Below are 144,179 nucleotides of genomic sequence, written 5' to 3' on the forward strand. Positions count from 1 at the left end.
TGCTTTACAGTTTACACAGACACTAAGCCCCGGTTTGGTAGCCATTATTTCAAAGCTGAAATAAGTGCCAAAGGTGTTTTTTGTAGGGTTTCAGTCACTTGGGTCAGGTGACATAGCAGCTTTTCAGATGTTTCACCAATAATTTAAGCGGCTTTTTCAGGCTTTAAACTCCATCTTATTTATTTGTAGGTAACATTTTCAGATAGCGAGAGCTTTTCTTTCTTTCACTTTTACATTTCCGTAACAAAAGCATATCCTTAATTTCTCTCCCCGTCTTTTTTTTCATAAAAAGGTCATGCAATGATGTGTTTTATTCTAATGATTAATTTGTCCATACAGTGTTTATCATGGACTACTTGGAATACTATGGCTGCCACTGGTTGCAGTTTAATAAGTGCCTTAAGTAATAAGTGTGACTTGAAGGCCAACAAAACATGAATTGTATTTTACTCAATCAGAACGTAACATGTGTTGTGTTCAACAAAATACTCCCTATCTGCTTCTTCAAAAGAAACTCGTCAATGTTTTTCTTCAAATGTCATACCATCATTTTCAACATGGCAGCCTCACTCACTGGGTGTTTCTCAATGTCGAGGAAGGCTGCTCCAGAGCCACTATTTCAAGCATACTACGTCATCAAGTGCCGCCGAAGGACTGTTCCAATGTCCAGCATACTTGGAATTCTACCGAGCCCGGCGTACTTCGTAGCGAGACATTTCGAGGCTGCACATGTGTAGACTCTACGGTCTTAAAATCCCCACAATGCTTTGCGCACGGACCAATTTCCAAATCTTTGGCGGAAATCGCGCTCCATTTAAGGCGGGGCCTCGCATATGACGCTCACCTGCACACCTGTTAGCCTGTTCCAGAATTCTTCGTTTTCCGAGGCTAGGAAGGATTCTTGCCTCGCTTCTGAAGCAAGTGACTCAGAAGACATGTGCTACCAAGCAAGCATCCTCGACATTGAGAAACACCCACTCACTCCTTTCTGCCCCTCCAGCTCCTTCTTGTCATGACCTTGCTGACGATAATGGCCATGTTGACTTTGATGGCACTCAGCTGAGCATTGTTATTGTGTTTGTTCTGTCAAAATGGTTTATGTTTCATTCTGTTATCAGTGCTTATACTTTGTTTACCTGCTGTAGGCATGCCTGACCATCCTGAAGGTGAGATCCCTGTCTGAGAAGCTCCAGCTCTTCTTTATTTCTTATAATGAGGTTATTCAATGTCACTCACATTTTTAATTTACATGTTAGTTTGTGAAAGCTTCTGACAGTTTAATGATTAGGTGCTTCCCAAATGTATTTGACTTTCAGACGGATGCAATTAAGAAATGTCATGTCATGACTTGCAGTTGCAGACTGGAGAGTAAGGTTTCAGATAGGAGCTTAAAGCCCTCCACAAAAATGTTTTTAAAATAATTTTTTCAATATTACTTAACTTGGATATCTGAGCTTAGGAATGTGTTTGAACAATAATCGCCTGAAATGAAAAACTGTCTACTCACACAGATAATCTAAAAATGAGTTTAAGATGGAAAATATTTTTTCTAAATCCTACTTTGAAGCCTTTTCAATATGCAATTTATACAAGTCTATTATGAAAACCTTTTTATTAATGTATTTGACAGGGACAATACATGTAGGCATTGTTATATTTGAATGGTGTGCAACGGAGGCATACAGGACTTCTAGCCATAGCTGTTCTGCAGACTGTGTCCCTGGTTAGGCTTTTAAGACATTATGTGTTCTGCACATTTTTAAATAATAATTGTTTAGCATATTCATAGATTCAGAATGTTGGTGAGGGAGAAGATGGATAATTATTTTACAAAAAGCTCCAACTTTTCAGTAAAACAGAACATTTCTATATTCTTAAAAACGTGTCTTTAAGGATCTGTGGGTCAAGCCGTAACACAGAAAAGCTCTGGCCTCTGAATCCCAAACCTCAGCTTTTACAGGCTGCCAAAACAATCTGCCAAAAAGCAAATTAGTATTACTTAATACTATCTTAAAACTAATTTGCTTTAAGTAATTAAAATTGCCAAAGGGAAATACTTGTATGCTTGTTGAGCTCGCCTACAGTACCTTTTTTCTTTTCTCAATGAAGCGTTTTAGACCTTACTTATTGAGGTTAAGCATTTATTAATTGAGGGTGCTAATACCATCTTCAGGCAGAAAGCAGGGGAGGTGTTGTGACAAAGATGTTTATCTGGATTAAAACTCTGGACATTTTAGTTACACGTTGTTCTTTTTGTGCCACTTCTTTTAGGTTTGTCGACACAGTAGATACACTTTTACAACCTCTCTCATCCTTACTACTGTGTCTCTGTGTGTGTGTGTGTGTCCGTGTGTGTGAGACGGTTGATTAAAAGTGTTATTTATGAGGTTGAAGTGCTGAGTACAGGGATTCTCCACTGTACACCACGGAGAGCACTACTACCACTCACTTTCTGACCACACACACACACACACACACACACACACACACACACACACACACACACACACACACACACACACACACACACACAAACACACAGTATGCTGAGTCGAGTTACTTTCTCACCCACTAAATCCACACACACTTACATACACCCACTCTCTCTCTCTAACTCAAAGGTGAATTTTGTGCCGCCTTGTGCATTTCTCATTTCCTTTCCAATGCTGTTTTTATTAAAAGATAAATTGTAGACAGAGCTCAGTGTAAAAGGAACATAATAATTCAACTGTTGCTTAATTGCATCAGGGATTTAGTTGTACTCTCTTGTCCAATTTGCTCTTACAATTCCCTGCAAAAGCCCTCAGCCTGCTGCTAATCTGCAAACCAAGCAAGTGCTGTTTTTCTTTCTTGAAAGACACTGGGTTGGGATTAATAGAATGGGGGAGATGCGGCATCACTCAAACACTCCAACTCAATTCAATTTAGCATTTTCTTTTTCTGTTTCACTCTCACCTTCCCTTTCTGCTGAGTGTGTGTCTCTCCCTTTCAAATACACAAACATACAACTCTTCAGTACATTCACTAGCAGGACATTTTATGTGACATAACACTTTTTATTAATTACATTGTATCACGACAGACTGGTCCACGTTCAGAGAAAAATCATATCATTACCATCATGACTCACTGTGATCATTTCCACCACGCAACTGTATGACTGTACAAGCTCCACCGGTGTGTGTTTCTCTGTGTGTGAGTGTGTGTAACATCTAAATGTTTGCCTCGTAAACCCCAACAACCTGCTTGCAAAGACAGACATTAGCTGCATCAATCAGAATATCTATAGCTTTGAATTACCTTGTTTGTTTTTAATACAGATGGAGCATTGAGGAGCATTCTTCAGTAGACAGACATTTCAACATCTCTTCCATACAGAAACATTACAGTGTTTTACCGTCTGTCGTATTTTAACTTCTTACAATCCAAACATCCACAAAACATTCAAAATCCTCCTTTTTCTTCTACCAGCGGCGAAACCCTCTAAACACAGAGACAAATAGCACAGATCCAAAAATAGTGAAATCACAGTTGAATTTTTTTTTTTTTGCAGCAGTTAAGCAGTTTTTGTGGTATTACATTCTTCAGGGCGTAGTGTCTCCAGAAGCATCCGAGCACAAAGGTAATCTAAAAGATGACCTTTCCGATATTTCAGCTCTATTACTGTAGCTCAGACTGTGATGTGAGGGTGGTGACGGAGAAAGGGGATTAAATGTGATACGGATCATAACACTCTCAAAGTTGTGATGTGTATCTGTATGAGAAATCTGTGAGCTGAGTCACATTACTGTTTAGCCCAAACTCAGCACGATACTTATGTTGTAGTGAGGCGAAAGTAAACATTAATATTGCTGATATACTTCTGTGAAACCCAGGCTTTAGTGAGCTGTGTAGAGAAGAAGGCAGAATTTTAAGTCATAAATAAAGCAATTGAGCGCTTCCATAAATCTTAGCTGCCATAATGCCAACCTCAGTCCTACTCGACCGGGTGGAGTCATTTATCATGAATTGGTGAACAGCGACAAAAAATCAATTCTTGATTCCTCCGTTGAATCTCATTGCATTTGAACTAGGATCTGGCTGGAGTCTGAGCCAGGCCCTCGGACCCCTCCTGACTCACCCCGCCAACAATCACTCACAGACAGTCACACACAACCGCGAGAAAGAGCAAACAATCTTCATTCCGGGGGCGGTTGGATGTCATTTTGTTTATTTTTGAGTCCCACGTATCTCTCTGCCCTCCACTTCTAAGACATACAAACAATACAATCTAAATACTGACACAGTCCTGGACACAGTAGTGAGCGACGCTTAATTCTTTCAGCAGCTTATTCACATTTGTACATGTATTTTTTGTTCATTCCTCTCACTGTTATTTCGTATTACAAAAACAAAGAAAAAGTAGCACTTCTAGAAACCAAAGTTCAAGACTATCACGTATAGTAGGCTATAGGCAGCATAGAGGAGGGGAGTCTATTACAGTAGGTCACTTGAAGAAGAGCCAGAGAGAGAAGTCTGTGATTGTCAGTCCCTCCTTTTCTGAGGTGTCCTTTCATACAGCAGTTGTTGTTTTTCCTCCTTTTTTTATTCTGTCTCAATTTGACCAATTACTTTGATCAGAGGCACCATCTTCAGCCGGAGTTACATTTGTGCTGACTAGTCTGTATGGTAACACACATCCCTCTCACACAGCCTCTTTCTATAACTGTCAAAAATATCACCACTGTCCAACTTGACACAGTTCATTATTAAAAAAAGAAAGGAAACCCAGCAGGTCGGTACACACACAGTGCAACCAGCTGAGATGTTGCTTCCACGTCTTGTCTCTCTTGACATCGGAGGCATTGTTTGTTTCTCACACACACTGCCTTCTGTTATTGCGCAGAGAAACTGTGTGTGTGTGTTTTATTTTAGTGTGCTCGCTCAGTGCAAACTCCACTACGACTTTACAGCAGGGATGGATTTTGAGGACCTTGTTAGCTGGCCTTGTCAACGCTGCCCCTGGCACTCATGCTCCGACAGGTGACAATAACTTTGCAATGTATCAAACTAAATCTACAAAAGTGGCAGACTAGGGGAATATCCATCCCTGCTGTAGCGTACGGTGTACACGAAGACACAGATGTTTAGAGGGAGCCCGACATAAAAATACATAAACAATCAAGATTATCTTACACATTAGCTAAAACATAATTAATGAAACCAGTTCAGTTGGTTGTTGCAAAAGGCAACCTTAGATATAGAAAGAAATGTACAAAATGCTTCTTAATTTATAAATAATACTATAAATCAATCAAATCAACAATTTCAAGTTCACAAACATCAATACCATCAAGTGCTGTTGTTAATAATCAAATAAGACTTATAATTCCCGATTGATGTTTTACAGCAAATCCCAAAAGCTTTCAGTGAAACCACAGTGATCATGACTTCTAAATATGTCCGCAAAGAGTAAAATATGCCCCAGTAAAATGCAAAAAGAAACAATAAATGTGTTTCCTTGCATGCATGTGGTTGCATGTTGTATACAGAGTGCGAGTAAGCGCACTACTATTAGCAGTAGAACCACTTCACTCGTTTACAGTACTGTAAGCGAGTGAAGTGGTTCTCCATAATCGGGATGTGCGGTGCATTATTGAGTTCATTTTCACTGTAAGCTGTTGGTGGGCTGCCAGTAAAATGTGTTTGTGTGGTTGTGGCCAGCCCTAGGAATGTGATGGGAGCGTGAAGTTGTGGCTTTACGAACATCTGCAGGCCACAGTAATGATGGATGATCACTTTCACTTTCTCCCTGAGGACATTCACACCTCCTCTCACTCCTTTCTCACTCCACTATCTTCTCTTCCTCCTTCATCTTTCTCATCATGACCCATTCAAACCTTTTCCCTCCCATCGTCTTCTCCTTTCTACTCCATTGCTTCCGCTCTGAACTCTCTCCATTTCTTTCCCAGTATGCATTATTACCTCTCCTCCTCTTATTTCCCATCTCCACTCCTCCCCTCTTTCTCTTCCTTCCCTGTTTTCTTCTCTTTCACCTCTCCATCCCTTCTTTTCAGCCATAAAACAATAAGTCTTGAATGTCTGTGAGGAGACTGTGCTAATGGAGCCCATTAGGCTGTAATGAAATATACATTACACCATTACAGTGGACGGGGCCTGGCTAAAGCACTGCACCGCTCAAATAATAAAACATGCACAATTCAATTTCCTTCTCGTCCCGTTTTGAGTGTCTTTCACTGTGTGTGTGTGTAGATGGAGGGATGATGGGATAAGGTATTGTGTGTGTGTGTGTGTGTGTGTGTGTGCGTGTGTGTGTGCGTGTGTGTGTGTGTGTGTGTGTGTGTGTGTGTGTGTGTGTGTGTGTGTGTGTGTGTGTGTGTGTGTGTGTGTGTGTGTGTGTGTGTGTGTGTGTGTGTGTGTGTGCCTCCCCTCTTGCACAGATGTGGTTTTCAAGGATGTCTGAGTGCAGAGAGCCTTGATGATTTAATATGGGTTGACCAAATGAACCACACCTTCTACAGCGCCGCCGCCCACACTTCTGACCGAGATCTGCCCCCTCACAACCCGGCCTCCCTTAGCGCCCCCCACCCCCAGACACCAAGACCTCACGATTGTCGGGCAGCTGCGGACAAATGAATCAATTGACCTTCGACACGGGTGCTTGACATCACAAGTGAAGCATCTGTCACTTTAGGGGAAAGGAAAAGGAGTTATCATGTTACCCTGTGCTGTGTTACAGTCCAATATGTAACAGAAAACAGTATGCAGAGATGAGTGCATATATCCTTATAATAATAAGACTGTTGCATGAGGTGAGTATTATAGATCAGTACTGTAGATTTTTTACATTTCACAATTACAACATAGTGGAACAGCACTGCCTTTTACACAACAGCAGTTTAGTTTAGCTTCAGTAGGCAATGTATTCCTAGATTATTATTTTTCTTCAGTGAAATTGTACAACCAGATATCCTCCTTTTTCATGTCATCGGGTAATTTTATCTGAAAACCAGCTACTTTTCCGACTCATTTGTGTATGTTACATTTAAATCTGCTGTACGTGTAGCACTGTGCTAATCATCAGCTGTGCAGTCATCTCCTCCGGCCATGTTGGATGAATGCTGACATTAATACTCATGAACAGTTCTGAGGGATAGACAGACGGGGTGAGAGGGGAAAACACAGTGTCTTCATGGCTCCACATCGCAAAGAGCCATTTCCTCCATCGCACAGTTTCATATTTACAAGAAATAGGATCGAAGCTTCCGGAAATCCCTCGTTGAATTTCCAGATGAACACACGAGTCCCGTTGTCCGACAGACAGCAAGGGATGAGTCACAACATTTTAAATTCCTGTTAATCAGGTTTTCATCAATTTAGCCCCAGTCAGTTTAAAGCATTTGAAAAGAAGTATAAGAAGCTTTTTTTTCGTCCAAAGTTAAATTACTCTTAGCAAATGTCTCTCCGGGAAGGAAGAAGGGAGGAAGAGATGCGAAAAGGAGAGGAAATTGGCAGGGAGGAAAGACGCGGTTCGGGATGAGTTGAGGAATTTCTTTGATTGCCTTTTTAGAGAGTTTGATAATAGCTTCACATCCTGTACAGCGGTACGTCACACGCGCAGTTGCACGAGCATCTTACACTTCATTTCATTCACAGGTTCGACTGTGTCCACCCTAGCACACACACACACATGCATGCAACCTCAAATACACATATACGCTAAAGTACAGTAACCATCCCCACATACATACACCCACACACACATACACACACACACATCCTCTCTCCTCCTGGGTTCAGCCAAGTATATCCAGGTATACAGGTGAAGCTTTGGCCAGATTGAGGAGCAGACAGTGGATTTCTTTGATGTTGAGTCTCATGTGCGGCTCTCTCTGCCAGCAGCCCAGCATCAGGTCGTACACTTCCTTCAGACAGGTCCTGGGGCGCTGCAGCACCCTGCCCTGGGTTATACACTCGATCACCTGCAGAGGAGCAGAGAAAGACAGACATCAAGTTTAACCTCGGTGGAATTCTTCTATTACAAAACAAGAAATGCATCAAATCAAATCAAGTTTTATTTATAGAGCACATTCAAAAACGATTTTTGGTCGAGCCATAGTGCTGTACATGTAATAAAAACACTTTACTACAATAACAAGAAAAGACAATAATTTACAACAGAAATATAAAAAACAAAACACAGGGAAATGTCAGGTGTCGTAATCAGCTCTGACTAGAAGGCCGGAGAGAAGAAGTGTGTCTTCAGTGAGGATTTAAAAACAGGAACATCCTCAAAGATCTAAGCCAGGGGTGTCAAACTCAAATACACAGTGGGCCAAAATAAAAAAAATGGGTACTAGTCGAGGGCCGGACTGGTTCAATGTTTATTGTAAAACTTATTGAAATGAACTTATTGCACATATTAAACCTGGAACTAACAAAGCTTAAATTATTGCCTATAAAAACAACATTAAACATTAAATAATCAGTTGCATTCATTGCTTATGGCTCTATCTGCAGCTTTTCCAGAGTCATTTCTTATGATTACATTTTTCCACAGGCCAACAACAGCTTAAAAAAAACTATTTCCCTCAAAGAAAAAAACAAACATGCCCTGTTGTCGCAAGAAAAAAAGTGCAAAAGGAAACATCTATTGAAACTCAGTTTGCTGCTCTGTGATGCTCAAGCCAGATACTTGGCATCTCATCTTGGGTGCAAGGTCATCAATGTTTGGGGTCAGGCTCTGAGCTGAGGAAACCCTCAGGATTGAGTGAAGGTGTGCGTGCAATATACCGGCGGGCCAGATCTAATAGTAATTAGAAATTATCCTGCCGGCCGAAATTAAATCCACCAAGGGCCTGATTTGGCCCCCGGGCCTTGAGTTTGACACATGTGATCTAAGCTGAGAGTCGTTACTCTTTGCACGTCGAAGATGATGGAGCATCAGCTTGGTGAGGTTGTTCCACCTCACTGCAGTGGCATACAGTGAAAATGTCACTGTGAATAAATTGACTGCAGTGACGAAGTTAGGCAGCACTAGAGCAGTAAACCACACAAATCTAATCCAATTTCTCCATAGAAGAGTGAGGGAAAATGGTCTGTTTTAACACACTCCAAGAATTGTGTATTATTTGAAACATCTACAGATTTAAGTTTTAAATCTACTGCAGGATGAGGATTTGTAGATCCTGGAGTGGAGATGTTTGGAAACACACAATACTATACAGGGGAGAGCTCTGGTACAAAGTGTGTGTATATATCATTCTCTGGAAGCGGTTAGTAAAATATCTATACTGTACTATAATTAAGCTTTTAATCATTGCCTCAAACCTTAAATACACTCTGTTGCGTGTGTGGAATGAATACCAACTTATGGATATTACTGCAAGCTCAAAAAAACAGTTTTGTCTTCCAAATTGTGATACATCCAATTAAATAATTGTAATACCTGGAGATTATCATATAAGATCTCTACATTATTAAGAATTCAGATTGGTATCATAATTTCCCAAATCCTACTCATTTTGTGATTGTTATCAGCTAGTGACAGAAAATCCATAATTAATATCTCATTTTGAAAAAAATCTATATTCTACGTAAGATATCTGATCAGATTTGGGTCAGGAGGTGAGTGAACTGCAATTTGAGGGAGATGTGATAGATGTTAACGGGAAAAGAAGAGACCGTGAAAGGGGGCTTAAGGTTAATTGTGCATGTAACCAGAGTGAATCAGGAGAAAAGAAGATGCTGACATGGTCAAAAAGCTGTAACCAGAGTTGAGGACACCACAGGGGCGAGGTGAAGGGTTGAAGGGCTTCTACACAGCTTTGTTTTCCGGAAACCGGGTTGAGACCCTGAGCATTTTAAAGGGCTGATTTGTAACAGTTATAAATAATTCAGATTAAAACAGCCCATTGATTACTTCTCTATTTATTAAAATGTTAACTTGTTAAATGTTTGTTATTCCAATCAAAACGACTCTTCTTCCTGTACACATTTTCCAAGGACATTTTTAGTTATTTGTTTATTAGACAGTCTAACCCTTTTAATATTAACTTTTTTTATAGTTGTGAAACTAGGTAAAATAATCACTGTCTGGTAGTAGCAAATACTGTATTTGTCTATGAGCTTGTTCCAGCTCTTTACTGGTATATGATGTTTAAAGCAAGTGAACTATGCCATCTTCTATGAATCCATGTATGGTCGCCACACTCACACTACAATTAAAATACTCTAGATGTATTAGGAAATGTACACTTCTTACTATTTTAGTTTGTACATTTACAAAAGAAAAGCCTGAGCGATATGCAGTACAAGGCATGTACATACTTGACTAAAATTACACAATTATGAAAGGGTTTGAATCCTGAACCATTAGAAAAGGGTATTTTCTTTTATCAGTGTGACCAGATAAGAAAATCTGTGGATCCATGACAACAAATACTATACATTTTGCAAGCCCTTTAAAAAAAAGGGTTGGAAAAAAGTCTCCTCAAACTGAAGACACACCTGCCATACACCAACCGAACGACAAAAACACCTTTACTCTCGCTACACTGTGAGCCAAGGAAAGCTTTTAGTGCAGCAGCTTGCTCCAGCCCGCCAGCTTTGTGTTGTTCCTCACAATTTATTCAAGACACAATGAAATGATTTGCTTCAGCTTTATATAATGAGATGGGTAAGGCCAAAAGATTCACTACGGTGTGAGGAACTTGAACACAAAACTGATCAAATATTTAGACTTGTTTTTAACTCAAGGTCTGTTTCCTCTTATCTCGGGGCAGCAACATCTTGTTCACCATCACTTATTAAGGTGAAGGGGTCTCTGAGATAACATTTACATAAAGTGATGTTGCTTGGTACTTTGATTCAGATAACACATTACACCACTGTGACGTAAAATAATATGTACCTCATTATTGGAGAGCTGGTACCAGGGCTGTTTTCCATACGTGAAGATCTCCCAGAGAACCACTCCCAAACTCCACACATCACTCTCCGTGGTGAACTTTCTGTACATGATGCTTTCAGGGGGCATCCAACGAATCGGCAGCATGGTGTGACCTCCGACCTTTGAACACAACAAATGCACACACACACACACACACACACACACACACACACACACACACACACACACACACACACACACACACACACACACACACACACACACACACACACACACACACACACACACACACACACACACACACACACACACACACACACACACACACACACACACACACACACACACACACACACACAAACAGAGAAAGAGAGAATAAAGTCAGTACAGTATGCAGCAAACTAAGAAACATTTAAGATTTGGCAAGCTTTTTTCTATTCACTTTTTTATTCTTTTCTCAACTATTCTGCTACATCATGCATTTCGAATGCATGGTCACGCAGCTTTTTCACATTTCTCACAGGGTTCACTTAGGAATTTCAATACATTTTAAAGTAGCACTGCAAACATTTCACTCTTCAAAACTGCACCCTGAGGCAGAGAGCGAGGTTCGATGGTATGGCCCAGCAGATTGCATCATCTCCGTGACTGCAGCACACCTCATTCCTGATCGGTTCCCCCAGACAAAGAGTTTATTCTCCTTTTAGCTGACAAGAAACACACTAATCATCAACTGATTAAAAAAAGGTGGTTAAATAGTCAATTGCTTGCTATACAATGCGTGAGCCAGTTTGGGACAGGCAGAACAATGTTGCAGTTATTTGGTATAAATAAATCTATCTGATAGTTTATACTCTATCGCAATAAGGAGTAAGACATGAGTGAGTCTGTGAGTTTCAGCAATTGTCATAAGCATAAATCAACAGCTAGAGACATTTGTTAATGTCATTAAACTCTAATCTGAACTGGGGTTTTGCCACTGTTTGAACTTTTAACCCTAACCTGCCCAAAGTTGCATAAAACCTGACCCTGGGTCCTCCATATATTGTGCCTCACTTCTCCTCCGAACATGAATCTAGAGACCCATCTGCACTCCATTGCTCCACACAGATAGCCCAATCCATTATTCTGAGGTTTATGCCTGTTATTAATGGCCTGGTACCCACACTTGGCCTGTTTCTTTGTTAGTCAGTGGGTTATTTAATGGAGTAATAAAATGTGCACGGTCACATAGATGGCCATCAGGTTCACTGGTACGTCTGGGGAAACATATCTGCCTCCATCTCTGCAGCTCTTACTCTCCATCACCCGGCGCTCGCTTCTCTCCCTGTACTGCCGTGTCTTGCTGCTGCGTTTTTCTGTTTCTTATTTGCATTTCACTTTCTGTCTCTCCATTGTGCTTTATTGGCAGGACATACTGAAGTACAGCGTTGCCAAACCAGTACAGGGATTACGATGTAAGAATAATGACACAGACTACAATAAAAATACGACTTTACAATATTCTACATTTACTTCAGCAAACTATACAACACTGTTTATAATACAACATGCACATTTTGCTCTTCCTAGAATACCCTTAGTCAGATTTATGATATGACTAAGTTCTCGAATACAAATATAATATCTGTCTAACTCACATTTCTCTTTTCCCAAAATGTTGTCGTTATTTTACTAGCTTTGATTGTCTTACTTTTTAATTGTGCAACCTGATTTTGTAATTCACTTGTTTGAAAGTACCAATAGCTGTAACTGAGATTTGATTATCATTTTGCTTTATCACTGACAGGTGTAGTTTAAGTGTGCGACAGCTATAACCTTTTACTGACACTTTTTTGTGTTTTATGTTGGGAGTTTTTGAGGGCGCCGTAAAGACCATTTATTACAACTCTGATTTCACATAAAATGACAAACATTAAATGTAGTGCACTAAATAGATCGCACACAGTGATTGTTTATTCTATTTTATAGAATTCTGACATTATTTATGAACTAATGTGTCTGAACCTTCTCACATACATTTGTCTTTTTGTTTTATTCATCGTGGCTGATCATTTCTCCTGATGCTTTGAAATATTAATACTGGGCTCTTGAACCGCAGGAGTATTTCCTTTGTGTTTCTGAACTGTGTGTGTTTGTGTGTATTTGTGTGGGGCAGTCTTTAAACTCGAACGAGACTGGATTGAAAGAGAAAACAGAGGTATAAAAACAAATGCAGAAGCAGGAAAGGGAAAGCCTCACATTTCTTCTCATTGCGATTAAATATGAAGAAAATCCCTTTCATAGACTATCACTGAAGTATAGACGGAGCATCGCTCTGTCATCAGCTCTTTCATTTCCTCTCAGCTGTCAGTAGCTTCGTCGTCAGTCTTTGTCTCCTTTCCTCTCTCCCTCGTTCTCACCTTCCTCTCCGTCTCTAAGCCCGCCTGTCTGTCTCTCTCCCGCTCTGTCTTATAAATATGCATCAATCCAGCTTTAGACCTGCCTGAGTGTTCCAGGAAAGCCTCAAAAAAAGAGGATAAATAAAGCAGAGGAGGGCTGCAGGCACTCTGTAGTGACCTCCTAGAGGCTGTGGTATCCATGGCAACTGGGCCGGTTAAAAAAGAAAGCATTATGGGATGTAGTGTGGGAGGAGCTTACTAACCCCGCCCACCCGTTGTTACACAGGAACCTACCTTAATTGCCCTCTGTGTTGCTATGGAAACAAAAACTCTTTCCAAGAACTCGTGTGTATGTGTGTGTGTGTTTGTGTGTGTTTTATTTTAGTTTTCTGGAAAAAGAGCTTGTTCCGCTGGCCCGTCCAAGAAATGGTAAATTGGTTGACATATTGCATTGCACAACTAATCTAGTTTCAATGGCCAAGATCAAAAGTGATTCTAGTCTTAAAAAGCACATTAATGACAAACAAACCACAATGCTGACAAATGTGCAAAAAAGGGGATATGACATCATTACAGGCGATCTATAATTACAGATGTCTCTAGGTTTTGGAATAGGATATTATAACGTTTTCAAGGCAGAAAAGATCCATATAACAACTTTAATTGTCACATAAAATGAATAACTTGAGGCTTATAGGGCTACCAAATAAGCTGGTTGTGTATCACTGTTGCTACATTTGAACCATCTTTTATGCTTTAATGCAAGTGAAAGCAGGTCATATATGGGATTTCTTTTTTATTATAGATAAATGGTCCATAATAATGATGATAATAATAACAATTATAGAGAAAATAGTTACATCAAAAATTAAAATAACATTCACGAGAAAGAGACATTAACTTCTCCACTGCTTCCAGGTGCTCCATTAAGATGCTGTTTGTCTGTAGTGCATGGGGCCCAGACAGGTTGTAAAGAAATGCACACCATCTAAATTACTCTGCAGAGATTGTTTAGCTCTGCTTTGTTGCCAGTGTTTTTCTACAGTGTGTGTCAGCAGCAAAAAACAGTCAAACTGAACATTAAACCCAAGGAGCCATTGAATTTTCTTTCATCCTACACATTTGGGCATGAAATCAGTTTAGGGAAGGAAAGGAATAAATCCCTCCTAAACCCCAACTGCGAAACACACACACACACACACACACACACACACACACACACACACACACACAACACACACACACACACACACACACACACACACACACACACACACACACACACACACACACACACACACACACACACACACACACACACCACACACACACACACACACACACACACACACCACACACACACACACACACACACACACATAAACAGAAAAAAGGCTGCTTGGAAAGGCTCAAGGTTTAAATTGAGGCATCCTTTCTGTTTTCTAAAACGCCTGTCAGGCTCATTGTGTAACAGGGGATTTAATGACGTCACCATTCCCCCCTCCCCCCCCCACACACACACATATATATATATATATATATATATATATATAAACACTGGGGGGGCGCCTCAAATTCTTCTATGACTCATCTTTGCTCCTCGTTCTGACGCAAGAGCATGACTGGTTCTCTGAACTAACACACACACACACACACACGCACACACGCACACACACACACACACACACACACACACACACACCACACCCACGCACACACACACGCACGCACTCACACACACACACACACCCACACACACACGCACACACGCACACACACACACACACACACACACACACACACGCACACACACACGCACACACACACACACACACACGGTCTGTGTGTTTTACCTCCCACTATGCTGTAACTCTCTACTGCTCTGCTGTTTCCTCCATGTCTGTACCGTTCTGTCCTTTTTTTGACATTTCCTGTTGTTCTTCTGTGTCTGTTACCCTGCTCTGCTGTATTGTGTTGTTATTGACTATCCTGTGCGCTGTTTACAGGCTTCCTCGCCCGCAGACCTCTCCTCTCCCTCCTCAGCATGTGTGTAGCTGTATACTGTAGCTCTATTACCGCCTTTTCTCCTTCTTGTGTATATATTGGTCTTTTGTTTTCTCCCTGCCTGGCCTCTCACCCTCTTCCCTCCATCCCTCCTTATTTTCCAGCTCTTTCTTTTCTTTCATCTCTCCGACTCCCTCCCTCCTGCCTCCGTCTCCCACACTTCCATCCCTTCCTTTCTCCCCCTTTCTTTCTCTAGTACTGCCTCAGCATACTAAACACAAGTTCTCTGATTACTTTTCTTCCTGAGAAACGATGGATACAACTCCGAGGCTCGCCACCGCTGCCTTCGCCCGTTACCATGACTACAGCCTCGGCGCTAAGCTTTATTGAGGAGGGCTAAAATGAAGGAAGGGGGGGGGGGGGGGGGGTTGATGTGTGGCGTCATACTGAGAAAGAACCAAATACAAAAGAAAACCAAAGAGAAAGACCCTAATCTATTTTTCTAAATCTTTAAGTTGATGCAACATATGCAAGTAGGAATATATACTATATGTCTCTTTCTAATCATAACAAATAGGAAACACATGTGTACAATTATAATATATTATTGTAGGCTTTGTTTTATGTCAGAATATTGTTTAGCAATCTGGATATAATGTCTTTGCTCATGATGCTTAGTTTCATGGTAGGCTATACTGTAACATTTAGGACAATTGTGCGGTTTTCATTTTTTTCTTAAAAGAGATTTTGGGGTGCTAATTTCACAAATTAAAAGTGAAGAAAATAAGCTACAAACATTGGTATTGTTGGTGACAATCTTAAGAGATAGTTAGTATAATAAGTGTAATTTATTTTATGTAATATTTTATGTACATACTATTTCAAAAAACATTGAATTGAATTACCATTTCATTTATCTCCACCTTCAAAAAACATTACATATTATCAATATGCTGTCTTTGGGGAGTTTCTGAGTTTTTATCTTTATTACCCTTTTTAATATTATTGCATGTTTTATTAGAGTAGTATATTTGAATGTATTGGTGCTTTTCTTGTTGGCAAGTCTCCGGTGAAAAGCTGATTCCTACATTTAAAATGAACACCTGCTTGATTAAGAAAGATTAATACATTTATTTGAAAACAACTTTCAACATTTTGTGTAAATTAGCTTTCAGTATAAGAAATACAAACAGTGGTTTTCAACGCTAACATCCCTTATTCTACACACAGTATGAGCTAACAAAGCATGCTACATACCCTCCCTCCCCTCCTATGTAATTACATACAGTTACATCACTGTTATCTGCATGTTTACTTGAACTACCCTCCACAGAAAGCTTCTTACTCTAACTCCAACATGCCCATGCAGGGGAGGAGCAGAGAGGGACCCATGCAACAGGGAAAAGGGAGAGGCTAAAAAAAGGGCCAGAAAAGATATCGACACATACACCTACCCTGTAGTAGTCCGTACTGTAGACATCTCTGGACATGCCAAAGTCTCCAATCTTTACCAGCAGGTTCTCTCCCACCAAACAATTCCTGATGGATAACAAATACATAATAAACAGTTTAAATAATGATATTTTATATTACTTAGGTCACACTGCAGGGTTTTAAACCTCTACAATATATAAGTAGATCCGACAAAAGTTAAAAAGTAATTATCAAAGTCAATAATGTTCAATAGTAACAGTATATCTTTGATTGGAAGAGTTTTACATGTGTTTGTCATGGTATGGTTTCATTACATAAGCCTTATTCAATCATTCTCTGAAAGTGGAAATACAAAGATGCAATCTGCAATGCAATACTATCGATCAATCCTGCCTACTAGCTGTTTGGCCTTACTGGATTATGCATTTATATGAATGTATATGACATTTATGTCCAAAAGACTACATTTGTCAAAGTATTTCTATATCATTACATTTGCAAACATTTTCAAAATGTGTTTTTTAACTTTCTCAACATTGAGTATTCCTTTAAATGTAATGTTAAGTGTCTAAATACATTGCCATGTACAGTATACAGGCCCATTCATTAAGTCCATTTTAATAATCACAGTATGTCTAGATAGAAAGTGTAGAAACAGTGTGATAAACCTGGTGGCCAAGTCACGGTGCACAAAGTGTTGTGATGCCAGGTAGACCATGCCGGATGCGATCTGCTGTGCGATGTGTAACATCTGGGACTGCGTCAGCTCCACAGGTCTGGTGTTCTGGCCCTCGGACATCAGAACTGCATCCGGGCCGTGAGCCCTGCAAAGGTGATTTTTTTTTAAGTTAGCCTTGTTATTGTTTGTTGGAGTCATTTTGGTTTTCTGCGCAGTTTTGTACATAAAATACTACATCAACCCTTCTATGAGAGTGTTCAGAAAATGAAGCAGATTTTCTTTAAACTAGTCAAAGAAACGTCTACTTTACAATCTTTGTCTATTGATGCCTCTGTTTTCATGACAGCAGTTCAGTCGGGAACATTATTGTCATAGATTTAACTATGTACTCCAAGAAATGCAATTATATTTCGCAGATGACTCCACTCTTGAGATACGTCCCTGGATTAGTTTGCAGCACACTAAGCCGAAAAAGGGAGTGCAATGCAGAGAACCCCCCTTTAGTACACAAGAGTGGGTCTACAGCAAGACACTGAATACAATTACTAGAGTCAAGAGAAGAGAGAAATACTGCACCCTATGAACTTCTAGGTACCAAAACAGTGTGTTACTTATAAACTTAATTAGTAAGTGACAGTGTGCAGGACTTCTCTATTTTGACTTTGGTCAATACTCATTTGCACCTGCCTACAAGACAGCGTAAAGATTGAGTGCACATCCACCTTTACCATTAAGTTTTAAACTCTAAACTAAATAGGCGTTGGAGTCAAAACTTGCAGTGACGAGATTGGTGTGACACTGATAATAAACAATGATCAGCTTCTAGTACAGCCGACTATGACCTCCTGACCTACATGAACTAATGCTAATTGTGATATATAGATGACTGTTTGATGTAAGGAAGAAAAGAGCCATACCTGAGGAACTTGTTGAGGTCACCATGTTTCATGTACTCAAACACCATGATGAGGGGGTCGCTCTCCACGCAGACTCCGTAGAAAGTGACAATGTGTTCATGCTGAAGGTTTGTCAGTAACTCAGCCTCACGGTGGAAATCCTTCCTGGCATTTTCACTGGCCTCTTTAAGTGTCTGCGGACACACAGAAGTGACATTTAATACACGGACGAATGTAAAACTCACACGTTGTGCCACGTAAACCATAGCCAATTAGTCATTTTCACTGTGCACCCAACCTGCTCCAATTTATGTAGCTGATCTCCATTAGAAAATAAAGAAATGACTCTCTTGAGTTACAGCAAATCAGGCACACACTGTGAAATGACTGGCACCAAGCAAGGACTGATACAAAGGCAGCGCACAAACAAAATGTATATGTATGCAAGCCATTACTTAGTACAACACTGTTTACATTCATTGTATTCCCTGGTTCCCTTTAAAACTAATCTCTTTCTCCCTTCCATGAATCAGGAAATCTGTCAGGGAGCAAGCATCTGTGACAGAGACAGAAAACGAGTGTGTGTGAAAGAGAGAGTTGCAGGAAATGAAAGTGATACGGGGTCTGTATTCATTTCATATCAAAAGAAGAAAAATATAGAAAATGTCTCTTGTCCTACATGAATAATTGATTGTCTTCCTACAGTATATGACATGGATATACATTCACCTTCCACCTTCTGTGTGTGCATTTGTGTGTGTGTTTTTGTGTGTTTATCTGTGTACATGTGTGTGTTTGTCTGCGTACTAACATCGCAGAGTAGTTTCGATTACAAATATATGTTTAAAGGACGAAGAGTAGTCACTAAGAAAGCTCTAGAAGAAGGAAACGACCCGCGACCTTTGAGCAGAAATGCTGAGATACCAGAAAATGAGATGAACTGAAAGTCCACCCCCTCGTATTAAACTGATCGTGTATCATGATGAAACAAAGGCTTGGTCCTGTACATTACAGGCTGTAATGTAATATTACATGATGATTATATGGAGGATTAGTGCATTATGGATACTGTATGGAAGCATATGCTCCAATCTCAGTTTGAAAGGTGATATTAGACATGTTTGGGAAGCTGGTTGTTTTCTCCCATTACTTCTCACATGAACGCCTGTCTAAGTTAGACCTTTCTGTTTATGTGACTATTAATTGTTTGCTTTCTTAAAAAGCAAATAGTTGATTATACAAAAAAAAAAGTATGTTTGCCAGGTTTTAAGATAATCCTTCGATTAGCATTTTATATGTATTATTTAAAGAGATATATACTGTATGTAAACAAGTAATTAAGAAAGCTCTTTGTACAGAAGATGTCAACTTATCAATTGGAATCTTCTTGATCAATTCAAGGAATTGAAAAAGCTTAAAAGACAAAGCCAGGGTATTTTAACTAATGCCTTTACAAATGTTAACCCCCTAAAAGAAGTAAATTACTTCAGTTGATCTAAAATGCTGTACATGATCCACATATGACATATAGTCTAAGCAACTCATACTGCACACGCATAATATATTTTTGTTTCCTGGCACAAAGAAATGTTGGAAAAAAGGAAAAATGTCTTTCCTGGCAATCACAGGTTATCAATCAGCTAACTTAACTGTTAAGTGTATCAAATGACCACCATAACAACAATTTATCAAACAATATTCAAGTTTATTTCAGAGACTTTCTTTGAGCCAGAAAACATCTAACTGTGAACTATTACGCTCTGAGTCTCTGAGCTCCATGCTGCGTATATTCCCAGGCTTAAAGCCATAATACTGCACTGTTAGTCATCCAGTGTGCGCACACTCAGGTCCCCGGACAAATAAGAAGCAATCAACAACCACGAGCCCGGGAATGTAGTGACTCACATTTACATGTGAAGGCAACATTATTGAAAGTGTTAGGTGCTTATGATTGATGGCATGCAAGCGTGTATAGGTGCGTGAATATTTATATATGCATCTACACGTGTTAGTGTGCCTGTGATCGATGGCACATCAGCGAATGAAATACAGTTACAGTGAAACTGGCTTCTGTATTATAGCTGACTGGCTGATTGATAGCCGACTCTAAAACCAGGACCATTAGGGTCTATTAGTGATTGCAGGTTATTTAATGTGGTGTACATGTTTCTGTGATGTAGCATGCATGAAAGAGTGCATCATAAGTACCGTATGTACATGTTAACAATGTTGTTATGAGAGGAGTGGGAATATTCACAGGGAAAATACACCTGTAAACTAAAAATGGCTGTTCTTGCTTTAATGTTGAATAGCCAGACATGCTATCTCTATGCTGAACGGTGCAGAAACAGGCAGTTAGGATGAACACATTCACTGACAAACCTTTATGTACATCATGTAACAACAACTGCACTAACTATTACAATTAAATGGAATCGAAATTATATTAATTGAATTAATTGATTGAAGAATATGTTGCCAAAATGAAGGTATCAGTTTGTAGTGAAACACCACGATGATTGGTTTTAGCTGTCCAAGGTTTGAGAAAATCTGCCTCTGAGATTTTTTGTTTCCAATCCTCTACAATGGAGATGAGAGTCATTTTGTGAGAGTCATTTTGCTTTTGTTGCTTCCGGCACTTAAAAAATAACTCACTTTTATCAGTTGTCAATTGAATTGCCTTACTTTCCAAAGAAATATCCCCTTTTAGGTTATTTAGTAATTTAGAGGAACTTGCATTGGCAAGTAGTAGTCAATGCTAATGCCATCATTTATTCGAAAATCTGTTTCCACCAGCTTTCATCACATCTCTTCTTTGTTGATGCAGCAACAATGAGGAGGAGGAGGAGAAAGAAAAAACTAACGGAAAAATGGTGAGTCATACCAGTTGACAAAAAGACGAGGACAAGAAGAGCAGGAAGAGTATGCTATTAGCAGGTGGTACATTAACTAATTGAAAAGCTAAATCCGATGAATTGAGGGAGTTGAATCAATAAAGTGACTCTAATGACTAAATGATTCATTTGCATGCAATTAAACTATGGCAGTTTGAGAAATGTGCTTTATTTTTAATGTACGTTGAATGCTGATTATGTAATGTGTTACCAGATTTGACTTGCAGTACAGCAACACATAGCATCTTGTTCAACAACAGGAGCCATGCTTCCTGGGACTTTCAGGTGCATATTTGACAGGGTGCTCAGACTGAGCTAAACTAAGCTGGCAGCAAACATCGGGCCAGCAGGCGGTTTACAGAGAAGAAGCTGGAGGATTTGAGAAGAGGATAAAGGACTGCAGAGGAGAGAGAAAAGTACTACAGGTGGGAGTTAGAGGTGAGGGATGTAAGACAGAGGAAGTGGGGACAGAAGGAGATGGAAGAGGGTCTCGCACAAGTCATGTATTGTTAATGAGAGGATCTGCACCAATCAGATCCTGTTTCACCGCAGAGCATCCTTGATGGAGAGATGCGTGGACGGATAGATGTGATGGCAGGATGCACTTTGGGAAACTATTCAATTTGACCCCGGAAGTCCGCGGTTTGAGTGTAACTCCACCTTTTGCTTAAAAAAAACTTCTGAAAGGAATGACTTGCTAACAATAACGGAGAAAATCTTAAGTCTTAAGAATGCATTTCAGTTACATAAGATATGTAGTTTTAAATATATATCAGATCACCTTACAAAATACAACCGAAAAAACAATAACTTCAGCTATAATAATCACATTATGGATTTAATCCATCATCATCAAAAAATCTCGTACTGAAACTAGACTTCATAAAATACCTTCTTTGTGATGTGGAGTGGATTGTGTTTCATTTCAATCGGTACTTAAATGTGTAATAACTACGTCTGTGTCTGTGTCTGTGTTTTGTTCACTTAAGTGATGGAGGTGTGTGGTTGTTTACTTACAGTACACTGCATGTACTGGGTCACATTTTAAAGGCAATAGAACAATAGAAATAAGTATATTAAAACAAATGTGGTGGGACTCTCGTTATTGACCTGGAAAACCTAGAATACATTCACGAAAACCTCCAGTAAAAAAATCTTCCAGCTATTCAATGTCTGTGTCATGCCTGGGTTCAAATCCTTGCTGGTCCATGGAACATTTACGGCCCGTCCACACAGCGGCGTGCGTTGAAGCTTGCTCCATTTTTTGGAATATGAGGAAATGACCTGCGGTGTGTCTCTCCCAGCATACACGCGGTTTGATTGGCTGCATAAACGGGATTTGATTGGCTGACGCTTCCACCGAAGCTTCAGAAGCTTCAAAAGTTGAACATTGCTCAACTTTTGCAGCCTGAAACGCCAGCAAAGCTCCGCTCTGCTTCCCACAATGCAGTTCGGCGAAAAGTGAGGCAAAGTGACGTCACCCCATTCAAAGTGAATGGGCAGAAGCGTTGGAAGATTTTTTTAACGCTGCTGTGTGGACGTACCGTTAGACTTCAATTTACATTATCACTGGGACTATACATATATTCATTTTTAGTTTGTTTGTTTGCCCTTAATAATGACTCAGCCTTAGTTATCTATTAGAAGAGTTTCCAGAGTCGTAGAAAGTTGCACAGATTGTTTTCCTCTGCTTTTGTGTATTTTTCAGGAATACAAATATAAAAATAGGACCAGCAGATTACCTTGACAGCCACCAGTATCTTCTCCTGGTCAGGTGAGAGGTTGTAACACTCGGCCAGGAAGACTTTTCCAAAGGCTCCTTCTCCCAGCTCTCTTTTGAGCACAATGTTGTGTCTCTTAATGTGCTGGACGACTGTGGAAAGAGACAAAACACAGAAAAAAAGAATTACTTAAGAGTTGGCCAACTTGGTTTTGAAACACTTTGTAAGGCAGTTTAAATAAAGACCCAAAATCCACTATTCTGCCACTGTTCATCCTATAGCGTCAGTTATTAAACTTTCATCATTATTTGTAATGAATCCCGTCAATTAAAAAGTGTGCAAGCAAAAACATATATTTCATATAGATTTATACTCTTTTTCAATAAAAAACATAGCTGCAGGGGGTTCTATCTCTCCTGGCTGTTATATAGAGGTGGGAAATATGGTAAATAAATGGGGATTTTATACCATTTGGAAAATGTTTTTCAGTTTCGTCATGTAAATTCTAAAAACATGTCTCCCTCTCTGTTTCATGCACTTCATCTCTCCCTGCCCTCGGCTCACCCACAGTTGAATCAGAGTCGACAGACCAGCTCTCTGTTGCTAAGTAACTTGTGACTCCATGCCAGCTTTTCTTTTTTTTGGGGGGGGGGATGTTGGCATCATATCACGGTGATAATACGAGATGTTGTTCTTCTGAACAGCACAGTGCCCTGACTATAACCTGGCTAAGCCCTGTCTTTTGACTCCGAGCCAGATGTGCACCGGCCTGCAAGGAAACACGGATTATCCCACACATACACACACACACACACACACACACACACACACACACACACACACACACACACACACACACACACACACACACACACACACACACACACACACACACACACACACACACACACACACACACACACACACACACACACACACACACACACACACACACACACACACACACACACACACACACACACACACACACCAGAGGACACCAAGAGATGAGATTTATCTGTGATGTGATTAAGAGGCGCATTTGAAGAAAAGCTGTCCACTCAGAATATCACATTAAAGCCCAGCTAGATTCTCAGAAGCTACATCGATCTACACTGTGAGCTACTGAGGTCCACCATAACCTAATATTGTACAGACAGAGGGGGGAGGGGGAAAGGGGGGGAGAGAGAGAGACAGAGGGAGAGAAAGAGAGGGAAATTGGGGGAAAAGTCTTCATCAGATAATTTAGCGCATCTTATTTGCAGTGTAAAATTATCGTGGAGGAGAACACAACCATGTACAATTTGTTTGTGTCTGCATGTGGGCCTCTGCAGGCATTGCACATACAGTATAGTATACAGTATGTTCACACGGTCTCCTACAAATCTTTGTCTACTCTACTAATTTGATTTACCAGTTGGTCATGGAAGATGCTGAGTTTGTCACAGCAGGGCTTTGATAAATTGGAGTTTACATCCCTGTGGGGTGGTTACCATGGGTTTTGGCTAAAAAAGTACTTTTGATAAGGTTAGGATCAGTTTTTGGTTAAATGTTAATGAACAACTAATGATGTATTGTGCTGAGTTTGTTAGAGCAGGGCCTTACATCCCTGTGGGGTGGTTACTGTGGGTTTAGGCAAAAAAATGCATTTCGGTCAAGATTAGGGTCAGATTTTGGTTTAATGTTTAAAAAAAACTAATGATGTATTGTGCTGCAATGCACACAGATACATTTATTAATATTCAACCTAGAAGACAATTTGTTCCTAAGTGCTCGAGTGTCAAGCTTTAGTTGCCACAATCAGATATTGACTCTCGTTATTCTCGTTAAAAATTAAGTGTTAGCCTACACAATATATAAAATATCCATTATCATCTGTAGAACTTCAACTTTTAATCATTGTGTTATAATACTTTAACATTGTTATTTTTCTGGCCCCTTTGCCTAAGAGTAACGTTGGTTCCTACCTGACCTGTTCATATTTTATGGGGGACAGGTGTGGGTCAGTCAACATTTTAGCGCGCTTAATATTGAAACAGAGGGACTGGAAGTGTCCACCAACCAAGACAATATATGCCAACAATACTTTGATTGTACCTCGGCAGTGTTGATAAGAAAAATAAAGGTTACTGTCAGGGAATAATTCTGTATACATGTTTACCATTTGCCCTCTGACGCAGATGCCCAGCCTTGGGCAGCATGCTATCTCCCTCAAGGAGGGGCTGCCCTAGCATTTTGTTGTTGTTACAGAGTTTATGACCGGGCAACACTCGGTCAGAGATAGTTATTGTTCTGGGACACCTGGAACACATCCTTCTCTGGGTGTAGATGACCCCGGGCCATAAGCGACATACAGTGGTTTGGTGGAAAAGTAGATCTGTACTTAGTTAAATGGGGGGTACTAAGTGCTGAGCACTAAGTGCTGGGCACTAAGTATGGCAAAGCACTTGGTGTGAAAGCGGCTATAGTGTTTAATGGCGGTTGGCAAACCACTTAAGAGTACTGGAGTGTGAAACAAGAATTATTACCTGGAACTACAGGAGGGTTCTTCAGAATTGATTGTGGCATCTATACCATGTGGTCAAACCGTGGCCCGTGACATGTCTTGTGAATTCTTCGGCCGAAGCTCCAAATAAACCGTCAGTGTTTGCCATCAAAGCTCCAGCTCTCCTCGTGTCTCTCTTTGAGTCCTGACTCCAATTGCTTCAGAAGTTTCCCCCACAGTTACCCTTAACAAATCCCTGGTTTAACGTAGTCTACCACCGGGCGGGCTAGCTAGTAGTACATAAATAAATAATTAAATAAATACATATATATATAAATATGCCTATGAAATAAATAAATAAGGTTATGAAATACATTCTGAAATAAATAAATAAGGCAATAAATATATATAAATGTACATTTAAATACACATTTATTTATTTATTTCATGGGAATTTTATTTCATAATGCCACATTTATTTATTTCAGGGGACTTTTATTTCATAATGCCACATTTATTTATTTCAAGATACTTTTATTTCATAATGCCACATTTATTTATTTCAGGGGACTTGTATTTCATAATGCCACATTACATTTCCATTTCTAATATTCAAATGAACGGGGCGTGGTTAGCTCACAGATCCAGACCAAAGCAACAGCACCACAACACTGACTCAATAGCTCTTGTTTCACACTCTAGTAAGTGGTTTGCCAACCGCCAATAAACACTATAGCCGCTTTCACACCAAGTGCTTTGCTATACTTAGTGCCCAGCACTTAGTGCCCAGCACTTAGTGCCCAGCACTTAGTGCCCAGCACTAAGTGCCCAGCACTTAGTACCCCCCATTTAACTAAGTACAGATCTACTTTTCCACCAAACCGGTTACGGTTCCAGAACCGTTCTTGCACTTTTCTGGTGCTTAACTGTTGTTCTCTGTAGCACCACTTGTGTTTCCAGCGCTCAAAGCCCGACTGCTGCAGCATCATGACGTACCGTTTACGTCGCTGATTTTCTCCCAAACGCCGCTCACAACACAAACAATGGTGGACTGCGTCGGGTAGATGGTCGTGTTGCTTTTAATCATACGATTAAATTAAATTGCTACTTCTCAACCCTTGTACTTTTCTCCAGAGTGCCGTGGTTCATTGTTTTTTAATGTGGTTCAGCGGCATTTACCGACCGCTGCAGTGCTGCTCGTCCACCGGAGTTTATTCAGCGGCCGCTGTAAAGTCTTCACTGTCTGACTGTCACATTTAAGCAGCTGATAAATATCCCCCCCCCCCCCCCCCCCCTAAAGTGAATGTGTTTCAGGAGGAATTGACACTGTTATGAAAGTTTCTCTGTTATAAAATAGCAACCGAAGCTAATCTGACTATCTTGACTACTTGTTGTTGCTATCCTATTGTGGCATAAGCCGTTTTCTACAGGCACATTTACCGGCGTATTTTTCATTATGATTCTACTTGTGATAGTCGGACATGACAACCTGTGCAGCCCATGTATTGATTCCATCCGATAGCTGCTATAATACAAAACAAAACGTCTGCCTGCTCTCCACAATGATCAATAACAGCGAACGGATGGTCAAAGTAAGGTACAAATAAACAGAATCACACGAAGCCTGGTTAGTGTTGCCTGACTTTATAAAGCGTGTGGTTGCTTTCTAGTCAATTTGCTCAGCGCTACTGCTTGTTATAACTTTCATTTGCCGTACTCGCCATGAACTGTTATGGCTCAGGTTAATCTTGCCCCCCTCCGACGTGAGCGTGGTTCTTGGTTCTTGCCGGTGTTGTGTCAAATGATGCACCCCCGTCGTGAAATGCACCCCTTGACACGGGAACGCGCATTTGAATGTATAGTCCGCTATTCTATGTTGTCTCTTTGATGGTTGGGTTGTCGAATCCTGGATTTTGCATTCATTCGTCACTTATTTTTCAGTTCATTTTTTATTTAATATATGTTTTTATTTAATTGTGACGTCCTGTCTGTATACTTTTGCTTGTACTTGTGCTTTACAATGTATTGTTTATTTTTACATCAAGTGCTTGAGGGTGGGATTAATAGAATTTTTTTTATTTTGGGGGGTGCTTTTTATGAGCAGCCTGGTTGCCACGATATGCACCCCTTGCTATCTCTGACAATAAACGTGTCACATACATGAAACTTGCTCCATTTATTGGTACTAGTCCTACAACTATACCCTCCTAAGTGCTTGAGGGTGGGATTAATAGAAGCATCTTTTTTTGGGGGGTGCTTTTTACGGCAGGCCAGGTGGTGCATTTCACGACGGGGGCAGCCGAGTGGGGTCAGCAAAGAACCGGTTTTCGGTGTTTAGAGCCGGCTCCGCTGTGGCTGAAACAGAAGAACCAGAGCTAAATCAGGCTGTAGCCCGGAACTGGCTCTGGAACCGGTTTGGTGGAAAAGGGGTAGAACCAGAGAAGAACCAGTTAAGCACCAGAAAAGCACAAGAACGGTTCTTGAACCGTAACCGGTTTGGTTTATTGGCGGTTGGCAAACCACTTAAGAGGACTGGAGGAGTGTGAAACAAGAGCTATTGAGTCAGTATTGTGGTGCTGTTGCTTTGGTCTGGATCTGTGAGCTAACCACGCCCCGTTCATTTGAATATTAGAAATGGTAATGTAATGTGGCATTATGAAATACAAGTCCCCTGAAATAAATAAATGTGGCATTATGAAATAAAAGTATCTTGAAATAAATAAATGTGGCATTGTGAAATAAAAGTCCCATGAAATAAATAAATGTGTATTTAAATTTACATTTGTATATATTTATTGCCTTATTTATTTATTTCAGAATGTATTTCATAACCTTATTTATTTATTTCATAGGCATGAAGCTCTGAAGATAAAAGTGACTGCAGAGCCTTATTCAGCTCAAAATGTTATTAAACTTCAGCGAGTTTGAGAGGACTTTTGCATTGAAAATAAACGGGCAGATGATGTGAACCTTCAACAAACTGTGGAGGAGCTCGCTGTGTGCATTGGTTACAACACACACACTGTCAAGTTTATAGCTGGAGCGTCAACATTGTGTGTGTGCACCTCATGTTGTGTATTCGGCAGCACTGCAGTGTTGTTTGCTGATACATGATTTCTGTTGTCGGATTTGGTGTTGGTTTATGGGAAAGTGTCATGTTATGTTATGTATTTTGTGTATCTTAGTACTGTGTATTACACCTGCCATTGTGGCCATCATATTGTAGACTGTTTGTCTGAGTTAAATCTAATTTCTGGTTTAGGATTATTCTATTAAAGTTTGTCTAAACTGATGAAGGTTGTTTGACTGGGCCAAGGCTGCAAAGTGCCTTAATATTGTTGGCCTGTGGTGAGATGTGTCTTTGTTAATGCACGTTATTTTGTGGCCTAAATACATTGTTAAAAAAGCCTATCATAAAAAGGCATCATAATATACAGTTTTATATACTCCCCTTTCATTTTAAATGTCTAAATCAGTTTTCTTGACAATTTTACATTCAATGGCCTTCTTTAATTTTACATTCATTGTTACACAAGGTTTATAGTTTATTTTTACTCTTGCAAACCCTACCAAGAGTAGCTATTGTTTGTCACTAGATGATTTGCAAATATGTTGCATATTGTAAATCTGCTATAAAGGCTCAGTGTGTAGAGACATCCCTATGGCTAATATCGTCAGCGTTTTTATGTAGTTATAGGTTTAATTGATGTATGTATAATGTCTCTTCCTCATGACATAATAGCCTTCTGTTAAAAAACAACAGTAGCAGGTTACAGAGCAGTGCTCCCACAATTCTCCATGCAGCAGCACATTAAGCCCATATCCCCACAAGCCATACCCACTATTTAACCATATAATTACCTCACAGCATCATTTCCTACTGCAGTTGTGTAATAAGCATTCACCCATGAATACGCCTCGCACCACTTCTCCTTAATTAACACCCTCAAATAGCAAATAAATTGATGTGTGTGGACCAACGCTTCCCCTGTTGCTTTTCTGTCTTTGGCAGGAAGACTGGGGGTTGCTCTCACAGCCTTTCCTACTAACAAAACGTGTCCTTATTGTTAGATTTATAAGGTGTCATTTCAACTAATTTCGCATTTATATATTCAAGAATTTTCTATAATTGCTGTGCATAGCAATAAACAACTTTAGAAATAGTTTTTTATGGCCTCGTATCGCTCATGAATTCTGCTTTCCAGCTGTCTGTGTTTGCCAATCCACCCTGCTTTCATTATTAAACTGTATCTCTTGTGCAACGCTACACATCACCCCTCTTCCTCTCAGTCAGTAGGCCTATCCTTAATTAAGATCTGCAGAATTATTATTTACCAAACTTTGCACTCTTACTCTCTGATGTTTTTCTTAATTAGTACCCATTTTCCATGCTTATCTTATTTACTCGTTTTCACATATTCAGCATCTCCATCCAGTCTCATTATTTTACTCTCACTTTCCTTTATTTAGCATCCCACTGCTCTATCATTTATTCCTCCCTTAACCATTTCCCCTCCTCTGCTTCACTTTTTAATCAACATCCTCAACATATTTACATCCAGGCACACGTTCTGCTCCCATTCTTTTGCTCCATCAATCTTTTTTCCATCACTTGTTTATGACGGCACTGGCAATATTAACATCAGGAGGAATATTATTTCCCATCAACCACCTCCCCTCCTATATTTTTCCATCTGTCTTTTCTTCCGGTCTCTCGTCACCTCCCAATAAAGCCAGCTCTCGCACCTATCCTCCTTAATCAGCATCTTATAAACAACCATAGAATTAATGTCTCGGGACGTAATTATCCCCGCTTTTCCCATCCGCCCCCCCCCCCCCCCCCCCCCCCCCCCCCATCAGCCCAAAATATTTCCATGAACCTGAATGCTGACGTGAGGGCAGTTTGGTTATTGTGTTTTTGCTAGTTTTAACCAAGCAATGTGATATATACTGTAGGTCAAATTCTCTCTATCAAATTCCACATGCAGTTCATTTCTTGAATTTGTCCTCCTTCTAGTCAGCAACCTCTCTCAATTATGTGTCCTCCTATCAGGGGGTGTAGCTAATTGTGACCTATATTTTCATAATCTTTGTGTGTGAGTGAGTTTGAGCGTGTGTGTTTGTGTGTTTTTCTTAAGTACTGTACGCATGTGTCGACTTGTGAATAACATTTTCCAGAGCAATGTTAATCTTCATTCCCTAGATACATCAAAATACAAACCCCATTGGATTTGCTGGGATGGAAACGGTGGAAAAATTGAGAGTAACTGTAGACAAAGCCAAGTGTAAGATGTGACATAACAAAGATGGAACAAAAATAAATCTTTCCTTCAGTTCAGTGCCATACTATCGGGGAAACTGAGGTCAAGCTCTTTGTATTCTTATACATTCTTGTACTCTTTGAGTTTTAATCATTTCTTTCTAACCCTAGAATGAGTTCAGCAAGGAAAGTCTTATACAAGCAAGGATTTAAAAGCGTATTTATTATTTTAAAATTGGACTCCCGTAAGAAAATGTTTGATATTGCTATAGTGAAATGAAAGAATGTATCTAATATCTGTGTGGTTAATGTGTACCAGGAAGCTCTTGAGCCTAGTTTAGCAGAAATACCTTGAAAAGGAGGAAACGGCTGATAAATGGTCACATAATTCCTGGTTAATCCCATGCTTTGTGGGTCTGTTTTTTGCGCCAAATCCTATTATGTAATGCTCACTGAGAGACAAAAAAACATAAATACTCTACTCAGACTTTCAAGTCGTCAGAGTAGTGACTGATGTGGATGACCTGAGCCTTGCTTTAGAGGTGCTACTAAGCATATTGGGTTACCTTTGCCCAGAGGCCACTTACCGGTCTTCAGTTTAAAGTTTACCACACAGACATAAGCGTCGTGTCCATCTTCTCATTTTACTCCCAGCATGAAAGAAAATATAGTATAATTCCAAAGTGTCAAACTCTGCCTTTGAGGCCAACACTATAATAACAACATCCTTTAGAAGTGATGTTTGGTAATAAAAGGCAACCCTCTACTTTATGTGCAGGAATTTCAAAATAATCTCCTGAGAGCTGCTCTTCGAAGTAAATGTAATGTGATACTATAGTACGGGGGGGGGGGGGGGGGGGGGTGGGGGGGGGGGTGGGGGGGGTAGTTCAAGTTCAGTAAATAATCTGCTGTTGATTGTCAGAGGAATGACCTCAAAAGAGCTGCTCCATGAAATGAAACCGTTAACAGCTAGCTCAATAAGGGGTTTTCTTCTGGCTGGGGTTGTTGGTGGGATTGACGATGGCAATTGATGACCTTAATATTTCAAAAATTCTCACTATAGTCCGGAATTAGTTGCTTGACATGCACACTGACAGCCTGTGTGCATGAGTCGGATTAGAGACTAAAAGACTATGTGCGCTTTAAGTCTTGATAATGCATGTGACACACTCTCCAACCACTGTAGCTCCTGTTTTTGTTAATGAGGTGTTCACTTCAGAGGTAAGCTACAACTGAAGCTTTGCAACACAGCCAACAGATCCCGTTATAACACGTTGATCCATCATCTCTGCAGAGTAATTGTTGCTTTATTGCTGCCAGGAAGAGGGCCTGTGCGATCAGTATAAATGTATATTCAATAGTAAAGGCCACAAGCTGGTTAAGGCCAAAAAGAGTTTGGGTCCTGGCATTTAACTTAGTGCCACTTTGCCAAGCTGCCTCCATCAAAATCAGGGCCAAATTCAGCCTTTGAGGCCAAATAATCGGTCAGAAACATCCAGTATTTATGCTGCCTGTCTGCGAGTCAAAGAAACATACAGAGTAATAGTTGTAATGGCTATAATATATCAAACACACAGGCACATACACATTCGCAGCAGTACGTTATTGGCTGTTATTGATCCTCAGCGCTTTTTCTTGTCTTTAGGCGGTAAATCCCAGTCTATCTTTTAGTTATACCGGACAACTGAAGAGGTCAATCTCCAGTTCCCCCCATCATTATATCTCCTTCAACCTTGCCCTAAAAAAAGAGCACGTACACACATGCTGTTCCATCATTTACTGCAACGCAAGGCCGAAGTCAATAACCTTAATGTCATGTTGATGGACCAGGTCAATATCCCCGTGTGCTCTCTGTCTGTCTGTTTGACTGTTGTCTCCTTTTCTCCTCATGTTTCTCTTTTTTCTCTTTGTTTTTCTCCTTTGACCGTTTACTATTTACCATTTTGTCATTTTTTCATTGAATTTGTGGAGTGAATTTGTGGAGTGAACATGTGCGGAACCTTAGATGAATTGGTCCTTTGGTACTTACCCGTAATAAAATAGGACTGCTCCTAGTACTATGATGGGTTAAATGCAGAGGTCAATGTCACTGTGTGTGCTGTGTGCATGTATGTGTGACAATTAAAGAGGGTGTCATCCTCCGATTCTATCCATAAGACTTCTACCTGTAGGGGCTCCCAGACTCTTTGTTTTGCTACCTTCAGCTCTGGTTATGTGTGTGTATGAGTCACACATGAACATCTAGAATTTATGAATGGATTTGTTCTCAACATATGCCAGGACACACACACATAGACACAAACACACACTTGCATATAAATAGACTTTCTATTTCCCACTTCTCCCTCAGAAATGACAGCTTATCATGAGCAGCCCCAAGGTCATTGCCATGACGGAAGAAAACGAATGTTCCCATGGTTACCTCTTTTCATCACAAAAGGACGATTAGCTTGAAAAGCTTGGAGAATTAAGCTCATAATGGATTCCTAAACATTTTTAACATAGTTCATTTGGGTACAGATAAATGTTTTTTTTTTACTCACATGTGTTGGTTTTGAGCAGGCTGTTTGTGTTCCTAAAGTACTGAGGGTTTTCTATCACCGGGATCTTGGTCATGCCGATGATAACAGCATCGGGGCCCATCTCTGAGGATGAGGGAGTGTTACTGCCGTTGGAGACGTGGTGAAGAGGAGAGGCCGAGTCATCATCGTTACTGATCACAGAAGATGGTCCTGAGAGAAAGAGAGTTCAGTTTGGTTATCTTTTTTTCCATGAGGTCCTGCATGTGAGCTAGAACATATACTACACCTAGAAGACATGTTAAAGGACACAAGAGAAGGATTTAGGATGTTAAGATGTTATTAGCAGAGAATGAGGAGATGAGATCATAAAGTGAGGAGATTAGGTTGTTCCTGTTGATCACAATAGACATTCAATAGGAGGATGGTTGTGTTTCACAACATCAGTTTGAGTGTGTTAGTTAAAAAATGAACAGTATTCATATGTTTTTAGTTAAAGGTCCCCTATTATACTGTTTATCATAAATATATTATAGGTCTCAGATATATACAAAACATGTCTCTGAAGTGTTTGGCTCGAAATACCAAACAGATCATTGCAGCATCCCATAATCCCCTCTGTTTCAGCCCTGTTTCAAAAGTGCTGATTCTCTGTCTGTTACTTGAGATGAAAATAAGGAGCCACTCCCCTTTCAAATGAGGGTGCATAACGACTCAACTGAGGGTGCAATGCACCCTTATGCACCCCCGTAGAACCGGGCCTGACTATAGGACAGTAAAAAAAACAAAAAACTGTTTAAAAGGGGAGTGATTAGTAAAATATGCATAAATAGAAAGAAAGAATGCTAACTAGGTAACATAAAATAAGAATAAACAAGTTAAAATGATTTGTTATTGGTTGTGATCATATTCTAAAGATGTTTGGATTATTGAAAAGTATACAGCTCCCTTTCATATGAGTGTTGAGAGCTGTATCCATACATTTATTTTGTGCTCAAAGTGCTCCAGATTGATGCATTTCACTTCAACATTTAAGAAAAAATCTTCTATTTTTTGAATGTAGCTCTCATCCTGCATTAGAGGGTCAAGCCTGTAGAATAGCACTAGTTGCTTTGTCAACAGTGGTTGTTTTCATGTTTGAGTGCTGTTTATTTTTTAGGTCAGGCTCTGCAGCATTTAATGATGAAGTCAAGGTAAGAAAACAATAATAGCACATTTCTACAAAGCTGGAGGGTAACAGAGGAAATCAATGGGTGTCTCAAAAAGACGAATGTCAATAATATAGGCACCTGGAAGAGTAAAAACCCAAGACTGGAAAACAGATAGTCAGTTGTCTTTGTTTTAATACGGCTATTATTTGTTGAAAATATCTCTGGAGAATGGGCCTTTCTAAATCCAAACTCCTTTTTTAGTCTATAGTACATAGGATTTCAAATTCATACTTCATATAACAGACATTTTGTAATGCAATAACAAAGTGACCATATAAATTATTGCTCTGAAAACAGAAGAAGGGCAATGGCATGCGTTAGACGCCTTGAGACCAACCCTTTAACAGAACAATTACTTATTTTGGCAGGAGAACTGAGGTGTTGTTAGTTAGTAATTAAGACCGCGAAAACAATCCAGGAACTCTATTCCATCTTCACAAGTTACAGTACACCTTCATGGCATTGCAGCTAATTGCCTGCGTCTTTGGGTGGAGTGACAAAGCAAACAATATCAGCGCCACATAGCAGCTACATTTGCAAGTGTGTACTGGCACATGTTCATTCTCACTCTCTCCCACATAATGGTTAACACACATATAAACACAAATACTGAAAACATTTTACTGAACACTTTCCAACATAAATGTCTGTGCTCGTTCATCCCTAACATTTACCTTAATACTTACCACCTTTAAGGATAGGTTCACATTTGTGTCTTTGAAATATATCCACATGCCTGTTTGCGTATTTATTACTGCAGTGAGAGTTGCCAAAGAAATGTCATTGTACTTTGTATGATGACAATAAAGATATATTCTAAAAGCATTGACTGGTCTCTGTAATTTAACCGTCCATCAAAATGTGTAAGATGGAGGTTGGGATGGATAGATGGGTCAACAGTTATTAGAGTCTAACACAGGAAACCTCTGTTTGCTTCCTATTTCCTCACGCAATTTCACATATTTTTTCATTTGTAACAGTTTCGTAACCCTCAGACCTCAGATCAGAAAACACAACATTGAGGGCATGGAGAGGATTTGTTGCAAATTACACAACTTTGTATTTGTTCATCTTAAATTGTGTGACTGCTTCTGCCCTGATAGCAAACAAGCCCTCAAGATTACAAAGATATTGCTAAATTGTGGAAATTTGCACAAACTGGATGGTGGAGACATCTACGACTTTTTCACTTTTGTTTGTTTTTTACTGTATCAAAGATCAACCAGGTCTATATTTTTGTCGTTCTGTCATCACAACGTCTTTTGCATTGCAGATGATACAATCACAGGAGTGAGCGCCTCAAATTCTAACAAAATAACTTGATGACGACGACACTCACCGCTTGAAATGTATCTTAATCACTCAAGTACATGGAGGGGTTAGCAAATTACGGCTTTTCAGTTCATTGTCCTACAAGCACTGTTTTAAAAGCTTGTGAGGAGTGATTTTATGTTTCATGGTGCTCACATTTATGCATTCTTCACTGATTTAGGGGGAGTGAAAGAGGGAAACGAGTGTGTATGGGTGTGTGTGTGTCTGTGTTGGTCTCTTTAAGAGCATAATTCGATACTTCCATCCAGTCTTAGTTTTTCAACAGCTCTAACACATGTCAGTCGAAGAAGAATAACACAGCGGCAGGTTTGAGCATGGAGACTCTTCTTTGATTAAAACCTTAATCCTAATTACACAACTACACACGTATACGCGCGAAGGCGATGACGCAAAGTCCTTTTGCAGACCTCTTCAAGACACAAGCATAAGCCTGCAAATATGGTGTTATGAGCTGAGATTGATTTCCCATGAGCACAAATACAGTAGATGTATTCCCTCTCATGTGGTCTGTTGTGCTGAATTATAATATTGGTTGACATCGTTCATTTCCTCCGTCCCTGGACTCATATCAGGCTCTAGTGCTGCTGACAAAGCCTGATTGAGAGGGAGAAACTGATAGTTTGTTTGTGTGTGTGTGTGTGTGTGGGGGGGGGGGTGTTGGTAACTCATGAGGATTGAAAAGGCCTTGAAAGAGAAAAGGAATGAGAGCAATAGCACAATAGTTTGTTTTGTCTGTGTGTGTTGTGCACACCTATACGTGTGGTAAGTGTTTGTGTGCTTGTTTGTTGAGCAGATGTGTTTTCCAGCAGCATCTCTCTGTGTCCAGGATCAGACTAGTATGCTAATGTGTCACTCTGAATGAATGGATACTACAGAGTGATGATGGACGAGCAGAGAATACCAACCAAGTCCCGGGCTGAACTAAAACATGTTCTTGCTCTTTGCTGATTTGCAAATGTTCCACAGACTACTAGTTTTTTATTTGACACGCCTTACAAATTGCTTAGTGAAAAGAAAGACACCTTCTCAAAAACGTCAACTTGTCATACTTTTAACAGAGCCCTATTTATATTGTTGTTTACATTTTTTTTATTTTGTAATTGATTTTTTTACTTATGTTGTATATTTGAAGAAGAAAAATAAAACAGACTTGTTCAAAGATTTGTTATAATGCAAATGTTAAAGATACTTTTGTTGAAATGACTATTATCTTTTAATCAGGCAAATATATTCCTTCAAGTTCTATAAAGAGTTACAAAAAACAGATGTAGATATTGAATTGTTTTATATCTGTTTCATTCAAAACACCAATCCTGCATTATTGTTCCACATTAGACAAGCTGACAGCTGGTAAATACTGTAAGTGTTTTACTTTTTATTTATTTTAATAAAAAAAGGACATCTTTGGTTTCCCTTCAAATTGAGACTATATCATTATTTCTAAATGGGAGACAGCAGTTTTGCAATGTTACAGCTGACAGGCCCAACAAGGGGCTGTCGAAGGAGGACTTGGTTTACACATTCCCCTCACTGGAGAAACTCTGCATTCAAGAAATAAAGCTGTTCGCTTTTGTCTGTTTGCGGTTCTCACTTAGTGGGAATGTTTACCATTCTGAGATTATCTCAACGTAACAAAGGGAAGAAGAAAAACATGGTGCACACAAGAACGCAGGTTATTGTCTGTCAGGTTGTGTGTTTGTGTTGGGAGGGGCTGAAGATCATTAACACAGAGAGGCCTCAGGGTTAGATCGTTATAAATACCATTAAGCTGAGGGGCTACAAGAGCCTGTGTGTGTGTGTGTGTGTGTGTGTGTGTGTGTGTGTGTGTGTGTGTGTGTGTGTGTGTGTGTGTGTGTGTGTGTGTGTGTATATGAGAAAGAGAGGTGGCAGAGGGTCCACAGGGACTGACTTGGTAAAAGGGGGATGAAAAGATGTAGAGCGGGGAGGTGGAGGGGAGACGGACAGGAGAGGTGAAGGTATAAGTGGGGTCAGGTCACGACCCAACACTGTTAATAGACATGGAACCGATGTTTAAACTGGTGGAGACTGGAGCTCCTCGCAGTCTGGCGGGCAGAAGAGCTGGTAAACAGTCAATAAAATACATTGCCTCGCTTACAAAGTTCAGGTCATGACTGAGAGGTGGGTGGCTGTAGGATGAGCGCTGAACATGCCAATCAAGAGGTTGTTTTTAAGTCTATTTGTCTTTTTAAATGACAGGATCAGGCTCTGTGTTGTGATGGTAGATGTTTGAGATGTCATTGTAGTGAAATAAATGTGATTTAAGTTTAGGTGGTTGACTTTAAATTGTGGACTTTTTGGAGAAAGTTGAACATTTTCAAAGAGTACACATGCAAATTTGACCACTAAGGAATTTTGCAACCACATGCTACTTTGTTAATTTGCTCTGTCCTTTTAATGAGCTTTTAATTACGCTGTATCTGTGTTTCAGATCTGTAATTGGTTGGTACAAAGTTACGGCGATAGTAACAATAGTATCAAGTAACGAGGAAAATATCATCTAGGTTTCATGAATCAAGACTTTGCCATTTAAGTATCATGAAAGCATTTTGAGGACAGTCTCTTCTCGTCGATACTTTTTTCAGTATTTATTTTTGGGCATTTTCTTAATGATAGCGAAGCAGAGAGAGACATGAAATGTGGGGAAGGAGGGAATGGTAATAATACGCAGCAAACCGGCATTTGTGCTTGTGATGTACGCATCCTAAAAACAATTTTCTTGTCCTGTTGTTGTCAACTCTTGATCAGGTTTGTGAAATGAGATGACAAATGGCCCTATGTCTGGTTGAACAGCTGTTTCTGTCAGGGGAAAATTGGCAATACTGCCATCCAATCAGAGTACAGCTCATGAACAGTGACGTTGTTAAATTAATGACCTCATGTGCTCATGGCCTGCTTCATTAGAGGTTTATGTTGAGTGCTGGGAATCAGACGCTTGGTGAAACATAGCAGATGTGTTTTGTCAACATACAGTACAGAAGTTATTCAAGCTTGTCGAGTAGGTAGAAAGAACCATCCACTATAATAGCCATGGGGATAATAGAAACTTGACTGCTGTAGTGTAAAACAAAGATATTTCTAGATAATCATCTTGTTGTTTTAGAACATAAATGGATGGTGGGAATTAAACAGCTGTAATTTACCCCCAACAAATGCAATCTTGTAGTATTTTGTGAAATTCTGATACAGTACATTAGAGGAAAATGGGCGATGGTGGCACTAAAAGAGCTACAGATACAACTGCAATGATTGTGAGTCCCAGATACAATGTCACACTGTTGCGTCCACGTGAACACTCGTTTATTCGGCTCTTTAAGTTGCTGTTGTGACACCGGTGTTGCTGTGGGAGCCCGAGGGTTGGGAACCTGGATGGGAGCAGGCGTTTTATGGCAGGAGCCTACACTGGAGTTAAAACGATGACTGTGAGGGACTATATTGATCGCTCTAAGGCTCTCTGGGTACACCTCAGACAAACTGAAGCCATTTACTGCTGCACGTTGCCCAGGGCGATGGACGTAGAGAGGCTATTATGGGATTTAAGGACACAAGGCCCGTCAGTCAGTCTGTTAAAACAGCTTGCTTGTTTTGTACCCGGAGAGGAACAGCGGGAGCAGTTGTTCGCACATAGTAGTAGATTCCATTTCTTGAGATTACTGTATTGTTGGCAGTCAGTTAGATCAGAGCGAAAGATTGTCTGAAATATGGGGTTCAGACACACTTCAGAGGTGGAAATGGACAGCCTAGATATTGTGTCAAAGCTGACAAAAACAGCAAATAAACAACAAGCTTTCAAGTCTCATGAACAAGGGCTTACAGTATTCTTGACAATTTCACAGGCACAGAATATGATGGCTGCCATAAAATGATGTTCCTCTTAATTAATAATATTTGATTACAAATCAAAATACATGACGGATACATTCCTTTTATCGTGTCTCTATTGGATATTTTATCCAAGCAGTCAGTGGAGACACTCGGGCCTCAAGGCAAACACAGGACTGCAGCCACTGTTGACCCCAAAAGGTCTCAGTGACCCCTTAAGCCCATCACAATACGGACAAAAACACACTCGTAGGTGACTGGTAACCTGAACTCTGTGGTCTCTAAACTCTGCTGTCACCCAGCCGAACACAGGAAGTAATCTATCGATCCAGGAGGAAGGGGGATGGTGGGATGCAGAGGAGGGGAGACGGCAGAAAGGGAAGAAGAGCGTAAAGAGCTGCAGATTTGCTGAGTGGCTGGCTAACAGATGGGGGATACATAGAGTTTTAAAAAGACGCAGGGGAAGAAGAAAAATGCAAATTAGATTTTTGGATTTGAAAGCCTGTTTTTTTTTCAGCTAATCAGCTTCTTTCTCAGAGCAATACGGTTCTGCTTGAACACACAGTTTTCTGCCAAAGCTACAACAGTTTGGGTTATATGGCATTAGAGATTTCTTTATGTTTTTCCTCAGTGGTTTGATGTGAGGCAGAGGTCAGCAGGAAAAGGGTGATGATATGTCCATGCACCAATCAGGATTTAGTTTAATCTCAGGTTGTATACTTGTGTTTCCATACTGTCAATCAAATCTGACCAAACCACACCCACACAGCGCTGACAATGCAGATGAACTTTAAAGTTTTAGTGTGGTGAATAATTATTAATTAAGTTTTTACCAAATGTAACTTATTTAAACATCAAAAGTTAAGAAAGTCTCCCCACATCTGACTGTGTGACAGGTGCTTTAAAGGAAAGCAAAACTAAAGAGAAAACTTCACACATTGTCTCGCTTTTTGTGGATTGATTTACAACATATTTGTATTGGTCCTTTTCACATTTTTGCAATCAATTAAGGGGTATCCATTGTTATGTCTGTATTGGCCAACAGAATTCATCACGGTTGTTAGAGCTGAATTTTGTTGATGTTGATGTTTTAAAATGTTGTTTTATTGTACAATTAGTCCAAAAAATCTATATATATTGAGTTTTTAGGAGTATAGAACCAAGAAAGGCAGCAAATCTTCACTTGTGAGAAGCTGGAAGCAAATAATATTTGTTTTACTATTTGAACTTGAAGAGACTGAAACTAATAATTGCTTATCAACATTGTTGTCGTTATTTTTCTGCTAATCTAACCAAAAGCTTTTTGAACACCAATGCATTAGTTTAGAATTAAGATTGACCTACCACTGTATAGAGTATTCATTGTTGTGTCTCATTTCATAAACAAAAGCAGCTTTTAAAATAGCTTTGAAGTAAACGTGTAAATCTTTTTTAAGAATGCTATAATGTCTAACTTTAAAATGTCATACGTAAAACAGCGAACTATTTGAAAGAGATCAAATGGAAATAAGAAGAAGATATCATATGAGGCATTAGCAAGAAAAAGATCAAGAGAGAATAAAAAGGGAAGAGAAATAGTGGGTTGGATACGGTTGATGGGTAGAATTTCCTCTACGCTGCAGTTTGGTTAATGTCCGTATGAATGTGACCGTACAAGCCAAAAATCCTCCTCCTCTGTGGCTTAATGCAGAGACCTATCACATTCCCCTTTCCTCTGAACCGACCACTGGTAAAAATAGACGTTTCCTCTCCTCTCTGACTGCTGCTTTCGTCATCTTGTTTTTTCCCCGACATCCTACTCTCTCCCTCTCTCTCTTTCTTTAGTCTGATCTTTTCTATTTTTAATATTCATTCCACATTCACCTTCTCATATGACACACTGGAAGACCAATTCCTCCTACTGAAAGCAATCTGAGGTGGTCAGAGATGTGAAGAGGAAGGAGGAGGTGAAAGGAATTCAACTGAGAAAAAGTTGTTTTGTTTCCGGTTCTGTTACATCAGTCATCTGTTCAATATGGAGAGAAATGCCTCAAATGATAATAAATTAGAACTTATTTATTGTATTAAACCTCATCGCATCTCACCCTTCCTGTTTTGTATGTTACCAAACCCGCCTTTAAACTGTTAAAAACTCTAAAGTTTATAATAATAAATCCTAATAAATATTAGCTCTTAATATTCTTAATCTTTCCAACCTGCCGTGGGTACTTGGTTACACATTTGGACTTAAGTAATCCATGTCCTTTTGATCCCATTATATTCATTCTTACAGCATATAGCTGTATACCTAGAAGCAACAACTTAGGATCTTTGCATTTATTAAGGTATTTTTGCCAGTATATTATACTATATAAAATATTATTGTTTCTTTTATGTCAGCATAAGGATCTGTAGATCTCTTCCACTACTGCCCCTTACCCCTTTAATACTTGTGTTCAAGCTTTAGCCATCCCACTACTGTACACTACATCAAAACTCCTAATCGCCATGAATATAAAAGGAAAACAAGGTTTGCACTGTTACTAGGCTTGGACACTGGGATAGTCAAACCGTAAAAATTGAAAATAATTCAAGACATGAGACATTTTTGCCGTGTGCAGTTAAGATATGGATAGTCAAGACACAGGGAAGGAAAAATGATTTACAGAAATGAAGAAATACATGAAGTATTTGGATGTAGCATTGATTTCAAAGCCAGAATGGTCACAGATGTAATCGTTTTCATGTTTTGTGTCTGACTAAGCCTTCTGTTCTGATACGTGGAGAAACACTGAGGACAAAGTAAGCACCGACACACTGACTGACGCACACCTGAAGGCTCTTGCACTTTCAGATGAAAAAGACACATTTGCACAGGAGGGACACCAATAAATGATTTCTTTTATTGGAAAGAAAACAAACCTTTCTTTCTTCTGAAGAATGAAATATCTTTTTCAAATGAGCCTTTCAACAACAGCTTATGGAGCAGTGTTTTTGTTCAGCTTTGCCTTTATGCTCAATATCACATGACTTTTACATGTTTTGTATCCTTACCATGGAAAGGCATTAAAGGTCGCCATTGTGCATTCATTAAATGGATTGCTATTTTAAATGGATGCTTTAAGGTCTGTGCTGCAGTTAGGAGATGACCCTTGTTGATAGAGACAAATCAAAAATAAGGTATGGAAATGTCTGCCACTTACACATGAAGGTAAAACAGCCACTTGCAGTCAAAAAAAAAAACATATCATTGTTTCTCAGAAAGTATAAATGCAAATAAAAAGGACAAGTAAAATAAAGACAAAACATAAAATAGCATTTACTTATACCTATTATACTATACCGTCATATTTCCCAGTGTTAGCATTTTGTATTTCTTTTAGCTCAATCATCTTTAACCATTCCAATAAAATCTGAAATATGCAATTTACAATGGTCAAACATAAAACATGTACAATTATGTGCAAAAGAATCAGAGAAATGTAACCCTTAAATGAGCTTAGCATCCTTTTTTTAAAAGGAACTGTCAGGGTTTAATTGACAATAGCTTATAGCTTCTGAAAGGCAATGTTTTCTATTTAGTTGAATCGTTCAAAGTAATCTTGGCTTCCCAAATCCCAAGTTGACAAATTGAAAATGGCTGAAATGTTGTTGCTTGTTGAAATGAAAGAAAAACAGGACCAAAGTTGTCTTAAATTATGGAGGAAATATTTCTCATGTAAGGTAGCTCCCAATGGAGTTAATTTAGCATGAATCAGCATCATGCTTGTTTTTTTCCTACGACATTTTGGAAAATACACTTTTTTTCTTTCTTGTGGATATGATAAGATCAACACCATTCTCATGTCTGTCTTTTGGGAACGCAGCCAGCAGCCTGTTTGCTCAGACATGTTGTATCTTGTTTGTTTAATCTGGATAAAAAACATAGGGCACTTCACCAAATGTGGCGTTTAAACCAATGTCTTTTCATCAATTCATTTTTAGTACTTGTCATGGCACATTTGACATTGTCCTACCAAGTGACTGTTTCATTGATATGGCTGTCCAATAGTTAATCAAACTTAATTTTGCACTAAACAGTAATGAATCCAAAGCAAATCAGATTGTAATATACCGATATGTACTATACTTTTATGTAAAAAAACACAACATAGCTTTAGTTTAAATGCAAGTTCACACTGGAAGCAACAGAAAAAAAGTTACATTCATGTTGCTGATGAAGCTACAATTGTTGTATATGTCCGTTTGTCAGTTCTTTCTCAGCTTATCTTTCTATAAAAAACAAACACACATACAGATGCAGACATAAATGCACCCTCAGTAACACCACAGACACACAAAAACACACTCCCCGCTTCATTCACTTTGAATGTCATTATTACTTGCTTCAGGGCTATTCTAATTAATTATATTTACATTTTTTATTTATTTATTAATTGTGTTGCATTTTTTAAACAGTCTTTACTCTGATGGGTTTAAAAACAATCTCATGGTGTTTCTGATGCCTAATTAGCCTTTGGCTGATTGATTCTTTTTCTCTTTTCCTCAGCCCCAAGGGATTGTAATGTGGGGTTTTAATCTAATCATGAGCATACTAATCCTTTTGTATTAATACACAAGTAAACTAAACCTACAAATTATACTGACTGTGAAGGTTTAACTAATCAACATTTTCCTCATTCACATATTTGATTCAGTCAATGTTCATTGTAGTGTTATAGAATAGTGTTCCATTAATTTGCAGAAAACCACCACCATACAGTACCAGACATAGTTTACAGACTTTCAAAAACACTCCCACCAGTAAAGAAATGAACCCTTAAAGTGAAGTATATGTAAAGTATAAACACTAAGTGCACTTTTAAAAGCTAACACACCACAGTATGATGAATGAACACTACTTGAAATGTAAATTTTAAAACATGAGTGAAAGTGCACCGCCCCTTTTATGTCTTATTAATGGATGCAGAGGCTACTTAAGTGCACACTTTTAAGATAATGTGATTTCATTATATCAGCCATCTGAAAACCCAACGTGGTGTATTTGTTGTATTTTTCCAGATCACATTCTGTATTCTGACTGGAGTGTCTAAGGGTTTGGGATAAACAAGACTGTACCCTATTAAACTGTGACTCACTTTATATTCTCCCACATCCACGTAAAGTGTCCATGTCTTTCCTGTAGCTCTCTTAATAAAATATTCCCCGTGCATCTGCCCTGACCTCAATCTCTGCCAGCACTACCTGTGTGTGTGTGTGTGTGTGTGTGTGTGTGTGTGTGTGTGTGTGTGTGTGTGTGTGTGTGTGTGTGTGTGTGTGTGTGTGTGTGGCGTGCGTGCGTGCGTGCGTGTGTGCATATACTGACCTGACATGTGCACAGATGGTAGACGTTATGCAGTAAAATGCTACCTACATGTGCATATATGATGCACTTCAACACTTGACATGTGCATGTTATTATTAATTAATGTGTGCAATTGTGAATATAAGCATTTTTCTGTCTCCGTAATGTAACTGAGATGTGCAGCATCATATCTGTTCATGTGTATAAAATGTACATTTGTGAACAAAATGTTAAAAAAAGTGCATTCAGATACATATTTATAAAGGTCTAATGCAGGTTTTCTATGTGCAGTACAAAGCTTCTTGTGTCTTTATGTGCACATGTGTTTTTACAGACAGATACATGTATACTGCATCTGTGTCTCAGAAGGTGGGCGGGAGGAACAGATGATTAATTTAACAGCGAGACCTCCATTTGTGAACTAGTGTGTGTCAGTATAGGAAACTGACAAGGTGTGTCTCCCCTAGTGAGTTATAGACAAGGCAAGTCACATCTTAAACATCCTGTACTGTAAAAAATATCTTTCCCCAAAAAACATACCAATGTTTTTGGATTTAAAGAGCCCCTGATTTTCCAGTAAAACGGAGCAGCTGGCAGGAGAAGGGGGAGAAACAGAAATGTGTCTCGTGGTGGATGTGCTGGATGTTTTGAAGGGTGTGGTGAATACCTGCAAAACTAATTCGATGGTTTTGCGGTAGTTTGAGAGCACAATTCCTCCCAAACAGTCATGTAGTGTGCTCTGTAACTTCTGCTATGAGCAAGACTGTATTAAAGACTTTCAGAAACCTTGCCAACTGTACACAAAGTTTTCCCTTTTTTACATTTATTGCACACACGAGGAAGGATTGGAAGTGATCTGAATGCGTTCCCATATCTCTGATCACTTTTATAACTTGTCTTAATGGCAGCAGCTGCTCCCAAATGTAAGCAAAATCACTTTTTTCTCAGTCTTCAAAGACTCTTTTTCTTCCATATTCTTCAAAGAGGTTTTGGTTACTTGATTTAATTAGCCTCAAAACTTCCTCTTAAACTGGTCTGCTCTATTTGGCAGGATCACCAAGAGCCAGTAGAGTGGTTGGATTATATATTATGTTATTAAGCAGGGTAATACAGGGTCTAATGAGTGAAGTTGACTGAAGCAGCATTCTTTTCCAAGTGTGTTGTGAGCATGAAGACATATCGAGCTGATCTGTACCAGCATGAAGGGGCTCAGTTGGTAACGTCCAAAATTAGCAGCCAAGGTGCCTGAATCATCCGCAGAGTGTGTGTGTCTACACTAGAGGGCTGAGTGTTACAGAATGGAGGTGTGTGTATTTGGGGGGAATGTAAGTTAATGGCTGTCTCTGTCCCTGTCATCTGAATAATTCATCCAACGGGAGGCTTTTATGTGTCTCTGATTGGTTGATCAGGCTACTGCATCCCAGGGCTCTACCTGGTTCTTTTAGACATTGATAATGGACACCATCCATCTTACCACTGTCTGTGTGTGTGTGTGTGTGTGTGTGTGTGTGTGTGTGTGTGTGTGTGTGTGTGTGTGTGTGTGTGTGTGTGTGTGTGTGTGTGTGTGTGTTAACCCCCACCACTGCTTTCCTTTTTTATACATTGTTTTGTTTTGTTGGTTGGAGATGTGGACGCCCCTTTATCGCTCTCCCAACTTCTACCTTTTCTATCCTACTAACATGCTCTCGCACACACAAACACAACCACTCTCTCTTTCTTAAAGTCTCCTGTTTGTCCGTCTCCGTTAGCGTGAGACCGACTCCACTGGGATGTTCTGAAACAACGCACAGCCTGAAACACAAAAAACATAAATAATAACAAAAAAGACAGTAACAAAAGAAAAGAACACAAATGTAAAATCATAATAATAATAATGACAATAACCGAGAAGGCCTTTAGTAGTTGCTAGTAGTGTCAGTAACACAAGAGTTTGGTTGCTTAGTATTTGTTAAAAATAAAAGCTGAAGAAAAAACACAAGGCTTTTGCAACATTAAACTAACTTTCATTTAAGTATCTAATGCTAAGGAAGCAAAATGATGTAAATATCCTTGTGTTGTTTTTCCACCCTTTATAGCTATACATACTGTGAGTCAAGAATCTTTTAAGTTAATAAATCTAGTATTAGAGCAGAGAGGTTTAGTAAATTAGACTAATGTTATTCCGAACAGAGCGGCACCAGACCTCTTGTAGTCATTATACCTGGCAATACAATACTTTCGTAAAGACTTATAAGCTTATAAATCCATGGCCAGTTCCATGAATTGCCGAGGAGCAATTAAACTATTAATGCAAAAACTGAATACACAAACCAACACTCAGGTAGTGCAAGTAAGCATGTAGGTATGTAGGTAAACAAACAAACAAACAAACACTCGAAGACAGATCAAACCTCCTGGCATCAACAGATAAACCATGTAATCAAGCCAGGTTCCATCCATGAGAAAACACACATGAAACTACAACTACGTCATTTCTGTAGAATTGGTGTTAATATTGGAGTCAATGGATAAACTGGAAGACACTTCTGTCACTGTAATACTTAACACGTCTGGTGACAGTTACAGTGTTTAGCAGAAGAACACGAAAATATTTTCTACTTTGATAATTTGCTCCGCTAATAATCAATCAGATCGATGGATTCCAGAGAAGAAGAAATTTGAAGGCCTTTTTCTCATTTGTTCTTTTTTTTATTAAATAATTATGTAAAAAGATAGAATTGTTTAAGTTCTAGATAGTTAAAGAGTTTATGAGCTTAACTCTGCTCTGCATATGATGTCACCCACTAACTATGTAGGGAGTAAACAAACACCAAGCATGTGTAAAAATGTCAAAAGTAGTATAGACAAAAGTACTAAAATACAGTCAATAACATCCTCCAACTTAAATTAGGTTTCAACTTCAACGGTACTAAAACTTAATATTTTGACGTTTAGAAGGTAAAATGTTTTTAGTTTTATAAAAATTAAGTTCATTAACATTTGCTTTTTATTGCTAAACACAAAGTGCATCTGAGGCTTATGGGATTGTATTGTGTTTTGACAATTAAAAGTCATAAAACGAGTCTTGTACAGAGTCAAATGTTGACCTACTGCTAGTGCTGGAAACCCTCTCATCTCTGTGTGTGATAATGTTGGGTATATTTATTTATCAATTATGCAGTAAAGGTCACAGGCAGTGTGATATTTTATTCAGATCCACAGAAGAGCAGCTTCCCACTAAAATGTTTATTTAACACTCACAGTAGGGATAAAGTGACCTTTAGCCAAAACTTGAACAATAACCTTATTGATTCTACACACATCTGAACTTCACTTTCTAGCCCTCGACCTTTCCACTGCACCCAAATCAATGGACACAATCACCTACTTATATTGCTACCTCGTACAGAGAGAACAACGGGCTGTTTAACATATTCAACTGTTTCAACTCTGTCACATCTGTGCGTGCAAAGACACGCATATATAAAAGATAATTAGCCTCATGTTTCTTTGAGAATTATAGGCTGATACCACCACCTGGCATGTCACATAGGGAGCCAAACACAACAGCTTTATCGGTTCATAAGGATTATATGTACGCTACCAACCTGTCAGTTTATGACAGTGTCTGAGCCAGCCAAAATAAATAAAACCTCTCTGCTGGATAATGGCATAATGGTTTAAATGCATTCCAAATATCTGAGAGAAAATAAGAAACGTGACCAAAAAAACTTGTGTCTAAAGTTTTTGTGATAAAACAGTTGGAGGTGAGTCATGTTTTGCGAAACTTCAAACAGAAGAGAAGAGAGACATGGAGATTAGGTGAGAAAATAGATAATAAGAGTCAAATTCCAGGTGTGTCACAGCAGTGGTTTCTATTTAATTAATTGTAGCAGGTTTTTGTCCTCAGGTCTCAGTGCTACAAATGCCTAGCTACATTTAAAAACATTGCTTCTAATCACTCTGACTTAACTTGTTGTTTGGACCAGTGTTTTTTAGGAGGTATGTTTGCCAACTCACGCTGCTATTGAGTTTTTAACATTTAGGCTAGTTTACCGTCAGAGGTAATTCTCTTGTTCTGATGGCGTGTCCGTTCTAGGAGAGAAAACTTGTTTTCAAACAACACATAGTGCAGACCTCAGACATTCTGCCCTTTCTGTTATTGTTTACAAATCCTCCTAATTGCCAGTACAAGCTGAGATATGTTGCTCAAGAGAACATTTATTTTAACCTTGGTATACTTCAGTGAAGAACAGAACTTGTTGCGTTCCTACTGAGTACTGCTGCTGTTGGCAGAGGGTTTATTGTCAAAATGAGTGGGCAGAATTCATGACAGAATACAGGACGTTGTTTAATGACATCCTCAAGTAATCTCCAACTATTTCTATAACTGATAGATCCCTTCAGGTATTTTCACACTCAAATGTCAAACTGTCTTTCTTCCGTGAAGATTTGCCTCAGAACTGAAAATCTTTTGGCATTGACTCGGCAAATGTAGACATTTTATTCTCAATTGTAATTCAAACAAACCAAATAATTAAGAAAATACTGGGCATATAAATCTTGTTTGTTTTACACATTTAATGCCAGCATTTTATTAATACTCCCTTTGAACAACATCTGTGCATCACAACATTACAGATTGAAAACATTGTGGCTACCATTCATTGCAGGGCTGTGAGGGTACACAGCCCCCTGCCTCCTGTATGCAATTCAAACTGTGCTTCATAAAGACTGCACTGGCTTTCTTCCCCAATAGGCACTGAATGGGAAGAAAATGTGGAAGTATGCAACATATGGATAAATCAGCATGGGCTCATTGGCCTCAGATAATTAACATAAAGTGTTACTCCTGTTGCTCCTACCCAGAAACTAATGAGGACCGAGGGTTAGGAGAGTCTGGGATGGAGGTGATACTCGTCCTCTATGAGCTTCTCTGTTTGCTTATTGAAACTGAAAAACAGCCCTGATGGATAAACCCACAATACTGAGGGAAACATCCAGATTGTGTTTAATCGTACAGTAGCTGCTTGTTATGTCGTGTCCCAAAACAATATCTCTACTACAGCTGCAGCTTTTAGGAAGAAGGATGTGTAATTAGGGAGCTGGTGCAGGGGAAATAAAGTCAGAGCAAGCAAGTAATGACTGAGACGTCTGTCAGCACAGGAATGTAAAGGAGAAAACCATGCCAGGCAGCTGACACTTTATGATAAAGGACAGGAGGAGGCGAGCCAAGAACAACAACCTGCTTTCCCCCTTAAGCTGCGATTGTCGTTTGTGTTTGGTGAAAGATGTAGATAGAACGAGGTGATTTGCAGAGTAACCAAGGAAGAAAAACAACAAACTTGTCACCAACACTATATGACATGACAACTAAGCATTGGCAACAAAGACAGAAACATTATTTGACCGGTAAGGAAGGTTAAGATTCACCTAGTGACCAATACAAATCCACCACAGATACACTATGGGTTATCATTTGTACCTTGCCTCTGCCATTCTGTGATTCAGCTGAATACTTCAGTGTGCAGAGGAGATCTAGTGAAATAATATTCCCAGGATACAGCGGAGGAATGTTACATAAAAGGGTTTATTGTTATTGCAGAAGGTTTCCATGTGATGGTTTATGCATTTAGCAAAACCAGAACTAGGTCTGGAACCTTCTTCTATAAATCCCTTTATATATCCTGAAAATGAGCAGCTTCATACTAGAACAGACAGTAAAATACCACTAAGTAACAACGGAGAACGAAATGACCTTGATCCAACTTTCTGATGCACGGAGTAATGATGGCTGTAGTACTGGCATGACAGAGCGTGAAAGATATTAATTATTAGGGTTGAATTTGTCAATTTGTCGATAGCTCAAATTAAGTCATAGTTCGTACAAAGCTGGCCTCATAAGGATGTAAACAACTTCAAATTAAAGTCAGCCATTTCACCCTTTTATTATCATAAATTCAAGAGGACTAAGCCAACATCAAAATATGTTCAAGCCTCTACACTTTACATTTAAAAAAATGAAATACTGGTGTGGTATGTGGTTGTTGTTTTGTAAATCAAGTGGTGTCAGCTATGAAATCAAATCAAATGTACAGTCCTATTTGTTACTATGTGTGCAGACATTTTTTCCTTCGTACTTCTATTTATAGGCCAGCACCTGTTCGTTTCTACTCTCTCGCATCGTTTAAACCAGCAGCTGCCTTTAAATATTTAAAAAGAAATACATGTTGGCACTTCATGTGTCAGGTTTCTGATGCTCAGTATCTCAAAGCAACACTCTGCCCAAACTCAAAGCTACAGTTTCAACATCAATGTCATGTTTGGCTGCCAATCACTGTCAGTCCTTGTAGGAGGAGTGAAAATGCTTTTCATCCTATGACTCACATCATAAACAAAGCCAATAAATGGGGCAAAGATCTCTCGGTTAGAGGCAACCTGCTGCAGTAATGAACCCGCGCTTTATGATTTGACGTCTTTTCTCTCCGTGTGCTGACTTTAGTCGCTCCCAGGTGTCGCTTCATGTCTCCGCGTGCGTTTGTGTGTGTGTGTGTGTGTGTGTCTGAAGGTAGTGATTCACTCCTCTCCCAGACTCAGCGAGTGATAATGATTTAGTTTTGGATCAGCGCAGGTTGGCAATGACGCAGGTTACCGTGGCAACAGCATGCAATGGGCAACGGCAGTTGTCCATGTCACGCTACACACCTTATGACAACCACACACACACACACACACACACACACACACACACACACACACACACACACACACACACACACACACACACACACACACACACAGTATGCATTTTCTGTCTGCATCTCTCACTTGTTTTCCTCTCCCTTTTGTTCTCGTAACACACACACAGCTGTGAGAAGCACACAAATCATTGGCTGTTGCCATCATCATTCCCTTATTAAAATCAATGCATTTTGTAGGCTAATATTCACATGCAAGTGGTTGTTTGTAATGATATGTTCTTGTTTACATAGTTATTTATTGACTTTTCTATTTGAGTAAAAACATTTACAATTTACAATTAATTGATAATGAAAGTAATTTGTTGCACAATCTGTCCAACTGTTCTCTGTATGGACTTTACTTACATTTGTAAGGCACCTCCTGAAATTGTCTTTCTTCACTTATATTGAGCAATCAGATCTTTCTTACGAGAGCTGCCCCCTCTTATTACATGTGTTGACTAACTGGTTGTGTTGCTCTTAGTGGACTAAAGTTGTATTTGCCAGTTAGTCCTTTATATACATTTGTTTAAGCTATATGACTTATTTCCAAGAAACGTACAAGTAAGGTGGCCCTTTTACATGATTCTTTGCAAGGAAACTCATTTTACAGATGAGTTGATTAAAAAACGAGTGTATTGAGACGAGGGCAGCCCAGCTCATACATGCATATACAAACATATACTTCTCATTGTTTTGACTGTATTCCAGGTACCATCTGTTAGTGTAATCAGCTTTTTCTAAGGAAATACATTTGATTTTCTGTACATGTCAGCTTCAGACTGCTTCTTGCTAAGTTGCAAAATCCTTGAAATCCGTGGACAGCTCAGCAAAATGTTAGGGCCTGGCCCTGTGCCATGGACTGGACTATAACAAACACAGTCATAAATCCAACAGTCTGCTCCGAGGCTGCTCACATGCAGGATGTGCCGAAGCCTCAGGATGTGTTTTCTCTCTCAGTCACTAAACCATGCCAACTTTTCTTCCTACTGTTCACGCGTTCTGTCACTGTCTGTCTCAGTCATCCGTTGCTTTTATTTGTCATGTCCCACTAACTTTAGTAGTTGTAGTCAAATTTGAATCATTTTCGCTCAGATGTCATTTTTGTGAAAACAAATTACTTTAATCAGCTGTCCAATTACAAAAGCATGATTCTGTATATCACCAATGTACCAGTTCATTTTTAATATACAAACCGTCTCAAAACAGTTCCTTGAATTAACTAATGTACAAGAAGAAGAAGAAGAGGTATGTAGGTTGTGTTGGGCTTTTAAACGTTTTGTTTCCTACGGAGATGAGCAATTAATGATAACCTAATAGATGAGTAGTAGTAGTGTAGAAACGTTCAACATCAAACATAATAAAAAGATAATCGCCTTGTATTAATCATGCTTTTATACTTTATTAAAAATAAAGGATGATTAACATATTAAGAGATACTAAATACAGACTGTAATGAACAAAAGTCAACAATGGCTTTTAATTGAAATCACATTTTGTAGAAAAATACAATAGAATTAAGCAAACAAATAGTTATCGTAAGCATTCAATAATTTTCTATTTAAAATCGCTTGGACACATTGTGTAATTATCATTATTGATTCTTGTTTAAATATAGTTTTAAAGTAAATGTGCGTGCTACAACTCCTACTGGATGTAGTATACAGTATATTATTTAGCAAACACGAAAACATGCCTTTTGTCGATTATGTCTTTATTCTGAGCACATGTGTGCTGTAATCAAAGAAGATTTGGTCTGAAGAGTAACGTTGCAAGACATTATGTAGGTATGAACATACACTTATCTCTGAGAAAACCTTAAAAGGATTGACTGAAAACATTATTTATCATATTTCCCTCTTTTTCTTGCATCCTTGTTTTCTTATCTTTCCATCATTCACTCCCACTTTTACCACCACCCATCGCCACTATACACACACACACACACACACACACACACACACACACACACACACACACACACACACACACACACACACACACACACACACACACACACACACACACACACACACACACACACACACACACCACACACACACACACACACACACACACACACACACACACACCACACACACACACACACAACACACACACACACACACACACACACCACACACACACACACACACACACACACACACACCACACACACACACACACACACACACACACACACACACACACACACACACACACACTGCAGACCAGAGCTGCAGAACGTATAGCATTAGGCAGTTATGGGAAGGCAGGGTAAGGAGGCCGGAGGCATCCTGGCTCAGTCTGGACACACGATCAATTGATCAATCAATTAACCTCTATCTGTTATAGTGCAGCTCTCTCTCTCTCTCTCTCACACACACTTCCCCCCTTTCTGTTTTTTTGCAGACTCCCTCTCGTCCTCTCTCTGCTTTATCTACTTCCCTGCTGTGCAGAAAATTCTCTACAAATATACAACACAAAGGCAGCCACACACAGTAAATGATATTGGCATCCATCTTTGCCAACTCGTACATATTCAGGAAAACTGGGGACTTTTGTGTGTGTGTGTGTGTGTGTGTGTGTGTGTGTGTGTGTGTGTGTGTGTGTGTGTGTGTGTGTGTGTGTGTGTGTGTGTGTGTGTGTGTGTGTGTGTGTGTGTCTGTGTGTGTGTGTGTGTGTATGTGTGTGTCTTGGGTGAGTGCAGCAGGACTATGTGTTGATCGATATCCAAAGCCTCATTAACATAGACCCTATCATACATTCACTGTACTGCCAGGAAAGCCACATTGATGCAGCGTGTACACTCTCTGGCAGCCATGACATTTACTGAGTGACCAGTGGGACCTTGAACAACAACACACTGTCGTACCCTCCGAGGGGGAAAATATCACACTGATGTGATGAACACAGTATAAACATCTGCTTTCAAAAATACTAGTGTGGACTTGCATGTCTTGTCTCTGTTCTGATGACTTGAATTTAATGACTTTGTCAAATCGATTATGACTTTAACACCAAAGACTAGTAACTTCACCAGGACTTCATAACCTCCCCAAACTCGAACAGTACATTTGATATCACCAAAAACAAAACAGCAAACAACAGATGTATTTTTAATTAAATTAACAACAGCCAAGATGTAGAGGTGGACAGTAACTTAGTTCAGTTAATCAAATAATACGTAAATATTGTGTTGAGGGTTGTCTACTCAACTAGGTTTAAAGGGAAATGTAAAACTGTTAACTGATCTAGATACAAACTGTTACTGGTCTGTAACAAGCTACATGGATGAAACGATAATAACTATAAAACTATCAAGGAACATTATAAGTGAATTATACATTTTCATTCATAATATATTTAATATACAAGTGATATTTAAAAAGTTTAGTTACTCTTTATTTTGTTCATTGTGATTGTTCATATAAAATCCTCATCCCATTTCTCCTCATTGTTGAGTACCATCTGTCACTTTTCATCAGCTTTTCTTGGGAAATACGTTAGATTTTCTGTTCATGTCAGCTTCAAACTGCTTCTTTCTTTGTTGCAAAATCCATGACGTGGACAGCTCAGAAAAAACCTCATCCCATTTTCTCCATTGGTTTGGACTATGAAAAGTGTTTTCTTTTGCATTTCAGTTACTTGTAGAGACTTAAGACAAAAAGACTCTGGGACAAAATTAATGGAAGTTTTAAAATGGCATTATATTTGTTGAATGCAAGTAATGGTGTATATATGACTTAATGAAGAAGAGGTGTGGACTTGCTCTTGACTTGGGACTTGATAGCCAAGACATGAGACTTATTTGCAAAACGACTTACGCTACGTACACACGGTTCCGTTGCGTTGACGCTTGCCGGTGGGCGTATCTGGCGCTTGGGGTTAACGCGACCAACAACCAATCACATTAATCTCCCGCCCCGGACACACAAAGCACGCGGTTTGATTGGCTAGCGCTTGTGCATATGATTTGATTGGCTGGCGCTTCCGTCGACGCTTGAAAAGTTGAACCTTTCTCAACTTTCACTGCGAGCAATGCAGGCAAAGCGAAGCAACGGAACCACAATGCAGTTCGGCAAAGCGTGACGTCACCCCATTCAAAGTGAATGGGAAGCGTCTCCGTTGAAGCTTCCAACAGAACCGTGTGTACGAGGCCTAATTCCCTTAAACACAACTCAAACCCTTATATACTTGGTGTGTCTGAGTCCTTCGCACATCTTATTGTGAGGGAGAGTATGTTGTTGTTTCTTCACAACCATAAAAGCTCCATTGTACTTTGTGTGTGAGCTGGCATATACATTTCAAAGCTCTGCCTGCCTCTTATCTATTTAGCAAGGGATGGTCTTTATGTAAATATTGGCTGAACCGGTTTGTGTTCCTGAGAAATTTGAATTACGAAGATTTTGTTAATGTTATTTGTTTCTCTTCTCATGGATGAAACCCTTTTTCTTGGTTTGGTGGATCGCTGAGTTAAGTGTTGTTTAGAGGAAACAGTGGCACCAATGTCATTAGCTCTTCTCTCAAGAGAATATAAGGATACACTTAAGCAACAGCGAGGGATATTTCTCTTTTTATATACTGTTCAGGAAATGCAATATGAGCCCTCTTTTGGGGGGAAATTATATTGATGTTTATGTAGCAATTACATGACAGTCAAAACATTCTTCCTCATTTCATCCATGCTCAGCCATCAGAAAATAACATTAAAGTAAAATGATTTCCATTAATAAAGGACAACTGCCGCCAGAAAACCTCATATCCTAGACTCTAGTATCGGCCTCGTCCTTAATATGCAGATAAATATGTAGAAAGCATGTGCTCTTGGTTTCCTCATATGACCATTAAAAGTCCATTTATTTCATTTGATCTGCAAACAAGGTCACACTAAACATTGCAAAGTGCTTCCTTTTTAAAGTGGGGAATAATCAAATAAAAAAAGTTCTCATCAGCTGCTCTGTAATCATTTCCATCTGTTCCCTGCACAAATTGTAAGTATTCAAAATGTCCTGTTCCCATACTGCACTCCCAGTATCAATGCTGTCCTTTTTTAACACTCCGACCGTCTGTAAAGGTCAGGTTGACAACACAAGACGTGCCACTCCCTAAAGAAGATGACGAGAGGGAGATACTAACGGTCACTATCTCCATGTTTTCTGACCACCCACACTTTCCCTTTTCACAACAAAAAGCGTTAAGTGTTTGCTTGTTATCTATCTGATTTTAGACATGAGTGCTTTCACATCTGAACAATACAATTATAATAAAAGCAAGTTAAGGACTAATCTACAGAATATGACATTTCCAAAAGAGTTTTCCAGTTGTATAACCAGAAGCAAAGACTGACTACAGTGCAGTGAGTATTTCTTGTTTTCTGGGCTCGAAACATTTCTTTGGGGTCTATTAAATCTATGTTGAACAATTTGATGAAAGATGAGAACACACCAGAAATGAATGTTAAAAAGCACAAAAAACTAAAAGTGCAATGTGCACAAAAAGAAAAGCTGCAGTCAGGCAAGTGCACAGACAAGGTCTTCAGGCAACGCTTCACTTCGGAAAAGAGCACTCTCCATTTTCAGAGCACTTCAAACAATCACTGCCCTCAGGGTTCACCATAGGCATTTTCTTCCCCCTGCTCTCAAAACGACATTCTAACAAACAGAACTGTTCCTTGAAAAACGTGGTCAAAAACACAAAGTGAAATAATAACCACCACCAGAGCTAGGGCCTTCTTGTCTATCATCCGTAATGTTATGTTCTGTGCCGGGACTTAGTCTTTTGTGCATGTATACAGCAGAATGCATTACAGATGGTCTAGAAGTTCTTGCTTATTAATTTAAAGTATTAATACATACCAGTGACGTGCGGTGAGGTTCATGGCTGGTGAGGCACTGACTCTTTCAGAGTCAGATTTACAAATATTATAGCCTATTTTGACCTTAATCGAAATATTCTGTTATTTTCAAAAGCTTTTTTAGTCTGATGCTATGATTAATTTTAAACAGACCGATCAACAAAAGGATACCCAAAATCTAAATATTGGATTGTTCTTTCTAAGTAAGATCCCATTTTCATTACAGTTGTGGTCTTACCTTGACTTGAAGATGAATAGAAGTCCATGCTATCCTTCTGGACAACAATCTCTATTACTGTTTTGTAAAAGTCCTCCTTATCTTCCTGTAGTTTCAAAAGTCTAGTTTGTTGTTTGCGGTAGAATAACAGTAGCAACAAGAACCTGTGGGCTCACGTGCGCCCCCTTCAGTGCGGCAGAGGTTATGGCTGCCTCTCCTGGTGCTTTTTTCATTGCCGTTGTACGATGAGACCAGCGGGCCTAAATATCATATACGTGAAATAAGTTATTTAAAGACTATGGATGACGAGGATAAATGTAATAAAGGGATCTACAAACATTACATTGGTGACCTACAGTGAGATGGTAACAGGCATGCGCTTAGGGCCCGCTTTCCAGCCAGTTTCTGTGGGGTGACGCATTCTGAAGTGAGGCAGAGCTCATCTGTGCCTCACCTCACCCCACAGTAAATGGCTTGAGCGCGCTCACAAAATAAGTGGCCGCGCTAAATTAGTGCCCGCGCTCCAGCAAGTTACTGTGGGCTTACGTGAGGCAGTGCTCGTCCCTGCCTCACTTCTCATCGCTCCCGTAGCGGAGCTCGGCAAATTTGCTGATTTTGACTATAAATTGCGATTGGAATCATACAGAAATCACATTTACACAAGATCAGTGGAGACATTTTATTATTATTATTATTTCGTTTTTCTTTAATTGTTTTTCCGTTACATTGGAGTATGACAGGTGAGGCTCTGCCTCCCCTGCCTCCACTGACTGCACGTCGCTGATACATACTACAGTTATTCACAAAATGTGGTTTTATTTTGTAGCTTCAGCCATCCGTACTACTGACACAGTAATAGCTCAAATCTGTGAACATAGTGGTTAAATGTGGTCAAATGGGGCAACAGTTGATCATAGTGCTCCACCAATAAAACCCTAGTTGAAGATAACTGTAGTTTCCTTTAAAAACATAGGTAGTCAAAAAAACGCTTAAGTCGATAAACTAATTTATATTCTCTTTCTTATATCAATCATTTTAGTGCAGTTCACTCCTATCATTTATCTACATTTTCCGTGAATAAGTTGAGGTCTATTATCTTGATGTGTTTTGTTCTGCACACTGCTTATCAGATGCATAATGATTCAGTTCAGGTATCTATAGTTTCAATGCAGCACTTCAGTGATTCCCAGAGTACAAGCCAAAGCTGCTCACCTCAAACAACCCACTGACTTTCAACAAGTTGTTATGGTGTCTATGGAAACGCACTTGTAAAGAAAGACAGTTAAGCAGATGGCAGCTATCATTCAGACGTTCTAACCAGCTGACCCTTAGTATGTGCCCTTCTCATTTATGAGGGATTTTGTTATTTGACATTGTTTGACACACACACACACACACACACACACACACACACACACACACACACACACACACACACACACACACACACACACACACACACAGCTGGATTTCAGAATGGAACTTCCGGAAACAGACTCTATTGTGAGTGCAGTTGTCATGACCTGTCACTACATAGAAAATTATTCCATTTACTATTATGTACGAGCGCACATACACATACACACCAGATAAAATACACAGTTGTATATTTGTCAAACACTGGTGCTTGGAAGTCTACATGATTTCCGATTCTCGTGCCAAATGTTTTTATCTAAATTAGCATAATGGCTCTTGGCATGGTAATGTTGATGTGACAGTCACTTCACCATTTTAGCAAGGACTGAAACATTGATAAATTATCAGGTGATTTGGTACAAGCACTAGTCATAAAACATGGTACAAGCATTCCCAGTTGATGCATTTTACTGATGTTTGTGATAGCCTGGATATTATTTCTAGTGCCTGAAGCAGTTTTAAATATTTTTTTAATTGTTATATGTGAATAACTTTGGACCGATGTCATGGTCCCGAGAGGTTGATTTTCCGAAAGTTTTATTCCCTGACTTTTCATTTAGGTCTGTCTTCAGGTCAACATTTCTATGTTAATAACCTGCAAAACTCATGATATTAGATATTTGCTTCAGCCTCAGCTGTACTTGTGTTTTTTGCTAATATGCAAATGCTAGCATGCTTAAAAAGGTGAAATAGGATGTTAAACGTATACCTGCTAAACATCAATATGCAAGCATTATCACTGTTGACATACTGACATTAATATTCAGCAATGGTTAAGTAACTTAACCCGTGTTTAGGCAGTGAATGCCCAAATATCGCATAATACTGTTTAAACCAACTTCCGCTGCAAGCCTATTGAACAGTGTTTGTAAGAGAATCTCAAGAGCTGGAGGCAAAGGCTGCTTTTCTGCAGGGAGAGGAAGCAGTTAGAGGGTGAGGAGGAGGAGGTGGTGTACGCTGAGCATGCTCTGTAGTGCCTTTGGCCTAAAATGAAGCTCTGCTGACCTTGAGGGTGTCATATCGATTGATCAGCAATGATGAGCTGTGTGTGCATGTGAGTGAGAGAGAGAGGGAGGGATGGAGACGTGTAACTCCACCAAACAAGGAGAAAACTGAAACCTTCTCTAATGATGAATCATTGATAAGTGGACAAGGGAGGACCTTCTACGTCCATCTCTCTCTTCCTCTCACTTTTTCTTTTTTTCCCTCTTTGCCTCGCTCTTTCTCCTTTAACATCTGATTCTTAAGCTCTTTCTCTCCATCTTTTTTCCCCCTTAGACTGTCTTTCCATCTCTTCTTCTCACCCTCAATGGCATTCTCTGGGTTTCTCTCACTTTCTTGTCAAATGTCAGTTTTAGCATTCACTCTCTCTTCTCCATCCTTTTTCTCCCTTTCTGCACTTCACATTTACGGTTTCGCGTTCAATCACTTCTTTTTTCCCCTGTTCTGACATTTCAGTCTTGTTCGTGCACCAGATGTCAGGTTTATGATGCCGCTTCTTCCCTACAGGTGCTTAGAGGGCATGAACATATATAGATGCTGTTTTATGTCCTCTCCTCTCTGCCTGCCTGTCTGATGTGTTTTTCTCTTCCAAGAGTCTGCAGTGTGTTAAGGAGGGTCGTTGTGTGTCATTTTGTGAAAACCTTCAAGAGGCCTATTTCACCCAGATTGCTGTCAAGGTTTGTTTCTCAGAGTGTAAATCTCTTGGTTGTAATGGTATCATTTTTAAGCCTTCAACATTCGCTCAACATTTTTACTTTTTCTCTGTTCTGTCTTGCAAAATAAATCTTAACTTCAGCAAGTCTTAAAATGAAACTGAAATACCCTTTTGCACTTGTCCATGCACCTAAATATAAATAACAGCTGCTGCCAATTGAACTTTACAAGATTACCTTCCTTCTGAGCCAATCTGTGGCAAATGAGACTCATAGGGGAAAAACTCCTAATTTTGTTAGGTGTAATGTAGCCTTGTTGTGGTATGTTGGTTCCCAGACTCAGGCGGTGTAGTTCGATCTGAAAGTTTAGCCTAAATTGTGAGCAATGTGGATTTTAAGTAGTAACTGAAGTAACAACCATTACAACGTAAACAAGTATTTCAGGTTTAAATGAAAATACTATAACGACTTTTGACTTTCAAGCAACAAATCTATTGTGTGGTTTCTGGTCTTATTGGCTAATAATCAGAAGCAATGCCCCTGTTACTACAGATAACATCACTGCACTCAGGGATTTATTTTGTTTATTTGAAGTACCAACTAAAAATAATTAAATGTAGGAGTCCTGTTTGGGACGTTCAGTAGTTTCAGTAGGTGTTAGGATTTTTAAATGCATGATCTTTTAATCCTGGGTGAACCTCAAATAAAATGTGCTCCTTTAACATCTGAAAATGATGACAAAGTGCAACATTTGGCGACTTAAGAGCCATTTCCCTCAGGAGTTAGTTGAGAGGCCAAAACTAACCTTTAGTTTGCTAGCATGTTCACGATGACTTTATAAATGATAATATGTCTGTGTTATGTGTGGCCAACAAATCCAATACTTCATGTTTAATATGTCAAGACCAAAGTCGAAAAAGATTTATAGAATTTCCGCTACGCTAAAGCTTCATTCACTCTCTCAACACTCTCACTACCCACATGGATCATCTGCCAACACAGGAACACAACAACTACACACAGTATATCAAAATATCCATCCTGTGAGTGTCAAGAAGCGGATCGTGAGAAGCAACCTGTACCAAATGTTGCCCATGTGTTATTGATGGGTACGGGGCAGAATAATGAATTCAATATAAATAATGTAAACCAACCACACTTTCTTACTGAACTGTCAGACGGAGACAAGCAGCGATTCCTCCAGTCAGTGCGGAGATGTGCTTTTCTCCGGCACACCTGCTCAATACGGTACAAGGCCTGACACGCTCTCTTCACACTTTGTGATCACAAGTTCCTCACCGTCAGCAATGACTGTTCATGGTGTGTACACATCTGTGAGCATGTTTGAATGATTTAGATACCATGTCGCCATGAACAAGAGCTGTTTTTAAATAGCGCTGGTAGTGTGCTGAGATCTGCAGTTATAATTGTGTTTTTAAGTTGAACTTGGGTCAGCGGTCCGATATAGGAAACATGTGGAGGTTTCAAACTGTTGCCGTGGTTTAATCACACTCTCTAACACTGTGTGTGACTCTGCTGCGCATATTGACACCACTGTCTCTCTCCTTACATGCTGCAGGGCACATACATCTGGATATATGTGGAGCGTGAGGACAGGACCGCATGGGGAGAGGAAGTCGACGGTGGAACGGGAGAAGGATGAAGACTCTAGGGGAGCAATCAGAAGGGCAAAACCGTAATGTGACCCAACATCCTACACACATGAAAGCATACACGTGCAAAAATGCTTAGACGTACAAAAAACACACACATTCTGATGTATAGGGATGCTAAGAGGCATTGGAGATATGTTTTTCTTCAGAGCAACCTCATTCACCTCTCCTGGAGGAAGAGTGAACGTCACACAAAACCATAAATTCACACACACTGTCACAAACACACACACACACACACACATACAATATATATACTGGCTGCTTCATCTGTCTTTCACCGCTTCCCTCTGAGGGGCCATAAATCAATCACTGCCAGAATACTGCACTTCAACAGTGCAACCGAGAGTCAAACACACACAGAGGAACAGGCACATACACATTCATCACGTCTGTCTCTACATTTGCATTCCCTTTTTGGTTTGGTAATTTGAATGTCAAATGTGGACCTTCGCTGCATCGAATGCTAATGGTTCAAGCGGCGCCAAAGAAATTGATTTATTCCTACAACAACTGTATCTTTAAACAGCATAAATTACTTCCTCAGAGTGTTGAGTTCTTTAGTTGCTTATCATGAATGCATTATACTTTTTCAACCTATCTAAAGTCAGTTAAATGGAAAGCACAAAAAAACAGTGCGTACACCAAGCGTATGTATATTAACATTTACACAAAGCTGAATATCAACGTTCAGAAAATGAGCCCGTGGATTCTTAAACTGCACATTGACCATGAACTACAATTGAAAAACAGAATTACCATCATTATGCATGAATAAAACGAAGAGCCGATGGGGGTGTTGTTCAGTGGTTATTTCACAAACAATGTGAAGAAATTAGCAAAAAGAAGACAAATCAGTTCTAGTACGTCAGTATGATAAATATGAAACAATAGATTAGTTTCACTTGCTGCCATTTCTAGAAGTCACACATTGCTTTGAAAATGCTTTTAGAAAAACTTGAGCAGCAAAACATAAAGGATGAAAGTGTGTGTGTGTGTGTGTGTGGGGAGGGAAAGGGGGCGGGGCACAGTAGTTTAACATCAACATGACAAAGACCACAGGCGCTCAGTTTAGTTGACATGCGTGTTATCACCAGCAGCACTCAGACCCAGTGAACCTCCTTCAGACAGCAGCTGTTTCCACCTGAACAGAATGGATTCATGGACACACGATGGGCCGCATAATAAATTAGTCGGGAGTCCATAAATTCTGCTTTTTCTTCTCATACATGTAGCTGTCCCATCTTGACTTTAGTGCCAGATCATCCCTTTGAGGGCTGAAATAACCACTGCAAGGAAAATGTCCACTATATCCATGTAATGTGTACACACAGCAACTGTGGCGCAGGGGGAAAATAAGTCTATCAATCAGAGGGTCAGCGGTTCAATCACACCCCCATGTCAAAGTATATTAATGTTTCTCTAAGTTGCTTTCGATAAAAGTGTCTGCTAAATTACATGTAATGTAATGTATGACCAGGAGCCTCATTTAACTGGCGGATAATCCACACTAAATGTGGAAATGTACGTACACATGGCAATAAATATTCAAATTAATAAAAAGTTGCATACACCTGCCAGTGCTACATTTCCTTTATAAATCCCAATTAATGCTAGTGTATGTGCAGGGGCTTTGAGGCAATGGCAAAGCATATGTTTACCTCCTCAAAATAGTATAATTGCAATTTAGGGCATCTCTTGCTGACGTCTGTAAAGGACATGTCATTTGGGAAATGAGACAGGGTTCTACTTTGTTTTGATTTTGGTGTTTTGGGGCAAATATATTAAAGGTCGCCTATTATGCAAAATCCACTTGTACATGTATTTTATACATAAACATGTGTCCCCCCTGTGTAAAGAGATTCTGAAGGTTTCAGGAAAAAAGATTCGCTCACTTTTTGTCCTGATCCATTTATATAAAAACCTGTCTGAAAATGAGCTGATCTGATTTTGGCCACTTTATGATGTCATAACGATTGTTTGGCTTGTGTAACCATTAGCCAATCACCAACCAAGGTAACCCCCCCCCCCACCTTATCACCTGAATCTCCTCCTAGAGCACCATTGTGTTCTTTTTAACCAAATATCTCTCAGAGGGGCGTGGGGAGTGGCTCTTTATTTTCATCTAAAGTAACAGACAGAGAATCAGCACTTTTGAAACAGGGCTGAAACAGAGGGGTTTGTGGGATGCTACAATGATCTGTTTGGTATTTCAAGCCAAACACTTCAGAGACATGTTTTGTATATCTGACACCTATAATATATTGATGAAAAACAGTATAATAGGGGACCTTTAAAATGTGTTTTTGATGTATCCATGAATCCATCCAATGCTACAGCTATGTTAATAGTCAAAATCTAAAACAAAACAACATTTCTGGGGGATTCATTCTGTACTGTTTGTCCTTCCCCGTCAAGTTGAACATGACCAATGACTATAAAAGTAAGAAGTCTTACCTTTGATGCCAAACTTGGAATTCCCTCCAAACTTGAGAATGACCAACATTAGAAGGAAACCGGTAAAGGCCACAGCAGCAATGCCCACCACCACGTACACCTGCACATTGAGGAAACAGAGTTACACTTCATATACAAAAATATAATGACACCAGAAGTTATAGACTATCGGCATATTTTCTAAATCCCTGCTGTGTCTTTGTATCGTGGTGTGTCCGTGCAGTTCCGTTTAACATGATCAAAATAGATCCAGCTCAGGTATCGATGAAATCAGCAAAGAGGACAACAGTAAAATGTGACTTACAGCGACTCTGTCTTCAGAAGGTTCTAGAGGGGGGCCCTCTGTTGAAGGAGAGATGGTTTTAAAAAGAGAAGAGTCATTAGAGAAGTGAAGAATAGTCTTGTGTGTTATAGTAACATAAACATCCTTGAGTAAATATAATGTTGAAGTTATATGCTTCTGCAAACGTTTAACATTGTGTGCATCTGCTCCAAATAAAATATAAATACTACTATGCATACTTAAAGAAACTCGGTTTTATATTTTTCCACAGCTAAACAGGGTCTTTCTTATTATACTTATTAGGACTAGCTAGCTCTACACTGAAATATGAAGAATAGTGTTTTTTGATTTCCATGTTTTCTTCATCATCTTATGATGAGGATGCTGACTTTTGCCGGGAAAAATACAATCTGGGCCTCAGTGTTTTGATATGCTATGAACTTGGCCCTTAAGTTCATATTTTGGAGTTTCTTATTGGCTTTTTATTTTAAAAGGGTCACCTGGAAAGATAAGTAGCTGGATAACGTTTTTTAAAAGAGCTATGACAGCACAAAGATTCACATTGATGTCATTTGAGAAGGCAACATTGATGAAATGGCTTTTGCCGGCCTGAAATCAAAGATAAAACTTTATACCAAATGAAATATTCCATATTTAATATATCAATTGAAACTGCATATGTGTTATAAGAAAACGTAAAGCTTGACAGGCATAGCAACTGTAACTACGGGGGCTAAGCAATGTTTGTGATTGGGAGTGTTCGAAGGTGTAGCGGTACCTGTGGATGGATCTGTAGCGGGGACAAGGTGTGTGAGAAACAGCAAAAGAGAAAAGAGACAACAGAGACAAATTAGCTCCTAAACATATCAACACACTTCACTCGTAAGTTATTTGACACGCACTTCACATCTAATGCTGTCAGTCATGAGCTTGTTCTCTAAGCTTGTTTCAAAAACATTACACAAACACAATACACAAACCAACAGACAACATGTATTTAGCATACACAACATCAGAAATAATAAGAACGAGATCAGGGCCAGAATGTGGAAAAAGGAAAAACATCCCTAATGCCTAGCTGCAAGGTTGTGTACTGTAGGTATGCTACGCACCCTCACCAGCTTGAGAGAAAAAAGAGAAAGAGAAAAATGTCTAAAATGTAATTTGTGTTAATTGATAGGGATGAAAATGATAGGATGTTAAACAGAAAAAACATCTGAAAACACTGACACTATATGAATACACCATCTGGACTGGACTGGATGTTTTAGATGTATCACTTTTACATTAGATACAAAATGTGTAGTCATGAAAAACGATTTCACTCACCATAATAGATAGGCTCCTCTGCACATGAAATATGAAAACAAAAGATAACTTTTAATAAATATTCTCTCTGATAAATATTAATATACCAGTGTGTATACAATACATACAATATAAGATGTTGGCCTGTTTAACCAAGGTGGTGAGAAATGTTGCTTTTTGTGACGCCAATACAGTTTTTTCAGATTTATTTTTATGTGCAGATACTTGATTTTTTACTTTTTTAAAGATACTGTTTACCTGCACACAATCACCCTTCTGATCCCCTTAGAAAATCAGTCATTTGTATATTCTCTATAATTTAATGTTAATTATAATAACAGCTCCTCCTTCAAATCTTGTGACTACCAAAAACCGCTGATACAAAACCGCCAGTATGGCATTGCTTTTGTAAAAGGAAGAAAATAAGCTGTCATATTCTAGCTGGTGCTTTAAAACTCAGAGGGGAAATGTTCTTGAGCACAAAGGTCAAAAGCATTTACCTGAACATTTACTAAACAGAAATCTCTAACAATATCTTTTATAATTTTTGTATTATAATTTCTTATAATAATAATATTTCTTATAATAATTATAAGTTCTGCAAACAAAGAAAATACTAATACAGATTGCAAGTCACATTAATATACGAGCTAAATTGTGTAGTTCATTGCTCAGTGTTTACAAATCGCCACATTTGAGAAGCTGCAACATGGGATTATTGCTTGAAAAGTTAGATAAATTATTTATTATATAGATTATATTTTATATAGATTATATTTTTTATACAATTTTATATATACATTTATTTAATATTATAATAATGATTAACTGATGATAAAAACAGTTGATGAGAAATGTTTTGTCGTTTGTCTTATCAATTCATTGAGCAACTGTTTCAGCTCTGTACTTAATGAAAGTAAAAGCTTGATTTTGCTTGGTGCTGCTCCTCACCCTCCCAGGGCTTGGTCATGAAGTGCGCCTCCACCTCCTTCATGTCTGTGCCGTATTTGTTTGTAGCCACCAGCTTGTAGCGGCCGTTGTTGAGGTGTGTGGGGCTGTCGAGCTGCAGGCAGCCGTGGAACTCTCTCTCTGTGACGTCATGGATCATCGTCACGATGAATTTGCCCTCCATCACAAGTTTATCATCCTGATACCACAGCAGCTCTGGCCTTGGGTTTCCTGGGAACAACATGAAGACTTGACACGGTGATTTTCAGTGCTTTCAGATATTTGAATCATAAGTCTATCTTTGCTCATGTAGTCATTGCTCTGATACATTTAACGGGAACATACAAAATTAAGGCCAAGTATTTTAGGCCTAAAGACAGAAAATAAACAGCCAAGTCCCACTAATGCTGTGTTTCCAGTGCATAGTACTCTACATAGAACTTCATTTTCTATTTGAATAGTACTGCCTTACAGTAGCCTAGGCGGGGTGAACAGCTGTTCCCCGTAGCAACACCAATTTAAACTGGCGTGTAAATGAAAGACTTGCTGAATTATTTCATTTGCAACCAAGCAGAGTTACGTCTGCCATCTCAGTTTTAGGGTAAGGTGTACATTGTGCTTTGCCAGGTGACTGCAAAACATTCTATTGACAGCTATTTGCTTTTTTCAAAAAGTACCAGGTGCTATACCTAGTGGAAAACCAAAGAAAGTCAAGTGGAGCCCTAGCATGCAGTGGAAACTCGGCACATAAAAAATGTGTGTATGTGTTTACCTGACATGCTGAAGGGGATGCACCAGTGATGGTCGGGGATTGCATCAGCCAGCTTCGTGATTTTGGGAGGAACTGAGTGTAGGAGAGAGAAGAGAGAGCAAGTGTGAGATTCAGACAATAAAGAAAGGAAGATAAGAGCGTACAGTAGCTCATAGACAAAGCTACAGCATGCAGAAACACAGTTGTCTTCTCCAGCTTTGAATTCTCTGTTTTAAAGAGTGGGCTGACACATACAGTACTTTGACACAATAATCTAAATTAAATCAGGGCTGTTTGCCAGAGGGAAAACGTACAAAGTATATCCAACATCAGCGCGGACTCTTTCTCTCCAACGATGTTCTCAGCCGTGCAGCTGATCTTGCTGTTGTGATCCAGTGACGACAGGTTGGTAAGTCGCAGCACTGAAATCTGTCCCGATGTCTCGATCTGAGGGAGAAAAAACATCCATATATCAGCACGATGAGTCAGCTTTTTTTTTGTATGTACATAGTGAAAAATGTTTAGGATTTGTGGCTAAGAGTTGAAAGCATTAGATTCAGGTGATCATACCCATCCATGGCGTTTTTAATCAAATCAAAAAGTAACAGGTGAAAGCACACTATAAAATCATATAAATAACTCAGTTTTCGGTTATTTTAATAATGGATTCAATTATCTAAGGGATCAATGATTAGTTAAAACATTCTGGACTGCAAATTCAGTTTATTTTCTTCGATTTTCTCCTGTCAACACTCTAGAAAAGGCCAAAGATGTTGGCATATGACAAAGAAAAAAGCCCCAAATCCTCACTTTTGAGAAACTGAAACTACAAAATATCTTACATGAGCACTTGAAAATTGACAGCTACAATTAATAAATTAAAATATATTTGTTTCTGTCAATCAATGAATCAATTAACTGTTGTATCTCTAAAAGCAATAAACATAGGGCATGCCATGTCATATGAAACATGTCTGTAAAGTAAAGTAAATCTGCTGGTGTGTATTTCTGTTTGTATTTCCGTGTGTGACCTGACCTCATAGTTGGAGACCAACGCCATGTTCCATATGAGCTCGGGCGAGGGCACCCCCGAGGTCGTGCAGGACAGGTCCACATGCTCCCCCTCCATTAGTGTCACCTTGGATGGGTTCAACGTTGCCATGGGAACCTCTACATACAACCAGAGGGGGGGGGGGCGGAGGAGAGGAAAAGAGGAAGGAAGCAAACTTAGGATTCATGGCCAACTCTTGTCTTTTCATTTGAAACACAAGGCACGTAACAACCTCGACAATATGAGTGGAAGAGCAGGCAAACACACAACCACTACCACAGAGTGAAAAGAAGGACACACAAAGAAAAGACCTCGAATTCACTCTCTCTCTCTCTCTCTCTCTCTCTCTCTCTCTCATTTAAGCACACTCCCCCCAATCAAACAGTCAGACAAAGACACAGAGTTCAAACATGGTGATGGTTACACTGATTACTACTGCATGTCTTCAGCAGCCCAAGAACTGAATTGATTGGACACAGTCTGAAGCCTCAGTCAAAGCTAAGACACTGGTGACTGTGTGTGTGTGTGCCTGTGTGTTTGCGTGTGTGTGTGTGTGTGTGTGTGTGTGTGTGTGTGTGTGTGTGTGTGTGTGTGTGTGTGTGTGTGTGTGTGTGTGTGTGTGTGTGTGTGTGTGTGTGTGTGTTCTGACCAGGAGGTGACCTGAGTGTGACCAATCAGACTCAATCAGAGTTTTGCCACCCTCATCTCCTGTCCAGTAACATCTCTGATGAAAGGAAAAGACTACAAAGAGAAGAGAGGGAGAAAAGATGAGGAGACAAGGCATGAACCTAAAGAAGGTAAGAGAAGAAGATCAGATCAAACCAAAGAGAAGAGAAAGAAGATGAAGAGAGCACATCGAAAAGACAAGAAGGAAAAATGAGAACAAAGAGAGGGTGAAGAGAGGATAACAGGAAAGGAGAAAAGAGAAGAGAAAGAAGATGAGAAGAGAGGAAAGAGACAAAGAAAGGACAAGATGAGAACCAAATGGAGGCAAGAAAAAGAAAAGAGGGGATGCCAGTCGAGAACCAAGAGAACTGGAAAACAGATGAAAACAAGCAAAGGGAAGAAGAAGAGGAGGCTAGACCAGAAGAAAAAAGAAAACAGTAGAAAATAAGAGTAGCTTAGAGAGGAAGAAAGAGGAGAACAAAAAGAAGAGAGGAAAAGAGATGGGTGTCGACAGCTACTGCAGATAACACTGGACAGATTCCTTATCGAATCCCCCCCCCCCCCCCCCCTCGTCCACCTCGTCTGTCCGTCGGCAGAATGCTTATCACCAGTGCAACCCACTTATCACTAAGGCAACCTACTCAGTCACCATGAGACGCACAAAAAAACAGTCATTTCAGCCATATCACAACCACATATCTTAACAGGCTCTCCGTAAATCAGCTTTCTACTCACACTATACACCCTCTGCAGTGTCTCACACACGCATGCACGCACGCACGCACGCACGCACGCACACACACACACACACACACACACACACACAGCTGGATTTCAGAATGAAACTTCCGGAAACAGACTCTATTGTGAGTGCAGTTGTCATGACCTGTCAGTACATAGAAAATTATTCCATTTACTATTATGTACGAGCGCAGCTTTGGTAGTCAAACCACCCATGACATCCGGAGTGATTGTAATCCTTTAGCGGCTCAGATGTGTGCAGAATCAACAAGTAGGATTGAGGAGGAATTTACTGTGATTAGTATGGTAGACCAGCCTGTGTCAGTGACAACACGTGAATCATTACGAGGAAAGATTGAACTATTGTTTGGACCGTGTTGAGGTTCATCTGCAGCTGGTTGCATATGGGAAACACGGGGAGTCAAGTGTCTGCAGAGGGGGAGCCAACTTAATGCACAACATCCAGGACACTGGCTGACTGTAAAAAAATTAAAATAAATAATCACAAACGTAAGGCCCGCTTATCGCCACCAAATGGAATAGCTCTGATGTCATTGAGGTCGATTTTTTACATTTAAGCTCAGTAGTTGGTTTGATTTCAAAGCACTTAATAAACAATATATGAATATTATATTGATATTGTGAAATTAGATTTTGTCTTACATTTTGTATATCACAATGTGAAGTGGGATCTTTTTGTGGTTTCAAAAGATGCATCACAGTAAAGCAATCTAATTCTCGGAAATAACCAGACTGTTCCAGCTTTTCTATTATTTGCTTATACCCTCTTAGTCATTAGATCCACATTACTGATAATCATTTATAAGAAATCTAATTTTGTGAAAACACAAAAATCCAGGCTGTAGAATATCGTCACAATATCGATATCGAGCTATTTGGTCAAAAATATTGTTATAGATGATTTTTCTTCATATTGCCCAGCTCAACGCCAGACTACTATTTCCAGAATAAACTTTTGTGTTTAACAAAATAATAACTGATCATCAGTGTTGGGGGTAACGCACGACAAAGTAACGTTTCACTGTAATCAGATTACATTAGTCTGTAACGCGTTACTGTTGATAATAACAGTACTTACATTACTTCGCACAAAATGATCTCGTTACTTGCATTACTTTAAGGTCTTCAACTATCTGCATAACGGGAGGACAGAAAAATTAATCAAACGTCAAAGAAAGAATATCCTATGAATTTTACCTTTGGGTAATTTCTTCACTATTATAATCTTGTGGGACTTTGGTGCACAAGCAGCTAACTTGCACTTTCCTTCAAATTGTATTTCTTTGTATTACCAGATGTCATTTCAAGGACCTTCTTTTTCTATAAACAATGCTATTCAAAGGCAGATAATTGTGCAAGATTGTAACAAAGAAACCTCATTGCTAACACCCCAGTCCTTGACACTCCTTGACTCCTTGAATTCAGATTACCTTTATTCAGGGAGCATGTGCTATGAAAGGGCTGTGAATTACTGGCCCAGCATTGGAGATATGCCCCGGTGATGTGGAGCTGAATAGCTGCTCACAGCTCATATTTAAAAGCAAAACATCCGATCCGGATTGAAACCTCTGCACAATACACCCAGGCATACTTCAGCGTCATTGTTAGAGGTGTCATTGTTGTCAGCTCTTGTTATGGGCCGCAATGGGCACATCCACATCTGTGTTTAGAGAAGTGTTCATATTTATTATGCTCCAGCCTCTACACCACAGAGATATGGTGATTTCTGATGAAAGGCAGGCGCAGAAGAGAGACATTTTTCACAAAATTAACATCAGGGAGAGAAGAAAATGTGCTAAAAAGTGACACAACACAAAACGCGTCCCTGAGTTTGTCTCTGTATATTTCTGTTGTTCGAGCACAGTGAACTGTCGGTGCATTATGAGAGGGATTCAGTGAGGAAGAGGGAGGAGAACGGACGACAATACTAGCTGAGCAGCTTTTAAACCCAGAATCTGTCGTAGATTATTCACTTTCTCTTTTCAGTCAAATTGACTGTCTGACATCATTTTGGGGTTTACATTTTCCTGAATCTGCCATCCATTCTGTTAAGTTAAGGCTAAAGCCATGGTTAAAGTAGTGAAAACATCATCAATGTATAATAGGAAGGTGAAACGTTGGTCTCCTGCATAAGGAGCAGACGCACCCATCCATCACCTCGACCTCCACACCCCTACTCTCCACTTCTCTGCACTAAGGACACTTCCTGCATTTGCATTGGATGTAGTCAATCTTGAAGGGCATCTAACCTGGACAGAACACGCCATGATATTGATGGGGTTCAGCTATGATTCATTCTTGTCGTATGAAGGACTACTTATAAATTCAAAAATGAAAACTGCACACCATCAACACAACACATTTTTCCTCCCCATTTCATATTATTAGCAATTACCTTGTTTTCATTCCCATAAAGATGATTTACTGAATTGTTTTGCCCAGCTGTGCTCTTCTGTTTTTAAAGCTGTTTTCCATGTTTAACCCTCTTGAATCCTTACAGTATGTTGACAAAACCTCTTGTGCTTAATGATGTCAGCGTATGCTAAAAATGGCTGCAGGGAGGCAACACCTTACTATACGTCAAGTCCATCACCTTTTGAAATACCTCTCATCAAGAATACCATCTTAACTTTCTGTCAATCTACACGTGCTGATTTTATTTGTGCTTTCTCAGATCTGTGTGGATTTTAAATGTAGTTTTTCAACTTTTGTGCCTTGTTTAGTTCAAGTGAGTATTCTCCCTATAGAAAATGCACACATGTCAATAGCATCTACTGCTCACAGACACAGAAGCCATCTGGCCTTTTTACTTGTTATGTACCGCTCCGGTGCCTACGTGTGCTTGTGTTAGAGAAGGAGATATAGATATTAGATGACAGGAAATAAGACTTGAACAATAATTTAAAAAATGACAAAACAAATGAGAAAGGGAAATGAAACCTGAGAGCCAGTCATTCCAGACAGACAAATGGACAGACGGAGAGATAGAGGCAGACAGAGAGAGATATAGAGAGTGACAGATGAGGACAGAGGGCAGCAGCGCTGTGATGTGACCAGCAGAGGTCCAGCAACCCATCTGCTGTCACTTCCAGGGCACAGTGTGGGGAAAATGCACCTATTCTTAGGACAGCTGGTTTAAATTACAACATTTAAATCAAATAGGATATGTAGATATGTTCCTTTAACAAGCATGATCCACAATTACTAATTAAGAAAGGGTTGCTAAAGAACATTTTCATAATGCACAAGCATGGGGTTGCAGTAACATCAGCGCATTATTGTTCTAAGTTAGGGTTCTTACCATAGGCAGATTTTGCGGGGGGGCAGGGGGGGCATTGCCTCCCCTAGTGGCTGAAATATGTTACAGCATTACTACGTCAAAAACTGTTCCAATACAAATATTTCGTATATCAATATTTTAATAAGGTAGGACACTGGTTAATAATATTGTAGCGTGTTCAAGTAACCAAGGGATATAGTAGTTATCAAATAAGTATAAGATGTGCACAGTTATGATAAGTTTTACAGTTATGTAATGCACTGTTGTTGGGGGGAGAGACCGCCCCTTCCATATGAGTGTGTGTGTACGGCGGGCATGGAAAAGTCATACTCAGTGCGGTGAGCGCTGGCTTTATTGCTACTGTATCCGTAGTATCCCACGCAATAGTTGGGACTGTGTACTGACGTCAGTAAAAAAGGTTTGCCCCCCCCAAGCGCAAATGTCAAACTCCGCCTATGGTTCTTACAGGTCAGCAGTGGGGACAGTCTGTGTTTGCCAGCCTTTTGGAGTGGAGCTCCGGCAAAAAACAGTCCACAGAGAGAAACAGAGCGAGAGACATATGCGGATGGCCTGAGAGATCAGTGTCAGCCCGAGGGCATCGTTGGGCACTTCCTCTGCTTTGTGCCTTCCTCATATGTCACTCAGAAATGTTCAGACAGACTGTCATACATGCGAGCAGACAGAGAGATGGAAAATGAGTAATAAAGAGGGGGGAGACACAGCCTGAGAGAGGGGGAGGCAAAAGATAGCTTGAAAAACGACATAGAGAGCAAAAGGGCAGCAGTTCGGACTTTGTGTGTATCAGTGACAGCCCTGGGGCATTATTTGGCACCCCCGATCCACCATGTCCTCCTCCTCCTCCTCATATGTCACACTGCCAGGGGGTCCCTTGCCCACCTCTCCAGGGGCCCCGCTGTAACTGTGCTAATGCCAAAAATAACCTCCGCTAATGGAAGGGAGGCAGAGGGGACGGATCAATAGGAGTTATCAATGACATTGTTAGCTTCCTGAATGCTAACTTATTGTTTACGTCCCAAATGCCCTAAGCTATTTTTGACCGGATGGGAAAAATACTTTCAGATTCATGTTCGGGATTATTAGAGAGAACATTTGATTACGTCTCAATTTAGACCTATAAAGCTTTTCTGACTGCAATTATTGTGTGCTTTATCAATTCAAATCAGACATGAAGACTTATTTATGTCTTCGCTTTACACACACAAACTGGATCCGACTGGACTTTTTGCTTTCAAGGCTGGACTATCTGCCTTTCATTTGTGCGCTAGGGTTAAACACAAGCTTTTAAATATTACTTTATGTCACTTATAGCCTGATTTATGCTTATCAAAACCTACAAATCCTGGCTAAATTTGGACAAGCAGACAGGTCAAGCTGTAATCTGGCCTTGTTGATGAAAAGAAGGAAGTCCAAAATAGAGAGCTTCTTAAAAAACTAAGGATAAAGCATTGATTAACTGCTGACATTTATACATTCAAGCTTGATGAACACTCCCGTAAGCAGGGACATAAAAGCTTTGTGGTCAGTGGATGTCTGTCTAGTGAGAGCAAGCATGCTGGTTAGCTTGACATTCCACTTGTATTGTAAATAACTGTATGAACTTGTACTAAGAATATCATTTTGTGGTTGTAGAGACTATTAGTTTTTGGAATACTTAAAACCGTTTCTTAAACAAAGATGCAACACTCTCTCATTACGTTTCGCAATTATATCTGTGGAAAACGTCTTTTATTGTTCATAAAAATGTGATTATTGCTGTTGCTATCAAGTGTTGCTGCTCTCAAGAATGAATCCCTTTACAGACGACCGAAACATGATTCAGAGAAATTGGAAATGAAATCTGCTGAATGACAGCGGGTCAGCGGTGCCACAGGACACTGTGCAGATGGTCTTTATAACACTTCATTTTATTGTGATACATGCAGTAAATTTTCTCCACTCAGCATCTTTGAAAATCACTGATGTCATCTATGTGTTTATTCACACAAACGCTCCCTCTCAGTCCTGCTTCCATAATGTCCTACACACAGTGACCTTTCTACACCTACGAGCAAATGTCTCGGATGACTGTAACTGGTCTATAAGATTAACACACAGCACACTCAAACACCACTCTGTAGGTCACACATTTCACTCTCCTCCATCTGGCAGCTAATCTATGCATCATATGAGAAAACTCCCTACAGCACAGAGATAACGTCAGCCTGTTTAGTGTGGGTGCCCTTTAAATGACACCCTGCACAAACCAAACTACATTTTTGTAGTCAAGGCTCTGAGTGTGCATGCATGCATTTGGTCATTTGTTTGCCTGTTCATCTGTAAGACATTGAAGCTTTTTGCACCGTGCAGTGTCTGGAGAAATTACAATTGACAGGCTAAGCAGAGCACTGGGTAAGTGAAATACAGTGTGTGTAGCATCCTCACTTTAGCTTTATGACATTTAGTACAGTTATTCTCATAGGTTTTATCAAAGAAACATCTCCTTCTCAATAGGCGTGTTCACACCGCAGTACTTTTCCCACTTTAGTTCCGATATAGTTCCGAAATGTCGCGTTCACACCAAAAAGAGCCGGAACTGCTAGAGAGCAGCAAGCCCCCAGGAAGTGCGCCGGACTCTGAGGAAAATATTCATTGTGGCCAAACGGCGGTACTACACTTCCGTATGGGTTGCTGGGCCCGGAAACACTTTTTCCCATTGACTTACATTGGGAAAGAGTGGTCTGTAAATTGTTGGATATTTTTTTTTAAACTAAATAAACTACCCAGTATGAACATTTGTATAGCCCTTATTAAAAAAATTCGGTCCTCAAGTTGTAAAATGTGCTAATAACGTTATTATGAGAGTTATTTTCCTTGGCATTATGAACGCGCATCTGAGAGTGGGAGCTCGGGGGCGGGGCTTAAGGGGCAACTCAACTGCGCATGCTCTATGAGCGCACATACGGGTACTTCTGCTCTGACAGCCAGGCATGACGGGTAATCTGTGACGTTTCGCTCTCTCAAAAGTTGGGCCATTTTGTCCTCATGCGCCAATGAGCAGCTCTCATAGGAAAGAACGAGACCCCGCCTCCCACGCTGTATCCAGTCCTTATTATACATCCATGGAGAGCAGGGACTTTCGTGGGAGAAAAAGGTTCCTATGTCTGATTGGCTGGGCGGAATGCAAACCACGCCCCGTAAAACTCAAAAAAAGTTTTGTGAAGCCGCCATTTTATTATCCTCTCATTAGCATTATTAGCATTAGCATTAGCCCAGCGCATGCTAATGGATAGAACTAAAGAGTTCTCATGAACCTTTGTGGGAAAAGTACTGCGGTGTGAATGCGCCTAATGTGTTCATCCTCTTGTGAGAATCAACAAAATACTTAGCACACTTGTCTTGCTATTACTATTAAGCTTTTCAGAGCACATGTCCTCCACTTAAACACATACACGTGTATGCATACACACACACATACACTAACATAAAAACAGATGTGCCAGACATATGCGAAACATATGAGAACACGGAATCAAAACAAAGATTAGGAAAAATCTTTGCAGAGGAAACCATTAGAATTACTGTTTTCCTTCAACACTTTGCACTCTGCCACAGCTTGTGAATGTCTTTTCCAGCCAGTTACCCTGTGTGTGTTTGTGTGTGTATTTGTGTCTCCTCACCACAGTTGGGTAGTGTCAGTCTGGACAGCAGCTTGCGTACTCCTCCATCCTCGATGCAGCGCAGCTCCTGATTGTCTGCTTCCTCTCCCAACCACAGTTTCATCCACATGTTCTCACAGGAGCAGTGCAGAGGGTTCCCTGTGAGGATCCTGCACACACACACACACACACACACACACACACACACACACACACACACACACACACAGTCAGGAACAGCTGAGAACCGTGAGTATTAAAGTGTGTGAGTAAATGAACATTTTAAAGACAAAGAAATAGCTTGATTGAATTGTACGAGTGCCATAAAGAAACAGTTTAACATTTTGGGAAATATGTTTGAAACTACCTCCAGCAGCACGTTAGCTTAGCTTATCATAAAGACTGGAAGCAGCAGAAATACACGATCCGTACAAAAGATAACAAGTTGAGATGTGGTAATGTCCTGGACTATTTCTTGACTTCCTGGAAATTGAACTTTACAGACATGATAGTTTTTAACAACTCATGTATTGAGCTATAACTTCAATTTTAACTAGGCAAACGGAAATGCTCTACTGCTAAATGCTCTAGCAAATGGGCTACAACTGCCTTTTGTCGTGCAACACTGTGTTGCATAATGACAATAAATGATTATTGTCATTATGCAACACTGTGTTGCATAATGACAATAAATGATTACTTCTCAGAATCACTCAATGCAAAGTGAAAACTACTGCTTTATTTGTAATAACAGTTAATGAGAGACTGAATCACTGTACAGTATGTCTGGGGAAAGGGATGTACAACATGGGGTCATAGCCGATCACACATTAACATTCCTTGGTGGGTAATTTCTGCTGGGCAACTTCATCTCTGTCCTCACCCTGTCTCCTAAATCTAAATCTAGATTAAAAGATGTTCTTTCTTTAGGTTATCCCAGAATTGCAGACAGAGGTAACTTCACATCATTACTCTATAGTTGACATCACATAAGCAGTAGGAACGTGTTTATAGACTGACTGATGATAACTAGGCGGTATAGCAGAGAAAGAAAGACAGACAGATGGAGATGGACAGACTGATAGAGAGGCTGAGCTGAACTCACATATAGGACATGTTGAGGTGTCTGAATATCCTCCAGGAAAGCGACGACAGGTTGTTATCTTTCAGATTCCTGGAAATCAAGTCAAACAACAGGGAGTAAGATTGCTGTTTAAAGCCATACCAAAACATTATGTCAGTTTTACAGACACTAATATTTATATGCATAAGCCTGAATAATTTCTAATCAATTACGGTAACTCAAGGTTTATTTTAATTGTAACTTTAATTATATTTGTTATTTATAGTCCTATTGAGCTTGAACTTCATAATTCGTCTCTTTTTTTCTGGTGAATGTTTTCTTGATAATGTTGCAACTAAGTAGTCTGAATAATATTATATACCATACATTTCCTGTCAATATTATCAATAAATAATACCATAAAGTAAATCAAGTATTCATTTTAAAAGAAAACAGTTTACAGTTTTATCCCCAACTGAGTCAAACATCTTACTCAGCAATGGTGAAGAATAAATTATCACAGTGACTGTAATGTCAATAGAAATCAAGGAATAGTTTACATTGTTTTTACTTACAGGTACTGTATCTTGATGTTGTTTTGAAAGGCCAGCTTCGATACATACGTAAGCCTGCTATTGGTCACCGTTCTGCCACAAAAAAAATATAACAGCTTTACAATTGTCAACAACTGCAAAATGAGTTACATCAAAACATGAATTCAGGTTCTTAATCAGCTCCACAAGTCTTAAAATAAATGTTGGTCACAGTTTCTAATAGGTAATCTCAGAGGTAGATAAATCTTTGTTCAGACGTGAATATAACTTTCAAGATAAACAAAGTATGCCCCCCCCCCCCCAGAGGGACCGGTAAACCTGCCTCTTTCTAACGTTACCATTACGAAAAATCTAGGTTTGGACCAATGGTCAACAGACCATCTTTCCTTGTTCTGAGCATCGTGAATATCACACTGCTGTGTGTTTTCCAAAATGCAAAATAAACTAATCATATAAAATTAACATTTCACTAATCCAGGTTGTCCATACAACATTTCTGAATTCAAGATCTTTGTTGGAAACACAGCACGCTTGTAAATTTAAACGATGGTATAATGTATAAAACCTGCTTTAAGATTGAGATGCTACACATTCTCAGCAGTGTTGAAACCAGATGCAAAGTGTGTGTGCTCTTCATCAGCTCAGGCTTAAGACATCATTATCTGTTGTGAAATGTTGTTTCAGCAGATGTTCTGTGACGGATTCATCTCCTCAGACATGACTGAGCACAGATTTACATCTCATCAGTTACGAAACACGGCAATTAGTTACTGTAAAAACATCAAAACTGTGAAATATCTTATATATACATATCAAGACAGAGTGTAATTGTTTGAGTATGTCTCAGACAAGTGGGACTGTCTATGGCTGTGGATTATTATGTTTCAAGAAAGTGCTGCTTGGTGGACCATTTTTTTTTTTAATTAAGAAATCAAATGAAGCACAGATACAGACCCTAGTAACTACAAAACCCTGCAATAAAAATCAGGGTTTAAAGCAACAGACATGTACGATACATTGCCTTAAGCAAAGTATCAATAAAGGCAAAGTAAATCAATATTTCATATAGTGGATCATACCAAGCCAAATATGTTGTAATATTTAGAGAAAATGTTCTTTATCAGCACAAAAACACTTATAATTTGACACAACGATGTAGTTAACAAAACAGCCACAACGAATATAATAAAAAAAACCTGTGTATTATGATTATATTATTAGGACAAATGTGACCATTGACAAAAGGTCTGAATGTATCCCGAGTCAAAATGTGTGTCTTTGTAATATAAGGCATAGAAGACTCACAGGTTCCTGAGATTCTTGTAGTAGTGCAGGTCTTTGTCGTTGATGGAGGAGAAGCTGCCCTGGTTGGCGATGTAACTGTCGGGGGATACAAGTGTGTGTCAGAAGGCTCATTTGTTAACAGAGGGAAGCAAACAGAAGCATTTCAACAAGACAAAGGGACGTAATATGCCCACATGATTAAAGTTTAAAGTTAAAAAATAAACTGCAGCTGATTAATGGCACAAGAGGGAGCTGGTAGTTTTTTTTTTTTAAACACAAAAACCGGCACAGCTCTCTTCCCTCTTTTCCTCAGCTGCACTGGAGCAGGGCTCTTGACCCGATTAGGGGCCAACCGGAGATGATTGAGGGTGAATCCCCGGTGTGAATGAGTAAAACTGTGAACAGATCTGCAAAACAGTAAGTCTACTTTTCAAGAGCTTTGGGATCAGAAGTCTGAGAACATTTAGAGATAAACTCCAAATCACCTCCAGAGGGAACATGCTGTAACAGAAACCTTCAGACTTACCGTGGTACGCATTGTTTGGCTTAATCAGAAGGTCATTAAATAATGTTTTTTCATGTGGCAACTGGGAGCAAAAAACATCTCTAAATTAGAGTAATTGATTTCCAAGATCATTACATGGCTATACTTGTCAAGGGGCTTCAGTTCAAGATTTGTTTTGTGTTGCTAATTATTCCCAATACACAAGAGGGACCAAATGTGTGCACTTCCTAGCAAAAATCTTCAGGTAAAAAAAACTAATAATACATAACTGCAGGGCATAAAGGAGTTTGCAAGCAATTAGACTTTAATCAAATCGCTTATTTCTCTGTTCCTAATTTCAACGTTTCGATCTGCAAGACCTTCCTCGAGCAACCTGGCAAATGTGTTGTAGATCCAAACAGTGCCTATAGAAGAGAACAAGACTACATATGGAGCCTTATAGAGTGCATACCTTTTTTAGCCTGCAGTTATTCCAATACAACATGATTCACTGTGTCCTCTTTCAATTCCCTGAATTTATACCAGAATAATTGTTTTTGGTTCCAGAAGATTGATCAGTGAAGGTTTAAAAGATGACACCTTACTGTTAAAAATATTCTATAGGGGTTCTGGTGGCCTTTTGTGGTGTAAGACGCTGTACCAAACCACACAGTGTAATTGCTTTAAAGCCGGCGGGAGACTTTAGTTGAATACCACTGCTTCTCTCTCTCACCTCATTTCCTATCAGTGCTCTGCTGTCACCATTAGAGTCAAAATAAAGCCTGAAAAAAAGGCAGTACAAATGTGTAGTAATAAAATTGGATATGTGGCTTTCCATAATTAAAGAACCAGGTCTACAACGTCAGCATTATTCAGTGTTTTACACTCTGATAAATTAAACCATGTATCTTCAACACACTGTTTCATAAAACTACATTCACTTACGTAATATTGGCTGACAATAATGTCACACAACTGAAATTCAATTCTGACTGAATGTTTGTAGGGTTATAATCTCATTTGAAATCTTCAATAAATCACCAGCATCAACGTCTCCGATAAGTATCTGTAAACAAGCAATAAGAAGAAGCAGAAAGCGCTCTGGATTACGCTGCTGCCAAAGACAGTATCTCTGGTTTGAACACTGTTTGTTTTATTGTGCAGGGGGGAGTTGAGTGTACATTTACTACACCCACATGTGTCCGTTTGACTTTCATTTACTACTGCCTATCAGTATTAAGATACAAAACCAAATACTTTTGTTAAAGGTTTAATGTTATTGTTTCATCTTCATTAAAGACTGCATTACTAATGAAACAACTGTCTGTGCTGTTCCTCTTGTGTTAGTATTTATAAAAGAGCCAACACCTCAAATAAACTCTTAAGATTTTCAATCTGTCATTCAATTGACCTACTTCTGAAGCATGTTTTGTTAGCAGGTGAACTTAATAAGATTTGTTTGACTCAGCTTTTATACGAAACAGACATTGACACATTCATATAAACGGCTGTTTTGAGTATTAACACCCATACAGGAGTTCACAGCGACGTTTAAAGCTCATTATATTCTGTCATTATGTGTGTGCAGATGTCTTGAATTTCGGTGTTAACCAATTACCACAGACATGATAACCTAAATCGACGTTTTCTGGCAAGGTCGTTTTGGAGATAGACATGCATGGTCATCAGTGATTTGTCTGTTTACATTAGTGCTCAGTGGCTGCTTCTCAGCAGACTGCTGGCTCATTTAAACAGCTTCCAAGGCTTCTCCCAAGTTCATCTCTGACAAGTTATTATCAACAAGGCCGTTTATCGGTGCCAAGAAAGATAGGGCAGCAATTCAATATTTTAATCTCCTCTTTTAATTGCTCTGAGATAAAAATGCTTCAACGTCAGAGTTTATTTTAGACCACGTGACACTTCATGAAAAGGGAGTACAGTTTACATTTTTAAAAGCACACTGATCATTTATTTGTATTATGGTCACGAAAAAAAGGGTCCAGTATTCAAGAGAAATGTTGACGGATTGGAAAATAATCGCTTTTTTCATAAAGATTTTTCTTCGCCTCTGTGGCCCATTAAAAACACTCATTTAAGCCATCTTGGGAAGTGTCTCGCACTAATATTTGGACAGTGGTGGTGTGCGGGTCTCGGTCACACAGACACGCGTAAAGGCACATGCACGCTCCTGCACACAGTAGGGCTTTGTCTAATAGCCGGAATGAAGTCTTTCTGACTCAAGTCATTTCTTTATTAAATTGTCAGTTTCCATGCTGGTGTTGAAAGACTGATGGCCTCATGATGGCAATGTGTCTGTTATGCAATGTAGGTTACACATGATGCGAGTCTGACAGATACCCGTGCCGAATAAATGAAAAGGACCTACATTTGTATCCAAATTGGTAAATCTGCGAATTCTCTTTAAAATCATGCAAGAGATTAAGACTCAGAGCGAAAAATAGACATTATCTGAACCGGTTGTGGCTCTTTCCTTGCGGACAGTGTAGCCTGTCAGCTCCAGACACAGCTGGCAGTTAAGGGGTAAAGTAGGACATGGTTTATTTGGAAAGTGTTGGGAAATACCGCTACATTGAAAAAATATAAAAATACAATTTATGAATTCGACATCCCCATTATGTAAATCTGATGTTTCTGAGAGAGACTCACATGTCGGTGATGTTCTCCATCTCCGCTTCGCTCTGTAGGACGGGGAAAGCATTGATCCCCCGCTCCGGGTCCACACAGGAGATCCTGGTGCTGCTGCAAGTACAATAAGACGGGCATGCCTCCGCGGACATCCACGGGTCTCCAGATCCCACTGACACCCCGATCACTACAACCCACCACCACCAGCACCGCCACGACCCAGACCCTCTCCCTGGCGAAGAGAGAGCCCCGCTCCCGGGTGTCCAGACGCTCATCTCGGGTACCAACTTCAGCTATTAGGCTCGCTGAACAGCCCCCACAGCCCGGCCCAGGCTGGCTGGGTTCAGCCCCTGGTTCAGCCAATCAAGGAAAGGAGAAAAAAAAGCAAAATCCGATGCCTAGGTGGATGCAGGCAGTGCAGCTAGAAAACCATCTGCAACGATGACTGAAGGGATTAAAACCGGAGAGAGTGTCCTTCCTTTCTTGCGCGTCTCCTCCAGAATCCCCGTCAGTCAGCCAGTCAGTCAAAATCACACTGCCACACTGACGGGTGTGTGCCAAGGAGGATCTCTCTCTCTCTCCCTCTCTCCCTCTCTCTCTCTCTTTCTCTCCCCCCCTCTGTTTCTCTCTCTCTCTCTCTCTCAACCGGAGCCTCCTCGACACAATGTTCTCTGTGTTTGGATGAATCTCTTCTCAGAGATGGGTGGTGGTGGTGGTGGTGGTTGGGTTGGTGGAAGGATAGGGGACAGACCAAATGTCAGGGTGAGGGAAACTGGTGCTCTGAATTCTGGATGCAGGGGAAGTAGAGCAGAGGAGGAGGACAGGGCATCAGAGCAGATCGTGTATAATGTGATACCTCATTGATCCCCTTTAGGGAAATGCTCATTGCTCTGGCTGTTCTGGGGAAAGGGTCAGGTGCAGAGCAAGAGGTGGTTCTCACTCAAGGGCACCTCAGCCAGAAAACATGCTGAATGTGTGTTTTTGTTGGTCACTCGTGAACCTTTGCACATCTGTTTTAAATGTGGGATGTCATGGGTTAAAGCTACTTTGTGCCAGGCATCACCGGCCTTCAGATGGAGGGTGAGCGTCCTTGTTTAACAGAGAAAGAGAGGGAGGGAGAGGTGGGGGTGTTGAAGGCGTTATTTAATTTATCTACTAGCTGGTTTCAGTTCATGTGCGTAAATGGGACTAAAGGAGCAATCAATTTACAGCCGCTAATTGTCATAATCAGTCTCACCATCACTCTCATCGTTCCTATAATCATCATTATCATCTGGCTGTTATTTCACAAGTAGACCTGTGTACAGTTAATCAGTGAAAACGAAGCTGTCTGAAGGTCCTACTTTGAGTTTAGGTAGTCACACAAGTGCCTCATTTACATTCTTATCCTTGGTAAAAAATCCCTGACAAAAGAATCTGTTTCCCTTTGAACAATGCATTTAAGCATTTCTATTGTCAGGCCTTGAGCTGATGGGTGCTTCCACTGTGGAAGTGGTTTAGGATGTAGGCTACAGTGCTCCATCAATCGTAAGCCCTGCAGTCAACTTAACCAAGTGGCTGCCAACGGCATGGTCAACAGTGTGTACATGTGAGAGAATATTAGTCTCTCTGAGCAGGTTGCACCTTGTGTGGCTGCTATTGCCTCGCTCTATGAATGTGTGTTAATGGGTGAACACGCTTTGAGGGATCACAAAGACTGCAGGAGAGCTACATAAAATGCAATCCATTTACTGTAAATGTATACAAGAGGTGGATGTAATGTCTAAACAAATCACATGAGACTGTATGAGACTTAGAGAGAAGGGGGGAGCAATAACCCATCATCAAGTCTTTAGCTGGTGTACTAGACCAAGCGTCACCTTATTAAATCATTAGGCCATTTTTCATAATGATATGTGGCTCCCAGCCAAACCTGACCTGAATCAATAATCTGTCATCTCAGAGCGGAGGCTGTACGGCAGCATGCCTGTCACTCTGCCGCTGTGCTGCTCCTCCCGTTGGATTTATTTATAACACAACAGTATTTTTACGCTGCACAGCCTTTAAAGGACTGAGCTTCTTCTTTTCAATCTTTCACCTTGCACGTGCGACACAGAAAATGAGAGCACATCTTTCTGTGAGCAGGAACAGCCCGAAACACCACAGCTCTGAGGTACTCTCCTCTCCTCCCTTCTGCTCTTCTATCTTCTCTCTCTTCTCCTGTCTTCCCTCTCGTCTCCTCTGCTCTCCCGCTCTCCGATGTCCTGTCCCCAGCTCTAATATGACGTTTGTGCTGACGCACAGGCAGTGCTGCTGAATAGAGGAGTGTAATTATGGAGCCCTGCCTGTGTCTGAACCAATCTGGTGGATGTCTGCCTCAGAAACTGGGTTGTACGCATTCTGCACGGCACCGTGTGGGTGTACCAATTAAAAAATGGTTTCATCAAAAGAATATTCTAATTACTCTCCGTTGCTTTTGATAATTTGACAGAGGTTGTAACCTGTGTTCAAGATCTTTGACACCGTAAACATGCAATCACCATCTCAATCAGTGACCATGAGTTTTACTCAACACTGAGCATTAGTATGCCACGCATATTAAGCTTCCTATTCAAATTGGAAAGCATATTTGATGTGTTAACTGAAAAAGACAAATCACCACTTTCCAATTGAACACTGCCTCCAACTGATGAGAATCAACCTTGTTAAAGGCGTCTCTGAAAAAGGGAACAACGTTTTGGGGTTTTAATTTTTAACTAAATTAAAAGAAAAAGTTGTTCATTAACATGAAGCAGCTCCAGCTCCAGGAATTGTTCATAGATGATACCAAATAAAACACATCACAAATATTATCTGAAATGTGAAATAGTGTAACTACAAAATGATAACAAAATGAAAGGTTTAGAAATCTTATGTTAATAACTACTTTTACTGTACTAAACTACTTAATATATAAATGGTGTTCACAATCATCTATTGTGTCATCACACTAGGTTTGCAACTTAATAATAATAACAGTTATAATAATAATACGTTTAATTTGTGCTCCCATAATCCTATTTTGTCGCATCACAATCACTTTTTGCATCACATTCACCTTGGATTATAATGTAGGCCTACCTTTGTTTCATGATAATAATCTGCTGTTACCTGTACTTTAACATTTTCCTCTAGATTAGAACGTTGTGTCTTTATGTGTTATTCCTTCAGGTTCATACAAGGTACTGTAAAGGCAACATAACTAATCTTTTTCAAGTCCAAACACATTGAATCCTTTCATGATTTATTCATGTGGGTCTCTAACAATACACACATGGGCTCATATCCTGTTTTACCCTAAACTTTAAAGCTATGAGAAGCAGAGGGATAGGGTCATGAGTGGGACACTAGACACACTGGGTGCAGAAAACACAATAGCTCATCCAGAGTGCAGTTTTCTCCTTAAGTAATTGTGAGTTTTGGCACATTGTGTTTGTATTAACAAACCTCAGTCAGACAGAACAATCAGTCCTTGTTTTGTTCAGTTTCTTTACTTTTTGGCTTAGCTTGATTAATAGTTTTAACATGTGGATTCAGAGTAGAAGTATAACAGTTTTCTGTGGGGCCCATGTTTACTCAGTTGAAGTGTTTGATTTATTTTCATTTAAGAAGGACTGAATGACACTCAGCTTTCTGAACTTGACTTTTAACCCACTCCCATGAGAGAGAGGTTTTTTGAAATCCGGCCCACCAAATGTGAGACAGATGCGAGTAATGTATTATGATCATTGTTCTTTTTGTTGGAGGGGGGGGGGTCTTACGCTTCATAAGAAGGTGAAACTGCATTCATCTTTTTGGAGTATAGTTCTTTACCATTTGTATATGCTACTGGAATTGGATGTTATATGTTGTTTAATTTCCTATTATCAATCTGTCATTAACTCATCACACCTTTTTAAATGAAAGCTCCCTTTGAGTCTCCCAATAAAAACAGGTATTGCCTTTTCTAACCTCTACATACCAGCTATGTGTATGTTATGGTCCTGAGGAGTTATACACTAGTGCTCTCTAGTGGCTGTTGGGATACTTGGAGATTATGACATTATAGTATGACATTTGCACACAATACAATGTTACCAGGGATGGTTTTAAAAAAAAAAAAATCTAGGAAAGAGACAGAACTATTGACAACAAATTGTACTTTTTTAAGCACACACAGGGACATTGTACAATGTTCAGACAGTGCTTTCAGGTCTGAAATAAATTACTGAGTTGAAAAGAAAAGGTCATAGGTCATTTCAGTCTGACTGCTATTTCCGATTTTGGAAGGTTTACTCCATTATGTAATTATACCTGTTTGTGTGTGTGTGATGACCTAATCCCTTAATGACATTTTACCTGATGACAGCTGGACAAGTTTGCCAAATGTAGTCACTAATGTGCTTTTGTGGTGTGTGTGTGTGTGTGTGTGTGTGTGTGTGTGTGTGTGTGTGTGTGTGTGTGTGTGTGAGAAAGATAACATTGCAAAGTAGTATCCCTCTCACAATCGCTTTAAAGAAACCAACAAAGTAACAAAATATAACACAGTGGAGGACAAGGTAGGAAAATGAAGGAAGAGGGAGAATGGACGGGGGAAACGGACGGGACAGGTGTCTCCCAGAGGTGAGACACACTTGTTTCTATTCCTAGATAATGGTAATTAAATAAATGGAAACATTAAGGAACACCTGCAGTCAGATGCAACACTACACTAGTTCGTTTTATGAAGAAAAAGAAGACGTAAACCTTTTACAAAACTACATCCCTGCTATATCCCCAGCTTTTACTGAATCAGACCATTGACTATCTAATCAAGCAAATTATACAAAATTACATTAATCTAGTTACAATAATTTCAAAGTTTAAAGAGCAGCACACGGTTTGCCAAACCAGTACTTATTGGCAATGCTTGGTATTCTATGCTGTGGTTTTAGTCTATGTAAGATAAGCAGGCTGTTTTAGACCTTCAGTAAGACACACTTATTTAGCAGTAGGGACACAATGTGCTCAATGTGTACAAGAGAAGCTTTCCCTAAACCAGTTTGCCTTTAGGTTCTCAGTAAATATGTGTCATTGTGCTAGCAACCTAGGGTAAGCATTTTGTTTATATTTATCCTAAAGCTGTGTGTTTGTGTGTGGCAGGAGCAGGATCTGATATACATTGATGCGGACACCCCTCGAAGAACAAAACAAAAGGTTGCATTTTTGCTTTATTTCTTTGCCAAACACACATTCTTAATGTCAGATCTTCTCAGTTTATTCTAAATAAGCATCCTTTCTCCTGTCCTTCTGATGTCCTATCTGCTTATCTTACCCCTTATATTTCCCCTTTCGCATTTCAGGACTATTTGACAGAGCAGAAAGACCAGATCCGCCTGGTTTTGACAGCAGGTAATGTTTCTTAGCCGTTGTAGTTTTACTCTTAGCCCTAACTAGGTTGCAGATCAGGATTCTTTTGTATTTTGATTTGTAGATATATACAAAAAAATCTATTTCTGGTATTGTATTGGACTTTCATTCTGCATGAAGGCTTAAAAAAGGCTGTTTAATTTATCTGCTCTGCTCAGAAAAAACCTACATGCTTTGTGCCTCATAGCATGTTGACATAAGCGTGTTTGTGCACTATCTTTTCTTTCTTTATGGATGTGTTTAGTTCTCAATTTATCAGAAGATCTCTCTGTCACACACCTGTAATTTCAGAGCTCACATCAAATACACTTCCTGCTGGGTTTTTTTTTTAACTGGAGGAGGTTAAAGTAGCAAATAAATGACACAAATTAATTGTTCTGATCAGAGAAAATGATGCCAGCTCTGCGGGATGGATTTCATATTAATAGTCAATTTGTTTCAGGCTTTGTTGCCATAGTGATAGCTGCATGTGTCCTGAACTTCAACCGGGCTCTCGTGCTGCTGGTCATCTCCTTGGTAACCGTATTTTTTCTGGTCTGGGATTGGATGATGGAGTGCTATGGCGACCGGTGTGGGAGGAGCTCTCTCCTATTAGAGACCTTCTCAGCAGGAACTGGTTCTGGATCAGATGGTGAGAAATGTTCTGTTTCACATTTCAGACCCTGTTGTGCACCTTCCTTATCAGAAGACTAACAGAGGCGGCCTGACACTTTTAACATCACAATGGGCCTCATGCAGGACGTGATATAGGAAGAAATGCCCTCATAATCTTGTTCATATCCAAAGATTAGAATCCTTCGATTTCTGATATTTAGGTTGTGTTTTTCTTTACAATGTATTCAAGAGCACTATTACCAGGCTAATAAAAAACATATTGTTATCACAGCCCACAAAGCAAGAAAATGTATCTAAAATGTGAGGATCATAGAAAAAAGCGTGGATATCAGATGTTGTCTTCTGGGAACAACAATGTCCTCACACTGAAGAAAATGCATTGTTTGCTAAATCAGCAGGAGAACTACACAGAAAGGGCAGGATGAAGGAAAGTGTGAGAAGAACTGTTGTGTGCTAAGCGCAAATAAAATAAGGTAATTCACTAGCACAAGGCTTATAGACTACCTTTCTACTTAGTACAAAGGTGTTAGTTCTGTGGGAACATAATTTGTAGGAGACAGGGTTGAAAGGTGAGTCACAATATAGACTTGTAAATATATCAGTGTAACATTAATATGACAAATGTACTGTAACGAATGGAATTCAAACAGTAGATATAGGCCACAAGCTGGTGTACATATTGGAGCATCTGCAACTAAAGAGTGAGATATTCCCCCATGCAATAATATTAAAAGAGAGTGGATGCTGGATTTATATTTGTCAGGAGGACAAATAATACACTTTCAAATGAATTAAAATGTTGCTTCATGTTTGTGTAGATAGCTAGTTTAGGAATTAAGATTTTCACCACATCAAGGTGATTATATGATTGTTTGTTTGTTTACAGCTTGTGTCTTCAAAATAAAGGGGAATCTTTCTCTAGCCATTTAGTGTTTTTATTGGTCTTTCTTTAAATCACTCACTTTGAAATCATATAACATTTCTAGTCATTTTGACTGAAGTGTGAATACAAGAAAAAATGATCTATCTCTCTCCCCCCTCGTCTTTCTCTCCAGGGTAGTGTGTGTGTTGCTGCTGGTGTCTGTGGTGTTCTGCTGTTCTCCAAACACCCATTCAGGTTGAAGGATGTGCACACACACACATACACACAAAACCAACTTATTGACCATATGTTGAACATAAGTGTTGCAAACTTGGGCAAAAATATTAGCAAAAATTGGGCAAAAATAATAACCTCAAAACATTTCTATTGTTTCATGTGTATATTTTACATTATAATTTTTCACTGTTTTGTTTCCTTCGATTTTCTGTGATTTATTTTACAGATTGGATTTATAATGCATGTTGCCATGGGAACGTATCCGGCAGAATCAATGGCTGCAGCTGGAAATATTTGTATTTACATTTGTTTTGGGAATGGTTAACAACAGTTCTAACTAAAAACCCAAAACATAATTATCATTAATGCAATGATTTATATCTGTGAATCTAAGCCCTTATTGTTCTCTGTCAGACGGACTCCCCTCTCTTGATCCGTCCATACATCAATGGGCTGACCCGCTCTGGATCCATGCTGTGATGACAGGAGGGTTTGCCAGCGTCTCTGGGTAGCGTATCTCCATGGGTGGGGGGGGAGAGAAGGAGCAATGAGCTTATCAAAATTAACTCTATATTTAAAAGGACTCGTTTTAAGGAAATGCTAAATATCAAACATTACATTTTGCTTCACCTCATGAAGAATGTATGTGTCTAAAATAAATAGTTGTCAAATAGAAAAGAGAATTAAGGTTTTTGTTGCAATTTACATCCATCTCTATCAAACATGTCATCACTCTGACGTTGTGTGAACTTGCCACACATTGTAACACATTCATCTGGAGTTATGGTCAAACGTGTGTTTTGTAAGGTCACAGTGACCTTGAACTTTTATCTCAGTTTTCTTATCAGTTCCTTTGAGTCCATGTGGAAATGTTAGTCAAATGTGGATATTGCAGGGACAAAGACAGGACACAAATGATCAAACTTTGGTTATCAAGACTCCTATTATTGCAAGGTTGGGAATGCCAGTGAGTTGCCAGTAAACTGTAAATTATTAAACCAACACACAACTTTCCAAAGTCATGTTTTGTATATATTGATTGTTGTTGTGTTTTTATCTTAATATGTGTAAATGTGTCTGTTGATTGTGCATAGGATATACATATTTTATACATATTTGTATATTTGTATTATTGTATTTTTCTATTTGGGATTGTTGGAAACGTTATTTCTGTCTCTCTGTCTGTACACACAAACTGAAAGATTGACATTAAAGTTGACTTTGACTTTGATATATAAACTATGTATAACATAGGACAAACATCTTTAGGAACGCTTTTAAAAATAATGATTTGATTCGAAAACGTAACACTCATGTGGAGATAGGACTTGAACAGCTCTGTCAGGAAGTGAATGATTGACACCTTTTTCTGTGTGCCTCTCTTTTCAGGTTGAGGCAACACACTTGTTGTCAGCATCAGTGATGTCCGCTCCAGCCTCTCTGGCCATCGCCAAGATCTTCTGGCCTGAGAGTAACCGCTAGTCAGGACCTCAAAGTCGAACATAGGTAGGAAAAGACTGTTTCAAAATGTTAAAATACTTATTAAAGCATCTTTCTTCATTTTCTGAAGCTACAGTTGTAATTAAATATACCTTTTTGTCATATCTGCTAAAACTGTCACTATATCCTGACAGTTCAAACACATGAAATATGTGGAATATACTTACTGTAAATGTATGTATATAAATTCAAACATTGACCTGAATACATTCACTCACTTTTGGCTTCTTTCTGTCTGTTCTCTGGCTGCTCTTACGTGTTCATGCCTTCATGATGGGTGTTTCCTGGGAAGACAGTTTCATCGTTGCTGAACTGATTGGCATGAAGATATTTTTCAATGAATTTGTTGCCTATCAGAAGTTGTCAGAGTTCATTATGAGACCGAAAGCAGGAGGGCCAGAATATGTCAACAGCCAAAAGCAGTTTATTTCTGTGAGTCGCTCTCATCTTTTTCTGCCAAGGATGTTATGTTCATTGGTATGTTTGTCAGCAACAAAACAGAACAAAATATGAACCATATTTGTGTGAGACCTGGTAGAAGGGTGTAGTAAGAATCAATTAAATGTTGTAGTGGATGGGAATCACAGGGCGGATACACAAATTATTTGTTTCTTTTGTTAACATTGCGGGATAGGACAAAGTCTTAGCGGAGGTCTGTGTCCCCAGTACTCTTGTTTTATTCAGATTGTGTAGTTCTCTTTGTCCTATTATTTTATTAAATGAGTTGCCTGTGTAATTGGTCCAGTAGGAGAGCATTTTTTGACGATCAGTCGTTGTTGGGCCTTTGGTAGAAAAAACTGTATGGAACAGATAACTTCATGGTCCTTCATACCCTTTTCCTCAAATTCAGGAGGCATTTGATTATTATTGAAGATGTTAATTATAATTGATGAAACTTAGCATATTATTAAGGAGACATGTTTTCATTGTAATGGCACTCTTGAGATTTATTTCTCAAAGAAAATGTATATGTTTTTATGTGGTTGGTTTTCTGTCTTTTTCCATGAACTGTAATCTGAGGAATCAGTACTTGCAGTATAGCACTTTTTAACTTCTCTAGATATATTTAATATCTTAGTTGCTGACACTTGAGAAATTCATAAAAATACTACAAATATCATTTAAAAAAAAATGTATAACAGTTATTACAGATTAATTTCATTGATAATACAGTGATACTGTAATATTAAGGCAACAAGTAAAAGCAGTGTAATGCTCGGCCACTGGATGTCACTGGTGTCTTCTTTTTCTGTTCATTGCATGTCAGATTCAACAGGCCTCCATAGACCAGTGAGTCAGACTGGTTTGACTGGTTTGACTGGCAGATGCAGAGAAACTGGCTCATTATACTGAAATAATCTGTCCGGACCAAGAGGAGGGTATGTGTGCACGAGCATGCCGCGCGCTGTCTGCAAATGACAGTCTCTTCATTAATTCTAGCAAAGGCTTAAGGTCAGATGGTTATCCTCTCGCTGGGCAGGAGGTGTGTTCCCATGTGCGAATTTCACACACCCACAGAGAGGGAAGATTAGCCATCAGACGCTGACACACAGGACATTTTTAGGCTCTGTGTTACCATGTGTCCCACATTGGAAAAAAAATCATAGTGAGCTCCTTTTCATGTTTGTCAGCACAGTCAAGAAAAATGTTGCCTTTAACCAGGAGCTGTTAGAGCAGGAAGAACAATTTGTTGCTGAGTAGTCAGTGTGTTTCTCTGTGTGGTAAAGCACTCAAAGGTTTTTGGAAGATAAAACTAATTACAGGACATTAAATGAAAGTTGTATCTTTTTATCACATATTTGTGAATTCTATATTTCTATCTTGTCTCATGAAGCTGGACTGTGTTGACTGTGAGTTAGAAATGTCATGATAAATTGGATAGCAATTTAGTTGTAATAAATGCAATGTGTTCCTGCATTTATTCAGGCAGATCTTAATTCTAAATCTATATAATGCATCATTAATCCTTAATGAAACTTTTAACACAAATAGCCATGGAAATCCTGAAAAAGTATATATATCCACATTTTAAAAATCCCCCCAAAAATCCAAATTTAAGGCATGGAATGAAAAAATTAAAATATATATATATATATTTTAGCTGTATGAAAGAAAGAAAACGTAATCTTTAAATCATTTTGCTTAGCATTGTATTAATTGATAGGGAACCTACCCTTCGGTTCAAAATGTTGGAATTTCACCGGAATCAGCAATTATATTCTAATGGCAAATATATACGGTATATTCTGAGTCTGACAGACATGTTTAAACACACTTTAAACATGTGAAAATACAAATAAAATTCAAACTTATATTTAATTCTAGACAAATATTGATATTCTTAGGTCAATATATAATATATATATATAATAAGAGCTGTCATTCATAATGCCAGAAATTTAGGAATATTAATCTAAAAGTGTAAAACATAAAAAAGAGACTGGTGGAATTTCGGTTGATGTGCTGTGTAAAAATAACCATTTGTACACAAACATTATTCGAATTCTTCGGTTTTATTGTTTGTCTTTTGCGTATTTTCTGTGACACTGGGATTTTGCAAATCTAATTAAAAAAGAGTTAACATTTTTCATTTAAATTCGTATTTTAACATATTAAAGATGTGCCTTCAATCATTGATAGTGTGCACACTAAATGTGAAATCAAACCTCAAAGTTTTTATTACATTTTTATGTTTTCTTTTATATGAGCCATGCACACAGAGGAGATTATGAAAGGAAAGAGAAAGATGGATAGATGGAGGGAGAGTAAGAAACAGCGAGATGCATTAAAAACTAGAAGAAAAAGGACTATTAGGAGACTGAGACTGCGGATATTGGATTGTCATGTAGCACCACTCCAACAGAAGGAGAGGGGGATGAAGAGGAGGAGAGAGGAACTGATGGAGATGAAGTTGTCGTCCAGCAGCACTCCAAAGAGCACACAAAGGGAGAGAGGGGCAGGGGGGGGGGGGGGGGGGGGGGGAGGGGGGGGGGGGGGGGGCGCTGTGATGGAGGAAGCATATGGATGTGGAACGAGGAATGGTAGAAAACAGGATTATGAAGGATGAATAGACAGAGCAAAAAAAACGAGAAAGAAGGAAGACAGATATGAAGATACACAGACAGATAAATGGATAGATAATCAGCTTATTGATAATCTCATTAGATACACTAACATGTATGTGACTGTTGGGCCTAATCACTGTTCTCCATGATATGATCTCTGCCTAACAAACTTTAATTGATGCTTTAATTGCTCGTTGACACATAATTACATGGACGTGTCTCTGTGCAGAGAGAGAAATTAAAGAGGAGAATCCCTGCAAATGTGTGCAGACGGATGGATGCTCCACTACATTAATTATGGTGAACAGAGGAAAGGCATGTTTCTCATCAGAAAAATTCCCCACAAAAGAAGTGATCATGTCAGTTGTATTTAATTTATACAGAAACATACACAGAGAGTTCACCTTCTTGGGTTTAAAATCAACAAAGAGTTTAAAACCTTGTGCTCAGGGTTGTGTTGGAGTGTCGCACTTTGTCCTCTCTTCGTTCTTTTTTTAGTTTGATATTTTATTTGGCTATAAATATATATTTTAACTTTATATGGAAACTTGCCAACAACTACAAATGAAAATCATCAGTGTGGGGAAAACTCAGAACGTGACTTTTTTTTCAAATGTCAGTGTCTTATATGTGTTAAATTAACCAATAAAGAAAAAGTGTAAAATAAAACCACTAATCTGCCATGGAAATATAAAAATACATACATATTTATTTGTGTTTTAAATGAGTAAACTGTTATATGTCTTATCATGCACTCTTTATATACAGTTTACATACTGTCTACAATACTCTATCAGTTTTTGATAGGCTGGATACATTATTTTAACAACTATCACAATTAATATCCAGTGAAAAAATAAGGCACCATGTTAATGTTGAACCTTTAATTTGTGGGTTATAGGCAAGGAAGACAAATGAATTGAAATGATTAAAATACACAGAAAAAACTGAAACGTTAACTGTAATTAAATGTTTGATGTCAACAAATATAACATAACTGTATTAGGTTAGTTGAAAGCAATAATATTACGTTTAAATAAAAAATGTTAGGTTCAACATAATATTATTGCCTTCAAATAAGCTAATAGCTGCCATCCATGGAGGACCTTTACTCCCAGCGGCTCAGGAAGAAATCACTACGGATTATCAAAGACCCCCATCACCCCAGCCACAAACTGTTCTTTCTGTTGCCGTCTGGCAGACGTTACCGCAGCATCCTGGCAAGGACAAGAAGATTCGGAGACAGTTTCTTCCCGCGGGCAGAGAGACTGTTAAAAAATTGAACTGTTGAAACAACTTCAAACATTCATCTGCTAGTATGTATCTAATACCTAATATATATATATCATTCCAATAACTTGTATATAGACATCATCACTTTATTTTATTTTATAACTATTTTTCTTTTTGTATTGCTCTTGCTCTTATTGTTATTATGTTATTATGTTGCATTGTTGGAGAAGCCTGTGACATAAGATTTTCAACTACATAATTACTCTGTAGCTATGTCAGATTGACAATAAAGAACCTTGAACCTTGAACCTTGAGTAACACATGCATCACCCCGATTACAATGGCCAGACAGGCAAACAATTACATTAAATCATTGGAAATCGACGATCGGGCTCGATATATGGTTAAATATAGCAGTAGGCGATCGATGTCCATAGATGAGAGTAACATCTACGTAACTTTACGGCCCCGCCCACTTTTGGGGGAAAGCAACGCTGTAATTTGAACGGCGATCAAGCCTGAAGCCACAGAGCTCTTCTTTTACTGTCCTTTTTTCTTAGAGGAAGTACAGAAACACTGAACTCTGGATTTGTTTTAATGTTTAAGATGCAATAAACGACACAGCAGCTTTTTGGCATGATACAACTATTATTTTCCGCCTCGCTCATGAGAGTAACAGCCGGCGAAAATTACAGCCTCGCCTACTGATTTTAATTTAACCATATATCGAGCCCGATTGTCGATTTCAAATAATTGCATGTAATTGTTTGCCTGACTGGCCATCGTAATCGGGCTCTTTGAAGATCCAAAAATCCACGGTTTTCAAAAATGTCTGATCGGATTGGCAAAAAATTCAGAATTTGTATTGACCGCCATTCAAATGACAGCGTTGTTTTCCCCCAAAAGTGGGCGGGGCCGTACTTTTCGCCCGGAAGTGACATAGGTGTTACTCTCATCTGGCGAAGTCCCGCCCATCTACTTCCGACCCATGGGACCTTATTTCGGAAAAAATATGTATTGAAGTCAATGGGGAGAGAAAGATTATCTTTCGATCCCGTTTGAATTGTGCCACGAATTACACATATGATGTTTGTCAATCTTAAAAAATAATTTCCATGTCAAAAAAGTCACAGTTTGTCGTAAAACTGTTGAAATATAAGACTATGAAAAATATGCAACTAGAAAGACTACAAATCCCAGAATCCCGGTCCCGCATGCTGGCTCTTACGGAACCGACTAACTCCCCTTTTGTGTATGTACAGCTCTCAACATGCCCAGACTTGTAGTGATTTTCACCTCTTTTAATACTTTCCGCCTCATTCTGAAAGAAAGAAGTGAAATGTGCCAACGTGACGGCCATCTTGGTGTGTGGTGCGAGACGGGAGATGTAGTTCATTGAGCGGTTTCACACAAAAAAAAGTGTTACTTCACAGTTTTACGACACATTTTTATTTTTTTGACTTGCAAAATTATCTTTTAAATTGACAAACATCATAATTCGTGGCTCAATTCAAACGGGATCAAAAGATAATCTTTCTCTCTCCATTGACTTCAATACATGCTTTTTCCGAAATAAGGTCCCATGGAGCTCCCCCGGAAAGGGAGGGACTTCGCCTCTCTATACAGTTATGTGACATTTGTTGACATAATACACTCAATTAAAGTCAACATTTCAGTTTTTCAGTGTAGTTACTAGTTAAATCAGCAAATCCTTTGAGAGAAACCTTGAAATGTTCAGGTTTTTTGTCTGAAACATTTATTAACTGTCTGTCAATCAACAAATGGATAAACTGTCTCTTTTGAGACATACAATACAATGTATCAAAGCATAATTTTTTTAAATATTGTTTAGTTAAAGTCTTACTTTGTTATGTAACAGTGTCAAAGCTGTTACACAAATTTACTGAAGTCAAAAGTGTTATATTTCCCTTTAAATTCTGAAGAAGCCGATAGGAATAAAGGGGTTATGGGCTGTAAGTAAAAGGAATGAAGGTAGTATGGGGAACAAAAATTCCATATCTCAAGTGGAGTGCTGAGCTGGACTATTTCCTTTCCATGACCATGTATGTATCCCCCCTACCATCAACACTGATCTCATGTTTTGTGCAATCATTATTCATCTTTCTGCTGAATGCCTAGAAAGTGAATTAGACGTTAGTGTTCTGTGACCATTTCAAACAGATTGAGATATTGTGATAGAAAGCAGATAACCCCAACATTATGTGGCCCCTTTAAACATCTGATGCTGCACATTGTGTTTTGTTGGACAGCTCTTCTCGGAAACGTCTGCCAGGACTCTGAAGACCATCTTGTCGAGGCCGGGCAGACGTGAAAATGGTGCCTCTTTAACCGTATGCATCAAGTTGCCTTCAGGAGTGTGGGACATTCAGTCAACAGTGAGTTTTTCTGATAAATAATGCTACAACAACAACCAATTGTGGCAGGTTCTGAGAAAAGCTTCTGCCGAGCGAATGTTTTATGACGAAATGTGTGTTTAGCCACATGTGCCGTTCATCCCATGTGCTTTCCCCCCTGCTGGGACAGCTCAGACACACACATGCACACACAAGCTGCGCACAAAAACACGCTGACCAATGCACGCTTTTCCTCTGACAGACACACACACACACAGATAAATTCCCTTTTGGAGGCGAGGCGGGGGGGTCTGGCTGGGACAGAGATGGACCCATGCTGTGATCAGAGCAGCAGTGTGTGATTCACATGTCTCCTCCTCTCTCTCTTTCAATCTCTCACTTCCTTTTCTCTCTTCTCATTGACCCCCAACTCCCTCTCCCTGCCCTGTTTACCCCCCAGTGCCTTTCAAAACCTGAGTGTTTCAAATGTATTCTGCACACAAACTCATCAGACTGTTCCTGAACCTATAGAGGCAATTAGAAATGAGTGATTGAGATCTGGTGATGTTAACTGTCTCTCCCTCTGGTTTAGAGAATCATGTGTTCCCTGTCTTTATCCTACACTCCCCTCCTTCCTTCTGTCGTTATTTCATGTACAGTAGCTAGCTGGTTACCAAACTCCTCATTACTCTAATTTAGAGAGCATGCCGCTCCCCTAATGGCCTCGGGGCCCGAAGAATATCAAGTGCTGTTTAATTTTTAAATTCTATTCAGGCTTTACATTCGTGCCATCGCTCCACCGGCTCTTCTTTCCATCGTTCCATCAATTTGGATCCCATTTAGTGTCCCTCCACAAACAACGTCTAAAAGATGGCTCCAACCCTTTCTTTTTTTGAGTGGAGGAGGGGAAGGATGTGAGTTTTAAAAGCATATCAAAGCACCACATCTTATCCCCTCTATTTCTGTTCCAGGCATCCAACAAGTGTTTACATGTTTTACTGTTCATGCTCTCCTCAATGCGTTTTTATTTAACCATATTGTTTGCTGAATTAGACAAATCTCCATGGTTACCGGGGCAGTTGAGAGCAGGTGGAGAGCCCTTGAGGATGCATTAGGACCTTCTTGCGAAGAGGGGAACCATCTTAGCTGTAAGCTAAACGTGCATCAGGGCGGCCTCAAGGGCCAACGCAGGGTTCATTGTCTCTGTCTGGAATCACTGTGCATCTTAATATGAGCTGCAATCAGGGCCATCTGAATGGCCAGATAATGAATATGCATATAGAAATGTAAGTACTCGAAAAATGCGGTTCAGCGAAACAGAAAATTAGTCAGATTTCTTGTTTTCTTCTTGTTAAAAAGAATACATGGATTAAAAGAAATGTATGAATAACACAAAATGAACTATTGTATAAGTTGCATGAAAAAGACAACAATAATTTACAGCTGAAAGATCAACAAATAAAAAAAGCACAATAATGATGGTCAAGACTCCCTCCTGAACAAACGGGGGAAAGTGTTGCTTCTCTATAGCAGTAAATGCTGCGTTAGAACAGTTTCTGTATTCCCTGCAGACGGTTGTCTCAACATGAAAATAGATATTAGCTTGGTAATGTGCCTTTCGAAGAAATATGATTGATATCAAATAATAAACCTTTTTTATTTAACAGAGAAGCAATAGATGGCAACATACATTAAATGACAAATGTTAATGGGAAAAAAAAGAAATGTCCTTGATGCTGATAGTAACGCAAATTACAGTACGATGAGTGGGAGGTTGTGTGCAAAGAAAGTGAATACACATCATGTGTGTGTCTCCTCGTGATGTATAGTTTTATAACAATGTTGTGTAAATGAGAAGGACATTATATTTTAGAGACGGCAATAGGCCGTAATAAGAAATATACATTAGTGAGGAAATTGTCAATCATTTTCATTTGTCTGATGAAACTACGCTGAACCTCACTGACGAGTTAGCAGCAGTGCTGGGACCTGCCGCAGCCTTAGTTATACAGGTCGGCACTGCTTTGGGATTTAAGGCTAATTGATATTTTTTTGTTTTACTAATCATAAGTCACATTTAACTAGCAGCTTTGTGCAACAGATACATTTAGACTGTAGTATTTGAGTCAAAGTCTATCTTTCTAACCACCCCTGTTAAATACATCGAATGTCATTTCTTCCATATATTAACTTCTGCCAAGCAGAATCCATGAGGCCATCACTTGTATGCAGCAGCTCAAGTTGTGCAAGGACATAAATAAGAGAAAAGGGGGATGATGAGTATATTTGTGGTACAATTAATACCACTCCTCTATCATTCCTCGCAACCCCCCACCTTCCACCTCTCTACCTCAGCCTCCTCTCAGCTTTGTCTGCACCCTCTCCCACCCTCTTTCCATGCTTGTTATTTAGCTTATAATTTCCTCCCTCCTGTTCCTCATTCTCCTCTTCACTCCTTTCCCCTCATCCACTGTGGTATTAAGACTCATTAAATTGGATTTCAGAGTGAGAGGCTTCTCAGTTTTCTTCAGTAACGGATGATTGAATTGAGTAGCTTGAAAGCAGAAGGTTTCAACAAGAAGATGGGGAGGGGTAATTTAAGAGGGCTGCAAGAAGATAAAGGGGGATGCAAATTAATATACAGTAAAGAGACCGCAAAGTAACATTTGTTTACATGAGATGATCATATGATTGTAAACCCATAAGAGTACAGTGATGATGCATTACATTTCATATTTTGTCCAGGTTTGTTTAAACCTTGACAATCCTTTAAAAAATCTTAAGGAAGAAATGAACTTGCATTCTCCTTGTTAGCTGCTGATTTAAAAGAAATGAGAGCAGAATAATTATTATTACCAAACCACTCTTCCTAATGTTAAAATTGAATAATTCAGCCACTAGATACAATATTTAAATGTTCTAACCTTATGGGAAGCTCAATAAAACACAATTAGGCAGCATTTGCGTCAATAGAAAACAAACATGGTTACAGGGGAAGACATTTGCAAGAGTGTGATAATGCATTCTAATGGGCGAGCAACAGCTGGACCATTTCTGATCGGGTCCAATAATAAGACTTGATAATGTCCCCGTAGAAACCCAAGACTAGTTTCTCATGTGTGTGAGTTTGAATAAATGAATTAGTAATTTTAAATGTTTGTATAATTTGTAAATCATTTTTCCTCCACGGCAAACATAACCCTGCTCTCAAGTGCTACATCTGATTTAGCTGCTTTTTGTTTGTTTGTGTGTGTGTGTGTGTGTGTGTGTGTGTGTGGTGTGTGTGTGTGTGTGTGTGTGTGTGTGTGTGTGTGTGTGTGTGTGTGTGTGTGTGTGTGTGTGTGTGTGTGTGTGTGTGTGTGTGTGTGTGTGTGTGTGTGTGCACGCAAGAGAGAGAGAGCGCATAACTACTTGCTGTAAATACACCTATGATCGACCTGTTACCTATTTTTTTAAGTTCTTTACCTGACAAGATAGCAGAAAAACAATCCAAACAGAAGTAGAATTAGCACCCTACTTTTGAGCCGACGATGTAAGATAGAGCTGGAGAGACCAAGTGGAAAACACTTTTTTAAATAATTGGTCTCTAATGCTTTTTTCATGTTACATGCATCACAAAGTATATTGTATTGCCACAGCAATAAGACCCCTTTAACAACAAAGCCATGCACGAAGAGGAACTTTATTTTGTGAGTCATATTCAGGCTTCTTCAAGGACAATGTTGTAACTACAACATTTGAATATAATATATTTTTTAGTATAGGTTCTGTGCAATAAAACTATAGCTATTCCTTCTGTCAGCTTCAAGCAATCAAAGGCAAACATTCAAAATATGACAATTGCAAATTACATCCAATACTTTGCTTTTAATAAGAATTTGTCTCAGATGTTTCAGATTTTCTCTTGAAAAGACATTGGACATTGTCATAGAGGAAACGAGGGGCAATACATGCAATACATGCAACAAAGGATGTCAAATAGAATCAAGCAGTTGTTATCCATATAAACGTTGTCCTTTCAGCAGATGAATGTTAAAGCAGTGTTGTATTCTGCATAAAGATCATACTGCACAGTGAATGTCAAAATAATAATACATGGAATATTTCTTATAGAACAGACAGAATTTTCATTTTTTTTTATATCTGAGCCCAGCCTTATCAAATCAATTAATGTACCTTTCCACCATCTAAAGGAAATTAAAGTGCAACATGTGGTTAGTAACATGAGAAGGAATTACCGTGGATGTATATATATATATTTATTAGATTGTTTGATTATAGCGTAACATAGTGAATATGAACCGTGTATACCCTATCAAGAGATACAAATCTGGTGACGTGAAGCAAGCACTTTTAAAACCAACAAAAAATAGTTATACATAAAAGATCATGTATTAGTATCACAAAGAATGTAATAATTGCTACAAATATGTTTTATTGTCTGATTTTATTTCCAAAGTTTAATGTGGATGAAAAACAAAATACACACTATTATTATTCTTTCTGCCTCAGTTGTTGTAGAAAATGTACAGGACATTAGTTTTGTTTGAGTAGGGGGGGGGGAAGAGAAACCAGAATAGAGGCTATTAAAGAAGAAGGACAAGTGAGAGAAAGAGACACTGGAGGGTGAAGGAGAGAACAACAATAGCATAACATAGAGCAGAGAGCCGGTGGGTTGAGTTTGCCTACAGCCGTCAGCAGCAAATCCTCCCTCTCAAGGCAACCTGAGGCTTTTTAATGCAAAAACACATTAAAATCTGTTTTGTATGTGTGTGTCTATGCATAAAATGCACTCAAACGCCCTCCAAGACATGAACTAAAACATGACATTTGTTGTAGTTGTCTTTCAGTTTAGAAGCTCTCCATTGATAGAAGTATTCTCTCTTTAACCCACGCCTACACGTAATCTCTTCTGCTGGATCTCATTTCCTCTCCATTCCCTCTTGTCCCGATGGTTTCCCGATGGTGACCTTTTTTCTTATATCCTGCCTCATGAATTAGAGGCAATAACTCACACACACAAACAGGTGCGCATACTACATAAATCTAAATGTAAACCATATAAACGATGAACAAAAGATCAACTACAGTAGTCTCCTTCATGAACCAAATATTAAAAAGAGTTGATGACAGTGTTGTAGAGGCTGAACCGCTGACTGACACTTCTGAGTTCAAAGAGCAACGCTGACCTGAACAGTGCGTTTGATAGACCGGCTGTCATATGTTTGTATGTAGTCTTTTCCAGGCTGCGTATTCTTTTAATATTAACTAAGAGGACAGAACAAGGCTTCATGATGTTCAAGAGGTGTAAGGGCGCAGTGAAAGCACTCTACACAGCTTGTCAAATTACCTTCCTAATGGCCAGCTTGTCAGGCAGCCTCGTCTCTGTGGAGAAAGAAAGGACAAGTGGGGGGGGGGGCGCTCCATTATTTTCCTTGTCACATAAAAATTTCCCATTCGTCTCTTTATGTGGTTCCTTTGCTTTCTTTTCTTCTAAGTCCTGCTGCTCAAGTACATCCTGCACATATTCAAATGGTACTAATGCCTCGGTATATGAGAATAGGATGTGGAGGCCAGCTGTATTGTGGGCCTGTCAATCGTTTGTCTGCACTCTTTCAGAGTCGCCTCACCGGGCTGTGTATTTAATAGGCTTTAATTAAGTCTAGTTAAACATAATTTACCTGAGTCATCGCAGTAGGTCAAAGACCTGATTAATTGTCATCATTCAAGTCTTTTCATATTTTACCTTTTATACATTTTGTCAATCTGCTTTATTTCTTCTTCAAATGAAAGGATTATGCGTTCAACATTAGTTTGACTGTTAACAGAATGTATTGCCTTTGTGTTTTTTTAGTGTGTATGTTTTTGTAGAGTGATTGGAAACTGACCCATTGCACTGAAAGCACATTAGGCCCCGTGGACTTTCTCACCCATCAATTACATGAGAGTACATTAGGGAAGGGTTCTGTTAAGGCAAGACACTTCAGGCAAAAATACATAGTTTGTCATGCCTTGGTCAATTTTAAGATTTTGTACAGTTCTTTTAGACTTGTGAAAAGAAAACTTTCAAATTGTACGTTTTTATTTTGCTATGTCTATTTGCTTCTGTAGAAAATGTCTAATACAAAATAATTGTCTGGTTTCCTTAAACATCCTAAACATATTTAGCCTATTCTCCTAAAGTGTGTAAACAATGTATGTATTTTACAACACATATCTTTAAAGGCCTTTTTTTTTCTCGCATAATCTCTCACGTGTAATCTTCACTTCAGCAGGTCTCACACACACCAGGCTTTCCAGTTTCATCGCTTTCTAAATTCTCAAAGATTTTTTAAAGGAAGCTTTGTTCTCTTAACCCTCGACAATACCAAACACTATTGTCTCAAAGTAAGTAATCAACTTGAAAAGTTTCATGGTTATTGCTATTATTGAAAACCATTTACTCTCTCCACAGTATAAACAATAGGAATGATTACATCAATCAAATCATGTAGGCACCTGATGATTGTTTAAGCCTGTGACCAATTACCAACCTCCCCTTTAAATCTAAAGAGGCGATCCAGGAAAACCATGTTTTGTTGTGCTTTTAGCTGGAGGATTTTGGTACAGAGGTTCTTGAAACCCTTTCACATGTTAATGGGAAAGTTATTGATCCTACCCTTTGATGGGCATATTCAGGGAGAACTTAAAGATCAGAGATTACCGAGCTGGAGTTGTGACCTCTACCTTGGGCGCAGAAGGTAATGGCACAACTCTGCAAGTGTTAAAAAAAATACTTGACTTACACACAAAACAACTATATATGTTGTTGTGTTGTGTATTAACATTATCAAAAATGCTTCCAACTATTTTAAAAACCAGAGAAATACATAATCGGTAATGGTGTGTTTCACTTGTTCTCCTGTAAAGCCCCGGACACACCAAGCCGATTTTGGCCGTCGATTGATGTCAGGCCGACGATGAGCGTCCTGTCGCCCTACTCAGATTGGTGTGTCCCGCACCGTTGTGTCTTTTCGGCCGTGCCGACGGCTGTCGGTCAAATAAATCACTCTGATTGGCTGTTCAGCTAGCGAATCAGTGCATGAGAAGTGAAACGGAAGTGAGGGACCCAAACAAACTATTAAGAAGGCAAATCTGAGATTTAATTTAACTCCAGCTCGACACAGGTTCGGGAAAGCCCCATGAGCTTCTCGTTGTAGAGTGAAAATGGAACGCACACGCTTTTTGATGTTTGTTTATATCACGCAGTCTGTTCTTCTTCTCCTCTCGGGCCGTTTCTCAATGTTGAGTATACCTGCTGCAGAGCCACTATTTCAAGTATACTACGTCATCGAGTGGCACCGAATGCTGGGCATTTAACATGCATTTAAACCAACCTGGTCTGGTTGATTTAAACAGTCCTTCGGCGCCACTCGATGACGTAGTATACTTGAAATAGTGGCTCTGCAGCAGGTTTACTCGACATTGAGAAACGGCCTCTGTGTATCACGCAGTCTGTCTTCCGGTTGTTGCCTCTTTTGAATGATGAATACACACTACCGCCGCCTGCTGGTAAGGAGAGTTATTGCCACTCACGCATGCGCAGTTCGTACGTGCTACTTGGCCGTCGGCTGAAGTCTTTGCGGTGTGTTCCAGTGCGACTGTTGGCCAAGACGCAGGAGACACAACAGTCGGGTCCGTCTGTGTGAGTTATTTGGTGTCAGCTTGGTGTGTCCCTACCTTAAAGGTCCTTACACACCGAGCCGATTTTCGGCGTCGATAGATGTCGATAGATGTCGATAGATGTCGGGCCGTCGATGAGCGTCGTGTCGCCCTACTCAGATTGGTGTGTACTGCACCATCGTGTCTTTTCGGCCGTGCAGACACCTTCCGCCGCCGATTCGACATGTTGAATCGGTAGGCTGTCGGCCAAAGAAATCACTCTGATTGGCTGTTCAGCTTAGCGAATCAGTGCATGAGAAGCGAAACGGAAGTGAGGGACCCAAACAAACGATTAAGAAGGCAAATCTGAGATTTCATTTAACTCCAGCTCTCGACACAGGGGAAGCCTCGTTCGGGGAAGCCATGAGCTTCTCACTGTAGAGTGAAAATGGAACGCACACGCTATTTGTTGTTTGTTTATATCACGCAGTCTGTTCTTCTTCTCTCGGTGTATCACGCAGTCTGTTCTTCTTCTCTCGGTGTATCACGCAGTCTGTTCTTCTTCTCTCGGTGTATCACGCAGTCTGTCTTCCGGTTGTTGCCTCTTACACACTACCGCCACCTGCTGGTAAGGAGAGTTATTGCCACTCACGCATGCGCAGTTCGTATGTGCAACTTGGCCGTTGGCTGAAGTCTTAGCGGTGTGTTCCAGTGCGAAACATGGCCAAGACGCAGGAGACATGAGGCAACGTTCTGTCGGTCGGGACCATAGACTGTATGGTCGGGACGTGTTCTTTGGTGTTCTTTGGTGTCAGTTTGGTGTGTAAGGAAGGACCTTAAAGGCCATTTGGCATTTGTCATCTTCAGACTTCATTAAAGACCCATACAGAGAGTTAAATGAGCTCCACCATTATCACCTCACCTGCAAGGTTAAAATGTTGCACATACACATGAATTCATAAATAATTTATAAATAATCATATTATATATTATTCAGAAATGGGCTATTCTACATAGGCTAACTCTTGGTACTTTAATTTTAGGACATTTTAATACTCATGTACTCGTTTGGAAGAATCTCCAATGATTATTAAGTGATGGCTGAAGTTATTAGATTATATTAATAATAATGAATATATGTTGTTTTATTAGTAAATCTATACGTAGAGATATTAATGTTTTAATTTGGCTTTATTATAGAAAATGCATGACTCCAAAAACTTTTGTCAAATAAGATAAAAAGCCCCTGAAAAGTAAATTAGCAGAAATGGGTCCTTTCTTCATTTATTTTCAAACCATGATAATCATCCCCTCCATCCGTCCAGATGAGCCAGAACGAAGTAGGAAGGTACGTTAGTGTTTCCCAAGTCCGAATTACTTATCATTTTCTTTTCCTTTAATGATTCACATCCTCTCACACACACACACACACACACACACACACACACACACACACACACACACACACACACACACACACACACACACACACACACACACACACACACACACACACACACACACACACACACACACACACACACTTAAAGTGGTATGTTTTTGCCATGAAGAGAAACCATTTGCTCATTTTGATGGAGGCCTAAAAGAGAGGTTGAGTTGTCTAAGTGGATTTTTCATTACTAAATGTAATAGGGCAAAGAAAATGACATCTGCTGCATCAGGAGGGGTATTAGGATTGCTCATATACTTTTTATCATTGATATTTGTAATGAACAAATAGGGACAGTGCAGCTGTATATGAGCATTATAGAAATTAGCACAGTGCTCTGTCTCCCGTGAGTCCCTCCTGACTCAGCCTCCTCCACTCGCCTGTTACTACAATTTGGAAAGGTACTTCCAAACTCACAGGGAAAAAATAACAGCTACCGCTCCGGACTGAGACACAAGTGGAAGACTAACATAGAGGAAATAATATCGCAAATGGAAAGCTATTAGTGTGGTCAAGCACTTTCTCATGCTGCTTCGGAAATATGTCATTTCTCATGTGCCGCTGCATTACCATCTTTTAAAAATTCAACCTTCAGTGCACATGTAATACATTTGGGAGGAAATTATGAAGATCATAAGCTTCATAAAAGATCTCTGAGAAAATAATAGTTTGGTCCGTGTCCTCGGTACTGTATTTGTTCCTTGCCCTCTTCCGTCTTCGTAATTTACTGGCTGAAAGTCTTTATTCTCATGTTATTTGTATGGATAATTATCATAGATATAACCTTTAGAATGTAAGCAGCATTTTATTGGTAATAATGTTCAAGGTGGCGTTAATGCTAAATACTTTTTAACAAATCTTTTAATAGCTTATATGGTTTAATGTCAAATCTGAATATGCAACTTAATAGTGCTCTCAAAGTTAAAATATATATATACATTTTTTTTACTCTCGAGTAAAAAGCAGCAGTAACTGGAAATATTACAAAACTACTTGGGCAGATGCAAATTATATCATTATGTTATATATAAATGTATGTATAATCTTATCTGATACTCAATTGTTTATTAGTCCTATGAAATGATACAAATGTTAAACTTTGACAAATCTCACCTGGGTGTTCTTGAGCCTATGATCAATAATTTGATGTTCGTTGTCCAGAGGCTTAAAGGTTTGAGTATTACATAATTTTTTTTTTTTTTTATTTAATGTCAATCTAATTTATATTCTTCATAAGCAAACTAAAAACATACTTTTTTTAAATCTACATTTAAATGTTTATGCTTTATTCAATTTACTTTTATTTTTTTATTCAAACCTTATTTTAGCTTTCTATTGGCCTATAATAGATCAATAAACCATCATACTTAAAAGAGCTGTTTCTGACTTTAACAATAACGATACCTTCGTATTATATTATTACTCTTATATGTCCAGCATGACTTCTATCATTCCCTGCGTAGTATTTTTGATTTCTCTCATTTCTTCTCTGGCTTACATTTTAACCAGACTGCACATACATTGAACACGTTAAAAAGGGAACACATAATTAGGAAATGTATTTTAGTCAAAGGTGTACACAGTTATGTATTAACTGTATATATTTACTAGTTGAAAGCATACAGTGAAATACATACGGTGAGGTTTGATCACTGAGACAACAACCCCCCTTGTTTCATTTAATCTATCACCCAATATTTATTCCTCGTGTCACCCTATGGGTTGCTTCTCCCCCTCCTTCATCATCACCCCCAGCCTCATTAGCACATAACAGGTTATCGACATGCATAGCAGGGTCTTCATTTAGACGCTCAGCCTGATTAGCCTTAATGAAGTTAGACCAGCTACCTGAATGGAAGTGCACACAGCGCCGTGAGACAATAACAAACACATATGAGCCCTCCTGCACGTACACACACACATGTATGTACTAACATACATTCTCTATGGTACCTTTATTAGCCTGTGTTTTGCTCATTTTCACACTGAGGAAATGAATGTGTGAGAGACACCTAATTATATTGTATGATGGCAGACAAGACACAAATGAATGAGGAGTACAAATTGTTGAGATGTTTCATCTTAAAGAGACATGTCTGACACCTCCTAAAGAGCTGCAAGACCAGATAATACTGCTTTTAATTATGTATATGTGTGCTTAAATGTTGCACACTTAATAAGACTATTATAAATCAAATGAAACACTGCTACTCACCCAGTTATTGATTTTTCATGTTTTTAATCTTGAATACAATACTCATTTGACAAGGAGAAATGGAAAGTTAGAAATTGGAAAATTAGCAACAAGCTTTTGTTTCAAGCATGTTTTATTATTCAGTGTAAAAGAAAATTATAAAACCTTCAGAACAATTTATATCAATATACAGTTATAACAGGCAGGACATCACATGTGTGTGATATGTATACATAATGCCCTACAATAAACACATATCATCGAAGCTCATGGTCTCTCCTTATTATCTCCCTTTCCTCTCTTTCTCCTCCAGTGGGCTTTATTAAAGACCCATGCTCCCCTTGGATATTCAATCACTTTTCAGTCAGAAGTAATGAATGTACTGAATGGATGCAAAGGCTAGCAATTCATTACAGCAATCAGAACATGACTTATTTTCTCCCCCCGCTCCCTTCTCTCATCTCACTTGCTCCGCTCTCCTCCTCACATATAGTTATAGTTTAAATACAATGAGGGAGTTTCAACTAATATGTTTACAACCGATCATTAACATTTAGTGTAGATATTATGTATCGGTTATCTTTGGGAGTGATGCAGTGACAGATCTTTAAATAGATAAATGAAACCATCTACTGACAAATGACAGGATGTCACATTTACATATACCAGATGGATGCATTGCAACACGCTGCTTGCTGATCGTCAGACATCCAGTTCACACATCCTGCACTCCAAATCCGCAGCAGAAGGGCAGGTTAAATACCAATCCTAAAAAAAAAACACCTTAGCTTCATTACCTGAGGGAGAATTTTCAAGGCGATGCATATATTTGCAATTTTTCATCTCTGCTTAAGGGCAATAAACTTCTCCCCTGCCTGTCATTTTCTCATTATCGCCCCCACTTCCCCTCATGTCTATTTCCTCCCGTCCCTCACCCTCTGCTCCAGCTGCTGGACCACCTTCTCGTTGACGGGGTCGGCCCTGGTCACGACAGCTTTTCCTCCGTCTGGCCCGAGCACGATGGTCATAACACTGCACATGTCCACCAGCTCCTCCTGACACCTCCTCATCCCGTGGTCCAGCTCCCCTCTCCGGGCTGGGTCACGCTTCAGAGCCCCCTTCTCCGCCACAGAGAAGCCCAGCAGGCCCGTCAAAACCTCGTTGGACAGCTCCACGTCCATGTACCCTGTTCCATCGGATATTGTGGCACAGACGCGCCAAAAACCGTTGGTGCTGCTCAGTTTCCCCAAGAGAGTCACAATGAAAGCCTTGACTCGGACCTCTGTGGGGGGATGTTGTGGTTTGGACATCATCTCTTCAAGAAGAGACAAATATGTAAAAGGTGGAGAGGTCAGCGAGAGAGCAGGAGCTGAGGAATTACTCTGAGGTTCTGTTCTAGCAGATAGTCTATCAATTACTGCAGTGGTTGAGCTGTTATTTTGCACTTGAGGTGTGTTATGCGAGCTCTCAAATGCAGACTCTTTTACACTTCTTGATGACGTGCTGGTAATCCTACAGCTGGAGCCTGCAGTGTCTGTTTTGTTGGTAGAGCTCTCTCTGTGTTTGCTAGGTCCTTGATGGACAGGGAGCTGATTTAACCTCCCAGTATCTAACTCTGCAAGAAAGCAATCCATTTCTTCATCCATGAAATCACTTTCATCGTCAGCAACACAATCTGATTCTAAAGCTGCTGCTCTTTTAGCAAAGCCTTGATAGTCTTTTTTCTGTGTGTTGGACCTGGAGTTGTTTGATCCAATTTGTGAATCAGAGTCATTCAAAGTGTGCTGATCGTACGGAGCAGTTTGGGCGTTTGTTGCTCTGTTAGGATTTCCTGTTGGTATGTTGTTGTTGTTCTGTGGCGTGCTCCTGTGACTGATGTCAGACTGCGCAGTAATGTTTGTACTCTCTTGAAAAATCACACTGTCCAACTCATCCAGAGGAAGATCGTCAAAGTCTTCGTCAGGAAAGTCTTCATCTGGCATGTTGTGAGCTGGGATCTCTGGTTGATTTGAAAGGTCAAAGTCCTCGTGTTCGTTACCCTGGCGACGACCTTGGACTGAACCACCTCTGTTGCTCTGGTTCAAACCACTTCTGTAACAGACCAGCCAAAAAATGTCAGACTGAGTTTGTGAAGCTTTTAAACATTCCAAGGGTTTTTCACAATGTTGGTGGGCCATTGAGGCAGAGGTCATAATAAATGATCATATACATAAAAACAAATATGGTCAGACTATTTTAAGAGGTAGGAGTCTTTTGGGAAAAAATGGAATACACTCATGCTCTAAAACAAGGGTACCAAGATCCTAGATCAGAAATCACTCTTAACTGTTATGTTTTATCTTTGATTACAGCTACTAAACTACAATAATTGGACAGCTCGTTTTTCATATTATTTCATAATTGTGATAGAAATGACTGTCTTTCACTCAAATCAAAAGGATGACGTTATATTTAAATGTATTGTAAATTATTTCTGTCTATGCAGAATGGATTGTCAAAGACTACCTTACTATAGGCTGAATCAATGTGTGAAATGCTTCCCAAAGTAGCTGTGCTTGAATTCTAAACACAGAGGAGTTTCAGGCATAGAATGTCAAGATATTATATTGTTAACCTCCCACCTGGATGAGGCTGTCGAGGCGTGGCTCCTGACTGAGGAGCTCCTGGAGGACTGAGTGTAGGTCTCACTGAGCGTCCCGTAGCCACTGTCTCCAACAGGACCGCCCTGAGCCCTCCCCACCTCCTCCTGGGCCTCCAGAGTGGCCAACAACTCTGCGTCATCGAAGTCCAGGTCCTCCACTTCCTGGTTACCTAAAGAGGAAACAAAAAGAGACAAAACATCATGATTAGGTTAAAGGTCCCATGTCATGGCCATTTCTACTGATCATAATTCCATTGTTGAGGTATAGTAAAATAGATTTATATTGTGCAATTTTCCAAAATCACATTCGTTTCTCATACAGCATCTCTGTATAGTATGTGTATTCACTCTCTGTCCTAAACAGCTTGTTGGAGCTCCTGCCCCCCCCCCTCCCTATGAGCCCAGTGGCCGTCTGCGAGACAGCGAGACACAGCGAAACCCAGCCCGAACACACACACCCGCAGCCTGGCTGGGAGTTTGTGTGTGTGCTCACACACCGACTCACAGCCTCGCCGCGTCCCGCCGTCTCAGGGAGGAGAAATCGGCTCCGCGGACGTAACGTAACGGCTCCACAGATTGGTCCATTTGGACCAATGGGTCCATTTGGGTATGGGCACGTCACTGTACCCAGGAAGAAAACAATGGAAAAAGAGAACTCTCCAACGAGGCGTTCTGGGGCAGCAAGCAGCATATACAGGTCTTTTCTGTGTTAGAGTTTTACTCGCTACAGGGTGTACTTTGAGGGTTTGTGACTTTGCAGACCGTTTACATGCATAAAAACCTTCATAACACACAAGGGGACGGGTAATAACCGGAAAAGCATGACATGGGACCTTTGAAGCGGGTGGTCTTAACACAGTTGTTGTATTGACAAGCGTGGATATTGGTCAGCACTTTAGGTATATCCAAACTAACCAAAATCACACAAACAAATACAAACTCACCAATCTAGGCAGTGGAAGAGCAGCAACTCATATGTACTGTGAGGTCAAAATGACTGTTTTTATCAATGGGGTCTGGTGGCTTTAAAGCCACCATAGCTAATCTACTTTAATGCACTGACTATAGAAAATTACCTTATACAACCTAACTTAAACTATCTAAACTATCCTAGGCTGAGAAACCAGGCATCCATTACCATTCTTAAACAGGTATTATATTATATACAATCTGAATTGTTCAAGTTAATTGAATATACCTTGTTGTGTTGCTGGCTCCTGCTGCTCCTCAGGAACTCCCAGCGTCCGACACAGCACCTTGCCCTGTCGGTAACAAAATATATATCATTAAATAATATACACTGCTGTACAAGAATTTCTGGGAATTTGAGTTTATCTCTGCTTCAGTAGCCGTACAAAACAGGAACTAAAGCATTCCTATTGGACTTTGGACATAATCACTATACAGGCGGTTAGGTCCAAATAGTCTCATACCAAATTTGTAAGACAAATTAAGATGTGAACATTACATTACATTAGATTACATTACATGTCACTTGTTAGACGCTTTTATCCAAAGCGACTTACATACATTCAGTACTGTGGGCAATCCCCACAGGAGCAATTTGGGGTGAAGTGTCTTGCCCAGGGACACAACGAAATGCTGACTGCAGTGGGACTCGAACTTGCTATCATCTGATTCGAGGATCAGCGCACTAACTCACTGAGCCACACCCTCCCTGAAGCCATGAACTGGCTTATATCTGCTTTGACAGACAGACAGCAACAGTTTACCTGTGTATTCCTCTCCACCAGGTCCTCTACTTCCCCACCCAGGACCTTTATGTTGGACGGCCCCAACAGAAGCATCCCAAGTCTGCAAACCATCTTCCCCTGCAGCTGCAGCTTCACACCAGGTCTGAGGGTCAGAAGAAAAAGCAATCCGATATAAACTATTTTTTTTTTAAATATGTTACAAAAAGGTTTTTTTAAACTATCGTGTTTTATTTTTTCCTTGAGAAACTGGCAGTGACGTAGCAGTGATTTTCGATTTTATGAAATGAACATTTCAAATAACACCTAAATATGAAACAAAGGTTGTTCCGTTTCCTTTAGCTTCCATAGGTTTGAATACATTTATTGTTTTAAAAGAAGGACACCAGAATGCAGGTAAATTAACTCGGATTGATTCTTACCTGAGAGCTGTGCTGAGTGCAGGGATGGACTGATACTCCATTGCCTCCAAGCTCTGGACTCCATCAGTCACCTGTACAACAGAGACAGATAATTTGAGCAGGAGCAACCGAACAGGGAAAGTACGACAGATTTACATACTCGAGAACAAATTACAAAAAGCATTTCTACCTGTGAAGGCAGTTACTGTAATACTGTACATGTAAATCACAATTACAGTAGGGTGTTTAGCTGCTAAACCGTCCACAACTTTACTGCTGGTTCGAACCTAGACTGAGGGAATTTCTAAATAGAGGTTTTCCTTTATATTATAAATGCTGGTTGGCCTGAGCTTTCCAAAATTCAAAGCTGGTCAAAGCTTATCTGGACACATCTGCTTCGTTATGCTTGCTTTTGACAGTGATTCTAGTGCATTTAAACTGCTATGGGTCTTTGCCCCCATGACTCCTAGAATTGAGAGACTTTGGATATCGGAGAAAGAAAAAAGAAAAGAAGAAAGGCATTGAAACGTTTCTTAGCAACGCGAGCACTATTCTTGAGAAACCAAAGAGCAGTGACAAGTGTATTACTTAAGGTGAAAATTACAGTCCTTATATTCCAGCAATTTACTCTTTCATATTCTACCACTGATTGGACCTGTCCACTCTGATTCAGTTAGGAAGAGAAGCAGAAGTCCACATTATTCTACCCGAACTAGCACTTAAAAGAAAAATCCTGGCTATAGAATATGGTTGGACAGTTGATTGAGCATAATTGCACACACTGGTAAATAGTGTTACTTTGTATTTGTTATACTTTAGTCCCAACTAGTTTGAGCACAATGGTAAAAAAGGCTGTACAATAGTTTTACTTTCAGACTACAACATCTTCATCTTGAGAGGCTAAAAAAAACATTGTTCAGCCCATTTTGCTTAAAAAATAAATAAATTATCAAAATACTTGGCCATATTTTCCCTGACCGACTAATCTTTGCAGCATCTCAATATCGCATATTCTATTTATGACAGGTAATCCAACTGTTTGGGGGCATTCACTTACAAAGAAATACATTTCCAATTCAAAGGGAACATTTTTTTTAATAACTTCTTTATTTCAGACATGCCTCTGACCTGCAACAGTAGCATGCGTGTTGGCCTGGCTTCCCAGGGCCTCTGGGTGGCCTGTGTGACAACAGACACGTCGTCGTTGGCAACATCTGAGCCCTTCCACTTCTGCAGCTGACCGTACGCAGGCTGACCGATGTCCAGTAATGAGTCAACCTAACACAGAGTGGTACCAATGGTAACATTAACCTTTTGCTGCATATACATTTCTTAAAAATATACTGAACTGCTTGACACAGTCCCATAACAGTATAAATCATATACAGTACTGTTCTGGAGATTTTTTAATTGCTAGTCTTCTTTGTGAGTGCTACATGTATCCTGTGGCTCCTCTCATTTTGTCTTGGGAACCAACTTACATGTAATTACTCAGTCTCAGGGTTTCCACTTTTAATTTTCTATCGAAAGGAAAAATGGAATCCAGTAGTGCTTTCTTATACTGTAATATCGATTCCGCCTGTACTCCAATCTTTTTTCCCCCTATAATTGCACAATAGCATTTTTCTTGCTGTGTGCTTTTGTCTTTTTGTTACTCAGTTCTATTCGATTTCGGGCAATATTAAATAATCACTTCATGATTATCTTGGCCAGAATAATTAATCTTTACGATATGTTTGCTATATCAACAAAAAAATTGAAAAAGAAAATAGTAATGATAATTATTTCAGTCAGTTAATATTTAACTTGGTTTATTGTGAGATTTGTCTATTATTTTGCAAAAGACTAACACTGAAAACAGGAGTGTAGAGAGAGTCTGTAACCACGACTGTACAAAAGATTACAAACAGAACATATTTCAAAAGGACACTGGATATATATACACTATATTATCATTTATGTGATTATTATGATATCAATATTACATTATTTTAAATATCACAGTTATTGTCAATACAAATAAATCTCAACACCTATTTGGCTTATAATCTGGATCACGATAAAGCAAAAGGCAAATATTAAGACTTCTTTTATCATAAAGCAACACATTGCTTCAACCCCCTTTTTTAAGATAAAAAGCAAAACCAACAGCAAACAAACTAAATAAGTTAATCATAACGTTTTGGCTCCATGAAACAAATAGATGGAAACATTCCGGTAATTTTCTTTGCTTAGTGTGGACTCATATTTGTGCTGTGGCATGATATGAAATACGGAAAATTAAATATATGATCAACAAGTCCGTACCTGGACACAGAAGGTGCCGCTGAGTTCGGTCTTCTGGGCCTGGGAGAGACTCTCCGGGAGGACCGGGTGGCCCAGGTCCCTCAGGTCTGTCAGCAGCCACTGGTCCAGCGCCTAAGATTTCATATCATGTAGTGAGGAACAGGAGGGTTTAAATTGTGAGCAAATCTGTCATTCACAGCAAGTACATGTTCTACTCTTAAGTCCTATTTTATAACACTCTATATTATTTGTATTACTTTTTAAAGCTTAGAGCATGATCTTCTTGGACTTTCGACCATCTGCTCTAAGGTTAAATTAGTATTTTTTGCCATTTCTGCAGGAAAAATTACTTTAACGATAAATAAAAAAATCTATAATAGTTGCAGACGTTTTTGCTTCTGTCAAATAATTGCTAAATCTCCTGAAAACATTGACTGAATACAGCAGAAATATCAGCTGCCGGTTAGACACTACACCAAAACAAGTTACGTGGACTGGGAAGGGGTTATAGCTTATCAACCAGGAGTCAGTGCATGAGAAAGACCAGGAGGAGATTCATGACCAAATGCCAGAGACCATATCCCACCCCACTTCATTTACAAGCACCTGTTATTATGTGACCATGTCAAGTCCCATACTTGAATGGCGTCTTCAGAACTGTAATGTGATGTAATGTAACTGAGCTATCTCAATATCAACAGAGCAGACTGTGGACTCATAATTTTGCATTCAGCTGCACATTAACACATTGAGACATCCTGCATACCTGCTGGTTGATTTGCTGCTGTGACAGACGACCTGCTCCTCCAGCCTCCTCCTGCAGCCACTCCACGCAGGCCTCCAGCCAGGCAAAGGGCACCTGGACGTGCCAGGAGGAGCGCAGCCAGGCTTGGGTAGAATGTACCACTGCCTGGACCTCAGGGGCCATCCTCTTTACTTTTGTGTGTATATGACAAGACCAATTCGAGATAATTTCCTCTCTGTTGCTTCTAATTATATGAAGACAGTTACGTTATTTCTATTCAATTGCATTTACCAGTAATGATTCTCCCACGGAGCACACGTTAGCAATGACCCATTTTTTTTTCAATAAACAAGTAATGGTTCAAATGTCATATATAATGAAATTAATGTCACGTCCAGGTACTGTGAAGGGGGAGAACAAAAATATAGAGTGAGAATTAGAGATAGCATGCAAAAGAATAATAACAAATACAACAACATAATACCAAATAAGTTAATGTTCAAGAAAGAGTTGTTATATACGTTGCATGAGAGACATGGATGTAGCCTCTTCCACGAAGTGTGGAAAGCTGCCAAGGCGCCAAAGTTGACTATTTACTTAGTAGTGTTTGCGCACATTAGCTTTGTGCCCATACAACATGACCATAGAAGCTCAGATATCAAACAGCAGTTGATTACAAATAACATGTGTTCCTCTAAAATTACTTAGACATAACCTAAAAGTAGCATTGTTGATCAAATCATACCTTATAAACAGGAGTAACTTGAGCAACCACTGAAATTCACGGATGTAACAGCACACGGAAATACGGCTTGGAAACGCCTCTTATCTTGTGACCGACGTTTATTCTAGCCAATTGTGACTCTCGGCTGCTTGACTGGCGTTTTTCTCCGCCAATCGGCATATTTTACCAAAAACCTTTAGATCCAGGTTCGGTAGAGAAGGAAAGGGGACGACTGAGGTGTTGCTCTGCAGGTTTGTGTTTTGACGATGTTTTCATTTTTCTGAGCCCAATGTTGTTGAAGTGCACAGGAACTATATAAAGAAACACACATTTAGTGGTGTCTTTGGTCCTTGTTTTGTGTTTGATGCAACGCTGCCTAATTAGCTGGCCCGGCTAACGTTAGCTCCCGTTGTGCACAACCGAAATGATGGCAACATGGCGAAATGAGCTAGCAGCTAGCAGCTAGCTTGAGTGGGCTCGGGCTGGTCTTTGTATTAATCAAGTTCTCATGTTTTAGTGACTAAACCTCGATAGATAAGAGATATAAATGACACTATGCAGTTTAAGTATATAGTTACAAGTCTTGAATAAGTGAACGTTTGATATTTAGGGGAATTGCTCTATGAAATCCACACGACGAAGCGCGTTGCTAAAATAGCTAGCAACGACAGGATTTAGCCAACGGTCGAAAGATTAGCTTCAGATGAGCTAAGGTAACGTTAGCTCACTTTCAGTTTGTTAAATGTCATCAAAGTGGTACAGTTATTTACCTAAGGTCCGGTCCCAGTTTCTAACTGTCACGTTGCATTGATGGCTACTGATGATTCGCCCACCATGTTATTTCCCGATACAAATGCAGTTATATAGATACACAGTGACGTTATTTGGATATCTAAGATTTGTACTATTCTCTCATCACTGGCTGATCGACTCGTCTCTTGACTGTAGCAAGCGTAGCAGACACCGTTAACTCGAAAACAATGCGCAATATTAGTTTCTCTGCACCCAGATACTATGAATATCACGACGCGATACTGTTATAATAATAATAATAATAATAATAATTGTGTCACTTCGATTAATAATAGTCCTAAACGAACACTGAGTATGTTCATACGCCTAGTTGACCTGCTTTGTTAGTCAAACATCAAACATAGGGATGATTTAATGCATATGTGATTATAATTGTTCTGTTGCAGACCTTGCTTTCAATAAGCCTTTTCATATTACATGTAGTATTTCAACTAGCCTCTCCCTCTCCGACAGGTCGCAGCAGCTGTTTGGTCCTTGCTTATTTAGTTCCGCCTTTCAACACGCCCTTGTCCCTGTAATAAATATCGGTGAGTTGCGAGTTTTATGCCAGTTTTTCTCCCTCGTTTTCCTCGCTAACTTATCTCGAGTTCTCGAATAACCGGATCTCCTGCACATAGCCTGAATTGTCCTAATTATGTTCTCCCCTTTCACAATGCTTACAGACTACCACAGCCTACCGGGGCCAGTTTTGTGCTTCTCTCTCCCTGCTGCTGGCTGTTCTCCGGACAGAGGTGCCCACGCCATCTCTTTCGCTGTCAGAAGACCATGGAGACAGAAATTGAACAGCAAGAGGATTCTTCATTCGGCAACACTGAGACCAACGGTATAACACTTTACATATTTACTCTGTTTCTAATGTTGTTTGATAGTTTTTACAAATGTATCTACTTCTGAAATGTCAGTTTACCATGTAATGAAATGATATAAATGACAGTGTCCTAGCAGCTGATTACTTACAGCTCAGTTTTAATATTGCAAGTTATGTATGATTTTAAACGTTTCACTCTAGGCTTATATTTAATTATCTTTGTGAAACCGACTTCATGTGTTTTCATTTAAAAAAAAAAAAAAACCTTGTCTTTCGGTTTTCCACACCAAGTCTTAAGATTTTGTTCTTCGCTACTATTTGTGGCCTTTTTGATTATTTCATTGTATCTTATGTGTATGCATTGTTGTATGTATGTGTATGTGTGTGTGTGTGTGCGTGTATATTTATCTCCCTATGCCAGGTAAGCGCCCTGCTGAGGATGCAGAGGATCAGAAATCATTCAAGCGCTCCAGGAACTCTGACGAGATGGTAGAGCTTCGCATCCTCCTGCAGAGCAAAGTAAATTAACTCTCCTTTGATTTAACATGTTTGAGGTCCCTTTCTATGTTGCGCCAATCTAAAAAGACTGCCGATTTCTTATACTCCATTTTGTATTATTTTCTTTTTGTTTCCCGGTACACATCTTTGCCCTTTTGAATAATTTATTTCAACTTGCTTTACTATAGTTTATATTATTTTCTTTCATATTATGTCTCCAGTTTTTGTAAGTATTCTTTGTGATTTCAGAATGCAGGAGCTGTAATTGGGAAGGGTGGCAAAAACATCAAAGCCCTTCGTACAGACGTGAGTATATTTTATGCATTTCATACACCTTGAACATTATTTAGAATATTCATTTTGTTTGCTTTATTTTTCTCTTCAATGTTGTTCAGCCTTCCAAAACATTGTTTTAATTCAAACCACTTACCCTTGATAGCTGTTTACAATCTAGTTTTGTTTTTTGGCAATATTTTATTCTGTGTTAACAAAGGGTGTGGTTGGATGATGCCTGTGTTAAGATTAGTCCTCAGCTCATGAAGAATTCTGACAACCTTTTGGGGTTGTTTTTATCTTTTTATTCCCATATGATCCTCGTGATTACCTCAGCTAAACTGGCCCTTGGCACCAAAGTCATGTCCGTTTGTTTCTCCATATAGATCATTAATTGTAACAATGCTGTTGTAGCAACACTGATGCTCTTGTTAATTTAAATGTATTAGCACAGTGCGGTGTTCATGATGTCACCAACAGCTCCAGCTAATACCTTTTTTAAGAAGTGTTAAGGCAAACTGATCAATTCTTAATTCATTGAAATGTCATTGCCTCTTTTTCTAGCCCTCCACAATTTGTTCTACCCCTCTCTCTCACTGTCTCTGGTCTATTCCCCAACATTGAACTTATCATGTTCTTAATATGCCATTACCCATTTTCCAATGTCACCTTTTCTCCTTTTCTCTCTTTGACAAACCAATCTCTGAGAGAATCAAATAAAAGTCACATTTGAACAGTGTAGAGCCTGTATATTAAAAATGTATTCCTCTTCCCTCTTCCCTCTCCCTTGTTTATTATGTTGACTTTTGCCCACTTCCTCCTCTGTTGCCCATGTTCTGGATGGCCCCTCCTGCGCCCGCCCACCTGACACCCTGGTTGGCCCTGTCCATAATCGTGCCCTGTCCCTAAATGGGCGCCTTACTTGATTGACATCTGTGCTCGAATGGCCCTGGCCCCTGCCCATTCCACGCCCAGTACAATGCCAGTGTGTCAGTCCCAGACAGCAGTGGGCCTGAGCGGTATGTCCCTAAGCTCCTCCCTCTCACTGCCTGACTACAGGTCAAACAAACAACAAGAGATGAATTATAAATAGTCATCCTGCCTCTGTCAAATCACTGTATTTTAATCTACCTGTTCTTTTAAGTATTTTAGCCTAAGTCAAAATGCCTTAATGCGTTCATGTCCAAATCTGCCTGTAAAAGCCATGTCAACATCCTTTTTGAATGTCATTTTTAAAGTCACGTCTCAACATTGAAACTTAGGCTGGTGTTGTCAGGGTTTTTCCACAATCTGCCACTGTCTTTTTAAATCTTTGCCTTAATCTGTGCAATATGTCTGTTTTGTTTTTTTCTGTTTAAATTTTCATTGATGATTATCTATCCTCCTACCTTTCGCGTTTTCACCTCCTTCCCCCCTCAGAATGTATATACTGGTGTTCTTGTTTTTTAGTTGTTAGTTTTACCTGCTTCTCGCACCATCCCATTCTTTCCTTGAGATGCCCTCATACTGATAGACTCACGTTGTCCATCCATTCTAAAACGCATCAAACAAGCTAGGATTCATGTTGTGTGTGTCTTTCCTTTCCTTTCTTCTGCTTCATCTGAACGTTGTTATTGACTGCTGGAGCTATTGAACATCAGATAATCCCCCCGTCCCACTCATCCCTGCATTCTTGGTGTTATGTTTATCGCTTCTCCCATCCCCATAAAAAAACATCAACCCCAGTGGTGGCAGACTTCATTTTCCATGGTATAATCTGCTGTGTTACTCTCACTAAGCTGTCTAGCATTCTACTTCCATGTGCAAACTGCACTTAAGTTCTCCTTGATTAGTAAATTCATTGTTTATTTTATTATGTCACTAGGTGGGTGCAGACAACAAAATTCTAATTAATATTTGTTGGCCAAATTAAGGAGTCAACCTTGATAAAAGTGATAGACAGGGTTCTTTTGGTCCCTGTCGTCACGATCTCTCCAAGTTGTGTTTGGCACCTTATTGTAGGTTTTTCTAGTCAAACTATTTGTGGTGTGCATCCACCAAACTGTGCTTTAGGACTTTAGAGTTCTTTCTAGCACCTTTGGTGCTTTTTCCTGCCAGATCCTCCTCAGACTTCCCCCTCCCACGTCTTGGTCACCAAATGCAGTCACTTTTCTTTGGGTCCCTTTTTATTTAGCCTTTTTTCTTCCTTTCTCTGGACAAACATTATTTGGGATACAAGCTTTAATTCAGTTACAGTGACCTTGAAAAGTTTAGAATACACTGGATCTCAACAGTTCATTTAGCGGTGTTAGTCTCAGTAATGAGTTGGTTAAATGGGATGTCATTAATTATTATTGCAAAAAAGGGTTGACACGAATTCTCTAATCTGAAATGTTGTTCCCTCCCCCCTGGGATGTCTTGCTGACACCCCCAATCCCGTCCTTTCTGTGAATTCTGAAGCATCCTGAGCATCAGTGCCGACATCGATACAGTTGGAGAAATCCTGCTTAAGATTATCCCGACGCTGGAAGAGGTGAGGACTGGTTGAACTTGTTTTTTCTCTGCTCGTGTCCTATTCAACCTAATAAACGTAACCTTTTTATTTGAAAGTGAAAACAAATGTGGATATTTACAATGATCACAAAGGTATGCCTTTTTAAATGTCCTTTGTTTTACAGAGACGCTTTTCTAGTTCAAATGTAATCATTTTTTTACATTTTACTGTAGCAGTGTTTTTAACCTCTATTTTCACTTGCAGATAAGTGGTTTAGTTGGGATGGACTGTGCTAATTTAAATGCTGGCTTGCTTGTGTCCACAGTATATTTTAAGGCTGTGTATAACACTGTTGCCATGTGCTCTATCTGCAATTATTGTTGGAGAGAAAAAAAATACATGAAGGCTTAAAATGTGATTTTTTTTAAAAACAGTTCCAGGATTTTCTGTCACCATTAGGGTTTTTTCTCACATTATATAAAGAATGGTAATACCTTCTTATTTTAATCTTCTATAAATTACCTTGCCATTATATGCCTCCTTTTTATAACTCTAAGGAACTTTGAGTATGTGATTAATTGTACCCAACAATTAACATGCTAAACGTTCTGCTCAGTACCAGCAGTACAATGGGATGGATTTCGACTGCGAGCTACGCCTGTTGATCCACCAGAGCCTGGCTGGCTCCATCATCGGAGTGAAGGGAGCCAAGATCAAGGAGCTCAGAGAGGTATGTTGATAAAAAGGAGCAATGTTTCACAAATAAATAAATTGCAAAGCCCATTACAGTCTCAAATGTGTGGGTTATGTACAGCATTATTGATGCCAGTTTTTCAATTGTATCAAGAAAATAATGAATAGATTTTTATAGAATGGATTTTTTTCTTCTCTTAATCGTTTGTTTCCTTGTTTTTTTTTTTCTCGTGTACTTTATTACTTTACATATTTTAATGATGTTAAAATACCCATAAAATGAAGCCGTATAATGTTGAGGCTTTCTCTTTTTCTGTGACCCCAATGTGTGGCTGTATCTGTCTCTGCAGAACACAAAGACCAGCATCAAGCTGTTTCAGGAGTGTTGTCCTCAGTCGACAGACCGGGTGGTGCTGGTCGGCGGTAAAACAGAGAGAGTGGTGGAGTGTATCAAGACCATGCTGGAGCTCATTGCTGAGGTATGTATCTTTTAACGTGGCGGAGACCTTTTTGTGATTTGTATGCATTGAAGAATTGCAACATATTGAATCATTCTTTGTGGTTGGATAAGTAAAATGTAGCCTAGTGTAGGACCCTTGAATTTATAAGCAAACCGTTAATCAACATGTCATGCTCGACTGATACATTTTTAATTAATATTTTAGTTGCAGAGGCAACAGAACATTTAATTCAATTGTAGTTTCTGGTTAGGAATAATAGTATAGGCGTTAAGAGATGCATCTCATCACACCGTTATTATTGTAAATTCCAACTAGTGGATCTCCCTTTGTCCTTTAGGCTCCCATAAAGGGCCGTGCACAGCCCTACGACCCCAACTTCTACGACGAAACATATGAATATGGCGGTTTCACCGTGGTGTTTGAAGAGAGGGGCGGCGGTCGTAGGCTCATGGGGGGGTTCCCCATGCGGGGGGGGCAGATCCAGCGGTGGAGACCGTGGATTTGACCGAATGCCCTCTAGCAGAGGTGGACGTGGACCCATGCCTCCCGCCCGCCGAGACTACGAGGAGATGAGCCCTCGCCGAGGACCACCACCACCACCCCCCCACCCCAGTAGGGTTGGCAGGGGAAGTGGCCGTGGACGCAACATGCCCATGGGACACCCACACAGAGGAGGGTAAGACATCAGAAGTCTTTTGCTGCTCTCTGTTGTTTTCCTACTTCGCTTTTTCTTTGATCTATGCACCAACAGTCCGCCCAAAGCGATTCCACTTAATCAAATTAGTTTGTCAAACTTAAAGATAAATCTCTCATTACACATGGTCATATTTTATGTCAGATAATAATAGATATACAATCTTGTACAACCTATTTATTTTTACTAAACACTTAAGTTCCAAGTAACTGCATGATCCCCTCATCAGTTTAAAGTTGATAGTCCTTTGATGTTTAAAATAATCCGTTCTTCTTAGAGAGCTTGGTGCCTCCTGCATCTGAATATAAAAGCTAAATCCTTCTTCAGGTTCTTATTTTTCATTCAGGGGCACTGTCCACAGCTTCTAATTCAGAGGATAAACTGATTCCAGTATTCTGCATGTTATCGAGACTCCAACTACCCCTCTAGAAACATTTGTATCATGGTTATCATTCCATTAATTGTATGTGCTCATCACTGTGTGTCTGGGTGTGTTTTTCCCATCTCCATCTTGTCCACAGAGAAGAACGTTACTATGACTCGTACCGTGGCTCTGATGACAGGTCAAAGTAAGTCTCTGTCCACAAACCTTTGCTTCAACCTCCTTATTTATCTGAAAAGGGATACTTTGAGATTTCAATATTCTGTCATTTGTTTGTTGCAAAATAGCGGTAGGTCCTCTGTAATGGTCATTTACTGAAGCAAATATTTCTCATAAATACCATTGGGTGTTGCTTCCTATAGAGTAGTATTTCACCCTTTTGTCTTGTGAGCAAAGAGTAATTTACTAACGCTAACATGGGTACAGCATTTTTCCATTCACAAATACCTTACAATAATGATTACAATTCAAGTTGTAAGTGTTGAGGTATTCCTACATGACCCATATGTTTTCTTCCCTTTTACTGTATTGTTGCATTTTGTTGAATATGCCTGGTTATCCCCTTCCTATCATAGCTCATGAGGAAATAACACTGTTTAATCCTGCCTGTCATCACTTACTCTCGGTACTAATTATGGCCCTACAAACATCTGTGGTTCTCCTGTCTGTCTGCCTGTAGTGTTCTAGCCTGCATAAGACCCATACCCTGATCCCCATCCACCTGTTCACTCCACCTTTTTCAGAGTGCTTTGCAGGCAACTGCAGTGATGTTGTATGACCTCCTCTTTTCTGTGTTAATAACTCATCCACTCGGCTATCCCTTCCCAGTTTTTCCCAGGTTGAGAAAAAGTACTTGTGGTGGTGTGTGAAGGTCATGTGCTAATGTGAAGCTGACATATAGATGTGAAGCAAGAGTCTCCTGCAAAAAGGCATGCTTTCACAATGAGACTTAATTATAGAGAAGTCATTTTTCGACATGTACAATGGGAAGCTCCCCACTCCCCGAAACAAGAATAATACCATCATTACCTGACCTTGGTTTAGTGTCTACTATCCACATTGAGAGGAATAGGATAAAATTGATATCAAACAAAAACAAAACTGTTCATGCTTGTAAGACACTAGATTATAATGGGTTTATTTCCGTCATGTATTTTGAGTCATCATAGCTCAGGACACCAATGTGTAATAAAAAATTGGTTGGGCTGAAACCAAATCAGCAGAAATCACTATTCCTCCCATTTTAACATTGTGCTATTTACCAAGCGACGTTATGTTTCACATAGTAGTGACTCATTTATCTGACACTCGGCAACGCCTAATTTGGCGCAAACGCAGCCAAATACTGTTAAGAAAAAGCATCACGCAACATGAAGTTATGTTGAGTCCATAGTTAGACATGAAAGTAACATCCACGCATGTATCTTCTTAGCTACAGCAAGACTACAAAATAAATCCGAACACATTTCCTCAGCTAATTCCCTAATTTGAGCTCCGCAATAGTGTGGAAAAAGCAGCAGCCCTTGGCTGTGATCATCATCACCACCACCTGTCACTTCTCTCACCATAACACTGTCAGAGCTGTTCCTGTTACTGTGTGGGAAGATTGCTGAGAGGAAATGTGTTTATACTGTAATCTTGCTCAGCGTGTGTGTGCAGTTTGACCTAGACCAGACATTTCCTTTGGAAGGTTGTCAAGCTTTTTTTCTAATCATTTTTCTGTTTCTTTCCAACCAACCCCCCCATCTCTCTCTGTCTTTCTCTGTCTCTCTGCCCCACTCCCTCCCTCTATGACACTCTTTCATCAACAGTGACAGAAGAGGCAGACCGGATCGCTACAGTGATAACATGGTTAGTGACCCTTTGCTAAATGCATGCAGCTCTGGTTCTAGCATCTCATTTAGGCGCCAGCGTCCTCAAGCTTGGACACTGGTTGTTCCTACAACCAGACAATATGCTGTGATTGTCCTTTGTGTTGTAATCATAATAGTGGTGTATTGACAATACACCCATAGCTAGTCCCTATATGCAAGAGCACACACTAAATCTGACCCCGGCCATTTATCCAAGCTAGTTTTTGCATGGTGTAAGACATCCCACCAAATGACCATAATCACTACAGCCGGAGACACCCTGTAAAAATCAGCCATAATTGCCCTCTTACTGTGTACTTTTCACGGCCAGCCTGTTTTTCCTGCAAAGAGAGGGAGGATGTTGGGGGTGGGGGTGGCCATGGTTGGTTGCTAGGCAATAATAACGCTTTGTTGACAGACTGGAAGGTCTCTCTCTTTCTGCCTCTGAGAGCTTGCAGGATACTGCCTGCCGTTGCTCGGCAACAGCTTTTTGAATTGCCTGTTGCCTTGGTGACAGCAGCAGCTGAATAGCAGGTGAAAATGGGGGCTGATGGAGAGACGGGGAGGGAGGGAAGGAGGAGGAGGAGTTATGGATGAAAACTGGGTGGCTTTTAGTTGAGTCTACTCCATGGACGAGGATGCTGCATCATCCACATTTGTGCTTACAATCCTCCATTCATCTGGGATCTGTAAAAAGGTGAAAGAGTTGACTATACCGAATGTAACATGTTCGCGTTTGCTTTTGTTTTTCACAGAGTGGAGGAGGATATGGTGAGTACTAAGCCTCGTGTTTATTCTGTCGTTATATCAATGTGGGTTCAAGGTTTTTAATGCATCTTAGTATGCTGCAAATTATTTTATTTTCAATTTGTATTGTAGTGTCTATTTTGTCTGAATGTTGTTTTCATAGAGAAAATAACAAAAGCCTTACAGTGACAACATAGCTAGAAGGACATTGCAGCTCACACTAGGTCATCGTGGCTATTGGACTGTAAAAATATTGGTATTTTCATTTTAACTTCAGTTAAATGAAATGTTACCTAAAGTATTGCTGTTTACATTGCATGTCAGAGAGCTAATTATTTACCAGTTTTCTTGAAAGATCTTTGAAAATGTATTATGAGCCACATCTTACTATTGAAATGGGTTATTTGTTTACACATTTCCCAGAATAAAAACGTAATGTTTATACTGAGTTAATGTTCTTTATGCTTTATCTTCTGCTCAGACAACAGTTCATCATGGGATAGCTACCAGTCAGGTGAGTCTCTTTCCTATCAATCGCTGAGCCATGTGTGATAATGCTGGCAGCCGAGCATTGATTCTTAGTGCACTTTTTACTTTTCCTGTGTGTGTGCTTTGGTCCTCACCCCTTCTCCCTCTTGCCATCAGGTGGACGTGGCTCCTATAATGAAATGGGTGGCCCCGTCATCACCACACAAGTGACAATCCCAAAAGATGTCAGTAAATAAACGCATTAAATTGGCACACTGAGTAAAAACCCTACACTGTCACATGTGATCATGTTATCTGTGCTCTCATTATCCTCATATCATTTACATGTAGTCATTTATTTCATAGCCAATTATTTGTGCATCACATGGACCCATTAGTCCTGTTATCTGTCACATATTTACTAATCCTTCAGTGTAATTAGCAAAAATAATTTGAGATGTTTTATTATTCATTGTTTCACATTTACACAGTAGAACCACATGTGATTTCCCAGTGCCTCACACACTCTGTTCTCCCCACCCCCCCCAACAGCTGGCTGGCTCTATCATTGGTAAGGGAGGCCAGCGGATCAAACAGATCCGCCATGAGTCAGGAGCCTCCATCAAGATCGATGAGCCTCTGGAAGGCTCTGAGGACAGAATAATCACCATTACTGGCACTCAGGATCAGATCCAGAACGCTCAGTACCTTCTTCAGAACAGGCAAGTTCTGACACAGCCGTATGGATTACATTGACATCCGTCTTATTAGATGTAGACATTCCTGATTAGCACCCCAGTCTTAATTCAGCAAGTGTGATCCTTTCAAAACCTCTAACATTGTCCTGTGGGGTCTAAATCAGTCCTCAGCTCACACCTGTTGGGTTGCATCATAAGAAGTTAGGGGATACAACCCATCTTAGAAGGTGCAGCCTTCCTCTTTCTGCTGAAATTAACTATTGATATGTTAAGGATGATTTCTCTCTTTGCCCTCTTAACTTCTTTAAAAATAACAATCTATACAAATATATTTGTGATTAATATTGAGAATGCATAAATGTTTTTTTTCTAAAATTGCATTGCAATACTAGTTAGCCCACATTTTGTTGGGTTATGCATTTATGTTGCCTGCTGTCTCTTCTCCACTAACCCCCTTCCTTTCTTTCCCATGCAACCTGCAACTAGTTCAAACCTGCCTCTTGCATGAAATGGCTGTGAATGAGTTGGCAAACTCAATTGTACATATTTCATTTATTTTTTAAAAAGGGTAAATGTGATGGACATGTTTCTGTTGCATTTGTCCATTGAATTGAATGGATACGATAAAAATAAACAGTATGTTTGTTTGCCATCAAAGCCGTTTCAATGTGAAGCAGGGAGTGGATTGATTCTTCCCCTGGCTGCTGCTGTGTGGAAGACTAGTGATTTTGTTGTTTTTAGTTAGATCAACCAACAACAAATCACAGTCTGCCAAATAGCACGGGCTCCTCCTCTTCTGTCTCCCTTGGCAACCAGTAGGCACGTATAATACACACCACTTCCTTGTTGATGCTATCCAAGCTTAGCCCGAATGCTAATACAGCTGTAGACCTGCCGCCGCTGTCTCATGAGTAGTGTAGTGTTGCCATGGTAACTAACCCTGCCTCCCTCTTCCTTCCTCCCCTCCCTCTTCAGTGTGCTGCACCTGCTTGGACACAAGGACTAACCACACCCCTCTTTTTCCTCCTCCTCCTCCTCTTTCTCGCTCACCGTCAGCCACGTATTTCACATCTCCCCCTCCCCCCCCCCGCGCGCGTCTTCCTCCCTGCCTGTCTTTCTCACCCGCAGTCTGTCTCCCCCTGCTCCGCCTCCCCATCCGTTTCCTCCCGAGACTTCATCCTATATAGCTATATATTTACACTGTCATCAACCTGTGAATTGCAATTTACTTCTTGTGTATTTTATTTATTTTTCCACTCTTTTTATTTCAGTGTGAAGCAGTACTCTGGTCATTTGCTGTAGACCCAGGAGACTCAGATTGAAGCAGACTCAGATTGCCCCCTCCCCCCCCCCTCAACCTTTCTGCCCCTGTCCAACCCCTTCAGACTATTATTCTGGATTGTGGGTGTCTTTTTTGAATTTTATTTTTATATTTTTTAATGAAATAAATGTCCAACATTCCTGTGCATAAAAGAAAATGTAGATGTTCTGCATTTTAATAGTATAGTCCATTAGTTTAACAGATACAGTTTGATTTTTCTTTCTAACACACATCTATCAAAAATATTCTTCAGTCTCCTGACAGACAAAAAATGAACATAACTTTTTATTTGTGGATGTTTTTGATCTCTCTGACATGTATATGTATGTTTGTGTCTCTGGTATAAATCTGTTCTGTGTGTGTGTGCACGCATGCTTGCGTGTGTGGGTTGGGTGTGCTTTCTCCTGTCTATATCGGTCCCTTCACACACAGTTGTATCACATCACTACTCGGTGAAACCTGCAGAATGTAAGATCCTGTTTTTTCCCAAACTGAACCATTTGTTCTGTTTTTTAGAGATGTGTAATATTTCATAATCGATTTGGGAATGTTTAAGTTAGGACTCTTGTGCACATAAGATACAGGACAGTCTTGACTAATGTGTAAGAAAATACATGGTAGTTGTGTGATGAAACAAATCTGAATAATTTGACTAACTCCTCAAAAAGGAAACTTGTAGCTAGAATTTTGTCCCTGCAATTTCCTGTGCTCTACGCTTGTTTGCTGTCCATGCTCTAGACTTCACATTGTCAAATTGTAAAATGAATAAAGAAGGTGCCACTTTTTACTCAACCAATTTGCATTTTTAATGAGCTTTCTTATTCATCTTGTTTGTGCAAAATCATTCCAGCTGTATCAGTTTTCTGTGCACAGATGGCTTAACAGCTAAAAACTTATATGGTTGTAATAGGCGAGAGTCCATCTGCCGCTGCATTTGTGTTTGTACTTAAAACTACGACTATCAATAATTTTAATTATCTGTTTATCTCTATAAAAATGTTTTGGACAAAGTGATTTACAAAAAACATGTCTGCAAAAAGCTCAAGATGCCTTCTGCAAAATGCTTTGTCCAAAACCAACATATATCAGAAAAACCTGCGGCAACACTTAACATTACACAAGCTGGAATCTGCAAATGTTTGACAAATCTACATACACATGTATTTCATTTATTCTATAATCCGTTGTAAAAAAAAATGGTCACCGATCTTTTTTTCAGTCTACCAATCCAGTGCTACATCTTGAAAACCAGACAATCATGTTCATTTACGTGGTAGGTGTCAAAATATACTTCAAACAATGTTAAATGGGCTGTTACTCGATTGATAGCATCGCCAAATGTTTACCATTCACGGCGTTAACCGACCTAGAACATTTATAATAATATGGTATTTGTACTGGTATAATTGTATATACATATCTGCGTATCCATAACGGATTGAGAGGCGAAGTCCGAAGTCCCTCCCTTTCCGGTGGACCTCCATGGGACCTTATTGTGGAAAAATTATGTATTGAAGTCAATGGCGAGAGAAAAGTTATCTTTCGATCCCATTTGAATTGTGCCACGAATTACACATGTTTGTCAATTTAAAAAAAAAAGAAGTGTGAAACCGCTCAATGAACTACATCGCTGGTCTCGCACAACAACACACATCACTACTTTCTTGCCAAACAAGGGATTGACTGACTACCCTCACTATCGCCACAATGAAACGCATCCAGAAGAATATTATGCAAAGCTGCCTGCCTTCCTTCGATTCTCCCTGAACTGCCTGATATTTTTAATGTTCAATGTTAACCATTTGTGCAGATAGCATGAAGTAGAAAAGATTGCCGATGCTAATGTAGCGTTAGCGTTAGCATGTCAACCCCGGGGGCATCCGGGCTTAAACGGTGTATTACAGAATGATCACACCGGTGTGACAGTACTCTTCAAAGGGTTCACGAAATATGACTACTACTCTTACTGTTTAACATTTTGGGTTACTTAATGTTACTTCATGTTAAGGCTAATAAAAACGACAAGACTCAGGCTGTAATGCTAACTAACGTGCTTGCTACTAGCTAGGTAGCTAACTTGATCCAGCCACTCCTGGTCCTTTCATCAGACGGGAAGCGAAAGAACGAGCAAGACCCATTGCTTGTATGATTACAACCTGGTACAAAGCACACAGGCATATTGTTAAAGTTCTTATCTTAGCTATCTCTTTAGTGGAGGATAACAGTTATGACATCAGTTATGACATCCCTTACGCGACTCTGGGATTTGTAGTCTTTCTAGTTGCTTATATTTCAACAGTTTTACGACAAACTGTGACTTTTTTGACATGGAAATTATTTTTTAAGATTGACAAACATATGTGTAATTCATGGCACAATTAAAACGGGGTCGAAAGATACGTTTTCTCTCGCCATTGACTTCAATACATAATTTTTCCGAGATGAGGTCCACCGGAAAGCAAGGGACTTCTCTCCGGGTTGGTTCCCTTCTTGGCCGCCTATGATTGGTTTATCAGTCTATGATGAACTCATAACGGATGCTCTGATTGGTTAAGAGCTTCATACACGGTAGTGGAAACTCGACACAACACGGGCTTGCGGTATACTTTCACTGCATTCATCGGTAAGTTAAGTTAAAAGATGTCATGAATGATGAATCACATTAATTGTCGTCTTGGTCGAAAAAACAATCCACGGAGTGAAATCTGCGTAGTGTCTGTGGTCGTGGTGACAACTTTACTGTCAGTTACTCCCTATGCACTTTGCTCGTCCAGTTATAACCACGTCAAGAGTTTTTACATCAAGAAACATCACACAATTTGGTCATTTGAGTTATGAGAGTGTAATGTGACTCACAACTGAAAGAGCAGTGAACATGGATTTTACTCCGGAGGCCACTGTTATATCAGTCTGAAAGGGAAAACATTAACACAGCAGCCAAGGCAAGGCAAGGCAAGTTTATTTATATAGCACCTTTCAACACAAGGCAATTCAAAGTGCTTTACAAAAATGGAAGACATTATGAAAATGGCATTTAAAATCAGTCATTAAAAAGAAAAGATAATAAAATAAACATTAAAAGAAAAAATACATGGATAAAAGTTACAGTGCAGTTTAAGATGTGAATAGTTCAATTAAAAGCAGCGGCAAAAAGAAAAGTCTTCAGCCTGGATTTAAAAGTAGTAAGTTGCAGCGGACCTGCAGGTTTCTGGGAGTTTGTTCCAGATATTTGGAGCATAATAACTGAATGCTGCTTCTCCATGTTTAGTTCTGACTCTGGGGACAGAAAGCTGACCAGTCCCTGAAGACCTGAGAGATCTGGATGGTTCATAATTTAGCAGTAGGTCAGACATGTATTTTGGGCCTAAACCATTCAAAGCTTTATAAACCAGCAGCAGTATTTTGAAATCTATTCTTTGACACACAGGAAGCCAGTGTAAGGACTTCAGAGCAGGAGTGATGTGATCCACTTTCTTAGTGTTAGTGAGGACTCGAGCAGCGGCGTTCTGAATTAGCTGCAGCTTTCTAATAGATTTTTTAGTGAGACCTGTAAAGACACCATGACAGTAGTCGAGTCTACTGAAGATAAAAGCATGGACAAGTTTTTCCAAATCCTGCTGTGACATTAGTCTTTTAATCCTAGATATGTTCTTTAGGTGATAGTAGGCTGATTTAGTAACTGTTTTAATGTGACTGTTGAAACTCAGGTCAGAGTCCATGACTACACCTAGATTTCTGGCTTTATCTGTTGTTTTGAACATTGCAGACTGAAGCTCAGCGCTAACTTTTATACGTTCTGCCTTGGCTCCAAAAACCATTACCTCAGTTTTATCTTTGTTTAATTGGAGAAAGTTCTGACACATCCAGTCATTGATTTGTTCAATGCACTTACTCAGTGTTTGAATTGGAGCATAATCTCCTGGTGAAATTGTTACGTAAATTTGTGTGTCATCCGCATAGCTATGGTAACTTATTTTGTTGTTTTTCATTATCTGAGCCAGTGGTAGCATGTAGATGTTAAAGAGAAGAGGCCCCAAGATGGAGCCTTGAGGTACCCCACATGTCATATTTGTCAACTCAGATGTGTATTTACCTATAGAAACAAAGTTTGTTCTGTCCTTTAAGTAGGACTCAAACCAACTGTTGCCGAAAGTCCCACCCAGTTTTCTAGTCGGTCTAGTAATATGTTGTGGTCAACAGTGTCAAACGCAGCACTGAGATCTAATAATACTAACACTGAAGTTCTGCCACTGTCTGTGTTTAAGTGGATGTCATTGAAGACCTTTACAAGAGCAGTCTCAGTGCTGTGGTTTGGACGAAATCCTGACTGGAACACATCCAAACAGTTATTTAAATGCAAGAAGTTACTCAACTGTTGAAATAGAACTTTTTCAATGATTTTACCTAGAAATGGCAGGTTTGATATTGGCCTGTAATTGTTCATTACTGAAGCATCTAGATTATTCTTTTTTAAGAGCGGTTTAATGACTGCAGTTTTCAGGGCCTCTGGAAAAATACCTGAGTGAAGAGATGTGTTTACTATATGAAGTAGATCTGAGGCCATGCAAGGAAAAACATCTTTGAAAAATCCTGTTGGAATAATATCAAGGCAGCAGGAGGAGGATTTCAGAAGTTGAATAATGTCCTCTAAGTTTTTACCATTAATCTTATGGAATTGTGTCATGGTGTTTGAATTGATATTAGGTGGACATAGGGACAACACATTTGCTGTACCTGATGCAGAGGCACTGACTGCTTGTCTAATTTTCTGAATTTTGTCAGTGAAGAAGGAGGCAAAATCATTGCACGCCCTGGTGGATAGAAATTCAGAGGCTACTGACACTGGGGGGTTAGTTAGTCTGTCGACGGTAGCAAACAAGGCACGTGCGTTGTTTTTGTTTTTGGTAATGATGTCAGAGAAGAAAGACTGTCGTGCGTTTTTCAATTCCAAATTATAAAGGCCAAGTCTCTCTTTATAGATTTCAAAGTGAACCTGGAGATTTGTTTTTCGCCACCTACGTTCAGCTTTTCGACACTCTCTTTTTTCTGTTCTCACGGTCATGGCCTTTCTCCATGGAGATATTTTCTTGCCAATCACTTCCTTTACCGTAGTTGGAGCAATGGTATCTATAACATTTTTAATTTTTGAATTAAAATGATCTACTAGCTCATTTACTGAGATGTTAGCAGGGGAGAGTGTGGATGAAAAATTATGAGTAAACATTTCCCTAGTATTTTCAGTTAAATATCGCTTTGTGGTTACCTCTTTCTGAACATTTTTGTGAACAGAAATAGAGCTCTCAAAGAAAACACAGGAATGATCAGAGAGTGCAACATCAGCCAATACATTAGAAAAGAACAATTCAGCTTTTAAAGGTTGAGAGTGAAGGATGTCATTCAGTTATTTGGCCTTAGTAATGGGGTTGGTCCTGTGTTCTGGGCTTTTATGTTTTGTGCACTCTGCTTAGTTTAACAGTGCCTACATGAGAATAAAGTCCCCAAATAAACATGTAAAGGGAGATTAAAAAACAGCACTGACTCTATTAAAAAATAACTGCTCTTGTTTTGTCCCATCTCCAAAAACAGAGAAAGGAATGAAATCTCAAAATGTATAAGGCTGATTAATTAAAGGATGAATCGACTGGTTGTTGCACATTCAATCTTGTATTTCACCGTGAATTATTTCATAAAGTTGGGAGATTATTTTGAAAATGGCACTTCCCCAGGGATGTAGGATATTGGTGCTTCCGTATGAAAAGGGCACTGGCAAGCTCTTAGAAGTTCCTACTGAAGTCTGTAATGTGTTTGATTAGAATTCTTAATGCACTTTTCTAGCAAACACGTGTTTTATGTGTCAAAAAAGATCATTATTTTATAGTCTTCTCCTCTCATTTATGGAAGATCTGGGGAATGTGTTTACATTTATACTAGTATGTATGTGTGTGTGTCCCATATTTTTTCTCCAAACAGTAGTACAGTTTCTGTCATGGAGCCCCCTCTGTTTCCCCGTGAGTCTGGACAGTTCATAGCAGAGCGGAGTCGGGATGTGTTCGTGGAGGAGGAAGGAGTGCAGAAGGTGGCCGAGATGCTCTTCAATCTGCGCCACACTGACGATCTGACTGCCAGTGGCTGGAAGAAGGCCAATCCATTGGCTCCAGTACCCACCTCTGACCAGGGGAGTCTCAACAGCCGGGTCCCCAGATAATAGATTATTAGTTGACATTAGAATTAATCACATGGTACCTTAAAACATTTTGATTGGTGGGAACAGTATTACTGCATTGGTAAAGTGACAGGTGGTACGGGTTTTATTATGCTGATAATACTTAAGTAACATTTATTATAGTACTTATACTTGTAAAGGAGTATTTTAAGGATACATCTACTTTCATCTAAGTAAAGGATCGGGTCCTCCACCACGGCATGAATTTCACTTCAGTTACACTATTCCTATCCCTGAACAAATTGAGATGTGGATTCAGCAATCTGAAGCCAGAATTCTATTTATCCTAATTTAATAATGACTAACCATGCATGAATAAGAGGCCGTTATGAAAATCATCTGTGTCTACACACGTACATCCCACGATGGAAAAGTCTATCCTTACAAAATGAAGGCTTTCAAAGCATAGCAATATTTTAAAAGACATTTGGGATCTTTTATGTATTGTTTTTTTGTACAGTGACTGCCTGCTTGCTTGGCCTTTAGCTTTTTCCAGCTCTTTTGATATATTGTGTTTTTAACATTGCAGGCCTTGAACTGGGTGTTTGTGATAGACACCATGAACTTCTCCTTTTGGCCCGAGGAAGAAACTCAACAGTGTGAGGTAACCTATAAAGGGACCACGTACACGGGCTACATGACCCTTTGTGCTGCCATCGCCAGGGCTATGGAGGAAGGTGAATTTGTTTAGTTTTTTTGGTTGAATGACAGTTATAACAGTATTTTAATTATGTTTAAAATAACACGTATTGTCCTCCTTTCTCAAAGTGCAAAGTTGAAGCGATTCATCATTAACTAGCTGTTACTATAGTGGGCAACATTTGTGTAGGATTCATTGAATCAGCACGAAAAAAACCTCATTATACTTCAAAAAGCACTCTAGGTGATAGAAATGTCAGGATCAGGAAGAGGAGGTGAGGCCCTTCTCTAACAATGTTACGTGACATCTTTGTTATTTTATTTATTTATTTATTTGTTTGCAGCTTCACCTATCAAAAGAAAAATATATATTGAAGCCCTTTTTTATGTCTTTTTTTTCTGTGTGCTTTTGTTGTGCACTGCTATTACCAATTATTGTATATGTGCCCTTTACTTGAACTAGGGCTGCTGGGAAATTGCTTGTAGCTCTGCCTGTGCATCACTCATAATTAGCGTGAATGACTCTGGATATGAATCAATTATGTCTCATATGGAATAGTGCTCTCAATGTGTGGTCGCTGTGGCCCTTATAATTCCAAGAGATTCTCTCAGAAAAGCTCAGGTAGCTTTGTAAAGTGTGAATCTCAGCGGGAGACAGCATGAGTTCAGAACTAATTATGTCTTTTGAGGGTCTTGTGAGAATTGGATGCTGTGGAGCTATATTGCTGTCATTATAGGACACCATATCTTCATAACTTAGTCGCTAAAGTGTCTTCTTTCAGAAGTAGTTCCATCTAATTGCTCCGACCTCCACTCCAAAGGCAATGATGGAAAGAAACTAAGTAAATTGTCTCAAGTACAGATTTGAGATACTTATTTGTAATTCACTTGTACTTTACTTGAGTTTTGCCATTTTTCTTTTTAACAGTATCATTTCTACTCCTCTCCATTTTTATGGACAGCTTTATTTGCTAAACACTTTGCTGATACAAATTGTGCTGTATCTGATATGCTTTTCAGATAGGATGCGGTACTATAACTTACTCTGTAGCATATAAAGCATCTGAAATTGGTTCCACTGACAAACTATAACATTGAAATGATCTTACATGTATTTGTTAATGATTAAAATGGAATATCTAACTAGGAAAAGTGCCATTCTGCGTAATGAATACTTTACTTTAATTTTGCTGATATTCCTTCGGGAAATTTCTTATTTCAGGATGTTTACTTGAAAGGGGGTATTTTTGCTCCATGATAGTTCTAATCCTTTTCTTCATCCCTGTCCACAGGTATACCCATCACTGATCCAAAGTACTTTTCTCAGATGAGTATGGAGGAGTTGGGACAGGTCCTTCGATCAGACAATGAAACACCCATGCCCATGCTTCAGGAACGCCACCAGGTTCTTGCCTTATCATACTTGTCCAATATCAAGGGTACTATGATGTAACAATCATACAAAAAATCTTTAAACTGCTTCAATCATTTAACTTTGATCCCAGGATTTGAGCCTTGTGTTGTTACTTCAATTTAATACTTAACAAAAACACAATATTTGACTTGTGTGAAAGCCTTCTTAGCACTTATGTAACACAAAACAAAGGCTGTGCTTTTCAATCAAAGACAAGAAGATATGGTGAGAAAAAACACAATGCATTATCTCATCCCTCTAGTCAATTAACTCTGATCAAAGAAGGTTCACTGAATTCAAATCAGTGTATTATTATATATACAGAGTGCATTCCCTCTGTGAGATCATATCGTGTCTGTGTGATTTAGTTTTTCTTCGAGTTTGTAGTTGCGTAGTCATATTTATTAAAGTAAAAATAATACATGAAACTCCAACCTTACATACCATATTCCCTGACAGATTGGATCTTATACTTTAACACCTGTCTGCCCTTTTCTCTGTATAAACTAAAAACATGTGATTTGAAAGCTTATACAGTTAATATCGCTATCAGGGTTACATTATTAGCTGAAATGTATTCCCCGTATGACAAATAGAAATGAAAAGCATGCAGCTCTCAACCTCCCACTTATCGTAATAGTTCAATTTAAACATGAATTTGAATCTGACTAACAAGGTGCTGACTGAAGGCGGCCGCGTGCTGCTGGAACACGGCGGAAGCTTCCGGAGTTTTATCAGCCGAGCCGGGAACGACGCCCGGAAGATGGTGGAACTCATCGTGGAGAAGATCCATTCCTACAGGGACGAAGCTACTTTTGAGGTTAGATTCAGAGAGGGCTTTCACAGCCAACATTTAGCAATATTTCAGGTTTGGAAATCTGTGGATAAAAGTTTATGTTTGCCAGGTACATCTTTCCTAAAACAATCTTTGATATTTTATATAACTACTTATAAGTAGTTAAGAGACAAGACATGACAAATCATCAGCTACATCTCAGGTGTCATAATCAATTTGAGTCATTAAATCATAATCTCTTGTTAGATAGATGTCCATTTACAAACATACAATTTTATTATTCAATGTTATCTTTGACAACTTAGGTGTTTAATTTTGTCAATGCCATGGCATGCATTACGTTATCGTTAGAATTTATTGTATGTAGAATTATTTTAATTTACATCTTTGAATAAATCGCCTTTTAAAAATACACAAAATGTATAAAACATCTTGATAGCATATATAAATCATATGTGATCTGAGATAAATGTATGCATTTGGATAACTTAAGATAATTTGTGAGGTGAGAGTTCCACCTTCTGGCCAAAGACAGTGTGGCAATAATAAAGGACCACATTTTCTGTCATCTATTTCCTACACATACAAACATTAAATACAATCAAATTAAATAAATATAAAGTCTGTTTATAAGTGAGGTAGAAACCTGTAATGGCTTATACAAAGAAACACTCAAAAGACTTGCAAATGTATAATAGTGATAAACACTCACATATTAAATAAGAGTAGAAGTATAGTTTAAACAAACAGATGTAATTGCTGTAGAATGATTCTTTTTTTCCAAATGTAATGTTTTTGACACCAGGGCATTTTAATTTCTCTTTTTGTACATAGACGCAAATTACATTCCATGCACATGCATTGTTGCAATGATATTGTCTTTGCATAAAAACATTTTAAATAGCCAAAACACATAGTCGAAAGCTTTCTAATTGTTTGTTTCAGGGGAAGAGAATCTCTTTGTACAAGCGAGCCCAGATCCTGGTGGCAGATTTCTGGGGCGTCATGGAGGCCAGAGGAGAGGGGGACATCATCAACATGGACTGGCTCACCATGTTTGCAGACTACAGGGTCCCTCAGGCTCTCGTCTTCCTTGGAGCACTACGATACACTGACACACTGATGCAGGCGCTGAACAAGGGTGAGACAGGAGTGCATGTGTTTCTCTGTCCATAAAGAAATGAATCATTTAGGATTAGTCAAGTATTATATCTCTGTGTGTTATGTGTTTGTCTCCCATTTCCCTCAGGAGAGCTGCTGAGTTCAGGGGACAGAAGAGAGGTTGAAATCCGAGGTTGTTCAATTTGGTCTGTGGAGCTGATCAAAGAGCGTCTGTGTAAGCTGGTGAAGGAGAGAGACGGACAGACCTGCAACGTAAACTCGGCAGTCATCGACTTTTACCTGTGGCCTTATGCCAAGAAGCACCACAAAGAGATGGCTCACATTCCCATACACCACACACGCTGTATTTACTACTGACGAGCTGGTTGGCAGCATTACATACAGAAGGCTGCGCTCTGTGTGCAGCCTTGGCATCGTTACCTTTCCCTGGGAGAAAGCCAATCCTGTCTCCGTGCCAGATATATGTACAAATGGGCTTCTCTCCAGCTGTAATGGAAACAGGTGTCGAGCTTTAATGTAGCTCATTGGTGTGTGTGGGTAGTGGCACTGTTGTCCTTTCAAAGTCAATTAAAAATGTTTACTGTTGTTGATGTCTGACAACTGCTCGGTTATTACAGTAAGTGATAATATACTGTATGTGAACATACAATTATGGACACATTGTTGACACTGGGAAAACATTGAAAATAAAATGTTTTAATTAGATTTTGTTTGTCACTTCACTGCAACAACAAAAATGGCCAACGGTACATACACAGTAGGCCTACCTCAATTTTCATTCATATATGTAGCCAACTTATATATATTCTCATTCTACCTATGACCAACATATTTTTTACGTTATTAATAGTTTAATGGCTCATTAGTTTTGTCAATACTATTAACATGTCTTTAATTTATTTTATCATACCTCTTCTCTTTTGTATACAATCTATATAGAATATAACATATCTTGCACTGATCAAGTCAAGTCACTGTAAAATAATAAATAATGAAACGTTCTAATTCTTTTTTTATTGCACAGTCGAAAGGTAAATGTCATACTCATATTCAAGAGAATAAAGAACCAAAGGAAATTATAGCAAAAAAAAGACATGCCAATACATGTCGTTGGTGGCGCTGTTGCCTTCACGTACCCCTCGGTCCTCCTCCATGCAGGCTCTTGAACGCCTCTCCTGCTCTCCTCGACTGCTGCTGCACCGCGGCGGCGGTTTCCCGGGCAACCAAGGAGCGACAACAAACGGTAGATGTCAAAGTTAACAACAAGCCAGGCGAGGACGAGGACTTTCTGCTAAAATGTAGACCATTGACTATACTCGATTTCGTATCCGATAAGAGCTCAAGAAGAAAAACAACTTTCAGCAGAACTCATTAGCGGTAATCATTGTGAGTAAACTTTAGCGGGATGAACGAGGTGTGTGTCCGGGTGGCGCTCCGGGTCCGGCCCCTGCTCCCAAGAGAAGTCCTCCACCACCACCAGGTGTGTGTGCGGGTGGTGCCGGACTCCGCTCAGGTGATGCTGGGCTCGGACAGACTCTTCTCCTTCGACCACGCGTTTGGACCCACAGCCAGCCAGGACGAGGTGCACGAGTCCTGCGTCCAGCCGCTGGTGGAGTCCCTGCTGGACGGATACAACGCCACCGTGTTCTGCTACGGTCAAACCGGCTCAGGGAAGACGTACACAATAGGAGGGGGAAACCTGAGTAAGTTGGGCAGGTGGTCGATGTAGTCACCAAAGTCAGGTTAAAACAGATCCAGACCAGAGGATGGTTAAACTTTAGCAGAACAGATATGCTGATTATTTTAGACAATAACAGATGTGAGCAGCAGTGAGCAGCGTTTTTTTAATCTTTAAACTTAGAAAAAACATTGTTTTTGAGTTCTGGAGTTTGTTCAATTGTGAGGATAAATTGAGAGTGTCAGGACTGTATGTTCAAGCTGACCTTTGTAAGCTAGGTGTGAACAGTTACACATGTAGTCTTTGAACATGTCACTCAATCATTTCAGTCAGTTGAGTTTTAGAGAATGATTTTGTTTGCAGACCAAGACTTCAGATCTTGTGGTAAAGGAATTAAAGACATCTCAAGACCGAAGCAAGATTTCCTGGCCCCTAATTTACTGCCCAAAAAGGTCTTTACTTATGTGTCTCTGGTTTTCTTAACTATTCATTTATTTTTCTTATAAAACCTCTCTCAGGTGAAGAGGGAGGAATTATTGACCGTGTGGCCCAGGATGTGTTCTTGTTGCTGGAGGAGAAGAGGAAGAACAGTGATGGTGGGGAAGCCAAAGTGGGGGTGTCATACATGGAGCTGTACAAGGAAGAACTACGAGACCTGCTGGAGCTGCACACCATCCACAAAGAACTTCATATCAGAGAGGATGAGAGAGGAAACACAGGTAAATAAAAAGTATTTTTGACAGCCAAGAAAATGTGCCAAAAATGTATATATTTTTAAAACTCACATTGATTGCATTAAGGTACATTTACTCAAAGTATTTCCTAAATAAAAACATGCAACCTGTACTTTCAGGCATCACATGCCAAGTTTGCTATTGGTTTGGACTTCAGTCAGTCAGTTTGTACAATGGATTACTGCCAACTGGGGAAAGTCATGTTTCAACTCAGTGTTTCCTTAACAAATACCCTTGTTTGTGTCTCCAGTGGTGGTGGGAGCCAAAGAGATGGTGGTCACCTCAGCAGAGGAGCTCCTAAGTGTTATAGAGACGGGCAATGCCCTGCGCCACACGGGCACCACAGGAATGAACGAGCACTCCAGCCGCTCCCACACCATCCTCACCCTCCAGCTCATCCAGTGTTGCCACAGCAACAACTCCTCCTTAAAGTCTGTCCGCTCCTCCAAACTCTGTCTGGTTGACCTAGCAGGCTCAGAGCGTGCTGGAAAAACTGGAAACACCGGGACACGACTCAAAGAGAGTGTTCATATCAACACAGGCCTGCTCGCCCTCGGCAACGTCATCCGCGCCCTCTCGGACCCTGGGAGAAATCGCAGTGTCCACATACCGTACCGTGACGCCAAGATCACACGCCTCCTCCGGGACTCGTTGGGAGGCACCGCCCACACGCTGGTGGTGGCGTGTGTGAGCCCCTCTCACCA

The 144,179-nt window shown here is 39.6% G+C and overlaps 5 protein-coding genes across 10 annotated transcripts in view; 3 read left to right on the forward strand and 2 right to left on the reverse strand.

Annotated features, from left to right (window-relative positions):
• Positions 1 to 6,390: 6,390 nt before the first annotated feature.
• ntrk2a (neurotrophic tyrosine kinase, receptor, type 2a) lies at positions 6,391 to 84,220 on the reverse strand. 2 transcript variants are annotated; one of them, XM_034118277.1, is made up of 20 exons: positions 83,643 to 84,220; positions 80,513 to 80,587; positions 79,229 to 79,300; positions 78,696 to 78,764; positions 77,612 to 77,760; positions 69,212 to 69,345; positions 68,490 to 68,622; positions 68,197 to 68,268; positions 67,428 to 67,655; positions 66,498 to 66,515; positions 65,947 to 65,958; positions 65,190 to 65,227; positions 64,886 to 64,985; positions 33,210 to 33,398; positions 22,943 to 23,073; positions 18,328 to 18,500; positions 17,400 to 17,555; positions 16,746 to 16,836; positions 10,913 to 11,071; positions 6,391 to 7,982 (listed from the first exon to the last, which is right to left on the reverse strand). In XM_034118277.1, the coding sequence occupies exons 1-20, from the start codon at positions 83,894 to 83,896 to the stop codon at positions 7,797 to 7,799; spliced, it is 2,439 nt and encodes an 812-aa protein (XP_033974168.1). In that variant the 5' UTR covers positions 83,897 to 84,220; the 3' UTR covers positions 6,391 to 7,796. The 2 variants fall into 2 exon arrangements, with proteins under 2 accessions (XP_033974168.1, XP_033974169.1); XM_034118278.1 differs by having other exon boundaries at positions 16,752 to 16,836; positions 83,643 to 83,896.
• Positions 84,221 to 110,310: 26,090 nt separating this feature from the next.
• On the reverse strand, positions 110,311 to 118,815 carry rmi1 (RMI1, RecQ mediated genome instability 1, homolog (S. cerevisiae)). The gene is made up of 10 exons (XM_034117718.1): positions 118,709 to 118,815; positions 117,985 to 118,364; positions 117,240 to 117,350; positions 116,061 to 116,210; positions 114,954 to 115,024; positions 114,553 to 114,676; positions 114,018 to 114,081; positions 112,800 to 112,989; positions 111,114 to 112,269; positions 110,311 to 110,946 (listed from the first exon to the last, which is right to left on the reverse strand). The coding sequence occupies exons 2-10, from the start codon at positions 118,144 to 118,146 to the stop codon at positions 110,881 to 110,883; spliced, it is 2,094 nt and encodes a 697-aa protein (XP_033973609.1). The 5' UTR covers positions 118,147 to 118,364; positions 118,709 to 118,815; the 3' UTR covers positions 110,311 to 110,880.
• Positions 118,816 to 118,876: 61 nt separating this feature from the next.
• Positions 118,877 to 131,661, forward strand: hnrnpk (heterogeneous nuclear ribonucleoprotein K). The gene is given in 18 exon segments (XM_034117719.1): positions 118,877 to 118,938; positions 119,954 to 120,027; positions 120,163 to 120,323; positions 120,730 to 120,827; positions 121,056 to 121,112; positions 122,055 to 122,098; positions 123,519 to 123,591; positions 124,169 to 124,282; positions 124,596 to 124,724; positions 125,044 to 125,175; positions 125,177 to 125,382; positions 125,922 to 125,969; positions 127,594 to 127,633; positions 128,391 to 128,406; positions 128,864 to 128,896; positions 129,028 to 129,095; positions 129,403 to 129,572; positions 130,820 to 131,661. Coding segments are annotated over 16 exon segments (1,317 nt in total). The 5' UTR covers positions 118,877 to 118,938; positions 119,954 to 120,027; positions 120,163 to 120,265; the 3' UTR covers positions 130,851 to 131,661.
• Positions 131,662 to 133,382: 1,721 nt separating this feature from the next.
• On the forward strand, positions 133,383 to 141,766 carry cunh9orf64 (chromosome unknown C9orf64 homolog). 5 transcript variants are annotated; one of them, XM_034117637.1, is made up of 7 exons: positions 133,383 to 133,492; positions 136,840 to 137,044; positions 137,622 to 137,769; positions 139,024 to 139,136; positions 139,822 to 139,965; positions 140,887 to 141,082; positions 141,191 to 141,420. In XM_034117637.1, the coding sequence occupies exons 2-7, from the start codon at positions 136,856 to 136,858 to the stop codon at positions 141,418 to 141,420; spliced, it is 1,020 nt and encodes a 339-aa protein (XP_033973528.1). In that variant the 5' UTR covers positions 133,383 to 133,492; positions 136,840 to 136,855. The 5 variants fall into 5 exon arrangements, with proteins under 5 accessions (XP_033973528.1, XP_033973530.1, XP_033973531.1 ...); XM_034117639.1 differs by having other exon boundaries at positions 133,437 to 133,492; positions 136,843 to 137,044; XM_034117640.1 differs by lacking the exon at positions 133,383 to 133,492 and adding an exon at positions 134,190 to 134,213.
• A 400-nt stretch (positions 141,767 to 142,166) lies between these two features.
• LOC117472865 (kinesin-like protein KIF27) overlaps positions 142,167 to 144,179 on the forward strand; it is an 11,702-nt gene continuing 9,689 nt past the window's right edge. The window contains exons 1-3 of the mRNA XM_034118300.1: positions 142,167 to 142,766; positions 143,260 to 143,460; positions 143,726 to 144,179. The exon at positions 143,726 to 144,179 is cut by the window's right edge and continues 508 nt beyond it. Of these exons, the coding sequence (XP_033974191.1) occupies positions 142,469 to 142,766; positions 143,260 to 143,460; positions 143,726 to 144,179 (953 nt within the window). The 5' untranslated portion in view covers positions 142,167 to 142,468. The remainder of the gene's footprint in view (positions 142,767 to 143,259; positions 143,461 to 143,725) is intronic.

Source organism: Trematomus bernacchii, unplaced genomic scaffold (genome assembly GCF_902827165.1).
Source record: "Trematomus bernacchii unplaced genomic scaffold, fTreBer1.1, whole genome shotgun sequence".
Taxonomy (NCBI): Eukaryota; Metazoa; Chordata; class Actinopteri; order Perciformes; family Nototheniidae; genus Trematomus; species Trematomus bernacchii.

What these genes read in the sequence shown, in the direction of transcription:
- rmi1 (XM_034117718.1), bottom strand. Translation starts at nt 118,146, where the DNA reads ATGGCCCCTGAGGTCCAGGCAGTGGTACATTCTACCCAAGCCTGGCTG. An exon ending in CACGCATGCTACTGTTGCAG is followed by an intron (nt 115,025 to 116,060) that starts GTCAGAGGCATG and finishes TCTGTTGTACAG; the next exon opens with GTGACTGATGGAGTCCAGAG. An exon ending in GCACTCAGCACAGCTCTCAG is followed by an intron (nt 114,677 to 114,953) that starts GTAAGAATCAAT and finishes TCTGACCCTCAG; the next exon opens with ACCTGGTGTGAAGCTGCAGC.
- ntrk2a (XM_034118277.1), bottom strand. Translation starts at nt 83,896, where the DNA reads ATGAGCGTCTGGACACCCGGGAGCGGGGCTCTCTCTTCGCCAGGGAGA. An exon ending in TACAAGAATCTCAGGAACCT is followed by an intron (nt 79,301 to 80,512) that starts GTGAGTCTTCTA and finishes TTTTTGTGGCAG; the next exon opens with AACGGTGACCAATAGCAGGC. An exon ending in CACCGTGACTTGGCCACCAG is followed by an intron (nt 16,837 to 17,399) that starts GTTTATCACACT and finishes GTTATCCATCAG; the next exon opens with GAATTGTTTGGTGGGAGAGA.
- cunh9orf64 (XM_034117637.1), top strand. Translation starts at nt 136,856, where the DNA reads ATGGAGCCCCCTCTGTTTCCCCGTGAGTCTGGACAGTTCATAGCAGAG. An exon ending in CGCCAGGGCTATGGAGGAAG is followed by an intron (nt 137,770 to 139,023) that starts GTGAATTTGTTT and finishes CCCTGTCCACAG; the next exon opens with GTATACCCATCACTGATCCA. An exon ending in GATGCAGGCGCTGAACAAGG is followed by an intron (nt 141,083 to 141,190) that starts GTGAGACAGGAG and finishes CATTTCCCTCAG; the next exon opens with GAGAGCTGCTGAGTTCAGGG.